The following is a 141,137-nucleotide window of genomic DNA, read 5'->3' as shown; positions in this document are numbered from 1 at the left end:
CAAAAATATGTTTTTTTAATATTATATTAACATCAATAATATATTATTCCAAATTAGAAATTCAATATGGCGTTTAGATTATATTCTTTTAAATAGTGTATAACATTTTACGATTTCATAATCTCGTTTAAGTATAAATATTTTAAGGCTATGTTATGTCAATTTTCATCTTAAAAAGTTACTTTGCAGGAAAAATTCTTAAAAAACTCAGCGGCAGGTTGTTAAACATTTGTATTTTTACTTTCATGAAAAGATGGAGTAATCGTTCAATTAGGAACAATTAACGATACGATAGTTACAATATAATTGTATCTTAATTGAATATTAACGATGTTTTCGAGAAAGCCAAAACACAAAACGCGGTGTGTTGACTAATTTGAACATCGATAATAATCGTTAACAAAACACGTGTTGTGTTTTGTTCTCTCGAAAACATCATTTGTCTCATAAATTAACATTCGAAAACTTTCCATTTTAGGAAGGCATATTTACCTACCTTCATATTTTTAAGAATTTAAAATTTACTGAAAATATTTATTCAAAATTATCTCTTTTTTTTGCATTCCTGTAGAATTTTTTTAAATCACATAACGGCTAAATCACTTAATTAATATTGAACTAATCTCAAGATATACTATGATTAAGCGTTTGTTTAGAAACTTTCATAGAGAACTTCTAATTTAATTTTTAACCCTATAATTAAAATTCCGAGAATAAAAAAAAAAAGCTTTAGAAGTCTATAAATACAGTAAAAATTTGTAATATTACTCAAGTTTGTTAAACGTTAATTTTTACGATGTGTGCAATATCAAGCCTACAAAATTGAAACATAGCCTGAAACATATTTAAACTAAAATAGACTTTTAATATAATTTTTTATTATCAATTTGCTTTACAAATATCTTTTGTCTGAAAATTCTGTATGGTAAGAGTGAAGATAATTTTCCAACATAATCATTATGATGAGATGACATAAACTCAAATTATTAATTATATTTTTGAATAAAAATTCAAAAATTTAAGTAATACGTTGGTAAAATATTAAAAATTCAAAAGTCAATTTAAATTTAACATAACAAAAATGGCTAATTCAATTATCGGTCTAAATTTACAATTACTGTACAAAATATGAATATAATATAATGTTGCATTTGTTAAGTTAATAATGATCTAAATTGCTTCGTATAGAAAAATTGGTGTTACATAAATGTTTTAAAGCAAAAAAAATTCAACAATTCCGATAAAATTTTATATAAATATTATGGCAGTATGCATGTGATGATGTTCATTTGTTATTACGCGATTAGATTTATTATCGAAGGTGCAATTCCTTTAATTAATTGGAGAATTTTTAAAAAAGACTGCAAATTTTTTTTATACATTTAGGTTAAGCAACGAAGCATTTGTTTAACGGTATATATTTAAAATTGATTATGTAATGTTGGTTTCGTTCCATGCTTAATTAAAACTTTGTAGCAAAATTATTGCTCTTTTGAACTTCACAATTTGGGAATTTGGGACATCAAGCGGATAGAAAAAAACAATAAATTGGGGTAACTTGCCTTTAGTTTTTAGCTTTGTAGAGCTTTATTTTTAATATGTATACTTCAAAAATTCCAAAGACACTTTACTCGCCCGTCAAAGGTTAGAGTCAGTTGATGTTTTGATAAACAATATTTGATTGTGAATTAATGTATGGAACTAATACAAGAGCAATACATTTCCTAGTATTATGAATACGATTCGCTTCGAGGTATGCTTGTCGGCTTGTATATGTTGTGTAAATAAAAGCGATTTTGTCGATCTTAGTCTACGTAAATGTTTTAATAGATAATTTTAAACAATATTTAAAATTTGAGCATGCTATGATAAACTGCCAACAGTATATCTTTGTTAGTTTTTATTCTATATCTAGATAAAGCTAGGCGATTTTGTATATGATATATCAAAACATCTTATGTGTTGCAACAAAGTTTGTACATATGTTCGAGAATCGCACTTGCTTTTTTAGTATTTTGACCATTTATAATATATTATTTCAATTATCTTATAAATAGTCTTTGGGCCCGATTAGTGAACAAAAACAATGGTCTTAAAACGCGATTTTAATTTTGTGCATGGTTTTATGACGAGCGTAAAATATGCTATTTTTATCTGGGAAAATTCTATAAAATGAGATATATATTTTACGTCAGCTGGTTTATCTTTTTTTAACCGACTTCAAACAAAAACGGAGGAGGTTATCAATTCGACTGTATTTTTTTTTTTTTTTATGTTTGTTACCTCAGAACTTTTGACTGGGTGAACCGATTTTGGTGATTCTTTATCTGTTTGAAAGCTTGTGCTTCCCGTTTGGTCCCATTTCATTTTGGTACAGTTCTGACAACGGTATCCATGAGAAAACCATAAAAGTCTTAAATTTTCATTAATTATGCACGACAAGAGGACGAATAACTCAATATCATTTCGATGATTCTTTTCTTAGTGACAAGTTAGTGAGTGTACTTCAGATTCACTAAAAATCACAAAATAAAAAAAACTTTTAACAAAAAGAAAACCGACTTCAAAAGGAAAACTTTTCCAAAATATATTAAAATGCACTAAAAAGTAAAAAAATAACGATAATATAATGTAGTTAAAATTATTGGTATTTTTGGAGTCGGTGTCAGCCAAGGAAACAATTCTGACAGAACAATTTTCTACATTAGCTTGGCTGACACCGACTCCAAAAATAACTATAATTTTAACTACATTATATTATCGTTATTTTTTTACTTTTTATTGCATTTTAATATATTTTGGAAAAGTTTTTCTTTTGAAGTCGGTTTTCTTTTTTTAAAAGTTTTTTTTATTTAATTTAAAAAAAGTTATTGGAACAAAAACTCAATTTGCTTTCTATAAATATTGAGTCAACCACCTTAAAAATAGCAATTTTTTTTGGGTTGGTGGGCGAATGCGGTGCACAAATTCGATAATTATGCTGAAAAATTTTTTTTTGTGCTTGTTTTTACCTAATGTTAAACGCATATATATTAACTGATATCATACAACAAAAATTTAACAGCGGCCATATGTTATAATACCGAATTTTATAGTTTTTTTTCCGAATAAAAATGTTTTAGGCTTGTCTAAATGAAACCATCTTATATGAAGTTATAACTAGATGTAAGGCAATTTGTTTTATTGTTAAAATGATCCAAAGATAAAATAAGCGCCCTTCAATAATAAATCTATAAATGTCAATTTTTAATCATCTAAATAATTCATAGTATAATTTTTTTTTAAATATAATTCAAACCATATTGTCATCCTTCGAATATAATTAATTATATATGAATATGTTATATACTTATTAAACCCAATAGGAAAAATATTGTTAACAATTTTTGTAAAAAGAATAATATGTTTTGTGGTGCTAAATGCTATAACGTGTGTTATAAAAAAATAAAGTATAGTAATTAAAAAATAATTCTAATGTTGATACTGTATAGTTCCAATTATATTCAAATTTAAGATAAACTTTGACATATTATAGTATACTATATAAAGACAAGGGTAAACTTGAAAAGAATTTTCTACAATTTCTTCTATAAACAAAAATTATAATATGGAATTGTCATATATAAATATTTATTTTTTGGTTATATAATTAAAAATATTTTTTTTTATTTAGGTACAAACTAAACTGAAAATAAACTAAGCAATTTATTGTGAATTTTATGCATAAACGGTTTTTTTTTTTGGTTTTATGTTATTTTATTTTCCATTTTATGAATGGAATTTTTACAGATTTTAAACAAAAAATGAGTTTTGATATTTTATCCACTTTTTAATATGAAAAAAATGCGCTAATCGTTTTTAAAAAGACAGACTTATTATCGAAGTTTGCTGTAAAAGTTAGTCAATCACTAAAATTTAAATCATAATATTTCGTCAACTTAACAAGACAACCTTACTTTTTGACAATTGAATAGACCTTTTTCATGAAAAACAGAAATGCTTTTTGATAATTTTTTACGAAAATATAGGTCGAATAAGTTTTATAGTAAATATTTTATTTAACATTGATTCTCTATTAGCAATACTTGTATTCAATGATACAAATATATTTCATTTAAAACGTTTGATATCTTGAAGTTATTTTCATGTCCAGGATTACATATTTTCCACCAACTGTGGGTGAATTTGTGATAATATAGAGAACAATGAACACGACGGCGAAAGTATATTGAATAAAATTAAAATTTGCGTCGTTTATAAATTTAAATTTGATATTTGACATATTATGAGATTTTGTAAACATTAATAACTCAAATCTCTAAATTAAAAAAAATTAAATTATTAAAACACATTGATTGCGTCAAATACGCTCCATGTTTAAAAGTAAGCAAACAGACGATAACTTCAATTTCGAATGGGCTGTTTATACAATTCAAGTTGAGTGATTGAAGTAACCGCCAACTTAATTTTAAGTTCAAAGTATTACTTAATTTGTTTAAGAGCGGGAGCAAATTTTAACTTGCATTTAAAAAGTTAAGTATGTATTATAAAATTTTAATCAAATGGCCTAAGATAATTATTTGTGTTATGATTTTTATAAATAAATATGAAAGTGGATAATTAATTTAACTCATTTATTATTATTAATTTATTAAACTTACTATCCCACAAAAAGTACTAATAATTTTTTACAAAACTTTTATTAATATAATCTTCTTTTGTACGTTTGTGAAAAATAAATTATTGTTTCGTATACAGATTAATTTTAGTCAAAGTTCTTATATTAATCGAAAAAAGATTCATCATTTTTTAACATTGGTAAGAACTTTTATAATCTTAATTGAGGAATACACGGAAAGTATTTAAAAAAATAAATAAATGTAAGAATGAAAATTGACGACATTATATACTCAAGAGAGCACATAATTAAACTATTCTGCTAAAAAATATATCAATTATGTTTTGTTTTCTTTACTGGAGCGTATAAATTAAATTAAGTATATTATTTATTTAAATTTATTTCTTAGGCGACAGGACAGAAGTTAAGACTACTATGGGCACGAATATAATTGCATATTAATACTTACATTTTCTTGATTTAAAAATGGCATTAAAGTTGAGCTTTTTTAAAGAATGAAGTTGATGTTTCAAAAAATTAAATTATTACTATATTGACGTTGTATTCATGATATCTAGTGAAAAATATTTTAATTCTGTATTAAATGAGCCTAATGCAAATCACACATTTAATAAAACTTAAAAAAATGTAATGGTTGTGTGACGTCATCATTTAGTGAAAATATAGACAATTTGATTTTGTGTTCAAAAAAAACTTGAAAAATAAATAATTAAAGTATGTGAGCAACTTAAAAAATATATTCAAAATCAATTTATACAAAATGAAAACTGTTAAGAAGAAAATTTAAAGCTTAATAAAACTTATTCTCTCGTTCAATAAAACAAGCATTTAATAAAGCATCTTATTTTATTATTATTTATCTTAATTACTTCATCAGTATGATGTATTTTATTTTAATATTATATTGGATGGTTATCAATGTTAAAAATTTGATATTATTTTACACGCACAAACAATTTACGAGAATCAAGTACATACAGCGTTTGGATCAACTTTGACTCCATTATGTAAATATGTGTAATTTACAACAAAAGTAATCCTATATTTTTATTTTAATCGATTTATTTAAATAAGAATTGCATAAGTTATACTAGAAGTTAAAAAAAAATTAATTTAAATAAAATAATAAAAAAAAGAATATAGTAATCTAATTTAGGTAAAATTGGTGCCAATTGATATATTAATAATAAAAAAAAAAAATATAAAATACATAATTTTAAATTCCTTTTAAAAATGCATTAGAGATTAAAAAAAAAATTATTTAAAAAAAATATATCAATTATGTTTTCTTTACTGGAGCGCATATATATATGGGACATCAGGCATTTAGCTTTTATATTTAACATGAAAATTATAAAAAAATGATTTGTTTAAAACAATTAAACTTCGCCAAAAAAGTTTTTTAAAAGCTTTGTATAAATAAATATAAGTTAAAGTTACTATTTCTTGGTTAGTTGTCGTATAAATTAAAACAAGCCATGATAATTTAAAAAAACAAACTATTATAGGTCTATGCTTGTTAATAGAAATTTAATGTCGATCAAACCGAGTATGCTCTTTAGAATTTTTATTATTGCTTGAAAGGTATTTATTAATGATTAGATTATATTATATCGTAATCCTCAACACAATTGAATTTTTCGACATATGATTTGAGTCATGCATACCGTTTTCGCCAAAACAATATTTTAAGAATATAAAGCAATGCAAAACTAATGGCATACTTATCGGGTGGTTCTTTTAAATCATTTTTAAATTGCTTTTTATTCTCAAAATATTCATTTCTAGTACACGGAATACATGACACGACACGGTTCATATGTGTAAAATCAATCATCGATACTAAATTTCTGTTATTAGCTACCGATCTATAATGGACTTCCACACAACCAAACTTCATTCATATTAAAAAGTAACATCAGAATTATTACGAAAATCATGGATTAATGTTTTTAGAACCGGATGCACACATCGAATACAACTTCTCAGAAAGACTGTGTAGTAGAATAATACTAAATTAGGATACTTAACCATAACTGTAGATAATCTGCTAGTATCCTGTAGATAATCTGGTATATCATGTCATTCTGTCATGAAAACAGTAATATTTATTTGTGGTTTCCGTTGTATGACAAAAGTTGGTAATTTTTTGTGATATAAATGAATCGATGCGTAATTAACATGTTAAATTTAGATTATAAAGACTGTTGTCCTATTTAAAAACGTCTATTTTGCTTTGAAATGTAAACATTCCCATGTGTCGTTAAATTTAAATTATGAATTATATTTAAAAATATATATTATTTTAGTTAATGAATATCGTAAATAATAATACCTGGCCTTAAAAGTAATTCTTACGTAATATTACATAGCAGAATCATTCACAACGAATAGTTCATGTACATTTTTTTTTCATCAAATGTTATAATATCGATTTTTAAAAATGCAAATTATTGAAATCAAAATGTATGCACAGAAAATGCGACCATTGAGTGAAAGTAATTGAATATAATATAGTAAAAATGACCTCGATTATGAATTATTATTATAAAGTGATTATAACTAGTTTTTTAGATTTGCTTGTCCATAATGCAAGTTTTCTTGCATATTATTTGCAAGGTTGTCAACTTTGTTTAACATTTGATATAAAATTTCTAATAAAAAAATTATGTGCGTACTTAGGAAGATATTATAACATCACAATGTGGCGTGAGTTTCTGAGCAGAGGTCTTTAATACTTAACTTTAAACACGATATCACTAAGTGGTTAAAATTATTGAAACTTATTTTAATATCTGTTAACTGTCTTAAAATTATCTTAAGTTTGAAGGCACTGTGGCTATTCTTTTATCCTATTGTAATGCCACAAAAAATTTTTGTTCGTTAAATTAATTATAGCAGTAAATAGTATTTGACAATTAGTATTCCAGAACCTAGAAATAAAAATTTTTACAGTTACCACTAAAAAAATATAAGTAAGGAAGTTGACGTCTCTTAGAAAAGAGAGAATATATTTTTCTTTATGTGGTATATATACTCTCTGCACTATTTTCCCTTCTACAAATAGCTAGTTGCTCATTGCATGCACCAAATTTACTTATCATTCTCAAATTAACATGTGCGTGCTACAAGTAAATTTTGCGCAGCACTCAATGAACAACACACGGAAGATCGTGAACATAAAAAGAACTAATATACTATTAAAATGTGTTTAGAAATAAATTCGTTAAATTATTGGAAATATAAAAAAAAAAAATAAAAAAAATATCTCACAATTTGAAATAAAAGAGCATTTATTTGTCTTCAAATTTAAGTTATGATAAACTCATTAAAATGTTTTATTAAAAGACACTATCGAAAGTTAAAGTGACATCTTGAAGCTCGTTTTTCAGTAAAGTTCGTATTTGTATCCACAGGCCGAAGGGTATAACAATTAAGTCAAACATGGAAATGACCGTAATAATTATATGTTAAAGTTGAATTTTTTTTTAAAATAGGTACTAAATGCTTATGATATATTCTTTAATGTCGATAGGATTATATTTATTTTTGGCGAAGATAAACTACACTACATGTTATAATAGTAACACTTAGAATGTTTTAATTCTTGCGTTGTTTATTTTGACTTTTAGAGTATACATGGGATAAAATGTTTTTAATCACAACAAATAATTTATAATTTTATAAGTATAAAATCAAGGTATACAATTTTAAAGCTATATTCAATATAATTATTAATATTATTTACTCATAAATTTGTATGATGATCTCTGTATCCCACTTCTGCAGCGTTGATTATCGATCAAATAGAACAGTATATTTCTATATACGCTTGTTTCCATTTTTGACGTGATTGTAATATTAAAAGTTTGTCGAATTCTTCCTAAATCTTTAAATTTGTTTAAAAAAAATAGTCAAATAGCATAATTAATTTTCTTTTTATCAAATTATTTGTGTGCCTTCAAATGAAATCGATTTGTTGTTTAAATTTTATGTAATATCATGCAAGAAAATATTATGAAGCTTTAAATTTATTTATTTTAAAAGTGATACCTATTAAAACTTCGAATGTTGAATTTAGTAAATATCAGGGCGGTGTCCAATATTACGATTTTTGAACGAATATTATAAGTGTAGTTAAATTTAAATAATAAGCCGGCCAGTGGAGTTTTGACTGATAAATAGAAAAAAAAAACATTAGAAAATATAAAATTATCTGTCTAAAATATGTCCTCTATTTGAGTCTGTCTTTTACACAATGTTGTTTATATAAGTTTGTATAAATTTTATAAAATAATATAATATGTGGGCTACCATGACTGCTCCCGCGAAGGTGTTAGAAATACAAGTTCGTATTTTAGTTTATTCTTCATGAATAAGTTGAATAAGAAAATAAATTTATTTGTAAAGAGACAGATATATAAGTTGTTGCGAGTCTAATGTAGAAATTATGTGTTATTATAACACATTGGTTATACTAACAAATCTTACTTTCTTCCCTTTCCTTGTCTGTATTTAAATATTATAGAGTAGATTAGGCATCACGCATACAAAAACGTTCAACAGTCTATCAACATATTTCTCAAATCCACGAATTATTTGGTATTAAATTGAGATACGGTGTTGAATTTCTAACACTCAATATCTAGTGATGGTGGAAACATTCTCTATTTATATAAATTAATTATTAATGTCGTTGCAAGAGTATGCAAAGAAAATAAATGCAATTTACTCGTAAGAACAGTTTTGGCTGGAACTGTTTTCTTATGAATGCTAATGTACACACCAATTACAATTTTAATTCCTTTTTGTACATTTTGTTTTTGACTTTGCTACTAAGAATTATCAATTATTTTAAAAATATATATTGCACATACTGTTAATAATTAATAATATTTGTGTTTAGGAATTTATTATTTTATTTTTTCATAATACGTTCAAATAGAAACTTATTACGTTTATTTTAGACGTTTAAAGATAATTTTTCAAGTTAGCACATATTTCAGATAATTTTCAAGTTCTTAACCTAATATCAGTAAAAGGAGATAGTCTTGAGCGCTGGCCGAATTAACTTCAGTGAGTTGCATCTAAATTTATAATAAGATGTACCTACTCAATGGCAAGGTGTTTGGTCCAAAACTGTAAGCCTAAATTGTTTATTCAAATAGACATTTTAATAATAAAAATATAGTTAGATTTCAAATTTTTTTATTTTCTTGTGTATTCTTTTTTCTGTTAAAAATAACCATGATATATTTATAAATAATTTGACTTCATAATTTAAAAAATTTTCAATTATATCTGGAATAGTGCTTCTAAAAGGTTTAAGTAACGTCTAAAATATCGTAAATAAATTAATTCATCATCACAGAATATTTATTATAATTTTACAAAAATTTGTCGTATTTTTAATTTATTTTTGCTACATTTTTTATTTTATATAAAAAAATTAGATAATCGAACAAAATACTTGTGAAAACCCCATAATAAAATTCAATTTAATTAATCTTGTATCAATTTCATCAATTGTTGCTTTAATGAATAATATTAATAAATTATCATTTTCTATCTATAAATTTATAACGAAACAAAAAAAAAACAAAAAAAAAATATAGAAGCAAAAAAAAAAAACTAATATTTAATGTAAATTTTTAAAAGTAATTCAATTTAAACAAAAAAAATTTATACTTCACTTTAGATTTTGTAAAAACCAGCTAAACTAAAGATATTTGGTGTGCGATTTAACTTACAAAACAACTGTAACTTAGGACAAAACTTGACAATGATTTATATAATAGTCTAAGGACTAGATTACGGTTTTAAGCTGTTTTCTAAAAACTTAAAAATTGGGCAGTTGTTCTCTGTGAAACTGCGCGCGACTTAGATCGATTGCGTTGTCGTCATTTATTTATAAAAATTTAATTTACAATTTTATTCAAATTTTATGCAGCAAACACCACTACTTAGACTTGATCACTATTATAAAAAACGACCAAAAAATTTATTGTAAAATTTAAAATTTGGCATCCATTTATTTTAAATAACTTATAATTAATTGAAAAAAATTAATAACACAAAAATAATAAATTAGATAATCAATATAGACCATCGCGAAAGTCTGAGTTTCCGTTTGATTGTTTATACCTACACGTTATAAATACTTGTACGATGCTCACGTTTCCTTTTTCGCATACACTTATAGCTCTCTCATCGAACTTTTCAATTGTGGGAAATTGTGATTAGGATTAGCAATCACGCAGGACTGCGATATACACAATAACATATACAATTTTACACCTGATGATGGATGCATAACATAAAAACAAATATTTGTATGTTAAGAACTTTCTGTGGTTCAGTGGTTATCAAAAATATATTCTTTATTTAAATTCGCTCTACTACTCTCAATTTTAGACTTTGATAAACTTAATAACAGAGATGGGAAGATGGAAAGTTGCTTTTTCAAAACAATCAAAGACTCATTTTAGAAATAATTATTCGAATACCAAATATTTCCAAACAAATGGGCCTCAGGCCTCCAACCTATCGCCAAAAAAAAAAACTTAAACAAGGGAAGTATTCAAATAGTTGAGAAGAATTGAAACTATGATAGAATATTTGGCGTAAAAGTTGGCAAGTTTAGAAGTATATTAATAAATTCTGATATCTGTCTGAGTTGACCTGCTTTAAAATTTTGCCGAACTCTTTCAAGACAGACTACAGCTGCATAGATTTTTAAGATTTTGTTAATAACTTAAAACTTCGTTCTAGTATTGACATAATTTTTGTTGTAAAGCTTTTTGTGCACAAAACACAAATCATCTGGCCTGTTCCTCTAAGCGCATGTACTAAAGAAAAATTTGCGTTTATGTCATAAAATAGTACGATGTATTTTTGTATAACAAGTTGTATTACTATATTATATACCTATAAAAATAATTATTATTCAATTTTATTTTAATATTTAAATTTAAGTAAAAAAAAATATTAACGAATCTCTAACACTTAAATATGTTAATTTTTTAATTGTCTTGTGTAATTGTACATCGCTCTGTAATATATGTATTTGCTTCGATAAATTACAGATATGAATGTTACCCCCTACCCAAAAACAAATATTAATATTGAAAACTTTTTTTTACAATAATGTTCATTTAATCAGATCAATACAAACATGTGTGCAATTTTTTAAATTAACTTCTAAAATTTATTTATTTGTGAAATCAGTGAAATAGTGCGGTTTTTTAATTTAAAATACCATACACTCGTGAAATAATTTTTTACTTTAAATTAACTTATTAGGGAGTTCAAAATTATTCCATGAAATGTTTCCATATCTAGTTTTGAAGTATATGGACATAAAAGCTACATACTTCACGATTTCTTCCGCATCGAATCGTATTTCTAGTTAAAAAATGGCTCTAAATTCCTTCACACATATTTGTATGTTCCTTTTTTTCGCTCGTTAACCTTGATTTCGACTTTTATGTAGAACTACCTTAATCTAAAATCGTTTTTTTGAATTTTTTTTTATATTTTAAATTTTAATTAAGAAAATTGTTTATATTTTTAGAAATTTTTTTGTATAATATTTTATTAACGATGTTAAAATGAAAGAGTTTAGTTTTATAGATTTTATTTTCTAGAGTTATATAACAGAATAAAAAATACGTTATAATTTATTTTCAAATGATCAAATTAGTATAAAAACATTAAAGATTACATTTTTCAACGTCGATCAATTAATATTTTTTGAAAATTAAAGTTACATCAAATTATTGTATTCATATAAATTTGCAATATTCCGTTTTGCATTCAACAATAATTTGACGTAACATTTGTGATAATGTAGACTATCCGTATCTTATGAATTGATCTTAATAAATAATCTTAATACGCACGAATATATTTATTTGATTATGGTAGATATTAAATAAAATTAAAATTGTAAAAGTGAGCGTATTTCCTAGAATCAATAAAAATAACTTAAAATTCCAAAGAAATTATAAATCTTTTAGATACTCTAAAATTATGTCGTAATTACGAACGATTTATATTCAAAGCGAGAATTAATCATTTTGTATTAAAGTTATTTATTTTGAATTACATTTATAATAATAATCTATTTTTAATTTTTGAATCGTTACAATCTTAACAACAATTTTACTGTCATCTTTGTTTTCAACATCAAAAAATAATATTTTAATAGTGAAGGGAAAGAACATATATATTGATCAGATTCTTCTTATATTTTATTTATTTAAAACTAAATATAATAATTAAAAAAAAACTCTACATTGATAATTTGAATTAATTAACATTAAATTAATTACATAAAATAAATATAATACTTAATTATATGAAAAATAAATTTTTAAATTATAAACTTTTATAAAATTAATGTAAATAAAATTCATGACGTCGTTGTTAACGTACTATTTATTATACTATGAGAAATGCTTTCGTTTAAAATTATTATTTATTCATTACTAAGTATTATCAATAAATTAAAACCATTATAATTTTTTTTTTTTTTTAAATTTATATTGCTTTTAATTATTGGTTTTCATGGTAAATATTTATAGCAGATATAAACCTCATACAGGACACAATTATTTAGTCTCTTAGGTTTTATTCCCATGCCCAAAGTCTATTGATAATTCAAAATACTTAAAATCATTTACTGTTTTACAATTTTAAATTTTCGTACAATTTTACGATTGACAAAAATTCCCGAAATTATTAAAAAACTACAAACAACATAGGTATGTAGTTTCATAATGCCACAGTCTGTTGGCTGTGGTAACGTTTTTGTAATGGCGAGATTGAAGTAGAGTGTGTTATGGGACGTTCAGTACAATAAGTACTTTATTAAATATAAAGGTAACGATTCAGATGGTTAAGATGGATTATTTTAACAATGTATTTACAACTTTAATGTTCTTATATAATTAAAAAAAAATCTGATAAACTGATATATTATTATTATCTATAATTATATAATTATGTAAATGGTGATGTTATATAATTCCATCGTGTAAAATAAATTTAATTAATCAAAATTGTTCTTTTATGATACAAATTAATTAGATTTATTTTAATAATTTGTGGAAAGCATAAGAATATAAAAAATAAGAAAATAAATGTAATAGATCTAATTTAGACTGTTTACACAGATATATATATATAAATAAATAAATCTATATATAATTATATATATAATGTTAATAATAATAATATTATAATTAAAAAAGAAAAATATATATATATATTAAAAAAATATACTTAAAAATATATTATGTTGTTTAACGAAGGGAGAGAGAATGTAAATTTAAAAAAAAAATTGAGACGGTGCAATCACAAAGGGCCACATATATTTGATCACAATATTATTGGTCATCTAGAAGAAATTATAATATACAGTATTTTTTCTTTTAATTAGCAATATGTAGTTGGCTAAAACAAAAACGAATGTATGCGGAGTGTTTTAAGATGTATGTATTATTTAAAAAAAAAAAAAAAAAAAAAAACATAAAAAAAAAACAAAAACACAAAAAAAAAAACAACAAAAAAAACTATACATTTGAGTGTTTCACAAATGTTCGAAATAAATAAAAATAATTTTATCGAAAAATATCGAAATGTATTTGTTTTGTTAATTTGGATTAATTTGTTTTGCTTTATCAAAGTTGTTAGAACATCTGTGACTAGAAGAATAGCTGGAAAATATTGTGAAAAATTATGTTATTTTATTATTATTATTGTAGTTCCAAGTTTGTTTTGTACAATTGTAAAACACTCTCTTATTAAATTAATAGGATCATATGACTAATAAAAAATCATATATTTTATGTACTAGTATAAATTATTTTTTTTGTTTTGCAATTTAAAAACCTTTAGTCCAATCAAAATTTTTTGTTTAAAGTTTCTCCAATAAGTGAATGGTGACTGTTGTGAAACCATCAAATACTAACATGTTCTAGCTGATTCGGATTGTGAAGCTTTCATCACTCGATTATTTCATGATGGGATAGCTGTAGTATATTTCTTATTGGATGCTTTTAAAACAGGAGACGTTGGTGAAAAGCATGTAGATTTTCAGAGGCACAATATTGAAAATTTGGTTACAAGGAATCTTAAAATAAAAAAACTCGAAACATAACTTAAAAAATAGATAGCGTCGGGCAATGCGTAGCATGATAAATGAAATTTTAAATTTGTCCGATTTTTATGCCACTTTTTATAATAACAGAAGAAAATATCTTTTCAAAATTTCTTTGTTTTTATTCTTTATTCTATAACTACCTATTAAAGTATTTTCGTCGATTTTTGGGACATTCCTGCAACAAGCCTGTGCTATTTATACATTTTTTTAAAGTATAAGTTGAGAAAGTGTTTTCAGTAATGTATTTGCCAAGTGTATAAACAATATGGTACAAAATTCACACATACAACGCACATCACACACAGTACATTCCCTCTTTGTTTTATACATAAGAACGTCCATAAAAAGTCTTCTTACTTCATATATTTTAAATGGCTAACGATATGGTTGACATACTGTATATTATAAATGTGAAAGAAAGGCTTGTTCATTTGTAACGCTTTCACAAAAAACTACTGAATGGATTTTAATGAAATTTTACAATAATCTAGCTCATACATCAGAATAACATATGAGCTATAATTTATAAAGAGATATTTAAAAATTAAATTAAATTAATAAATTAGAATGGCTCCTAACTGTATGTGCTGGTAGTGCTTTTTATTTAATCTATGCAATATTAATCGTGACTTCATAACAAGATGAATTAAAGCGTGGTGATAAAGAAATTTAGAATTTTTCGACAATTTTTTTTGTCTATATTTTTTTACATGAAAGAATGTTTCAACATGATCCATCAATTCGTAAAAAACATTCGTCTGCTAAAATAAATTTTTTACTATTTTACTAATTGAAGCTTCATTAAAACCTTTTTGCTCTTCTAATTTATCAATCTCTTGATTCTTATCTGCAGCTTTAGAAGTAATCTTTATGAATTCTATCTGTGTATTTATTAATTCCGTAATCTGGTCGTAATATAGTAGTGATTTCTGTAAAGATTCTAGATTCCGTCTTAAATTTCCTATTCCCTCATAGCTGAGAGCTAAATGCTTTAAAATTTTATACTTTTTCGTATATTTTATGTTTGAATTTTGATCAATTTGTTCGAGACAATCGATTGATCTACAGTAATTCTCGTATATTTTCTCGTTATCAATATTATCAGATGATATATGTTTATGCCCTAAATTATAATACTCACAGCCTAAGTCAGTTAACAGTCCTTGGTACAAATCATTAACTAAAGAGTCATTTTTATTTTTTGTATACGGTTTTAGAATGTCTAATGCTTGCTTATAATATTTAATACGTGTTTCGAATTCGGTTTTTGGTACATTTTTTGTAGCAAAATATCCACAAGCTTTTGCTAAATCACATGCGCAATTGTATTTATCGGAAATATTCACTTTATTAAAATAATTTCGAGCTTTTTTGAGCATTTCTTCAAATTCTTTTTCTAAACTTATAGCTCTGCTCATTTTACAATAAATAATAGTGAAATTTTTATAAATCCAAGATAACACGTCATTAATTTGAGGAGCAATTGTTGTTGTACCGTCTAATAGAGTATAGACTTTTTCTTCCAATTTTATAAGTTCAAGTTTTAAGTCCAGATAATCAATTTGTTGTTGATTGGTGTTTAACTGAAGTAAATAAATTTCTAATTTAATACAAATAGTTGATAGATTAATTAATTTATAATTATCTACACTTTTTTCTTCTCTAAATAAATCATTTCCTCGCAGATGATTCAACTCTGATAGTAGTTTATTCATTGAATTCATTAATTGTGATGGATCCGTGATGGAATTTGTTTGTAATTTAAATTTAATTATCATAACATGAAACATAATCGCTGCATCCTTAGAATTCTTTAAAATGGACTCAATTAATTCATTTGTTTGTTTAGCTGGATTAGAATCAATATAAGTTGAAGCCAAAATAAATTTATATTCTGAACACAGGTAAGATTTGTTACTTTTGGATAAATGTGTTTGCTTACATCTTTGTTTACGAATTTCATTCAAACATTTCTTTTCTTCTAATTTTGCGATCATTTCAACTTTATTTGCAGGTTGTTTGGAAGGTAAACTTTCTAAAAAAATACCGATCAAATTATCAATTGAAAATTGAATTTCATCTTCGCTGCGTGGTATTACAATGCAAACCCGTTTTTTGCAAGGATTTTCAGTTTCAGTTTCTTCAAAATTAATGTTCTTCATAGATTCTATCTGTAAGTTTGTTAATTCAGCAACTTTTTCATAATATGACAGTGCTTCTTGTATGAATTCTAAGTCCAAACTTGTAATTCCTAATTTCCATTTCAAGAATGCTTTTTTATAGAAACTATCCGCTAAAATTTGATAAATTTTACATTTAGTTGATAATTCTATTTTGTTGTAGTCCACTTGCAGAAGATAGTCTATTGAATCGCTGTAATTTTGAAGAGCAGTCTTATCACATACGAAACTATTGAAATGGCTCAACAAAATGTTTTTCTGCCCTAAATAATAATGTTCACAACCTAAATGAATTAAAAGATTTTGAACTAAATTCTCATCTACACCTTGATTAGATGATTGTAGGATATCTAATCCCTGTTTGAAATATTTTATACGTTTTTCGAACGAATGATTTTGGACAGCATAATTTATACAAACCTGTCCCAAATCATTTGCATATTCCCATTTATCTGAAATACTTGTTGTATTAAAATAATTTTTTGCTTTTTTAAGCATTTCCTCAAATTCATTTTCTGAACTAGCTGTTCTACAAAATAGAAGAGTTAATTTTCTATACATCCATGGTAAAGCTTCAATAATTTGTGGAGTAATTATTTTTAAATTATTGATCAGATTATTAAATTTTTTCTCAAGATGAGTTAATTCTGGCTTGAAATATGAATAATTTTGAATACTGTTAAGTTTTTTTTCGAATATAGTGAGTTCTAAATAAATAATAAATAGATTTAATACAATGCTATCATCACCCATTTTTTCTTGGAAAATATTCCATTCTGGTAATATTTTCTCCATCAATTCGGATGGATCTTTAATTGAATTTTTTTGTAATATAAATTTAAACATCAAAATAGGGGTCGTAATTGCTGGGTCGTTTGAATTATTTAAAATAGACTCAATTAATTCATCTGCTTTTTTATATTCTTTCAATTCAATATAAGTATCGATTAAGAAACACCTAGAATCTATACAATTCGATAGCGATAGAAAACTTTCAGCTAGATTTGTGGCATATTCAAAGTCATTATCCTGTCGATGATATAAATAAATTACAACCGCATTACAAATTTTACTAATAATTGATTGATATTTTTTATTTACATTATTTGCATCTTTTACTGAAATAATCTTTTCATAAATTGGTTTTAACAATTCATATCCTTTATCATATTCTTGTATGTCTATGTAATTTATTCCTAATATTCCTGTTGATAATAAATAAATTTCATTTATATCAAAATTATTTTGAGCACTTACTTTTCTGGTAAGTTTTATTTGTGATAAATAATATTCTTTTGTATTCATTTTTTCCATATAGTCAATATTCTGCTTTAAACATTCTATAGCCTTATCGTTCAGATGTAGTTCTTCATATATTAGTCCTAACGTTTTGTATATTAACACGGATCTAGGTACATTTCTATCGAATTTATATTCCGATATGAAAATGTAATGTTTATCTGCAGAAGAAATATAATCTTTAAGCTTTATGTGCGATTCTTTATTTAAATTAAACAAATTTTGAATTAATTCACAAGGTACTGCACTTTTTCCTGAAAGACTACCAACTATTTGACAAATGTTGGTTGGTAATGTTGAGCTATTTTGTAACTTTAAGTCTATGATATAATGATCTATTAACGATGTAATATGATCCATAATGCACTCTTCTTTCTTATTTATACAATTCCGTTGTTCTATTTCTTTTAAATATTCCAATTCGTAATCAATTTTTTTGGAAATATCCGCTGTGGTTGTATTTTTATGTTCCTCAATAATTTTACATTCATCTTGCTTTAATTCTTCTCTTAATTTATCGGCAATGCCGATTATTGTTTGCTTATTGCTTATTGATAAGGTGTCAGGGTAAGATATTGGACCACCGTTTAATATTTTTTTAATGTTTTGATATTCTATATTATATTTATTGAATGATTCATCATGACATTGAAATTTATTCAAATCGTTAGCAAAAAGTATTATCAAGTTTTTTAATTGATTTAATAATTTACTAGGATCATTGGTAGTACTGTCATTATTAAACTCATCAGCTAAATTTTTTAAATTAATTTTTAGCGATTGTGAAGTTTCCAAATCGTCATAATTTATTGTAAGAATATTTTCTTCCTCAGATTTAATAATAGTTAATAAATTTTGTTTTAAATTTAGAATAAGTTCTTCTACTTCCATTTTACGCTCCGAATTAATTTGCTCTTCTTTAAATAGAATAATGTTATTATTCAAGTTTTCGAACGAATTCAGTAATTCTTTTTTCATTTGAATTGTTTCATCTGCAATAATATTATGCATTATTTCAACAATAATTGTGAATATTCTTGAAAAATAGTAAACATCGTCTTTTTTACTTAAATCCACATTTTCAAGTAAAGTTAATTCTTTTTTAATTTTCTGTAGTCCAATTTGATTATATCGTTGAGTAAAGAACTTTATAACATCTAACATATCATTATGGTCTTTCGAATTATATGTTGATTCTAAATCTCTTATTTGTTTCGCTAATTGAACATTGGATGGAAGTTCATTTTCTTTGCATAAAATGTATGCAATTTTCTTTTGTAAATTATTTAAATTGCTTACTAATTGTGTTTTTTCATTTTCATTTATAGTTGATTCTTTTTCACTGTCACTTAAAATTGATAAAATTTTTTTAAATTGGTTTAATTTTTTTAAATATATACCGCCATCGATAATTTTTTGAATGTATTCCATATTTTGAATGCAATCAGTCTTATTGAATGCCATTTTATTAGCTAGTTCGCCAATTTCAATTAGTGTATTTATTATAACTAAAGGGGAAGCTAATGCGTTATTTTTCAATTTGCTGATACACTTGAACATTTCAATTAATATTTGCATATCGCTGCTTTTTTGTATTTCGATTATCTTCATTTTGAGAGTTTTCCTTCAGCTTTTAGGCACGTATTATATAATTCTTCGAATATTTGAAGTATTAGCTGATGATAGGTTTCTTTCAGCTAATTTACTAAAAATAAAAATAAAGTTAAAAATATATACCTACAAGTGAGGTTCGTAAATGAGCAACATAGGTCAATTGGGTCTTGGGTCCGTAGGACCCATCTTGTAAACCGTTACAGGTAGAACAAAAGTTTAAATGTAAAAAATATTTCTTATAAAAAATTAAACAACTTATGTTTGAAACTTTTTTTCGTAAACGCCACTGTTTATCTGTGAGGACGCAAATTAGAACAAAATTTTGGTGTCCATTTGCTCCAAAACTGTAAATGATAGAGAGTTGATAATTTGCAGGTAGCTGCAATTAGTGGTCTTGTGAAATATTCTCGCAAAACGAAACAAAACTCTAGAAAACACTTTCGAAATTTTCTAAGACCAAATAAATGGCGGCCGAAAGACCGCTATAATTGTGTTGGTTTTTAAACTCTTCTAATTTATAAAAAAATAATGCAAGCACTGATTTTCAACACTTTTGTACAAGGTATTTCAAAAATTAACTTAGTCAATTGTTTGTTTTACCTGTTTTAAATTAAGAATAAACTTTCGTTTAATTTGAAACTTAATTTAATAACCAGTTTTGTTTAATTTTAGTACCGAAATTCATATTTTTATTTATGAATATTTAAAGCATAAACCTCAACAAATTACTTATGAGAGGAACACTAGATTTTGTATATTTTTGGGCTGTTCTTTTGAGTTTTCCTTAATATTATGTCTTCTAAGCTTTCGTGGTATTATTACGAACACATCAAAAAAGAATTATTCGATTATTCGGTCAAGCCGTTTTGTGCCTAAGCTAGAAAACGAACAGCTGTATATTTATGTATATATATATATATATATATATATATATATATATATATATATATATATATATATATATATATATATATATATTACAAATATACAGGGTAAGTATATATAAATAATAAATTTTTTCTTGACTGAAAATGAAGTGTCAACTATAGCAAGTAGGTTCTACTTTTAAAGAAATTCTATTTAACGTGCGCTTATCTTTTCAGTTTAGCAATTTTTCTTTTGAAAATTAGCAAATATGTTTAATAAACGTACCGTTATAATTTTTCTATATTTCTGCAACAAACTGAAACACACAAACAACGTAAATGAACTACGAAACAATAACAATATTATAATTTTGCAGCTGGGATATCAGAAAAGTTCTTCTCAACGTCATTGGCTCATTGACTCACATTAACATGATGACATGAAAATGATAAGCGAGCGGTTTACCTAAATTACCAATCATTAGCAGACCAAACAAAAAATCCAAAGTTAATTTGCAACAGATAACATTAATTATAATAAAAATTAATGTTAATTTTAACTTTTCAAATACCTATATACCAGAAGTTTCGGCTTATAAACTAATAGTGAGCCGGAAAAATGATAAACTTAATACTTACAAACGTGATAGCTTCGTTGCTATTGCATTAAACGTATTTTTATGTGCATAACATTAAAATATAGACTCATACCTTTAAAGAAGTACCTTAAAGTACAAAAATAATATTTATTGGCAAATATACGGACGTTTCAAACCAAGCGCTGCGTGCCGACCTTATGCACTATCATTTTTGTTTACAATTTTAACCAGATCTCCGGTTCTATTGGTCGTATAAAAACCAACAAAAAAATAAATATTTGTTTTTTCATGAAGAATAAAAAGTGATATAATTATTTCGGAAAATTTTCAATAGTTTAGGTGCTATGACCGTATAAACAATTAATTTGTCTATAACAATTTGCGTACATTTTATTTTGTTTAAATTTAATTTCACACTCTAAGAAAGAAAAGGGGATAAAAAAATTAAATTTTATTGTACCGAGTGCTTCTACCTTTCTTTTAAAACCCAAAATAATGTCGTTTGAATATGAAACGTGAAAGCTTCCATTAGTAAATCAGCCTTACTTATTCAGACCAGTTTTCGTAACTGATAAGACCTACAGGGCTACTTTTAATAAGAAAGTTATTCTACATAGAAAACTTAAATCATACGTTGGAAACATTCTTACAAAAAAATGCAAGCTTACAATTTCTGTGCCTTCAGGTTAATCGATTTCTATCGAATGTATGCGTTTTTCAAAACATTGGTTTTAATTATTTTTAATTTATTATGAAAAAAAACTTTGATCTCTTTAACCCTTATCGGTTAAAGTACTCTTTTAACCCTTATCGGTTACAGTAACGACTCTAACAAGGGGGATTTTTATTACTAACAACTTTCAAGTTTCACATTCAGGATAATATTTTATTTTTTTGAATAATGTGCAAGAGTAGTCCACCCGGTATAATTAAACTAATTGTATATTGCAATAATAAATAATCATATCTAAGAGTAATTACCAAATAATTGTTTGATGCCGCCTTAATAATATTGATGTTAAAGCAATGTGAGAAGGTGATTGAATTTCACTTGTTTCAAATCTAAACATTGATTCGTAAAACAAGTTTTTTTAGGCACACTTATTATGTAAGTTACATAATTATTAAATTATAAAATCTAACAGAACCTGTATAACAAATTTGATGAGCGACAATGATTTATTGTTTATAGATGGTTTTTTTATTTAATATTTATAAATGTTTTATCACTTCGTAAGGGTGTGTCCTCAACATAAATTTTTGAATTACATAACCATTATAGTAAGGAACAGGGATAGGTAAAAAGCATATCATCGCGTCTTATAACTAAAGACTAATAAAGCCTATATTTTAAACAAGCTTGTTTGCTTTGAATAAATATTTGGAATAAATAAAAATAGGCTTTTGTCCTAAATTTGAAAAATTGGTTTATACGTTACATTGGTATCTGATTTACACCAAAAATTATTTAAAAAAAAAAACTATTTTCAGTATGTATTTTGCATCTTAAGACGGTTCTACACACATTTTTCAATTTCGTGAAATCATTATTTGATTGGCGTGAAACTTGATAATTTTTTAAAGACTCCTCTTAAACATTCGTTTGTGGATAAAAATGTTTATAAAGAAAAGCGGTTTTCAAGATAAGAATGGTTAAAGTTACAATTAAATTTCAAACACTGCGATTATACCTTTTACTCTATCGAATTGAAATGTAATTATGTTATAGGTACTCATATTTTATCTGACCTGGTTACTTTTATTTTTCGAAAATCCTGTTAATTTTCACAATTTTCATTGTTAACTATTAGGGACTTTTTCGTATTCTACTATACCTGGATGTGAACAATGAAAATTGGGAAAATTAACAGAATTTTCGAAAAAATAAACGTAACCAAGGCAGATAGAATATGAGTACCTATAACGATTTTCGAAAAAATGGTTTACATGAAAAATATTAGTTTTTTATGAGGATCAACTTTCTTATTTAAAATGTTATTCTATCTCTTACCGTTTAGGATCTAAAATGGCTATTCAAGAATTCCGAAGAACTAGGCCCAATCTGATGTCAGAACATGATGTCCCCATCAAACTATGCAACTTTTGTTTAAGTTACTTTTTTGAGTGGTTAACTACAAAACGAGCTATTAACCATTATAGATTAAAATGACCCACCCTGTATACACTAAAATGTGCGTTTGACACAAAGTAGTAGACCGTGGGATACCACGGGTTTTTTTAAATGATAAATACATACTTGAAACTTCGAGAGTACCTATGGCTTTGTACAAGTCTACCAAGGTTAGGTTAGGTTAGAGTGGCTGTCCTGGGGTGGCACACACTTAGACCATAGGGTCCGTTGTGATACCGAAAAAGGGTTGGCCCATCCCCGGCCACTTCTCCATGAACCATTTGGAGCTGTTTAAGAATAGCAGGAGAGCTTTGACGTCGACGGACTCCAGGTCGGAGAGGTCGTAAAGGAGAGGCTGGCTCAAGTAAGTCCATCTCCTCATGACAAGAGCTGGGCAGTGACAGAGAAGATGGGCATTATCTCCTCCTCCTCACCACTGTGACAGCTCCTGCAGTAGTCGTGATACACTGCCAGGCCCAGGCGTTCAGCATGCCTACCGCCCAATCAATGTTCTGTAATAGCCGCAACAACTTTGCGAGCAGAGGCCCTTGGAAGTGAACTACCAAACTTTCCTCTACGATTTTTTTCGAAAAGGGTGCGTTTTCAAATGAGCATGATGGCGTCAGAATTGAGTTATCTTATTGAAAAAACGCAGGATTTGTCGGTCACTTGGTAACATTAATTATTATTAAACAATTCAATAAAAGTGAACCATATACGTATTCAAAAACAAAAATACTAAAAAAGTACGTCATGTTCGAGGTGGTATACAAGCTCATCGGTGCAGTATTTTTGTCGGACAAAATATTTTGTTGTTTAATCATTATTAATGTTATCTAGTGGTTTGGTAGATTCGTCAAAAGGAAGCCACTCAAAGTGTATATTTATCATTTACAAAAACCCGTAGTGTCCCACGGTCTACAGTACTTATCTAAGAAAGTTTCTTAAAAAAAATTACAAAGTATAATAAAGTGAAAAAATAAAATTTTGTAGCAGGGTTCTTTAAATAATAACGATTACCTACACTAATAATTTTTATTTTATTCTGTAATTTGTAAAACAAGATATAAAACATCTTGTAGAAATTCAACATGTTTCAATTATCTACTTATTTATTGAAATCCCCCAGGCTTACTTCCATAAATAATAACCTTTACTTTTAGTTTGTTGTTTTATAAATACAAAATTACACAATCAAGAAGAGTCACTCATCTATGTAATATTAGTAGTATGTACCAAGTTTATTGCTCCTTCGATTAAAAAAAATTAAATGCATAATAATAAAATTCGCATGATATAATTTGAATGTAACTTAATATTTAATTGCAAATTTGGTGTAGGTGGTAAACGTGAATAAAAGCTATCTATAATAGAGTAATTTCGGGTAATATATGAATAGGGCTGTCAACTCTCTGGTTTTTGGACCAGAGTATCCGATTTTTGAGTTATGATTAGAGTTGTGATATTTATTTTATTTTTTTATATAGTAGTATTATTTAATTTAATAGTGTTATAATTTTTATTTAACGCTGAAATTAGGTCTTTTTGCGTCATTTTTAGATTGTTTTAATAACATCAAAAACAAGTATCTCACACTAAATTTTTTTAAAGTATTTAGGAAAAAATAAAAAACTCCTTTTTTCATATTTAATTGCTAATAACTTTTGAAATTTTTTATGTGCTTAAAAACGCTTCTGATACATTTTTCTAGACATTTTTCTGAATCCAACAAGTTATCGCACGTATTTTTACGACCATTATTTCTATATTTCACCAATTTTAACTTGTTGACCAAACTCAAACACTTACTGCAGAAACACATACAATCTCTATATGGGTTTAGAGTAAAAAATTGTAGGTAATGGTTTATAGCACGAATATTAGCTTTTAAACTACCTATTCAATATTATACGTACTATTCCATAATCCCCGAAATAACTATGGGCAATAAAATTTGTTGTTGATTACTTTTTGAAAATCCATTACCAACATATAAATAAGTAGAAATGTAATAATAAATGATAAACACATAAAAAATTAATAAAATTAATAAAAAACAACTATAGTTATAATTATTAATTTTTATTTAAATTTTAATCCTATACGGGGTGCCTAATAAGTGAACAACAGAACAATTCATCGGAATATTAATAAGTATCGAAAAATGATCTGCATAAAAGTTATTGGAAACATTATATAGCAGCACATAGAGACCGTGAATTTGATATTGAAGAGCATTTTCATGGTGAAATACCATATGACACTTTTGTTTCAAACATTTTTTCCTACATTTCAATTTTTATCATATTTTTTTTTTAAATGGTATATTTTTTCCCTAACATTTTACAAGCTTAATGTTAAATTTTTAAACTTAAAAAAAAGAAATTTCAAATTTTGTAATCTATAAACGGCTAGGAGGATATATGATACATATACATAATAATTAATAAACATTCAGACGGAGAGAGAGATAGCTTGAAGGTCGAATGAGCAGCTTTTCTTCTATCGAATTTACTGACAGTCAATGTAAAAGAAAGTTCCAAAAACAATGTTCAAATTCATAATTTCAGAGTAGCGGTATAAAACTTTTCGGACTAAAATTTTTGTTTATATATGTGTAAATTTAAAGATGTAGGTGTTTTTAAACTAAACTTTTGAATTATCGTCACTTGTGGACCATACCGTTTGCGGCCTTGTAGCCATTCAAAAGAATGACAGTTTAAACATGAATATAATATAAAAAGAAAGTAGATTTTGTAATAATACACAGTATCTTATTTATTTTGATAATTATAAAATTTTATTATAAAAAAAATTTATCATCAATTCAATAATAGCATCAATAAATAAACTTATTAGTGTCATATTAATGTTGGTAGTTTACTGGTTTAATGCCATGAATTTATTTAAAATGTCAATTACCATGGATTATAATAATTAAAACAATTACATATCTACCTAGTACTTTTACTGTAAAAATATTTATTTCACTTAAACTTCTTTTCTTCTGAAAATGCATCTCTCATTTGTTTAAAGTATTAATAGACACCCGTGTTAACGCAGTTGGTGAAGGCGTAACCAATTCCGTCCGCGGTATGCACAGGGTAGTTTGTTCGATTCTCGGAGTCGCAACAAAAATTAATTTAATTAATAGTTGTGATGGGCTTGTGTAGTGCATGGTATATGCATGAAGGAGGTGCACTCAGCCTTTGAAATTGAAGAGCTGATAAATTAAATTATCAGCGGAAAAGGTGGTCATACACATATATGGTATCACAATGGGCTCTATGTAGAATGAGTGTGTCCTTCGTGGACAGCCAATTTAACCTAACCTAACCTAACGCAATACACAAGGTGACTGTATTGTTTAAATATGTAAAATAAAAAATGTTCAAATAAAAAAAAATTAAAAAAAATCATAAAAAACTTACATATCCTAGGTATGCATTTATTTGCGCTTCCACCATATTTACCAAACTAATTGAATTTTTAGGAATACATTACACTTACATTAAGCTTTTTGCAAAAAATACGTATTGCGAGAAATATGATATCTTATCTAAATTGATTTCATAAAATTGAAGCTACAGGTGGAAGGGCGGCCTTTTCATTTTATTATTTATCGTGCATAAGCTAAGTTTATGAATATTAAAAAAAATAAATTAAATTGAGAGTTGGAGCTTTAATAAAATTAATTAAAAAATTTGGTTCCCACAAAAAAAATTGAATATCGACTTCTAATAGAATAATTCAAACTATCATGAATAATTGAAAAATGTCTTGAGATTTCATTATACATGATGTCCCAAAAGTATGGAAACTCCAGGAGATCTTGTAGAGGAGGAAAAACATAAAAAGTACCTTACCTGACGTATTTTTTGGCGGAAAATCTAATGGCGACCTTGAATTTAACCTTGAATATAACCTCAAAGCCACAGCAAACAAAAATCGATTTTTTAAATGGGAATCCCCACTTTTTATTTCAGTTTTGAAAAGAGCGGAAAATTTTACGCAAAAATATGATTTTGGCCATGACCTAGGCCATGATTTTCAAGGTTATTCCAAGGTCAATTTTTTTTTGCAATAGTAACCCCTGTATAACAACCATATCCGACATATTTTTCGACGGGGAATCGAATGTTGACCTTGTATTTGAAATTGAACTTAACCCTAAAGCTACAGCGAACCAAAAATCGATTTCTCAAATGGTAAGCCCCGCCGTCTATGGTATTTACGCATATGAACTATTAACACATATGAAATGGAAGCAATATTTTGTTGGGAATAAATAGAACTATTATATATATTACAAGATCTATGATATCAAGTTACAATTATAATCATAGGACTGCTTTTTATGAAAATTCACCTGTTTTACAGGATATAAATTGTATCAAAAGTAAGCATCTGAAATCCAGTCCAGTAATGATATCAATAAATTTAAACAATTAATTAAAAACTATCTTCTAGGCTGATTGCCACATAACGTAAATGAAATGTTATATAATTAATTAAATTTGTATGACTTTTTTTATACCTAAATTTGTCTTAACATAAAAAAAAATAAATAAAGATCTTATTTCATAGGAAACTCTAAGGCCAATAGGACAATCCTGGCCAATAAAGGCAAGGAGATATTATGGCCAAATTAACTGGGGATTTCCACACTTTTGGGCACTCTGTAGGTATATCATTAAATAAATTTTTTGTTTCGCTATTTCTTCGAATGGCATGACTCATCGAATGGTGACTTCAGGTGTATTGCTAAATATGTGTTGTACACTTTTCAATTTATTGTGTTTTATTTATTATCAAATTTTTGATAATAGAAAAGAAAATTTATCAAATAGTAATAAACTATAACAATCTTTATACGATATCAATTTTTTAGTTACTTTTATCAAAATATTTAAATTCATTATAATATATTACGATAATTTAAGGATTAAATTAAAAATATATTTTGGGAGATAATTAGTGTTTTGTTTTATGAATTGAAAATTTAAATCATGGGCTGTGAATAATAAATACATAATTTTAAAGTTTTATAGACACTTTTTTTCCGAAAAATATGTGAATTTAACTTAGAAGCACCTCATTAATTTTTTTTAAAGAGATTTTTTCATAATTTAAATTTAATTAGACATGTATATCAATTTGCTCAATAGAAGGCAGTGATCTTGGCTTTCATTGTTAAAATTAATGTATCTGGTTGTTATTTTTATGTTTTGTAAAAAAAACCTTTAAATCTTCAAAGAAACCTATCAATCTATTTATATATACATATTACTATAATCTTTATATCCTTTAAATTATGTATAAGTGCTTACTTAATACTCATTATAAGATCGGGCGGAGTTTTCCAATCATTTTGTTGAAACAGATATCAAATAAAATCCACAAGTTCTAGTTTTAAAATTAATTTAATTATATTATATTTACAAATATTATATACAAATTAGTTTTTTAATTTTTTGGTGGAGGAAGTCTTGCTAAAATTTCTAAAGCACGTAAAATAGGTTCTGGAATTGGTGGAGGTTTTGGAATATGTGTTCCTTGTGGTTGGAAACCATTTTCATCAGCAATATAACTAGTTTGTACTAATTCCCCATTTGGTGCTGTATATTCAAATGAACCTTGTGCAACCTCAGCTTCTGTTTCTGGATTACCAGCATTCTTTAAGAAACCTCGTTCTTCTGCATTAATACCATTACCAGTTTCATATGACCATTGATATGAACCATCTGGATTAATTTCAGATTGTTGACGTAGAATTGGAATTGGTTCTTTACCAGTTAATTTGTCAGCTGTAGCTAGTGCTACGCATGCAACAGTTAATGCCTATAAAATAAATAAAAAAGTGATTTATTTACGCCCTTAGCAATCGTTTCAAACGCAGTCTATGTATTGTATTAGTGTTCAGAAAAGTGTCCATTGCGCTCAGAAAAATTATGCATAGTTTAAATACCGATAAAACAAGGCTGATTTGGTTATAAGTTGTTTAATCGCAATTATATATGTAGTTAGGTTAGTTTAGTTTATGAGCTCTATAGCCTAAGTGTGTCATTCGTGGACAGCCAACATAACCTAACCTAAATTCCTATAAAACAAGACTGATTTGAATATAAGTTTTTTAATCGCATTTTAATATGTAGTTGAAAAGACAAAACAAACTTTAAAAGAGACCTTGAAAAGAGAAAGTGGGACATATTTTCTTCCAAAAAATAAAATTGTTTCAATTTTGGATGCCGGCCTTAATAAGGCCATATCTGTTTGTTCAGAAGTTAATTTATAACATGCTCTTCTCAAATGACTTATGTACCTTTTATAAAAAATGGTGGTATTATAATTTATTAGTTCCATTAGTTCCAGTTGGATTAAGCCAGATTTCATGTTTAAACGGTGTATTGCATGTTTTCTAACTTATTTATCCTGCCGCTCTTTCTCTTTTTTTTTTCTGAATTTACCGCTTTTAACAATTTTTAAAGATGTATAAAAATTATTTGTAAATTTGATTTTTTTGCGTCTAGGATGTCATTTTAAAATATTCAAAAAAGTCGAAAAGGGTTACGAAACCTCGATATCTAATCTCAACCTGAACAAGATAAATAGAGAGAAAATTTGGCAGGCAAAAATCTAAGAGTGCTACGTTAGATTTAATTATATAATTAATTATTTTTGTACACATATCGGTAGTTTCGAAAAATTTCGATTATTATCTTAACTCGATCAATCCAGTAATGTCCTAATTCTACAGGGTAACCGAAAAATAATAAGGCACATAAAATTATAGTAAATAAAAGTCCTTATTGAAGAAGTTTAAGCTCTATATACAAAATTTTGAAAACTATTTTACGCTTGTTACTTAATTTTGAAAATATTTAATTGTTTCTTAGTTAAATGCTTAGCATAATCATTATATTACACAATAAAACTCTATCAAGTATATAGAGCTTAGTTTTTGGATTTAGTTTTTATTTCTATTAATCACTAATTTCAAACGTTATTGTAAATTTTGCAGCCAAATTTAAAAACAAAAGTTAAATTTTAGATTTGAATTTTCTCTTTATATATTAAAACCAACGGAATAAGTCAGTAGTATAATTTTTAATGCACTAATTTGTTAAAATTCTAAGCACAAGCCTTAACACGATAAATATAATTAAATTAAATTCACATTAATTTAAAAAAATAAAGTTTTCACAAGAAAATTAATTTAAAAAAATTCACATACCAAAATGAATTTCATTGTTGTATGGAATATGTGACGAATATTGACGGTGAATATGTTATGATGAAAGTATTTATTGACGACAATATTTATAGGAATTCATAAAAAATTTTTCATCTTCAATTTCCAAATATCGTATACCTATATGCTGAATACTGTATATGTTGTTACAACTTTACAATAATGTACATTATCTACTTACTCCTACTCTTATTTGCACATAAATCAAATTTTATAATTACGTATTACGATATTTATTAGCATTTAATATTATTCTTAATACTTTGACCTATCCACCATTATATAGTGATAAAAAAAAAGTGTTAAGATTTTAAAGATTCAACAGAACACCTTGAAATCCAAATCTACATTTTTATAAATATAAATCATTGGGCATTCTCACCTCTATACACACACACAGTAAGTACTGTTTGTAATCCGTATCCGTTATGAGTTAGGATAACGGATGTGCAACGAAAATATAATCAATTCGAAAATTACTGACGCATTTAAGATGAAGACACTCTCATATTGTCGTTATTTATAGGAATATCGATTTGAATTTTTGTACTGTCATAGAATGTTGATGGGTTACATTTTTTAAGATACTCAACCGAAATCTGAGCTTTAAATTCAGTCTTCTACAAATTGACAAATAGACCCGATTTTAAATCATTTGCCTAGGGTAAAAGATATCGAAAAAAATTGTTTAGAATATTTTTTTTATACTCATATACCGAATTTTAAGACAAAATTATCATTTTGAATTTTTTCATTATTTTGATCTTTACTTAAAATTATTACAAAGTGCCTTTTTCAACTTGACATATGCGTGAAACTGGAAAAATAAGGTTAATCGAGGAAAATGTTTCAAAGGAAAAATGTTAATTTTAAAGGCACACATCTTATACGGGTATTAAATTCAAGTTTCAAAGGGCAAACACGCATTTTTTTTGCCCGTTTCTTAATTCAATTTGAACAAAAATGGTATTTATTGATCAACAAAGAACTTTTATTCGAAAATTTTTTTCAAAGAGTGTATAGATTCCGCAAAAGACATACGAAAAAACAATTTTGGGTAAAACTTTTCCGGCCACTTTTGTCTAAACTGTACGATTTGTGGATAATGTTTCGAACAATCATGTACATCTATCTATTACCAGGTAGGGAGTAGGGTGAGCTTTTTATTGAGCCCGAAAACCTGAGTCAAGTTTAATGTCCTCGTACGTAAGATGTGCACCTCTCGACCCAACAAGTTTTGCTTGAAGCATTTTGATCGATAAAACTTATTCTTCGAGTATCAAGCATATGTCAACTGAAAAAAGTAAAGCACCCAATTTTTTTTGTCCTTAATTTTGTACAGCGTAATACGAGCAAAATTTTGTTTCCTCACGTGAAATATAATATGTATTAGTGGATAATACTTTCCAAGGTCTCGGATTGAATACAATCCACGAGACATATTGCAATAGTTTGTATTGGCCCTTAACTTTGAACTGAGTTTATACAAGCGCTTTTTGTATTTTTTACATAATATATATATATTATACTTCAATTGAGACCCTCAAGACCTTTGATTTAACAACAGACCTCAGAGAGCTTGGAAACCTGAAACATATCAGGATATGTTTAGGAGGGTCAAATATGTTCTAACTTATGAATTTTAAAAAATTCGACTGGTATATAAAATCGCATGTGATTTGTATGCATCCTTTATTGATAATAAAGAAAATTGAGGCTTTAACCGTGGTCTGAATGATTCCAATGATTTTTTTTATAAATTTGAACATAGAGGTGAAAGAGTCTTTCGCATAAAATTTGTAATGAATTAAAAAACAACATAGTTTTCGTAACTGACACAATTCTCAAACAGGAGTGATGACATTGTCATATGACATTTTTTTGAACGATTCAAAGAAGTAAATAAATAATTATTATGGTAATTTATGCATTCCAAATATTAATTTTATTTATTGCCATAAAATTAATAATCCTCATGAAAAATATGTCAATGATTTGATAATTTTTATTTATAACATTTAGTATTTTAGAAGCTTTTTAGTTTAAAAAAAATAAAAAATCCATGGTGTACAAATTACTAATTCAAAATAATTTTGTCTTGATAGTTGATAGTTTTTTATATGAGTTTTAAAAGTGTCTTTGAAGCTAATTGTTATACCATGCTTATATGAAATATACATAGTATATTAAGTTTAGTCCCAAGTTTGTAACGCTTAAAAATAATGATGCTAGGAACAAAATTGTGTCATAGGTGTTCATAAAATCACCTACTTAGTCCATTTCCGGTTGTCCGTCCGTCTGTGGACACGATAACTCAAAAACGAAAAAAGATATCGAGCTGAAATTTTTACAGCGTACTCAGGACGTAAAAAGTTCGTAAATGAGCATCATAGATCAATTGGGTCTTGGGTCCGTAGGACCCATCTTGTAAACCGTTAGAGATAGTACAAAAGTTTAAACGTAAAAAATGTTCCTTATCAAAAATTAAACAACTTTTGTTTGAAACATTTTTTCGTAAACATCACTGTTTACCCGTGAGGGCGCCAATTAGGCGGAAATTTTATAATATGTACTATACTTGATTATCAGTTATGTATGTGTCACATGTTTGTATGTGTTATGTGATAAAGAAATCAACACTGACTATGCATGGTATTTTAACAATTAACTCAGTCAATTGTTTGTTTTCACGTGTTTTAATTAGATTTTGAGTCTGATTTTATCATAAATAAAATCAAACTTGAAATTTTTTCCATATACGGTTTAACATGGTTAAATGAGATACCAAGGAACCTGCAAATTTCTCTCACTTATACAGGTATTCCACTTAGCTAGTGTCTTAGAAATCCAGGTATAAATAAATTTCTGTCTCATCTACAGAAGGTTCCATGAATAGAGGTTAGAATATAGGTTATTTCAGTTATAGAGATGCGATATTATCAATATCATTGCTGCTACAAAAATTATGAATAACCGAGCCCTCGCGCGAAATCTTGAGCCTTTTTTTTAATCATCGCGCATCGGTTCAGAACATTGGTATTGAATTTTATCTTTATTCTGAATTATTCTACAAAGAGTAGATTTTGACATTTTAAATTCGACACAGACTTCTTCACGTGTGTTCCCACTTACATAAACGGATATTAAATTCAGTTTTTCACGTACTGATAACTATTTGAGCCTTCGTTTCGGCATTTTTAAATAAACATCCGTATGAAAGTAAAGCAAAACTAAAACCGAAGGTCATTGAGGCTCAAAATTAGTTAAGTGTGGAATTTGCGAGTAGAATAAGAATTAGTAAGAAAACAAACAAAACGATGTTATCTCAGTTCTCAGTTACATATGTTAGTGCATATAAATTTCACTCGTTGTCTTAGTTATAGAGGTAACTATGACGATAAAATCGAAACTAACGGAAGTAATTCAGTGCCAAAGAGTTGGGACCTCAGCATGAGTACCAGTTATGGAGGTTTCTCGCTTATCCAGGTTTCACTTAACCAAATTTCACTGTAGTTGTAGTTAATATGCATGTTGTTAAACAAAAAATATTAACCGTATTACCAGTAACCAGGTAAGTGATATTTGGGGACAAGACAATATCATTCTTTCCTATAGACCAGATGTTACCGAGATATTGGACCTGAAAAGTAGTTCATTCTCAGTAAGTATAGGAGGAACGCCACAAACTTTTCCGTCAATTTTTGTATATAAAGTTTAACATCTTTTTAAATCTATATAGTACTTTAGAATAACATACTGAGAAAAGGCTCTGAACTTGTGAATATTTAAAAAATGGACATTTTCATGGATTTCCTCGGAATAATAAGATTTAGGACAATTCAAATATGTACAGACCATCTAGATGCCAGATGATAATCGATTATACTATTTTTATAGGTTCATCTATCTCATATGTTGAATCCGCTGGTAATGAAATCTCATTATCTATACATTGGACTAATTTGAAACAATGTACCAAATTTTCTTCGGAAATCGGAATTAAATTTCGTGAAAAATTTTTCTTCTTGACTAGATTACAATTCATTATCTTATCTACCATAGTTTAAAATATAAAATAGACAAACCAATAAAAACTTTGTTTATTTCCCCGCGCCTACACCAATAGACATTATTTTTAAACGCAAAAAATTTTTTTGATAAATATTATATTATAAATGTGCAATAAAAATCAGTTTGAAATTTTAAGAATAACAAATTTGTAAATTAAATATTTTTCTATTTTGTTATAATCAGATATTATGATGAAATTGATTAATTAATGATACGGCCTCTAATATTTGATGACCATTTTTAATCAAATTATTTCAAAATATTTGTAATTGCATAATATTAATAAAAGTTTATGGGCAAAGTATTAGATATTTTTTAATTTTTTCCTTTTCCTGAAATAATAGCGAAATTACACAAAAAGATGGCAGTTCAGATAAAAAAATCTAAAAATAGGTACTGGAGGTGAGTCAAAAGTCAAAGCTCACACTTATTAAATATTCATTTTAGTGTATTGATCTTGAAACAGGTTTGTAACATGGAAAGCGTAATATTTATATCTTTGATGAGAACGTCTTCCTCTTTCTGATGAAAGAATAAGGACGTATCATCGGTAAATAGTATCATCTTATTTCTAGTAAACAAGAGAGATCCTAGTACAGAACCTTGTGGAAGTCACCATGAACAATGTTTGCAACTTGATTTTCTTCATCATTTTCTCAGCCGAAACATGTTTCGAACACGAATGAATTGCCTGTTAATCAATCTTGAATCTGAAATGCTTCTACTGCACTTACCCCCTGATCAGATTTATAGTCCCGTAACCTTAACATATAAAATATTATAATTAATTATTCACACAAATAGATTAAAAACATTTAATTGCATTGATAATTAAATGTTTTTAAAGAAAAAATATTTGAAAAACTTAATTAATTTTGTAGAAAAATTAAAACAAGTTAAATTAATATATTCACTTAATGTTCATGAAAGAGTTTTTTGAAAAAAATTTATTAATAAACAGTTGAGACGGCCAAACGCAAAGTGGTCGACATCTCCGGTTCTGTTTATTGGATTGAGGTCTACTAAGATTTAAAATTTTCCTCATTGTTTTATCTTTCATTTTCCACATGTTTAATCTTTATACAAATTTTCTGAGTTAAGATATTAATCCCAAACTACGTATTTTGTTAAAATCTTAATTATTTGCCTGTTAACGGTTGTTTTATTCTTTTTCGTCCAACGCACCGCTCGGGGCTCGAGCCTTCTTAGGGAATCACGCAACGGGCCATCAGAGGAAAGTTTACATGATTGTAATAAATTCCTGCTAAAAAATTAATTATCAAACAAAAAACTGAAAATGACATTTATTTCTCATTCACAAGCTTAAAACATGCACTGACTTTGCTATCTCAATGAAAACTAGCACAAACCGTTAAAATGGTTGCGTATTTGTGTTCCGGTGGGATTGCCCTTTTGTCTGATTTAGTCATTGAATACTTATATTTTTTGAATGTGGGTTATCATAGAGAACCGGGTAATCCCCGGTTAAAGTACCATATTATTACAAATGTAATTATGGGTGTAATGTATAGATAATTTAATACTTCGTAGAGAAAAATATTAAATATTCTTGAAATGCTAGAAAATTTCTCAAAAGGAGATTTCAAGAGCTTTATTTTTTATAAATTAAACTATGAGCATGCATAAACTTGATTTAAAAAATATTAATAAAATTTTTCAACGAATAAATATTCAAATTAATGAGGAAATTAGACCATCCAAGGGCATTTGGTACATCTTTGAATATTTTAAATTTTATTATGAAATTCTTGGACAAAATGTTAAGGTCAAAATCATAGGGAAAGTCCGTTTAGTTATTTAATTTTTATTACATAAAACCCTAAAAAAATCGTATTTTTTTAGGAATGTATTAGCTAACGTAATTTGGCCCCCCACAAATTTTTATTTCGGGTTAATTAATTAAAAATCTTTTTTAATCTATTGTTCGTCGTTAGTTCTCCATTGTTTGATCATTAAAATTATTTGTTCGATCGATGTTTATTTATATTTTATTAAACAATTATCTGTCATTAAGTTAGCCCCCAATACTATTGATTTCCAGTTTTTACTTCCTTAATCAATGTATTTTAAGGAATTATTGATTGTTTGTTTATTATTAGCAATTGTTGGATTAAAATATACTTGTAAAAAGTTCAGTTTTTATAACATTTTGTTTGTTTGTTATAAATAAAGGAAAATCGTTATATATTTTAAATTTTGTTTTATTTTTTCTATCCTATTTTTTCTTCCAGGACAAAATTATCAATTAATTAATTATGTTGTAAAGGTAGGCATTAAGTTGATTATATGATTATAACAAAATCGGGTGGTTGTGTGGGTTTAGCACTAGCCTGTGACACTTGGGTACGCTGGTTCGTATCCTGGTGTGGTTAACATTTCTAAATTAAACTTTTTAAATTTTTTCGGGTGTTAAAAATTTTCCACTCTTTTTATAGTTTAAATTATCTATATAACCCGCCCTCTTGCTATAATTAACGTCAGTTATACATATGTCATAAATCACTTTTCTGTCGGGGGGTGGGAATTTAAATAATCATATATATATCTCACTGTTTAAAATCATATTCTCCTTTTACAATATATTAAAAATATGTACAAAATGGCTTGGTTATGCTAAAATATGAAACTTTTTAATGGGAGAACATGTTTAATAGTTTATCATACTCATATTCTCCTATTAAAAAATATTAAAATTTGTATTCATAAAATTAAAAAAAATCGCTCGTTAAGACTAAAATTTGAAATTTTGTAACAGGAGAACATGTTTATATATATTTTATCCCACTATTTTATAACATATTCGCCTATTACAAAATATAAAAAAAAAATACTTATTTTGCTTGCTTTTTACATGCGAACTTATTCTTGTTAAATGAAATTTTTTAAGATTTTGTAATAGGAGAACATGTTATTTCACAAAAAAAATTAATTATGTTAGTCCGTCCCACTTTCCTACTTATGTCATAAATCACTCTTCTGCCAGAGGGTGGGAATTAAAATAACATAAAATACACATCGCTCTCTTACTTATTTGTCGTTTTTGGTTCTCATAACAATTATCTAAAAAAATTCCTTCTCTTGACATAATAACTTATTTAATTAAAAATTAATCGGGACAATGCTAGATTTGAACCGAGGTATTCTGTAGTCGGAAGCGGCTGGGCTATCCACTACTCTATGTTTGATATATATATACATATCAATAATGTAATATAGATAGCTTTTTTTTTCAATAAAATTGTTTTCTTAAACTTTTTGTGTTGACTAGGATGGTCACCCCTCCTAGAGCTAAATGTGAAAATGTGCTCAATGTGGTTTATCTTTAGTGATAGGGTGAGAACCGTTGTTTTTAATGTGGTATGTATGAGCGTGACGATTACGCGAGTTCCATGATTTTTTTCAACCCAAAAAATGCTCAAATTTTATTTAATTTTTTTCGATTATCAAATCCATAAAATCATTAGATATAGAGTCATGCGTATAAAAGGCACAGACAGGGTAAAAGCTCTAAACTGAACTTTAGTTCAATGTGCATCCTTGTAGTGTATAATATACCTACAATAAAATAGATCCTCAGAAAGAATTATTTACTTTTTTTTTTTTTTCGAAAATTGATGGTCCGTATTATCGAAATTATTCAAATAAAAAATTTATAAACAAAAAAAAAACACTAATATATAAATTAAATATGATTATTATTATTTTTTTTTAATTTTTATTTACAATTTAAAAATAAATATGTATTTATTAAAATCGTGTAATTTTTGTTGGACTGGGTGGTGTATCATATCGTTCGTAAGTATTCTCTTCATTTGTAGCATTATGATGTTCTTCAGTCATACCCCCATCAACATCGTCTGGTTCTTCTGAATAATAATTTACACGTTGTCTTATTGGTAATGTGGCAGTTTGAGGTATTACTTCGCCGCTATTATGTAAAATACTACTGATTGGCATTGGATTTACGCAACCATAAGTGGCCTATAAATCAGAGAAAATAAAAAATGATATTTTATAAAACAGAAGAAATTAATTAAGTTTGCTTAAGGTTATTTTATACAAATAAGGGTCGAGGCCTACTTTTAACAAAATTCACCTGTACATTGTACTTCTCACGCATGGCAAAGCCCATACATAATATGGACCGCAAAACAAAACCTATTAGCGATTATAATATCTAAAGGCGAAAAAAACTTTAACTCAAATATATTATAATTAAAATGGTTTTGACTCGTTTTGACCAATAAAGGTTTTAACCGTGGAATATAAATTTGAATTTGTAAACAGGGACTCTTAGGATCTTCTTTCCCGTAAAATAATCTTAAAATTAGGTCTATGCTTACTGTATTAGAACTCAAGCCAAAGTTTGAATATACAGGGTGCCCCGTGATGCGATGGCCCTAGATTACAAGCGAATTCTTTGGACAATTTTAAGTCGAAAGTATCTTATATAATATATCCAAAACTCAATAGTTAAGGAGTTATGTGCACAATTAAACTTAACCAATAAAGTAAATACATTGTTGAGTAAAGTAGTTTAATAATCTTCATTCGTTCGTCATACTAGAGGGACTATTTTCGATCATGACTATTTTCGTCGGAAAGTTCTTGCTGTATGGAACGTTCTGCATTAGCTTTGGGAAATTTTCTTTTTCTGCCACCCTGTATACTGAAAAAGTTCCGCAAGCTTTACATTACTTCCAAAAGCATCAATATAAATGACTGAAATTTGTCTCATACAACGATTCGTGCCAAGGTGGCACGAATCGTTTAACGAAAATACCGCTCACGTAGTCACCTCATAGAGAGCGGGAAGTGGTTTCTTACGTTTTATTAATGAAACGGAGGGTTGATTAACGACTCATTTGAAATGGGTTTTCAAGTTGAATACAGCGAATTTAGAAAATGTTCGCGAAACTTTTTTTTGTGGAGTTTAGATAATTTAAAAGTAGTCAGTTTTAGCAGTTTTTTGTTACATTAAACGCAACAGGAGGTGCATACGCCAAAGGAGGTTTTAGTAAAGTGAACAATGAAAGGGAACAAGAAATGAGAAGTATCAGATGTTGGCAAGGAAAGCCCTATAATTTTACTTGCTTAGATTTGACCTATTTTCTTCCACTGCTTCTACTTTAGCCTAAGCAATCTCAAGGTTACACAGATACGGACCTTTAAAAATATTTTTTAACTATACCTGTGAGTTCGTCCTAAAATTAATATCCAAAATACTGGTACTTTGTGTATGTGCTAAGGTTGGTAACGCATTCGTTATACGATCACGTGCAATACCAGTCATCATTAAGTATGTACGTGGTATAAAAACGCATACCAACAATACACTTGCCGTTGCAATCATTCCACAGATCAATAAAATATTTCTATACTCCCGATCATTTAAATAATAATATAACAGCACCCATATCAACCATATTCCACCAATAATATAAACAGCCACTGAACCCATAATACCTTCTTTATAATTCCGCTGTGATCGTATTACAAATGGTGATAATATTATTAATAATATTAATAAAAATATATCATAACTAATTATAATTAATATAAAATTATTATTAAAAATAGTATCGCATTCGTTATAAATGAACCACAGATCACTGTTAAAACCAACTTGTACGAGAGTCATAAAAAAACATAAAGTCGATTGAATGTATCCATTAACATGTGACATAAATCCACCATCATTTCCGATTGTTGCTACCACGATAAATCGTGATAATAGTATGGAAAATGCAAAGGCATATAAAAATGATATACCAAATATTGTGTATGTACAGATTAAATTTTCATATTCAATAATCATTTTTTCATCTTGAAGTTCTATTATATTTTCATTACGTAACGCTTGATATGGGAAGGAATGGAATGGTAGCGCATGATATGGTAAAGAATGGATAAGACTTGAATAGTTCGTATATTCAATTTTATCCTCATCATCTTCAAGGTAACTTTCTGTTGTTGTACTCGAAGAATCATTGATGAATTCTGTAACATTTTCATAGAAATAACTTTCTTCTGTAGTTGAAATAAATTCAGTATTATTTTCATCAATATCTATAAATGTTAAATTATATTTTTCATCATCGTTAATTGTTACGTTATTAACTGTAGGTTCAACGATATTATAAAAATTATTATCCTCATCCTGTAATATATAATTAAATTCGGTATCTTCCTCATTTGTCGGTGGTTTATTTACCAAGGTAATTGAAAATGGTATAACCATTGCATACATACATAAAATAATAAGTAATAGTAAAATAGAACTTGTTGGATTTCCTTCTAAAATATCACCTTTGACCAATCGAAATAAAATAAATAACAATACAGCACATGTTGTACAAAATCCAATACTTGATATTGAAATTATAGCAGCAATCCATGCTTTCTCTGTACGCCATTTAATTCCGATAGTACTTTTTTGTGGAATTGTAAAATTTGTACGATATTTATTAAAATTTTTACAATATACTAAACATTTCAATTGTGATAAATTACAAAGTTTTCTGGTCGAATTGCTGTTATCTGGTATAGGTTCATCGAAATGTAATGTACGATTAAATATATTATAATTACATATTTTTTTGGTAATTAGCATATTATTAAAATTATTATGATGTTCGTAGTCATTCTCATCGATTGTAAATATTTCATGAATTTCATAAACAAATTTATTATATAATTGTTCAATTTTAAGAAATTCTAATATATCATTGTCTGTGAAATTATTTTGATCGTTTCGATTAGAATAATATTTGACTATGCAATCGGACAGATTATTATTATTAGTACATTTTGTGTCAATTATTTGGCGTATATCAAATAAAATTTGTAAGATTGGTTTTGCAACATTTAATAAGATTGTTGATGTTGTTAATTTTAAATATTCAATCATTGTTTGATAATAATCAGCGTATATTGGACGTATTATATAAGAGTTGTTGGGCGGAAGTACTGAAAATAAAAATTTTTGATTGATTATATTATTAATTGTGTTTGACATTAAAATTGAAATAATGATTAGTATATTAAAAAGTTATTTCATGTTGACTAAGCAACTTTTATGACTTTTTAATTTTAAAAAATGTATAAAGCCAGAGTTCTAAGAAATCGGGTTTTATGAAAAAATTGAAGGTAATTAAGTTTTTAGGATTAGTTATTATAGCCAACCAAATCAATCATGTTTCTACATTTCATCATAAATCTAATTATTATTACTGCCATTAAATTTTTGTTTACTATCACAAGTTTATTCAATTTACTGACTTTTCATTTTTTTCGGGAATGTTTCACAAGACCAATATAGTTGAAGCTAAATGAAAATTTTCAACTTTCTATCTTTTATGGTTTTGGAGAAAATGAGAACCAATGTTTTGTCCTAATTTGTGCCCTCACGAGCAAACAGTAATGTTTACAAAAACAAATGTTTCAAACAAAAATTGTTTATTTTTTTTATAATGAACATTTAAACTTTTTTTTAATCTCTTAACGGTTTACAAAATGGGTTTTGCGGACCCAAGACCCTAGATTGCTCATTTACGAACTCAAACTAACTTTTAAAAATTTCAGCTTGGATTATTTAGGTGATTTTACGAACAGTTATACCAAAATTTGTTCGTATCATCAATATTTCTAAGCGTTACAAACTTGGGACTAAGATTAGTATACCTTGATGTATATAACATATATACCTACCTACAGGGTATTGAAAAAATTGAAGAAGAATTTTTTTTCAATTTTTCACATCCCGTCATGGTACACTCTATATATTTTTCACGGCCCTATCATATTGTTTTTATTATTCATAATATAGATTATATATTACATCAAATCTTACCTTCATATTCAGCTTCTTCATCTAAAGGCACTAGTATCCATTGAATTTTCAAATAATTATCTGGTGGATTTGTCAATAAACTTGTAATTTCCTCTTTATTACCAAATACTACTAATATATTTGACTTTTTAATATCAACATGTTGAATTCCACTAAAATTTAGAAAATTTAGTAACAAAATCCTAGAGAACTAACAGCCCTTGGCAGGTTATAACGAAATGAAATTCCTTGGCAAGTACCTACTATTGGCAGCTATTAAAAAGGAAGCAGAAAATCTATTAGGTATATGAGCGGTCAGTGCAATTTCAGAAAATTAATTCTAGCGAAAAAAAATTTAATTTCAAAATTCTATGCAACAATATACCCCTTAATTTTTCGATATAAAATTGTGTCCAAATGCTATTTGTTTGTAGACGAAAAGAGCAACAATTTCACTTTAAATATCTTCAAATTTAATTCCAGATAATCAATTAATGCAAAAAAATTATTTGGTTCATTAGGCTTTGAGCTGCTTAGTTAACATACTTTATACTTGACATGAATCCCTCAGTGTAATTTAATCGTCCACTCGAGGTCGTAACTGAGATAAAAGACCACTTAAGTTGTGCGTTATAAAAACGACAGCATATTTTCAAAAATCAATAGAGATCAGAGAGCTGTATAGACAAAGGAAACGCAATAAGTGAATTCTAGACCACAATCAGAGAGGTAGAAAGAAGCAGATATTGTAGGCGTATAAGAGTGACGAAGACAGATTTATGCGCCTAGTCTATCTGTCTCTCTATACTGCGATCGACCATTTGGGGGCGGCTTTGCAACTCTATGGTAAAAATCGAAGGTAATTTTGCTAGATATCTGTCTGTTCATTCATCTTTTTACTTCCAACATACTTCCAATCGTATAACAATCAAAGACATTACTACCCATTACCCATTACTTATAACAATCAAAGTCAAAGAATTTCATTTAGTTACCTATACCTATCATGTTTTTCTAAATGTCTAAGAATATTTAAAATAAATAACCTAAATCGGTAGGTATTTCGAACACATAACCATTTTTCCTTTGCATTTGCATTAAATAAATCTTCAAGTTTTTGTGAGTTTGTAACTAATATAATTTCTTTATTGAAATTCATTGTTACTAAAAATTGTATTGTTGCATCCAACAATAACTCATGATTATAATATTCGTTAATTTGTATCGTTGGAATATCCAAAATATTTTGTAATTGTTGAGTTTCGAAAGCAATCTGATTTGTAGTAACTATAGCTAAAAATTTTATAAATAATAATTTTAAAAAAAGTTTAAATAAAACATACTTTTTAAAGGCAAGATTTTACTAAATGAAATAATAATACAATCGGTTTATAAAGTGCTCAAAATTCGAATTAATTCTATTCATGTTTTTTTTTTTTACTGAATCTTATAATTTAGTATAGCAATTTGAAATATTATCCAGGGCAAAATGTTTTTCACCTCTAAGAGAGTGAAAAAAATCCGTGAATTAAAAAATTTAATCCAACATCAGTATCAAGAATTTATTATTGAAAAACGTATAATGTTTATGAGATCGCTAATTACGAATCCGAAGGCAAAGTATCAAAATTTTTGATTGCACTCTTAGTATAGCTGCTTTAGTGCTTTCACCCCCTTACAAATTTCTTATTTACATTAAGTTGGTTTTTTGGAACTCTTTTCTTTATGAAAAAACTGTTTTGACTTTCAAAATTATTCCATAAGCCTATGTATGAGTACATTCGGTCTACTACAACTGTTTTTGAGAGCATCAAAAAAACTGAATTTCTATTAAATGGTGGGAGCGCATATAAATCATATATTTCATTTTTATTACAACAAAGTATGAACTACGTATTTTTAATTGTATTGAGGTATTATTTAATATTAAAATTGCATTATTATTACAACCTACTATGTACTATGTATTTTTAATAGTATTGAGGAACTATTTATTATTATTCAGCTATTGTGAATAGGTATTTATTAGAGCTATATGCGAGCGCAGCGAGCTCCACTGTCGAAGGCTCCATCCAGGCCGAAGGACAGGCTGTGGCCTGTCCAATAGAAAGGAGTAAAATTTGGGCTTAGCGGGACGATATGGGATTTAGAGAGTTGGATTTAGTGGGATGGAATAAGCGGGATGGATTTAGCGAGCAGGCTAAACATAGTATAGATATGAATGAATTGCAGTTGCGTTTCCACAGAACAACGTCTGTCGGGTCCGCTAGGAAAAATTTTTGGTTAATCATATGTTTCTTATATCCTTATAGAAACATTAAGCCACTTTAAAATATTTCCGGACCCCATCTCCTATTTTAATACCCTTAAATAATCATCCCGGCGTGATCGCTTGAGGAATTCTATTTTTAAGATAGTCAATACTTTTCCAAACGTTACGTTTACGTTTTTTAGTCTGAAAATGGGTTGCTATCTGTTTTGCTATGATTCCAAAATACTTAATTTAACCTCTCGAATTTCTTTATTCTAAATAATTTTTCATTAATTTAACTGTTTTTGCTGCAACTCAAGCTAGCCCGCTTTACTTTAGGCAATTTCCATACATACATACTTTAATTCAACAATATAACATTTTTTATGGGAACAATTTTGTAATACAAAATTTGATCTAGACATTGGAACGAAATTTATTTCACTTATCATATGTATGGTCTTTATTTCAATTTCTCAAATGTATGGTCTATTTCTATATTTCAAATATGTCCAGATAAATGTAGATTCGTAATCTAAATCATTTTGAAAGTATCTTTTAAACAGCGCCTGTCTTAGCATAATTTTTTCCACACTATCAACAAAAATTATACTTACGAATACGAAATTGATTATCCAAACAAGTTTTACTATTATTTAAATACATTTCAAGTATTGTATTTAAACGTTTTTCCGTTTCCGAACATGTATCATATATCCTTAAACCAAATACTAAACCATTTAAATAATTTAAATAATTGATGCGTTGTATAATCCATGCTATCGATGCGATTTGTGTACGACCTAATGCTAACGAACGTTCACAATTATTATCCGTTCCATCAATTAAAATATGCAATGTTAAATTTCCATTCATTTCAAAATTTACATGATTTATATAACAGTTTGAATACACTTGATTTAAACATAATAATAAAATTATAAAATTATTTAAAAATAATAAACGAGTCATTTTTATTTTATATAAAAAAAATATTACTTAATTTTATTTTTAAACTAATTTACTTATATAATAAGCCATTATTATATATTTATTGTTTTTTTTTTTATTAATTAATACATTTTAATAAAATTATTTGTTAATTAACCGGCCTTTTTAGTATGAACTAAAGTCTAAATAACAAAAATTTATGTTATAGTATAGATTTTAATCAATTTACGGTTGCCTAGAAACAAAACTAAAACATTTTATTTATACAAGAGGGCCCCGATTATGATCCCCTTTAAAGGGTTTTCAATTGTTTATATTAAAAGTTGTTATATAAAAATCAATAGTTTTCCAATGTGTCTTGAAAATTTGCATATTTATATGTTTTCAATACTAAAATGAAAAAAAAAAAAAGTTGTATTGCATTAGTTTCGTCTACGAAGGCTTATCATACCTAACTACTTATTTTACCTCCTTTTTCTTAGCGAAAATAGTGATCTTTAAGAAAGATTTTAAATTTTTTTAAGTAAAAAGTTGTTTAAAGTAAATAATTGAAAAATATTTTTAACAAGTATAAATATTTGATGAAAATTAGTGTGTTCTAATTAATTTTATGCATAAGTTTTTCACGTCTAGGGAAACAAAATATAAGTTGTGCAATTAATATAAATCGATAGAAAAATAATGTATGTCGTTACATTGGCCTTTTTAATCATTTCACAAACTTTGCTTCTGTGCTACAAGTTAAGTTTTTACTAACAAAGGTAACTAATAACAGCTCCGGATTAAGTCAGAGGCTCGATATGCACAAACTTTATATCCCTCCAAATAAAAAATATAACCGTAAAATTTTTTAGAGAAAAAATAATTTTCTCCACGTATAAATTTATCAATAAGGGGTAAGAAAGGACTTATCTCAAAGTTGTAAATCTGCCATTATTTGGAAAAAGTTTGCTTAATTACCTGAATAATTATAGATATATAAAAAATAGAATATATTTTTGATATTTTAAATACTTAGGAATCATTTTTTTTATAAAATTAATGAGTTAATAAATAATTTGGCATTAAATAAGAGTTTACTACTATACCTCTAATCTGCATTATTGCCAGACCCGGATTTACCAAGCAGGCAGAGTAGGTACGTGCCTAGGATGGCGAGAACTGAAGAGCGGCAAATTTGGGCGGAAACTTTCAAAACTCGTTTTATTCGTGGAATTGATTTTCTGGCCTATTTCACGCGTACCAACAATATAAGTGGAAAGTGTCTGAATCGGTTTATACAAGTCTCCGTATTGGCCTTATATCGAATATTCTATAAGTTTCTGTATCGTAAATCATCTAATTTTTTCCTACCTCAAATATGTACGATTACCGGTAATAATCTTAATTACAAAGAATTTAGTATGCACAGGATATTCGAACAATTAAATCTTATTACTTATAACATCTTTTAAATAAAATTTTAAGTAACTAATTACAAATTTTATTTCATTATTATATTTAATCTGATATAGCACAAAAATTATAAAATACTTTCACAATGGTATCCTGCAGGATGCTCACGTTTATTATTAGTCACAAAATTATTTTACACGTATTATTATTGAACTGAACGAAGTGAACACCGCACCTGAAGTGCGTCCTTACGCACAAAAAATGTAGGAAATACTTGACTTTTATTAAAGGAATAATAATTTTGCAATGAACATATTAGATAATTGAATTACAGAATAGAATCCTCTTTACACTTGTAAAAATATCTACAATGTAGAAACCTTATAAAACATATCTATAATTAAATTAATTCATTTTTACAAAAAGTTCAATTATAATAAAAAATATTACAATTATTTCGCAAATATTTCAACGGGCGAAAATATTGAGTTGTAGGGTTTTATTTAGTGAGGAATTTATTTAATTTACCCTACGCCAGTGCCAGGACTGTATTTTATGTATAAAATGAACTGGAATATCCACTGTCTGATGTCTTTTCAAATATGTAAATAAATTGGAAATACATGCATATAATAAAGATTAGTTTGTAAATTGTTGTTTTGCAAACTAAGGAAGAAAATGGGTCTCACTTCTGGATTGGTTCTATAGATTCTAATTCAATCTAATATCCAGAATACCACGTTTTTTAGCCTATGTTATGTGGAACAGTCAACATATTTTAGTTTTAGATTATTAAGCATTATATTTATTTTTTTATTTAAAAGAAATAATGCGGCAGGAATCTGAGATTGACTGTCTGCACAGACTTCAGAATTGGATCCAGCAAGAAATAAAGTATTCTATGTGTTTAAACTATCTGTGTGTAAAATTTCATCCCAATCCGTTCAGCGTGACTGAGTATAGTATAGTTCTTAATTCTGTATAGTTCTGAACAGTGACGGATTAACCAAAGAGTATAAGATAGAGAAGGCTCCCATAACTAGCAATATTAAAAAAGAGTATACGAATTTCAACGCCTCTAGTGATTGTGTCTAGTAATAAACGCTCTTTACGGGCCTCTACGGATCTACGGACCTCTGGATTTTGGGCCCAGCATCATTCCACTGCGCCACTCTGCTCTATCTAATAATATCGTAAGAACATGTACTGGTTCTGTTGTAAATAAAGTAGTATTTACAGTACACAAATACCAAATAGAATTCGTGGCTGTATACGTGATCTTCTCCTCTATCTTATATCTCTTTGGGATTAACTATTAGGCGGATCGCGCAACTGCCTAGGGGTCCTGCATCGGCTATGGGCCACAGGGAATCAAAAGATAAAAAGACAAATTTGTAAGAAAAGGGCGTCACAAGAAGATGTCAAGAAACTTTTACAAAAAGAACCTCACACAAGAGGGCGCCAAGTTAAAAAAACACGCCGCCGTCTGATATTCATGTCACCTAGGTCAAAATTTAATACTTTTAGTAGATTTTTACATACCTTGTCAAACCTACTCATATTTTGAAAAAAAGTTTCAAACAAAAAATTTTTGTGCTTTTTAAGAAACAATTTTCTTAAAGTAGTCATCTATCTCTTAACCGTAACGAAAACGAGTTGAATTTAAATTGACATTGAGAGTAAAGGTCCAATCCAAAGGGCATATAATATTCTTCCTTTTAGGATACACAAAACAAATAAAAATTTTTAACTTACCTTTTATAAATTTATAAATAAATTTTAAATTATATTAGTCACCAAATAGAATACTGTTAAAATTCATTCTCGTGCAGATAACAAAACGTATAATAGTTTCTCAATAAATATTTTCTACTAGATTAATTACTAAGGTTATTTATTAATGTAGAATTCTACTTAAGTACAGTCTTAGCTTTTGGAGAGTAGGTTTTTTCTTGCCACAAAGGGAATTATAAAAAGTTATGTGATTATATGCATATTATACCTTGTAGGCAATATTTTATACAATTGAATGTTTCACTACAATGCATAAAGATAATACCACTCTATATTATAATGGCATACTCTTTTTAATGCCAGTTTGTTAGTCGCTTGCTTTTCATTCCTTGAAGAGCTACTGATAAAAGGTGGCACTATTGCCCGGATGTTTATCACTCAACTATGATCTATTTTTAATCCCCAACGCAAACAGAGGAGCTCACTATTTGATATACGTTTTTCATATTTTAAAAATGGCCATATACTATATTTAATAAAACTATCACAAGAATACATTACAAACGTAAATTTGTCCATATTTTTCGTAAAAAGTCCCGCAAATTAACATTGAATTTAGCTTTTGGTTAAAATTTCTTATAGGACGATATAGTCTTCCTGATTAAAAGTTTAAATAGGCGAAACTCTCGAAAACCATTACACTTTAAATTAAAAAAGCCAAAAGTTTTATGTATTTTCGCATAAATGGAAATCATTTTTTATTAAAGGATTTATGTATCGCAACTTCGTGTTGACTTTTAAATAAAATATTTTTATTTACAGAAATTCTTCTGAAATATTGTACAATTTTCCAATTTTAACTTTTTAAACAATCTACATCACAGGTTCCCATATTATCTACCCTTGAGCAGGTATCAGTTAAAATTCTTTTAACCTATCCCATTTTTTATATCTGCGTTAATGGGGGTGAGCTCAAGCCCTAGATCTTTGTATTAAATAGCAGACTTCACATACGAAAAGTGGTACACGCACTACCGCCTAGAGATTCCTGATCAAAAGGTTCATACCCGGAGATGTCTTTACGCGGGGATGCAAGGAGTTCTCAAAATGCGTCTCATGTAGCTCGATACAATCGCCTTGCGTCTTGCGATGTACAATTCAATTTAGATTTTATCATAAAAATATTTTTATATACCAATAAATACACGCGGTAAATTAAAAGAGAGATTGCGGCTGCAAGTTAGTGCGAGCACACTACCGTACAATCTTTCAATAAACACAATAACATAAAGATTGACAAATTTGACCATAATAAGTATCGAATCGAAAGTAGATTTCAAAACAGACAACATCATTAAGAAGTTTGTCAACTTAATAGCTAGAAAATTGAATTAAATAAACAAATAGAACACAAAAATGAAGTTTAAGTTTTTTTGTTGGTAAGGCAGGTGCGTCATCTGAATTTCGCACCCCAGTACCCAATATTTTTGAAACGGCCCTGTTCGCATAACAAGCACCCTAAACAATGATAAGTATTACTTTATTTTACACTTTGATTGTTAATCTTCTATAATATAGGTACTTAAGAAACTATTGACACATATTTATTATCATATTCTTACCTTTGACTATTTCTTTAAAGATGTGTTTCAAATACTTATGACAAACAATAGAAAAGTATAAATACAACATAGAATGTAAATATAAATAATAATAAAACTGTAAATATATTTATAGTTATAAAATAAAATCTTTGGTTTATTATTTACAATTTGAAAATATACAAAAACTAAGTAGCCATTATTATTGAATAGTGTACGAATTTTTTAAATAATAAATTGTACACAACAGTATAATTATATATCGAGTCGATAGGCACACACACTGGTTTTTTTTATTTGGTTTAATGGATACAATAAGAACATATTGGAACTATATATCATAATACTTCTTTTTCGTAAAATGAAAATTTAAATACAACTTCTTGAACCACCGTCATATTAAACAGTACTTGAATTAATTATGAAGTTCATTTGTTAACTCTCGAAAAATGGGAATTTCCTCGTTTGTATGAATCGAGTTGATCCAAGTTAAATTAATCTGGTTCTGTGGTTTTTTTATATACTCGGATTAAATTAATTTAATTCAGTTTGTTTGGGATTTCCTATTTGTTTTTGCTCGGATACTATATTAATAGTGCTTTGATAATCGTGAACACATTAATTAATGTTACTAAACGACATTTGTCAGATTGCAACGTGGATATTGTAATCGAGCCAAGTAAAAAACATCATAAACTAAATTGGAAAAATTATTTTTTACTTAAAAAACTTTTTTTTCTTTTTTTTCCAAATAAAATACAAGCTTCCCAGTTTAATTTCTAATTAGGGAACGTTCGAATTGTGAACAAGATTGGAAAAATCAAAATCTATTTAAGTGACCATGAATTAATTCAGTCCTGTATAAAATGATCGTGAATAAAATTTATATAAAACAACATAATATCCAATTATAATTTGTGTACCTTTTAAATAGTGTTTTTACAAAAGTCAGTTTGGGTTTTCAAAAATACAAATTATGGACAAATAAGTAATACTGCAAGCTTCAGATTATTAACTTGAGGTCAATAAAATCCATAAAAAATGTATTTAAATTTCATATTTCTATTAATATATATAATTATTATATCATTCAATGAAGCGATTAAATTTTAATAAGAAATAATAAGAAACAAAAATGGTTCGAGTTTATAAGTGAGTTGTACCATTTTTCTACCTTTGATCGTTAGTATATTTTTACTTACTAGATTAATATAACATCAGTTGCACGCTAATATCACAGGCTATAAATGAAAAATCTTAGTAAAGATCTTAATCTTTATTACTCAATAAATGTTAAAATTTACGAATAATTTAGTAGCTGCCGATTTATCGATTACTGAAGCCCCAAAAGATAATAATTTCCGTTTCTGGTTTCATTTTTTCTGTCATGTCATCTTAATATTTAGAAAACACTATTTAAAAGCTTGAACAAGTCTTATTAAATAATAGAAAATAGTTTTTGAAAAATTTACCTTATAATATAATTTAAAACTTAATATACGTAAAACGTTACGCATTAAAATTACAATAATGTTTTTAATAAATAAATAATACCCTTGTTTTCACCAAGAATGACCTATAAAAATTTACGATTTTCCTCGAAGCTAGGTCCGGCAAACAATATAAACATTTTGTATATTCTCCTATTTATTCTAAAGACAATTCCTCGTAGAAAGTTCATTCTTGATAAAAGCACCTCTATAAGACTATGTTTAGATTGTATTTACATATATGTGTGCATGTTTGTGTTTAAGTGTGTGTGTTTTCGTGGTTTTTCTTTAGCGTATATTAGTTTAAAAAAAGTAAGAATAATTTTAGGATACAGCGATTATTTTTGGAACAAAACTCAGTTTTCAATTCTATTGTTATATCTAATATTCAGTATCTAACTCAAATTCGTTAAAAATTTTGATTCGGAATGATTTGGAAAAACAATTTAAATTTCTTAACATACTGATTGATTTATGCTCATCCATTCTGTTTCAATATTTTGAATGAATTTGAAACAGAAAGTGAAATTTTTAAACATATAGCATGCGAAAAAGCATAAACACAAAAATCATTATATCAAATTCTTCTAGAATAAATATTTACAAGTTAACACTCGATGGGGCAAAGAAGTGCGAGATTTTCCAAAACGCTGTAAAATAAAAATCCATTACATAAATTGTATTTTAAGTGAAATCAAAATTGTATTTTAAAATAAATTACAAGGGAACCCCTTTAATCCGGCAAACGTTTTGCAAGACAGTGTCGAACTATCGAATTTGTCGGATTATAGAGTATTGCCTTAGACATCTTCTTCTATGTGTTATATTCTGAAGTACAAATCATACTTCATTATGTATTCAATAATAAAAGACATGTTGGATTACGGGGGTACCGGATTAGAAAGGGTAAATAGATTGTATTTTTAACTTAAATTTATAAATTCTAGAAAATTAAAACTGAAATTGAATTCAAAAAAAAAAATTCCTTTTAGATGACGCCCATTCAGACGTGCACATTCTTTCATACAACAAAATTATTCATCACAATCTTCAGGATTTTAATCACCTCAACTGTTGGTGGTCAGTTATCCTGGTACTGTTTGTCTATTCCCTAATACCCTTTTTTTAGGTTGTAAATACAATTTACAACTTACTTAAAACTTTGTTTTATATAATTTTCTTTAATGTTTTTTTTATGTATTTTAGATGACAAAAAACTGTAATTTGGAAAAATTAAGTTTCAGTTTTACGGCATTTTCAAAAACGCATACTGTGCCCCAACGTGTGTAAGAATATTTTTCTGGATAGTTTTATAATTTAAAAAAAAGTATTCAAATCCAGGTCATTCGTTAAAAAGAGTCACATAGATTGGAAACACATACATACTGATATCAAAATTAACAAGCCACTTTTGCGACGAGATTAAAACTAAAATCAACTACATGAAATCAAAGCATTTTTTAATAAATTGTAATTTAACTTTTCCATTTTTTTGAGATTTGTTCAAAAAATATCTATAATTACATCATTTTATCACGTAAAATTTAAATAATTTTAGCAAAAGTATTACTTCTTACTTGTTTTAATGTTCATGTATATACGCTAATTTGTAGCACTAAAATGATTAATTAGCTTTAAAAAATAAAAACAAAAGTAGAAAACGAAAGATAAATAAATTATTATCAGAATTATTCACAGTTATATAAATGTTCTTTTTAATAGTCATTTTGATTGTCTTATTTGTATCTAACTAAATAATAAAACGCTTTAATATAATCAATCATTACTATAAACTATGTCGTAGAAGTTTTCTTTTTTATATGCACACTTTTTTTGTCATTTTTTTTAACGATAATATTTTTAGCACCACTGGTATTCAGTTTTTGTAAAATTATATATTTTAGAGTCCTCTTTTATTAGCAATATTTACGTAAATCTTAAAACTCATATTTACGTTTGATTAAAAACGCTACAATAACGTATATTAACCGTTTTTCTTAGATTATAATTTTCTGATTTAAACTTTAGCTGCGGTTATTTAGGCTGAGATCCTAGGAAATTCGTTGTCAACATAAATGTGACCGTCTTTTTGTGATTTGACTTTTCGTAAATATTTAAAAATAAAATAATGTAACATAACTTCATTTTCAAGCCATTTAAAAAACGAAAAAATTTTGCACTAGTTGGGGCAGGAGTACATAATAATAAATACTCAAAATTAGAATTTATATCTCTGGTGCAATTTTGTATACGGTTTGAACATGTATTTTGGGGAAATACTTGTAGGTCATGTGAATATGAAAACGGTGGTAGGGCTGTATCAATTGATTTGGATTATTCAATTTTCAGATAAAAATATGAATAAACTTTTGTTGAAAATAAAATTCTGTAAAAAGAGCCATGGTTGACATTTTATCTGTGCTATTTTTGAAATATAAATGCTAATCAATCTTTCGATTTTCTCCCGTAAACAGTGTTCTTTCAAATTTAAAAACTCAAAAACAGATGACTCATCTTGTAAAAGAAAATTATAAGTTTTTTCTTTTGTAAACGCCTGGAAAAAGTTTTGATATTGTAGGATAGTATTAGTAAAGGGTGTTCCATTAAGAACGCTAGTTTCAACAGGACAGTGCAATATGCCATTTCCTGGTCGTGTTTTTTCTCGTTTTGGAAATTGGCATTGGCTGCCCAGATCATGGGATTTAACGTGTTTTGAATTTTTTCTTTGGGGTTTTTAAAGCCACAAGTTTATGTGAGTAAACCCACAACGATCGAAGCCGCATAATTTTTGCGACACAGCCCTTGAGAATTTCATGAAAAGAGTACGCCTGTGCCAGCAATCATATCATCCACTATCTAGTAAATATTCAACCCTTTTAACAGGTTTGTATTAATTAATAAGGCCAATTATACCAGAGACATATAACCTTTCTATTTTTTTTGTGACAGGCATGCAAAAGTTTTTCATTTTTTTATTAATGGCTAGTTACTTCAATTGTATCCATGATGTCCCACTTATCATTTGAATCGTTGGTGTTACGTTATTAAGATTACCATCTACGAATTCGTGTAAATATTTGCATTACGAAACGGTTCGTTTACTTTCCGGTATTTTATTATTATTGCTTACAGATTTATTTGCTTCGAATTTTTGTTGCAATGATGCAACGTTAGATAATTTATTAGGTGTATTACGTGTTGCTATTGGTGGCAGTGTATTTTTTATTGGTTTTGCGACAGTTGAAGGTTTATTAGTACCACTTAACGATTTATTAATTGCACCGATTTTTTTCACTGTTGTATTATTAATACCCCCAGATGCTGGGGATTTATCTCGTAATAATTTTGTAGCACCACTATTATTCACTGGCTTCGAATTTAAAGGTTTCGATACACTCGAAGTTTTTGATAAATTAGTTTTTTGTGTTGTATCACTGTTATTAACAATATCGGGGGAATTTGTTGTTGAGGAATTATTTGTTGCACAACTAGAAACTAAATCAGGACTATTATCAGTTTTTTGTCCAGTTTTTGGTAAATTTTTTGGAATTACTCCACGACTAGTAGAATTTGTTGGGTTTTTTTGCACACCTTTTAAATTTGGTGGTGTGATTTGTTTCTTTAATGTAGTTGGTGGCTTACTTGCTGGTTTCTTATCATCAACTTTATTTGAAATTGTAGGTTTTGGTTTTGTTTCGGCTTTTTCATTGTTAATATTTGAATAAGCCGATGCTAATGGGCCAGATTTACGTTGAAAAGTTGATGAAAATGGTTTATGATTTACTAATTCATCTGTTGTACTTTTCTTAGAATCTACACTAGTTGCCGTTGGAGTATTGTATGTTGATTTAACATCAAGGCCACCAGATGGATTTAATTTAGGAGTGTTAACCGCTGAAGGATGCAAATAACCACTTGAAGTCGTTGAAACGGCACTTGATATATTTCCTTCCAAATTACTATATATACTCTCCGGAGATTTATATATTGGTGTGTTATTGGTAGTATTTGCATAAGAACCTTGAGAGCTATTAATAGTAAAATTATTTTTAGCTAAATTTTCATTTTGTTGTTCAATACTTTTCTGTTTCATGGCTTCTCTTTTACGGTTTAACGTGGATGTTGAATAAATTGAATCAAAATTTCTATTTTGTATTTCAGAAACAATTTCCCCTAACAAACCCATACTTTCAGTACTACCTGAATTACTTCGATTTACAAAAGGTTTCATATTATTATCAGCTGTAGTAATGGGATCAGATTTAGGGGAAAAGTTTTCATTCATCGGTTTAATATTTTCTTCGATGACTGCATAAATGTTGTCTGTACTACTCGGTGAATCATTGTCGCCAATCGTTTTATTATCAGTATTCGGGGTTGCAACCATACAATCGCTGTACATATTTTCTGGGATACGATGATTCATGGCAGTCGAAGATTTTGTAAATTTCCCATCTGAAATTGGAGGAGGCCTTGGTGGTGGTGGACTAGTTGGTCTATTTGCTGCTGGAATACTTGTAGGACGTTTAGCATGATTTGATGGTTGGCGCATTGACCCAAACGTTGGTATATTAGGTTTCTTCACTATTTCACCTGTACGCATGCTTTGCGCACGCATTACAATAATTTTCTTGTCAAGCGCATCAACTTGATCGATTGGGAGGGTGCTTACAGGGATTTCAACTTGTGATTGTAATATCGGACTTGATATTTCAATATTTTTTAATTGAATTTTATCTGAAATTTTTTTAGGTTTAACGTTTACATTTTGTGGAACTATTGTTATTTCAGGATTCATTTTACTTTTATCATTTTTTGATTTTAAAAAGGATGCAATACGGTTAAGTGTCGTTCCTCCCGTATCTTTACTTTTCTTTTCACTTTCAGGAGGTATTGCAATAGCATTCATAGCAATATTTGGACTTGAAAGTGGTCGATTACCAATCGTTGAGGTAATAGTAGGTACTGCTGGTGCAGGTCTTATAGGCAGTTTAGGTGCATTTTTTAATGGGGATAAAAGCTCTTTGGCAGTACACGTCGATGTTTCTAAAATTGGATCGGATATCAATGGTCTAGAACCGCCAACATTTGACGCTGGAACTGTTGAAATAACATTAACTGAAGATAACACAGAATTGATGGAATTATTATTATCTGTATTGGAGGATGCAGATCCTAAAGGTTTGACACTTAGCGTTGGTTTATTACCATGTATTGTTCTTGAGCGACTCACAGGTTTTGGCAATTTAAATGATATATTTGGTACAACTGGTGGAGGTGGAGCTGATCGCTGTGGTAATACTTTCGAGTCATTATTAAGAAAAGTTGAATCACTATGATTAGCAGGACTTGGTTCCATAATAGTACTAGGAGTGTTCTCATCTGTTGGCTTCGAAATTGGAGTAATAATAAATCCCTTAAAATGACCGAAAAAGTTATTACTAAAGCCGTTAGCAATATGCGATGAACTAGAATGTGGCAAAAGTGATGAATTATCATCGTTTCTTATTTCTGATAATTGAGGAGCTGTTGGGAATATAGGATGTCCACGTGTTGAATCTGATGTTGATTTGGATCTGTGGATAAAAGAAGCTTTTTATAGCATTAAATCGCTTATGTATATAATTATTAGAAAAGCATATGTTAACATGCAACATGCGCAATTTTTAATCACAAATATTTGCAAAAATTTAATTTAACTTTACGGGTAAAAAATATTTTTTTTAATGAGAAAATAATGAGAAAATTAGAAAAAAAAAACATATCAAAACATTTATTTGGCTTTAAAAGATATGAGTACAAACTTAATGAAACTTTTTAATTTATAAGAAGAACCTGGATTAACCAACATAATTGCTAATTGAAGTATAGTGCAGTTTTGATTAAGACTAAATTAATTTTTAATTGCAATGGTAATTATTTCGATTTAAAACCAGACTTGATGGAATAAGTTATGTGACTAACAGTATAAGAAAAATTACTACACATGAAGAGAAGCAAAAGAATTCAAAATAAAGAATCATTGGCCTGTATTATTGTTTTGAAAATGCAATCCAAAACAATTTTAAACGTGTGTGCGATAACTCTGAATTTTAAATTCACTTTATCTAATAAGAGATTAATTAAACTATTCAGGGTCAATGATTATTCCAAATACTTCCTTTATTTTATAGCTTAGTAAATTAACAAAATTAAAAATTAAGTTGAAAGTTGAAATTGTGATTTATTCATTATTAAAATAAAAAGCTCTAAAATTAAAATAAAATCTTGTTTTTGTAAATGAGATCCTCTGAACTGAAATTTGATTAGCATAGTCTACTTCAAAAATATTAATAAAAAGGAATAATGTGATTAGTAAAATGGAATAAGTATTATTCTAATAATGAAAGAATCACAGCCATCAAATGAGAAAGCTGTAAAGATGGATGTTCTCTGATTATGTTTATTGAGTTTGTGACAACGATTAGATTCACACATCTCAATATAGAGGAACTAGATTACATCAGAAACCTCGTGATGACCGCATTCGGAAATAAGAGGTTATTCGACCATCAAGAGCATCCTTAGAAGTTCTTGAAAAGTAACATAGTTACACAAGAAAATTCATAAACCACGCAAGTATTCTTGAGCGAAATAGCGCGGAATAATTTTTATGTAACCACCAAGAATGGTAGACCGCTCATGATTGAACTTGCACACCCACTTTTATTTTTTGAAGCCCCGAACAAATATGCGCCAAACATCAAACAATACACAAAGAAGCATAAACGAGTCAAATAGGCATGTCACTTCGCAAAATGAATCCTATGCCGAAAATTTAGAGTTGATACACTTGCGTAAATTTAATCGTTGTCAATGAGTACAAAAAGTTAAAAGTACACTTTTTAAATAATTACAAAATTTAAAGTTAAAATAAACCCTATTAAGTACTTTCTTTGGTCAATCTTTTTAAAAGATAATAATTTTTAAGTACTATAAGGTTATTTAAAATAGATATATAGTTTACATTGCAGGAATATTCTCACAAATTAAAAAATGAAACTTCTTAAAGTTGTTTGTCGTAATTTTATTGCCTTATACTAGCGCAATAAAGCATATTATATAATTTTTTCTTTCATATGAAGATTTAACTACGCATGTGTTTGATATCCGCCACCCGGAAATACAATATACGAATTGAATCGTGGTAAAATAGGCTTTGAGCCATTTAAAGTTAAACACGACAGTTAAAAATCATAAGCCCGTTCTTATTTTATCACAGCATTTTTTTCGTTTTCAAATTAAGATACTATAAAAAGAAACAATTTAGAAAGGATTATGATCGTAATAGAAAAAATGTCTTGCTTTTCCTACTAAAGAAGTTTCAAATTTTAACATAAATTAATACTAGAGTAAATTTAACTTAAAAATGTAAGTTTTAACATAATTTTCGAAATTTTTCGAATCATTTCTTCATTTGTTTGTATCAAAATTAGCATTGTTATAGTTTTTTAAATGCAAGTAATCTAGACGACATAGAAGTGAATTCAAAGTAGTTCATCAAAATCAAGCGAAGGGAAAAACGTGGTAGCTAAATCTATTCGAGTGTAAAGAGATTCAACTATAATGAGATTATAAAACATATACGATGAATTGCTTAAGACTAATTAAATAGTTAATATTAAAATTTTTATTTAAATAGCTCGACTTTTCATTTTAATGTATGATTTATGAAATGATAAAACACACAAATTTATTTATTGCGTAATGAATTACAATTTGAAATATCACAAATGCCATTTAATGTCGTTTCGAGTTTTCAGTCGTATTAAATATGGAATGATTGCCACACTTTTATGGAAATGGAATGATAAAAAGAACACTTTTCATAACTTTTCACATGCAGAGTAAAATTTCAACCACCCATCATTACTATTAAAAGTTTGTGTTCACGACGCTTAATTAAAAGAAAAATGCTTTGATATCTAGTCTTTTGGCTAATTTTTTAATAAAAGTTAATAGTAGTTAAGAGTAAAAAGCTCTTTTTCGAAATAATTAAGACAGATTTTGTTCAGCCTTCGATAAATAAATATATAAATAGCCGTAGAAATAATAAAGTGGAACAGACTTTTGCAAAGTTTAGCAAAAATGGCCTAAATAGGTGTATTTGCCACCAATCATCATAGTTCAGCTTTCATTTCACGGCTAATAATTAAGAGGAGATAACATTTTGTCAGTCTTTTCACCCCGTTCTAACCGTTCATCTTCTAAAAATGTATATTATGTTTTTTTTCCAAACGATAGTATAGTTTTCTATTTTGCCTCTTTTTATAATTTCGACAACAAAGTAAGTGACATACGCCTTAAAACTGTTAAACTTTTATCTTCGATTCCCATCGTCTAACATGACAGCAGGAAATTTAGTATTTATTAGCAGTTTTCTCTAATTATCAAATATGAATGTTTTCTCGTTATTTCCAGCTTAGGTTCTAAATCTTAACCGCTCCCTTGTCTAGCGAATATAAAAAAAAAAAAAACCTCAAAGCTCTCTATTCGACAGACAATAATTCGGAACTCTTTTTTAAAGTTATAAAATGAGCCATTTATGACCAAATTCACATATTTTTTAAAGTTATATTATATTTTGAATACACCGTCATCTTAAGTTGTTTAAGTCGATTGAAGTATCTATTTACAAAAATACGTCTTAAATATTTGATTGCCGTGAACACAAACCCTTATATAGTGAAAACAGATACTTATATTTTTTGTAGGGATCCCAAATTTTATTAGTTTTTCTTCGTTGAATCGAACTGTTGTTCATTATAGTTTCTTATGGCCAAGTATGGAAGTCGTTGAAGTGCTAAGAACTAAATTATAACTCATATATTAACCACGTTTATACAGAATAGTCGATAATTAAGAGTTAAATACAATATGATCCGTTCCAATACAGGGTATACTTTTTCAAGTTAGCTATGATTTTTATCCTTGATACTAAGTTATAAATAGATAATTGGGTCTTACAATGTAATAAAGATACAAGTGTAAAATGACGCCAGGGTGATGAAAAATTTTCATGCACGGTCATATTTTTACAGCAGATATTTTAAAAGAAATTGACACTTTAGCGTTCCTCGTGTAGATTTGTAGATTATTAATTTCTAGCTCATAGATGATAGATATACTAGCGGACAATAAAAATACAGACTTTATAAGAATTAACGGAACTCTGTCCGAATTCGTAAGCTGTATATTCTGTAAAATTTACATAACCATATATTATTTACATAACCAGATTTGCTTCAGCCGCAAGTTTAAATTACCTCTTTTGGCAAACTGAATTGTGTCCGAATATTTTGAAACACATTCTGGAAGGAAGACCCTACTATCGAATATTGAATGCGACATCTACCATTCCAAACTCAAGAATAGAGGTGTATTTTCATGATGACGCTGAGTTTGAGCGTCAAATTAGACTTTAGGCCATGTTGCCACTTGGGAAAAAAACAAAGCAGCGTCGCATCGTAAAAAGTGAAACATAGTATAGCTTTTTATTCTCAGGATTGATTTTGACAGCACTGGCTAAATAAATTTATATTCAACTGTACAATACGTTATAACAATTTAAAATTTTTGCCCTGATAAACCGATAATTTACAATCATATTCACCAGCCATTATGGACATATGTAATTGTTTATTTACCATTATCATGGGTTTAATTAAAAATGAGGTTAGGCCTTAGAGAATTATTTTTAGTATGTATATCTTGAGATATCAACGCTGACGCTGGACATAATTGTATTTTTTCAGCTAGATGGAACCCTAACTTGATGCTCAAAGCCAACGTCAAGCGTCAACATGAGGTTACATCTTAGGAGCTTTAAAATCAATCAACGGTAAATGCAAGTTATTTCAGAAAAGTGTGGCAACTCTATTTCTAACATTGTTCGTTCATTTGTAATTGTTTTTTAAGTGTTTGTATTCGTGAGCCATTTTGATTTGTACGAATATTATTTTGTGTATGAACTGTACTTTGTAAATTACGAGGAGGTGGCGGAGCTGGTCGATTTGATTTGATTGGTACAATTTTTGTATTATTTCTATTATTTAATACATCACTATTTGTTGTTGAGATTAAACCAGTTTGTTTAATTTCTAAATTTAAATTTCGTATTGAACCAGATATTGTGGGTAATGTATTTTGATTATTGTTAACACCATTAACGCCATTAATATTACTAGAACCACCACCATGACGTTTATTTTTACCACGAATACCATCAGTTCTACTGTTGTTATCATGCACTAATCTACGTAGACACCGACACAATAAATAATTTATTATTAATGATACGTACGGTTTTCCACCACTTGAACGTTTTGGCCATACAATTATATGGTTACGATGATTGTAATATACAAATAAGGACATTAAGGCGATCAACGGTATTATTCCAAGGAATATTATATACATGGCAGTCACAAAATCTCGATTTGCTGTAACAGAAAAGAAAAACATTTAACATTTTTTTAACTATATGCATACAAAAGTCAGAAAATTTTTGTAAAGATGCCAATTATTGGCCAAATAATTGCATAAATTTTAGTTCAAGAAAATAATATATACATACCATTTGGATCACTAGCTGGTCCACTATCCACAGATCCACCAACACCAGGATAATCACAATTTGGCGGAGCAAAATCATCTTTACAATGACAATGTCCTTTGCTGTTACAATAGCCATTACCATTACAATCACTAGGACAACTTACGATACTCGATTTTCGTAAATTTTCAACTGGCATACATTTTTGATTGATACACATCTATTGCAAAACAAAAACGTCATTAATAAATGTGTAAGTAAGGAAAAATATAATTGCATACCTTTCCATCACCACATTTTGCACCATCTGGTGTTAAACCAGGATCAACTTCATTTAATCCCAAATCCACTAACGCATTACGACATGGTATAATGGAGCCTTTTGAATTGATAAAAGTATGTGATATAATTGCAACAGATTCCATACCAAATTCCAATTTCTCATTTAAATGACGGCAATGAAGCATTCCACAAAATACATTACTGAGATTCAAAAAAAATTTTCATGAAAATAATTTTACTATTGAAAATGTATAATTCTTTTAATAAAAGAAATTTGCTTAGAGTTTTTAAAAAAACGTAATATATTGCCTGCTCAGTTTAAGAAACGATCAAAATTATGCGATAAGATAATTCTGAATTTAGAGATTATGCTGAAAATAAATAAGTAAACTGGAAATTGTTAGCTGGAAATACCTCCATTTGGTCCTAAATTCGTGTAATTTGAATTTGCGTTGGGGGTGATAAAGCTCTAAAAGGGGATGCGAATAGCAACCTAATTCTTAAGAAAAGCTTTCTTTTCTTAAGAAAAGAAAGTTTTTCTTTAATATTGAATGGAAAGGCATAAATGTAATGTAAGATTAAAAAAAAAAAATGTTATGTTGATATTGTCAGTTTTTAAAGCAAATTTCTTATCCATTTTTATATAAACTGCACAACTTACTCATCCCTGCACTTAATATACGACGAATTCAGTCGATTATAGCCACAATTTCCATGTCGTGTCCCTTTATTATTTAACTTATAACACTCATCACTAGATGAACCCGAAGGGCCCCATAAAATTTTACACTGATCACTCCGAGTGCGGCATGAACCTTGATAACAGAACGCTTTACCTCCATCACAAGTTTCAGTATCCATTTTATATACATCATTTGGACAATATTCAGACTGACCAGTACAATACTCAGGAAGATCACACTCATGGTCGGCCGATCGACATAACGTACCAGCAATTTTTGGCCGACATGTCAATAAATCACAACATTCCCCGGTAGCACAACTAGCATTTGAATGTAACATACATGTAGTAGCATTACAACATGGGTTTTTACAATTATCAACAATTCCACAGTCACATTGTTCACCAGGTTCAACAAATCCGTTTCCACATACAGGACTATCGAACAAATTTTCAGGTTTGTTGCGTAAACAATAATCCATGCCATGTTCGAATGCATTCGCTAGATATTCTAAGCTACACGATGACCAATGTTTAGGTGATAATGAAGAACTTGACGGTGACATAATACATCGTTCATCTGGGCAGTTACACTCGTTTGTATCATGTTCCATACCTGCATAATACAATTTAAGATGAGTTGATTATATGAAGGATACACATTTTTTAACGATAGTTACTTTTTTGACATCATAAATTTTCTAATATGTTAAGTACACAACTTTAGCGGACGATGAAACAAAAAGAAAAATGGTTTTGTAACTGCTTTTGACTTAAAGTTTATTTTCAGCTTTCATAGATTCTAGCGTGACAAAGGGGCGGAGTAAAATGTAAAATTTATAAAAACCCCGACATAAAACAGCCAGCCTTTACAAGCATAAAATATTGATCTCAGTTATCTTTTTCTGAATTAGCGACGCCTATTTTTGTAAAATTTAAAAATTCGAAAACTATAATTTCAATTCTTATGAAAATACATTATGTGTGTCTCGGAAACAGTTTACTTTTATAGGTAGTTCAATATAAATATTTTTCTTAAATAAAATATACTTCGTATTGAGATTCCCATACGTATTAAGAAAAGAGTTGACGATCTTTAAATGGCTAAAACTTTTTTAATAGTATTTATTCTGATACACCCGGTATATATGTATATTAAAATAATAAACATGAAATCCAGCAGTAAATAAAACTTACCAAAATTATGGCCCATTTCGTGAGCTATAGTTGTAGCCACTAATCCCACTGTACTTGAATGATCCATAGAAACTCCACCAGAAAATTCATACGTACAAATAGGACCTTTTAAAGCTTTACCAACAACTCCACCTCCAAACTGAATTCCACTAAAATTATAAAAGATTACAGAGTTATTTTCACTTTAATGACATAAAAAATTAAATCTTCAATATCTATATTATTACGCGCATGACTGGAAAACGGCTAAGGCTATCTTGATAAAGAAAATACCTACGTTAATAATTGTGCATTATCGTTAGGATGTTCTTTGATCAAACGTTCACGACGATAATGCAAAAAGCTTGTTAAAGTTGTATCACCATTTTCAGATATTTTTATTTCATCAACTTCCGTCCAAACCACAACCCCAACAAGGGCAATAAAAATATTTAACGGAGAATATAACTAAAACAAACATAAAATGGCTTTGAAATTTTGTACCTATAATTTGTGTATAGTATATTTAAATTGTAATATTTTGTTACTTACCGCATTAATAATATTAGCAATATTTTTGCATCGATTATTTACTGTTCGTAGATTGGACTCTTGTTTTTTGTACTCTAACTGATCTACAACCATAACTAATTCCACATATCTTGATCGTTTATTAGCATTATATGGTCCACGAATGTTACTTTTATGGCTTGCTGATCGATCTGATCTTTTATACTACAAAAAGAGAGATTGAAAAATTAGTGTCCTAGCAAGATGTTTTTACAATTAACTGAGGTAAAGTAATTGTATTAACATAAAGCCAGGTTGATTACCGTCATGCCTTTGCAAATCATCATTTATGGTTTTATGATTCTTACAATAAAAGTAGGTCGAACAATTTTAATTAAAAAAATGAAATGACAGAAAAGAGTCAGCTCTATAGACCAGCCTAATTATGAAAAAAACCATATCCAGGTACTAATTCATAACTACAAACAGTTTGCAGATCATACAAGTTCAGTAGATCGAAAGCATGAATTAAGACTGAAATCCAAGGTTTTCTTTGCAAAAATAACAAAATGAAGGCCGATATAATTCGAAAAAAAGGGTCTTTCTCGGTTTTTTACAAATATCTGCAGAACCAGGCTCACAACAGACTTGAACCAATACAAAAGTTGTAGAATTTTGAAAAATCTACAAAATGGCGGTCGCAGAAGTCAAATCGGTTTATTAGTTGATTGTAAAATTACGAAATATCGCAAAACGCATTGTTTTTCAATTTGCAATAGTTAATAGCTCTAATATTTTCTGAAAAGATGCGCATAAGTGACTAAAACCATAGATGTTGAATAATTAATAATTTTCGAGATATTCAATTAATAATTAGAAAGGGTACTATTTAACAAATTAATTTGTTCAGCTTTAAATGGTCCGATTGTGATTTTACGAAAAGCATTTTACTCTTGAAGACTTGCACCTTAAATTTCTCATTTATTCTATACTCATATTTATGACATTAAGTGACATTATAATTAACAAAAACGTTCCTTATAAAAAAAAACTTATTGTGCTAGATTTTTAACTCAGTCAATTGTTTGTTTTCACGTAGATTGGGCGTTTATCTTAAAAACGCCCACTCTATATGTATATGTTTAAAGATATAATTATTTATACAAACCCTAAGTATCCTATTAAATTCACGATTATCAATTATTGCTTCTGATGAGGACGCATTCAACGGTGAAATGTTCGAACCTTCATAGCCACATTTTTTCTTCTCCATCAAATCCGAATGTTTATATAAATAATGATCATTAAAATTTTCCAAATCATTCTTACTACTATTACTTTTTCTAGTTGATTCTATGTAATGTAATTCATTACCATCAAATATTACACCAGATAGTTTATTATCACATGTAGATATGGCAGCCCATGAATGTTCTACGCCATTTAACGAGCCTTGATATTGACATAATTCTATGTCCTGTAAAAATTATTTTTAAATACTCGTTTAAATTTTAAGGGATTTTTAAAATTTATTTTATTGCATACTTACATTAATTTTAGGCTTTTTAACGACAGATTTTCCTTTATGTTGATATCTGTGAAAATAGCCTTTTGGTATTAATTCTCTATTTAATTTTAAATTTAATAAATGCTCTTTTCCATTTATTTCTAATGTTATTTTTAAGTCATGTACGTGACTTCCATCCTGAAAAAAATAATATATATAAATTTTATTCAAGGCTTAATTATTGTTTCTTTATTTCTATGATCAATGTTTTTAACCACTATTTGAATACATTATATATGAGGGAACAGTTATTTTTTTAAGGTAGTACGAGTACTAAGACAATTTTAGATTTAGGGTTGAAATAATTTGTACCTTATTTTCAAGTTTGATAATAATTTCATAAATGTAGACGAAAAATAAGAATAAAATTTTTCGATATATTTTTCAAAATATCAAAAGCTAAATAATTAAACAAAATTTTCAATTTTCGTTATTTTGAAAATTTTTCCAGATATCGAAATATTTTATTCTTACTTTTCGTCTTATATTGTCAAGTTATAACATAATTCATCATCAAAATTGAAAACAGAATTGATTTAGATTTGGTCCAATTTCATATAAAAAAATCAAGCTTTATTGCCTTGGTGCTCGTACCTCCTTAACTTGTCATATAGAAAATCGTTTGAAAAGTTTTCCGTAATATTTTGTTCCTCATCCAAATTTAACAGATAGTGGACAAATTTTTTCTTAGTTTATGTGTTGGCATTCATATTTTCAATTCTTCATGTTTTCTTTTTGTATAAATACATCCGCACAGCCTTTTATTTGATGGAAATTCAGTTTGATCAATTTCTTTTAAGCTTCGATATTTAAAAAAGTTCCAGTTTTTTTTACGTCTCATTTTCGAGTTATAAATACTCACGAGATGAAAGACAAAGTTAATTGAAAATTTTAGGAATCAAAGTAGAAAATCCTTGTTTGTAACTTTCAGTGTGACACTAAAGGCTGCTTTAATATTGTTTCATTTACATTGCTTTTTGTAATCGAATACCTGAGTAGATAAGATTAACTAGAATTCTAATATGAATATATTTAGCTATATTACATAATTAATCACTTCCGCAGATCAGACGGATCTTTATTTTGTTATAATAGACTTTTACTTAGCCTCCCAATAACCGAAAATGAATTGAAAATTTAATCCGTTTTAATACGGTTTTTGGATACGTTTTTCCATTAAATATTATTGATTAAAAAATTATTGAAACGAACTCACACAGAGAGTGAACATAGTTCAGAATTGAAATGGATTGAAATTTTTCAAGTGATGAACGAATTAAGTGTAAATCCTGAATTTGAGTAAGATTTAATCCGTTCTCGATTATTGAGTTTGAAGGTTTCAAAGTCAGTGCTCTTGTGTAACTTTTCGAACTTTACAGCTTTATTAAGAAACTTTATTTATCAAACTCGATCAATTAATTAAAAATTAGTTTTAACAAATTTGACCTTGGATTGACTTTTAAATAGTATTTACATCTATGATTGAATAAATATTAGTGTTCGCGTTAAAAAAACAACTAAACCTTGAAAGAACCCTTAAGTATAATCAATCTCAGTATACATTATGTCCCGTTTCAAGTGTAATCCTCCTCGAATTCAGGAGTAGGGATACTGATTGTAATAATTTTTTTCGTAAGTTCAACTACCCTCGAATTTTGGAGGGTGTTTGATATTTACTACTCAAGAAAACATATCAAATTATCGATGATTTTGCATACTAATAGCATAAACTGTTTACAAATTTCTCAAATACTCATTTGTATATATTTATTTTTTTTTGCAACATCAATCGGCTATAATGGCGCCTGCCTGATGATAATCAATTTATAAAATAATAATATATTTGAGTTCAATGGCATATTCAGAAGATCATTATGCAATGAAATTACTAAATTCCCATACATAATTACCTACCACAATGATCGCGTCATTATGATTCACAACAATGAAATAAAATAATACTTTGCCATGGGTAACATCCGATGATAATCACCCAGCATGCCATGACGTACAATTGAAAATGACACATATTTTATAATGTAGTTTTAATTTTATTCAATTTAAGGTAGTACCAGCATGAAATCACTTTTCGACAGATTTGGCCGAATTTTTTTTCTCGGGTTTATAATAGCTTTATTTATGAATTCCTAAAATTTCATAATTTTTGACCGTTTAGATCGCGAGATATTTAAAGACAAAGTTCGCGATTTTGAGGGTCATGTCCCATTTAAACCATGTAAAATGTCCGGTCTCTCCAACAATTTTTATGATATTATTATATATTGAAGAAAAGGTAGAAAAAAATGTTTATACAATAAAATTCTAAAAAAAAAATTTAGAAATTAATTTTCACTTTCGAGATATTAATTTTGACGTAAATTGATCGAAATTGGGACGTTGGCATAATTATTTCCCATTTTAAACGGTCAAAATTTCTGAAACTTTGGGAATTAATAGTAAGCATTATTAAATTCTTAAATTTAATTTTTCGTTAAATTCTGTCGAAAAAAAAATTGTACCATTGCTTTAACATAGAAACTGCAAATACCATGCTGGAACATCGTTAATTTGTTGAAATTTAGGTTAAAATATTTAGAAAATTAAAACTTAAGGATGTACGGGCGCCAGGATAATTTAGGATAAAAGGCTTGATTTATTTGTATATGAAGTTGTACTAAGTCTAAATCAATTCTGCAAATTTTAGGGGGAGGCGGTTGCCAGACTATTTAAATAAATAAATGACTTCAAAAGTAGGCATATTTAACATTGGTCTTTCGGATATTTCTCCAAAACTGGTCGGTGAAAATTTAAAAAAAAAACCATTCAAATTAAAAAAAACCTTAAAAAATTATTGAAAACAAAAAAATCACGTTGTGCCCGACTAATTAAGGATTTATGGACACGGTAGTAGGGATACAAATTAAAAAATATATATTTTTTCAATTTTGATGGTGAATTATGTTATAATCTGACAATAGAAGACGAAAAGTAAGAATAAAATTTTTCGATATCTGGAGAAATTTTCAAAATATTGAAAATATTTCTTGGCGCTTGTACTACCTTAACTTAATAACTTGTAATGAACTTACATCTTCTTTGGTCGTAGAAATTTCACGTTTTTCTCTGCCATGATATATTTTCGGTTTAACTAATGTATATTTAGCAAACTCTGGAGTTAGATTATTTTCAGTCACTGAAAAAGAAAATCTTTATTAGAATCGAATATTTTGAAAAATAATGGTAGATCTCGAATTGATAAAAATAAATTATAATTTTTTTATTTTCTAAGTCTAAAACATTACATTTTCATTCTTTACACTATTATTGTTCACACAATAGACAATAGATATACACATTCGTCTATTAACTTGCCTTCTACTTTTCAGGATGTTTATTTCAGTCTTTAAAAAACTTTACCATTAAGAGCAATATTAAATAAATAACACTATTACTAATCAAATTTCAATATCGAATGATATGCGCCAATATTTCAATGAGTATGAGTTCATGTTTGAATTAAAGCTCTTCCAGAAACTTTACGTAAAATTAGCAAATATGAATGAAGACGATTTGAATTATCTCGAAAATGAAAAGTTAAAATTAATGAAACGTAATTATATTTGAGCATATGTTTATGAGACATTGCTAGAGACTAGCTTGTTATCCACCCGCTTCATTGGGCTTAAAAGTAAAAACCACCGCGGTATAGCCTTCAACTCTCTTGCTCTCACTTATCCCCCTTCCATAACACTGGGAATAGGGAAATGTATTGTTTAACATAGCTAACATATATGTACAGTTTTCAATTTCTTTTTTAAATGTAAATAGTCAAAATTCATTAAGTGTATCAGAACAGATGGTCATAAATTGTATATCGTTCATAATTTTTACAGAAATCTTTAATTTAACTTTAAAATAATGTTCATAGATGGCGCAGTGTAGCTTATTAATTTTCTCGTCTAAATTTTCGGTATTGCATTACTTGTATATTATGCAGTCGATTATTCAGTCAAGTTTGATTATTCAAGAGGCAAATTTAATATATTAATTTGTAATGGGTGCATTACACAATCGGAAATAATAAACTAATACGAGGTGAATAAAACGTTTGATTATATATTTATATCAGTAGTCTCAGGCAAAATAATTTCCTGTAAATATCTCAAACTAGGTCAATGTTTCTAAAACTAATAATGATTAACTTTTGTAAGTATATTTTATTTACTATTTACTGATTTAGATTAAATTATTTGCCTAAAAATTTTCCTTCAACAGTGTTTTGGTATAAACGTTTAGTTAGCCAAATAAATCTTTGGCAAATCCAGGTCCATTTTCGTTTTATAAAATTAGCATTTTTTAATAAATTAAGTCATTTTAAATTGAAAAGTATTTGAAAATAAGTTTTAAATAATATTTTATTTTGTTAAGTGCTAGCAAAAACTGATGAGTTGCATTTCATTACAATACATTCAACAATAAACAAATTTAGAACTCAAGATTAAGGAATTTTATTTTGAACATCGCTACTCGATTGGTTCCAATTTTATTAGCTTTCAACAAGTCCATTTTTCTTCTAAAGTATTGTACTGTCCTTTATCAAGTAAACAAATCGAGCAGTTATTTAGCGAGATAGTTTAAATAAAAAGAGACATATTGATATGCTGGTTTGAAGTAAGATAGCAATCGATAGCCATGATCATAATTTGTTCATTAAATGTAGAAAAATTCTTAAACGTAGTGAAATGGTAACTCGAAAGTTTATGCTAGACAAGATAAATAAAAATTGAATGACAAAAATCAACTTAAAATATTAACACAAAAGACAAATGATCACAAAAATTATTCACAATAAACTCTAAAAATCATGACGATTGTAGCGATCTTCGTCTTGCATCAATTAAAATTTCTTCCATATCTAATTGTAACTCTAATGCAATGTCTAATGGTAATTGACGTAATTGTATTGCAATACATTCTCCAAAAATATCAAATTCATTTTCAACTTGACTGTGCGTACGAGATTCTTTGCTGAATTGACTTAAACTATTATAAAAATCTATTGTATCTTCTTTCAAGGACCATTTTTTATTAATTGATGATAATGATTCATTATGTGCCCATACATTATCACTTTTCTTTGAATTATTTTCACCAATTAACCAATATTGAAAACTTTCAATAAATTTATACAATCGTTTAAATATCATTTGGTATATTAAGAAATGATCAGTATCAATTATCGAACACATATTTCAATTTTGTGTATATTATTTGTATCATTTTTTGTTGTTTTTTTTTTTTTTAGATGTTCAAATATTGTGTGACAGTTTTAAAATCATAATTGTTGTAATTTTATAAATTTAGAAATGCCATGGTAATGGAGAATTGTTTTCATACTTCCTAATTCGTTCCAATCAAAACAATTTAATTTTGATCTCATTCAACGACTGCCAAAACACAAATTCTTTCGGTTAGCAAAAATTTTGTTCGTTTCGGGTCGACTGTATCTTACACCACAAAATTTTTTTTACGTTAGATAAGTTTGAGAATAGGTTGTAAAATAATTTTCACTCTCCTACCTCCACTCTAAGTTGATGAAAAAGGGAATGAGAGTTTGCGTATGGAAGCCCCCTTTAAAAAAATTTATGGACACACTAGCTGTTACCCGCCCGCTTTGCTGGGCAACATTCCCACTTGCACCCCCCCTCCACATTTCCTTGCGTTGGATAACAGTTTTGTAATGTACACGTCATGCTCTTTTATTTGATACCCCACTTAGGTATATTTGTAAATATTCGATATTTCCATACCACTTTCTCGCTACACCTTTCTACCCTCCGAAGGTTAAAAAATTTCTAAATGTAATTTAAAACATTCTGACCAAGTTTTGAACTATTAAAAGCCATAATTGAAAAATATGAATTTTTTATTCATGAACACCCCCGCAACCCCCCTTGTGGGTGGAATTTCGTAAAATCCGTTCTTAGCTGACCTCTACTTGGCAAAAGGAATATTCCTGCCAAATTTCAAGTCTCTAGGTCTTATAGTTCCAGAGATATCGTGATGAGTGACTATCTATCTATATAGATCTATAGAAAGTCTCCTATATATTTATAGATAAGGATCAATGTTTGCTAAAATTTCAATGTTACTATAGTTTTCTTAACTTCATGTGGTTTATAATATTTACAAAAGAGAATTCTAATTATTCTTCTCACAAGCAGTATGTTAGGAATGTTTTTTTATAAATCGAAAATCGGAAACCTAAATAAACATTTTATATAATATTTAATCTGGTCAATTTAAACACCTGATGGTAAAAAAATTCGTACTCGGCTAAAATATGGTCGGATTGATTAAAAAATTTTACGTGGGGTCAAAGGTCACAAAAACGAGTTTTTCGCGATTTTCAGGGAAACTGTAAGTTTTATCATAAAATTAGTCCAGACAAAAATTTTATATCAGATAATTAAATTAAAAAAATTTCTAAATACATTTTTTCCAAAAAGCCACCTTTTTATAGATATAACGATTCAAAAAGTTGGAAGAGTTTTAATCGAATATTCTATCACATTTCTAACACAAATGGGAACGTCATTCAGAGAAAGTCAGAGTGGTAAACTCTTCAAAAAAAAAATCTTTTTATAATATTTGTGGAAGCCACCTAAAATTTTTTAAAAAAATTGCTCTGCAAAGAATGTGTGCGCCGATATTACAGTATAAAAACAAGACTAAACAAAAAAATTTTCACTCTGTGTCTTGGAAACGAAGTGTTAGTGGACATATAATTATATGAACTGTTTTTCATAACATTGGCTCAAGAATATGCTCTTATATTTTTTCTACCTACTTAGGAAACACTCGGTATATTTGAAAATTTATACTAAATTGGACTAACGTATTACCATGAGTAGATGCATGAACAAAATGACTTGGAAATTTTAATTATTTAAATAAATCAGTGGGTTTTCAATAATTTCAGTTTAGATATACAATTTAGATTATACATGGTATTTAGGTAAACAATTAGCTCGGTTTTTATTGTTTTTACGCTAAAATAAATTACATCAGTATTACCACTAGGCATAAATAGGTCTTTAAGGTCGCAGTGCAAGAGGTTCTATTCAACTTAATCACCTCACTCCTACCATTATTTTATACATTTTTATTGTTAATTAAGGATCATAGACCTGGTTTTAAAAATAACACAGTGCATATAAAAACATAATTAGCATTTAAAAAGTCAGCAAGTAATAACGATCAATTTAATGTATTACGTAAAATGTAAATTGTATTTATTCTAAACACGCTAATATACACCGTATGGTTTTACTTGACTGCAATGCAATCATAATACTATTGTAATATCGTTGAATATTCTTCGTCTTCTGTTCGATACTTGGCCAAACACATTTCAAATATTTTAAGTCCTGGAAAGTTGAAATTTTGTAGGGTTGTTAAAAGGATGGGCATACACGTAATGATATGCCTGTGCATTCAAACCTGCAAAAAAACGACGTGACCACTGCTTGTGGCTAGTTTCTTGGCAACTCGCCACAGCTAACCTTATGTCTGTGCAGGTTTGCCAGACCACTCACACACATGGGCAGGTATCTTCACCTGTGCCGGTAGTATAAGAATCGAATTTCGATTCTTCTCCGGTCGACTGCACAGGTCGCTACGCCTGCACAGGTTTGCCTGCAGTGGCTGACACACACGCTCTGATTGTAACCTGTTCGGGTAAACCTGTCCGGTATACCGTTACGTGTATGCCTAGCCTTATATATCATCTTCTCGATTTCTATGATGAATGCATGAGATATTTTTACACACGTGTGTTCGTAAGTCGCCTTAGAGTTCAATTTTCTGTAAGTAGTGAATGTACTTTACTGCCAAAGCCAGTGGTGGAGGGGACAATATGTGACCCTTCTTCAGTGACCTTCGCACTTATTAGTAGATTAAAGTTAAAGCAAGTAGGAACATTACAGAGTCAAACCCTGAATAGGAACTGAAATACTATCCGTCATAAGAATTGAAATACATAATAAAGGGCATGAAGCATCTAAAACATCTGAACCGCAAGTGGTATTCCTATCAACAGTATCTGACCTGTATGACTAACCTCTAAATGAGATCTTAAATTTTCGTTTAAAGAAACCGCAAAAAAAAGTCTAACACTGGAAAAGGTGAAACGAACCCGAAATTGAGAAACTGATCAGAAATCGAAAGTATAGATGGATATGACACACACTAAGAAGAAGAGACACCATCGGCAATAAGTGGCAATAAGTCACTATTTAAATCTTTAAGGAGGGCCTGAGGACAGGTAGATCATGAGCAACATGACGAAGGACAGTAGAAAAGGAGATCGCAAAATCGTTACAGATGGATAACTTCTGTTGCGGCCCTAATTCCATAAAAACAAATGAGCCGATACAAACTGAGATGGGCCATAGCTTCCTCAACAATGCTCTTCCATTTCATGCATTTATCTGAGCCTTGGTCTTTCTTTTCTCCTGGTTGCGTATATTTTGGCGTTTAAAACACATTTTGGCATCATTCCTTCTTCCATTCTTTGAGCGTAGCCAAATCATTTTTTATAATTTAATAAATCTATGATTTCCCATTCTATGTTATTGATTTTGATTATTTCATAATTCTTCTTACAACCTTTCCTTTGAAAATGTCTTGTACATGCTTATTTTTGCTTCGTTGTTGACAATTTATCACAGCTATTTGAAGTATGATGCTACTGATATTCGTGAAAACATTTTAAGTATCATATGAACAGTTGAATTTCAACAGGCATTCATTCATTCTCGTTACTAAATATTTATTTATACTATTTACGAAGGAGTCTACTACTAATCGTGTATGACCCGGTTACTTGACCTTTGACCACATTATATCAACTTTATTAAATGAATTAAGTGTCATTGATATTAGTAAAGTTTTTTTTCTTTAAAAACAAAAAATATAGCATTTTGATATCCATAATTTGTTTATACATCTTTGAAAAAAAATCCAAACAATAATGATTTCTTTGTTTGTGCAAAATGTTATCACTTATAGTCAACAGCCAACCATTCAACGATTATTGTTCATGTGTATAAGTCTCTCTATGCAAAAAAATAAATTGGAGATAACTTGTACATAAAATTCAATAAATTAACTTAAAAATTCAATAATAATCTTTATGCGTAGCCGTAGAATATTGTAAGATCTTTTCTTAGGATTCAGAAAACAAGTTGTCTAATATGTATATTCTGAAGAAGCATATTTTTGTTATATATTAATTTTTTTTCATATGTTAATATTTGGCGCTAACTAGTTTATGGCATAAATTAGTCATATTTAAACAAAACTTTTTTGTTCGATTGGTACCACACACTTATGAAACATTTAGTCTTGGAGCAAAACAATTTGTTTAACAATCACTTTTGCTAATCAACACTAGTGTCAGTCACTTCGGTATAACATTTTACAGTATTTTTTTATTGAATTAGCACAGTTTCATGGTACATAAATATCTAAGCCTTAAAGCGAATGTTTTCTTACTCGATTAAGGCATAAAAATTATACATAAAAAATTTGGAGCACACTGTACAATTATTTTTATTTGAATGATAATATTTATGATAATAAATTTCATCATTTCTAAAAACAGTAGTTAACAGTTTTTTTTTTTATTGTTTTATAAGAGAAGAATTATTTTATTCTATTATAATTGATTTATGTCTTCATAATTATATGTTTGAGGTTTTTTTATTGTTGTTTGTAATAAAATTATCTTAATCTAAACTAAATAAAGTTAGCTACTTAGTTGAATATCCCATGATGCTTGTTTTTATTTAACCTTTAATTTTTAAGAATATTTGGAATTACGATTTCTTATTTCGATAATTAATCATCATGAAATAATATTAAAACGTTACAGATCACATTATTTTCATAAAAAATGTTAGCTTAAACAAGAATCGTTGAATTCTCTCGTCAGTCACAATGAAAGGAATATTTACATGGGCGGGTGTATTCTTACACTTGTCTTTGTCTATTATGCGACTACAACGTAACGTTTGATCAATTCGAAAACAACTTGGCAGTTCAGTTGAGGGTCCGGCATTGTATTTTTTGGTAACATATGTATTTGGTAACAGATTCTCGAAAAGTTCCCTGAACAAAGGCACTTATAGAATGCCTTAGATTCCTAGACAATCGATGAGAGCCTTCAAATTTTCCTTACTGTCTAAAACTACAGTTGATCAAAATTTTTTAAAGCAAAACGAATACAAATACCCGTACAACAATATTAATAATGGAACTTAACTTAGTCCAGCTTTAGAGAAATATCCCAACAATCAGGCAAGTAAATTATATATTAATAATCATAATAATAATAATAATGGGATTTTTTACGTTTTTGAGACATACATCTATAATAGATGCCACCCACATCATTTAGTCTTCATTTACTTTAAACTACATCCGAATATACAATTAAATTTATGATGCGGGTGGAGTCAGATACGTTGTTCTTATCCAAGCGACGACAGTGTGATCAATTTACCGCCCCATTAATTGTAATTAATCAGACTACCACTGCCTGGATTCGAACTCGCAACCTCCCAGTCTCAGTAGTCAAACGGTTAAAGGCTCGCTCCACCACTTAGTCGGTTAAGTAAATTATATATTATTTCTTTATCAACGACTCACTACGATATAGCTCACTAGGGTATTTAAGACGCTTCGTTTCGTTTATAAGCGCCATGTATATAAAAAGAACAGCATTTGGCCATACCTCGCGTTGTTTGAGAGTATTGCTGAACTATTTTATTTGTTTGTTTGAGAGTTGTTTATTTCACATTGCAAAACGAAGTTCTCTAGAACTTCCTATATTATAACCTTAATTTTTTGTCTATGCTTTCTATTCTTCTTAAAAGCGGTAAAGAGAGATTAGAGCAAAATGTAGAGGGTACTAAAGGATCAAACACATTTCTATGTAAGTTGGTTGAGTTAAAAGACTACTAAACCATTTTTATGTGCTAAATTTGATTATTAGTAGCATTATTTTATTTAACGATCCAAGTTCAATATACCTAATAACATACAAGATTCAAGTGGAAGCAGAAGCAGACGTTTCTTTGTTTGTTATTTAAACAAAACATGTGTGAAGTATAATCTAAAAGCGGATCTTCCCAGAGTTGTAGTTGTAAGTAAAGTCGTCAGCAGTATATCCAGCAGATACATATTGCATCTTCTTCAACAGTAAAAACATTATACTCTCTCGAAATATAGAAGCGTTACATGAGGGGGTATAAAAGAAGAATGTACGTATGTATGTATGTATCCATATCGTTGGACGTAACATTCAACACAGTAGTTCTAAGTACTGCTTCTATAACTATAACAAAAAAAACTTGAACGAATAGTCTTTACGTTAATTCAAAAAGTTTCGTTTCAAATCTATAAATAGTACATCATTTTTTAAATACTTTTTAAAATTTATTATAGAAGAGTGAATTTTTTGTTTCCTTAATAAATATTTACTTTGTATGTGATTAAATTTATCAATATGAATAAAAAAACAGAAAATCACTGCAGTTCTGCAATTTTATTACAAATTTTGACCTCTATATTTTTGGATGCTCGAATTTTTATGAGGCCGAAAATTTTTTGGAAGATATCACACAACCAAAAATGAAATTACTTAAGCATGAGTGTTTAAAATAACAGCTTTAGAAACTATAATATAAGACTATTTGGTATTTCGATAAAAAGGTTGAAAAAGGTTATATTTGAATAATATACCGCTTGTCGAAAATTTACGGTAGGAAAAGAACTAAGAACTCTAAAAAAAAAGAACTTTATTCAAGCGGTAAAAAAGTATGTTGTTTTGGCCAAATAATTTACTGATACTTAAATGAACTTTAGAACAAGTGAAATTTACAAAAGTTAATAAAATCCCGATCAAATTTTCGGGTACAGAACCCTAAACTCACATTTGAAACATAGCTATGAACACTCTCCATTAAATTACCTTTCAAAAGAAACAAAAAAAAAATCAAAATCCGGTCATCCGTTTTGACGAACAAAGTATTAAACAAATATTTCATTTTTGTAAACAATTTTGTGGAAAAAAACAGAACAAAATTTGTCTCTTCTTTACACTGTAAAATAGAGCTCGTTTTACCCAATCCGTAATTCAAAAATTATCTTGAAGTAGCTTGTAATTAAACATTTTTTGATGACAACACAGTTTTTGATTGTTGGAATGCAGTTATAGCAAACTAACCTCAAATAAAAAAAAAGTTACTTATACGACGGACTATTTTACGCTTATGAAGAATTACATGTATTAAGTTAATACATATTAATTTGCGAGCGCTTCATTTGAAAGTTAACATTCGCATTTGCATTCGCGAATATTGAAAGTAAACATTCCCATTTGCATTCTCGAATGTACAAAATACAACATTCGTCTCATCACTAGTCTACATAGTGTAATCTGCAAGGCCATTTCTCTTAGGCAGATAGGTATATTTGCACATAATACACTTATCAAATATTTTTGCCAGTTTATGATTACTTTAAATTCAGTTAGTAAAATTCAGTGGAAACTATAATTACTATTTTCTTTGTTAATTCTCTGTTGCTGGTTGTTACGTGAAAGTGAATTAATAACAATTTCGTTTTAAATTACACTGTAGATAATGTCTAGACAAATTGTATGAATCAAAAGTTATTTATTTTGAAGATATAATTTATTTTTTGAGTGCCTCACCTGTTCCGGTATTGAAAAGCAGATGGTCTGAGACATTTAAATAAAAATGATGCTAAAACTATTCGTCAGAATATCGTATCGCACCTTTTTAAGTGTCATAGGCAACAGCTTCGTCAATTAAATAAAATAGTATTTAGGTGTTGCTTTAAAGGATGCTCCTCGTTTATATATTTTATAACCCTCTAATTATTTCAATTTTAAAACTATGTATTTAATGGGTTTTGTCCTATCTTTATCCGTAAACTTAACCTGAAAAATTGCCATTGAACAGACTCACCTAAGACGGTTCAAGTTGGCAAAATAGTCAAATTTCCAAATTCCGACTCTTTAAGAATAATTAAACAATACGGTAGTTGCCTGAGGTTTGCCATATTACCCATAGTTCCATAATAAAATTTTAAAGTGAAAAATGCTTTAACCAAAAATTGTCAAGGGCAATAGAGGCCATCCACTTATGCCTATGACTTTGATCTGAAATTCTAGTTTCAAGGCCATTTGACCTTGATCTTCAAATGAGCTTGAAAATTTACCTGAATTTGAAGGTTATTAACACAGACGAATGATCTTTATTGTCCTTTATAACTTTTAGATAAAACATTTTTTGAAAGCTAGCGTATTTTCTTTCGATTATTGCCATTTTTTAAGTAGTATTTCCTCCGAAAGCTAACGATTTTCAATACGTTTTAAATGAAGCATGATAAATTATAACAATCAACTTTCTATTTGAAAGTGTTATTCTATCTCTGACCTTTTAGGATTTAAATTAACTATTAAGGCAACCCGGAGAACTAAGTCTAATCAAATGTCAGAACATGATGTCAACCTTCAAATGCAGCAACTTTTGTTAAGATATTTTTTTATTGGTTAACTACAAAACGAGCTATTGACCATAATAGATATTCAATATTATTTCCAATTGTTTCCAATATGAAAATAAGTATGGGCGCCAGCGAACGAGAATGAAATTCCGGATACTGTATACTGATACGGCACTGATAAATGCAAGTGGAATAGCGCACAGCTTGACAGTATCCATTAGTACTCCAAAGACAAATAAAATATACAATGAATCATAATATCGCTTATACTATCCATCAAACAGTTACAAAACACCTTTTGAGTACACCGGAAATACCTACTTTTATAATAATGTTTGAAGCATTTGTTGTCTGCATAAACTGTTGTTGAATGGAGTTAGTTGTATGCTGGCTATTAAATTTAATGACGAATTGCAATCATAAACTTTTTTATGTATATTGCTCACGCTCACATAATGACCTTCATATTTTCAAAATATATTAAAAATTCTATTATATTTTCAATTAATTTATAAATGAACAACAATGTTTTTGTTATAATTTTATCTTAAAAGTTTTCTGATGCACGTGCTCCATTTTATTTTAAAACACGTATAAAATGATTCTAATTAAATAATGTGACCCATAAGTGAATCTTATCTTTTTATTGAGTTGAAATTGGTAACGTAATGTAGGTTATTAGATATTGAATTAGGTAGTTTAAATTAAATTTTAATGGTGAAATCAATCCGATTTATTCTCTCAATAACTAAGTAAGAATAGGAAATGCCAAGCTTAGCGATATAATTGAAATTGAGCCAGCAGTGGACAATCCAATCTGTGCATTTCAGTCCTTTTCTAAATTCCAACTAAATCTAAGGAAGCACATTTTTCAAAAAATCGTAAGGCTTGGTTTGTCACTTTTCGTACAAGAATCAGCGAAGGCTATTAAATCAAGCCTTGATTCACCATCCCTTGCCCAATCCTGTTTAATTTGTTCCGCCAGGTTTTACCCAAAGCTAATAAATCAAATCTTGTTTTGTTAACCTTTGCCGAAATATAGTAATCAGTAATAATTGGTAAAACAATCCTTACCTAAGCCTCAACAAAATTTCATGAACTAAGTTTGTTATTAATTTTTAATATATTAATATTTTTTGCTGTTATGGTTGTTAAGACACCATGGAAATCATGGTCAGTTAAAAAAATTATTTTTACTTATATTTGGGCTTGAACAATGACCATGATACCTAAGTTAGACGAACACTTAAAATTCATGCTTGGCACGATGTTATCTTTCGATTTTAAACCATAACTGGGTCTGACTTGGTTTTGAAGGTTGGACCCAACAAAACAATTATTTGGAACAATTACAAGTTTGTCTATGCTCAGCGAATGAATTCTATGATAGAAGACCCTACATTGGCAAAAGATAGATGCAGACTTTCACGCGCAAAAATTTTTTTTTTAGATTTGAGTTGGGAGTAAGTCTTAGGCGATCTTTTGTACAGTGACCAGTTTGATTTATTGTACCTCCTCTGCTTCAAAGGTGCTCCAAAAGCCCTACAGCTTAAATAAATTTTAGGATTTCGGATTTTCCTGAGTAACGATTTATTTATTTCCCTTGAGTGGAGATCAGTCCACCCCAAGTGATGGAGTCGTTTGAGAGTTTTGCTTTCACACAGAATGTGTATTGCAGTTTCCTCCTCTCCATTACAGAATCTGCAGAAATCGTTTGCTCTGATTTTTGCTAAGGGAAATTTTTTTTAAAGTTCGTATTATTACATTGAACATTAGTGTAGTTTTAAATAAAATCAAAACTTTATCTTAGAAAAAAGTGCCATAGAAATTATATGATATAAAACAAGAGTACTTAGTTTAAGCAATTGACCATAGAAATTATTGATTAAGACCATATTTAACCTAGTTGCTCGCGCGAGTTAAATATAATTATTTGGTATAATCTGCTCTAAAGTATTGTAGTAAATTGTTGAAAAACTTTATGCTTGCTTTTATTAAGGTATTTCCAGCATGGTATTTGCAGTTTCTATGTTAAAGCAATGGTACAATTTTTTTTTTCGACAGAATTTAACGAAAAATTAAATTTAAGAATTTAATAATGCTTACTATTAATTCCCAAAGTTTCAGAAATTTTGACCGTTTAAAATGGGAAATAATTATGCCAACGTCCCAATTTCGATCAATTTACGTCAAAATTAATATCTCGAAAGTGAAAATTAATTTCTAAATTTTTTTTTTAGAATTTTATTGTATAAACATTTTTTTCTACTTTTTCTTCAATATATAATAATATCATAAAAAATAGTTGGAGAGACCGGACATTTTACATGCTTTAAATGGGACATGACCCTCAAAATCGCGAACTTTGTCTTTAAATATCTCGCGATCTAAACGGTCAAAAATTATGAAATTTTAGGAATTCATAAATAAAGCTATTATAAACCCGAGAAAAAAAATTCGGCCAAATCTGTCGAAAAGTGATTTCATGCTGGTACTACCTTAAGTAAATAATATTATACTTAAGATATACTTAAATCAAACATTCAATACAACTTAGAAAGTGTTTTTTTATATAAACAATAATTAATAAACATGGCATGTAATTTTATGAATAAAATCAATTATTAAATTACTAAAGTATAACGGTTTAGGTATTGTGACTTTCAGCAATATATTTTATGTATTTCATGGACATTTTAACATATAATTTTAATTTTTTATCATTCGCTATGGGTCAATATGATTAGTTTAAAAAGATTTGTAATTCACGACTGATTTTATGAGACAGTTATTAAGAGACAAGCCTACCTCTTAATAACAACTGCATGTAGTCTTTTTCCGATGGAATTTTCGTTAGAATTTACCAAATGCAAAGTGATAATGCAGTTTTTTGCGGAATAAGGTGTTGCAGTTTGAGAAGGTTGAACCCGTCACTACTGTGCAACTGGCGTTCTGAAGACAACCTACTTCGGCAACCTAACAGAATATTCTGCGGTGGTCGGCAGTTCAAGTTCAAATATTGCCTTTGTAAAAGAAGAAACAAGATCCGTTCGAACAGGTATTGCTATGAAAATTTTCCGTTTGAAGGCTTGGGCAAATGGAGTTATTTACACTGTTTTGTTGGTTATGTTTCATTTCCTCACTCTTATTTGAGGTAATTTTCATTAGGTCATTTTCATTTCAATAAAAAAAAGATGAGAGAATACCGAATGATCAATCATTTTTGTGAGTCATTTTTCAGTTTTTAAAAACTAGCCAATTATTTCTGAATAATTTTAAAATTTAAATTATTAAGAATATAAACTAATTATTTAAATTTTCTTTATGAGAAAATTGAGTAATTACTTTTGAAATTGAATCAGCGTAAATTCAATGACTTAATTTTATACAAAATATATTAAACAAAAACAATTTTAAATAATTATTAACTCATTAGAGTAGTTTAGCATTCAAAATAAAAACTAATTTTAGAAAAAGGTGACGATTCGAATGTTGTATTGAAAAAATTAAATCCCTTTACTATATTTAGGTACTATAATGGCTTATAAACATCAACATTTTAGACTGTTACATTTAAGAACAAAGGACATTAGGAACTAATTATAAGACGAAATATCCAAAAATTCAGAAGAATAAAGAAAATTTTTAGTTGGATATAATCACAGTATTCTTACTTCGTGTTGAGGAAAGGCTAATTATGTGTTCATTTTTCAAAAATAAACATTTTCTAAATCAATAATATATTAATTGATCTGTCACTAGAGTCTTACGTTCGACGAAAAAAGTGCTACTACTATTAACTAGTATCTGTGCCAAAAACAGAAAGCATTCTTATCAGTTTTTCGTACATGCTACCTACACAAACTTCAATCAGAAAATTTATCGAGAAAATTTGAAATATATTATTTCACTATAGACTGATCAATCTACATTTTTCTAGCCATAATCAAGATACAGTAAACCAATACATGTAAAAAGTCGTAAATTTTCCGTAGAATTCAATGCACTATTTTTTTACATCTTTTAAATAACCGGATCACATTCAAAATGGCTGCCAAAGTTGGTCGAAAACCGCGTACTTTGTTCGAAAATTTATTGAAAAAAAACTGTTAAAAATTGCATTTTTTTGAAACGCCCATATCTCTTTGAAAAAAAAATATTTTAAAACGACCTTTCAAAGAGATATGGGCGTTTCAAAAAAATGCAATTTTTAACAGTTTTTTTTTCAATACGTTTTTATTTTATAATTTTTTGACATCTAACTGGACTAGATCGATTCGAAATTAAAAGTTACGCATTTTTTGTTCGAAAATTTTTTTATACAAAGCGTATTTAAAAAAAAAAAAAAAAACTAAAAAAACGGTTTTCGACCAACTTTGGCAGCCATTTTGAATGTGATCCCGTTATTTAAAAGTGTAAAAAAATAGTGCCTTGAATTCTACGGAAAATTGACTTTTTACATGTATTGGTTTACTGTATCTCGGTTACTAAAATTTAACATTGTGCTCAAAATATATAGACTAGACTACTATGCATTATGAAATTCTAAACAGTTTGAAAATGGGCTAACTCATCAAAACATGTCACAAATTATTGCAAAATTAAAAGTGAGGTATGTAAAATTAAATATATTAGATACAATCTACAGTGCTCATAAACCGTTTGCTTACAAAGAAAATTGCTATTATATTTTTAAGAGTGTGAGCAGTTTTATTTATTAAAAAAACTTTTAAAATTGCATATTTCATTGCAGGAACAAAAAATAATCAAATGCCTGGAGAGTAGGATTGTTCTATAGTTTATAAGAACAAGATCCCTAGGCAAGTTTTCTGCTTGTAATATGGTGAATAAGCCGGAACAAAAAGCCGAGAGTGGAAAAGTTAAAAAACACGGATTCTGTCACATCTACCGAAAATCGAGACATTTTTGGTCAAGAATTTCATTTTTTTGGCACAAAACGTCACAAAGATAAATCTAATTATGGTGTTTGCAGATTATGCAAGACTAAAATTCCAAACTTATTCGGGAAAATATTTCTTTACATAAAAAACGGAATCTTTTACAACATTGATAATTTTTGTGCACTAAGAGGTAATTCAGGTGAAGGGCACCACAGCCTGTAGTAATTTCAGAACATTATTTTTTACTGTTTTATTCCATTATTACTATTAAAACATTGAAGAGACAAACCACAAAGTATATCTTCCCCTACCCACCATAAAGTTAATTATATACGCCTATGATGAAAAACAACACTAATTAAATGAAATTAAAAACATCTTTATTTTTAATTTAATTATTTATTATTATTGTGAATAATAAAGAACATTCAAAAATTAAACACTTCGTCAATTATAACAAAAACAATTTTATAAAAAAAAAAACTTTTAACAAAAAGAAAACCGACTTCAAAAGAAAAACTTTTCCAAAACAAATTAATATGCACTAAAAAGTAAAAAAATAACGATAATATAATATAGATAAAATTATTGTAATTTTGGGAGTCGGTGTTGGTCAAGGAAACAACTCTGACAGAACAGTTTGCTACATTAGCTTGGCTGACACCGACTCCAGAAATAACAATAATTTTAACTACATTATATTATCGTTATTTTTTTACTTTTTAGTGCATATTAATTTGTTTTGTTAAAAGTTTTTTTTTATTTTGTTATTTTTAGTGAATCTGAAGTACACAACTAATTTGCCACTAAAAAAAGAATCATCGAAATCGGTTGGCGGGATATTGAGTTATTCGTCCTCTTTTCGTGCATACTTAATGCAAATTTAAGACTTTTATAGTTTTCTCATGTATGCCGTTGTCAAAACTGAACCAAAATGAAATATGATCACACGGGAAGCACCAGCTTTCAAATAGATAAAGAATCATTTAAATCGGTTCACTCAGTCGAAAGTTATGAGGTAACACACATAAAAAAAATACAGTCGAAGTGATAACCTCCTCCTTTTTTGTTTGAAGTCGGTTAAAAATATATAAATGAGACAACTGTTTTGAAACAATAACATTTATATTTTATTGCTAAAAATTCCAATAATTATTAGATGATTACAAACTGATAATTATATGAGAATGATTGTGAGACAATAATACAATAACTATTCAGACATTTTTGGAGAAAACAACAAAAACATTATAATTAATTTATGTTTCAAGATTTAAATACAGCTGATTCATGAAATTATAATACTATGTTTGGCTTGGTGTTTTTACTTAATACCCTTGGAAAATATTACATATAAACTTGATTTCACATTTCATTTCCTCTATGTATGGACTTATATATAATAAAGCGTACTTTGTTCAAAACTTTTGTAATAATTTTGCAAAAGTATTGGCACAAATAGCTTGAACACTACCTACCTACTTCGGACACAAAAGTTTTTTTAATTTAATCAACATGGAATTGTTTAAAAGTTCGTAAATTTTTATTAACATTGTTTTTTAGGACTGAGAACAACCCTTTTTCAATTATTTAACTGCACATTAGCCATCGCCTAGCATGCAGTCGAGTACAGTAAATTATGGCACCGTTTTCGAGAGTGAATTTTAATACGGCTGACTTTCGTATATTTTATTATTTATTGAAATCAAGTAGGAGTGAAGGTGTCTTGCATCTAAGAGGGACTTAACTAGCCCGGGATGCACGCTTGATAAGTAGTCAAATTTCTTAATGATAAATTACAATGAAAGCAATTTCTTGAATTATAAGATAAAGTATAGTCTGTGTCAATAAAGGATAATTTGTATCGATTCTGTTTCAAAAAAATGCACGCCTTTATACAGAGTATACATATGCACTACAGTCTGTCGCATTTAAGATGAAGACACCCTCATATTTTTGTTATTAATAGGAATATCGATTTAAAATTTTGTACTGTCACACATTATGATGAGTCACATTTTTTAAGATACCTAACCGAAATCTGAATTTAAAAACTCAGCCTACTACAAATTGACAAATAGGGCCGATTCTTAATATTTTGCCTTGCGTTGGAGATGGTTAGAGATATCGAAAAAATTATTATTATTATTGGAAAATGTTTTATTAAAAATACCATTGGTATAAAAAAATATTCTTAGCAACTTTTTCGAATAATTTTTTTCGATAGCTCGAACCATCTCCGACACTAGACAAAACAATAAGAATTGGCCCAATTTGTCAATTTGTTTTAGGCTGAGTTTAAAGTTCAGATTTCGTTTAATAAATTAAAAAATGTGACCAACACTCTGATATCTAATCTCACTCTGTATAACTATGCAAAATTTCAAATCGTTATTCTTATAAATAACAGAAATATGAGGGTGTCTTTATCTTAAATGTGACACACTGTATAATGTGCGTTTTATATGATTTTATGATACAGATATTATACATAAAATACGATTTAAAAAAAATTCAATAAAATGATTTTTCGGAGATGTGCACTAGCAAACTAATTCAATAATACCCAATTTAAAAATAATAAAAGAAATGTCAAAAACCAGTCGTCTTGAAATCAACTTTTTGTGACGTTGCCATAATAAATAGCTAGTCAATCATTGAAATAGGAATAGTGAATAAATGACATAAATGAAAGAGCACAAAACATCTGCGGTTGAAAGAAAAACAATTACCTTGTCAATATGATGTTGTCCGGTTCAGTATTATTCTATTAAAATTTCTATTCACCGTCTTCTAAAGCTTTTTTTTTTTTTAATTTATTAAAAAATTATATACTGGAGATAGCGTTATAGCAGCGTGCAAATTATTAACATAAAATTCAAAACGAAATCAAAAGAAAATCCTAAAAGATGCGCTTACATCTGGGTTTGGAAGAAATAATGAATGTACATCGGAATTAACAGGGAAACGCATGGATACTGAGAATGTTCAGAAAAAAGATTTTTCAAAGAATGAAAAACATACCTTTTTGAATGCATAATAACACAAAATTTTCTAATAACCTACCATTTTTCGTTTTTGATATGCTAGTCTAAACACGGAGGTTGAATGAGAAATTCGTATCTTTTTTATATTACCAAATTTCTAAAAAGTATCATAATGATTAAACAGTTAAGACAATTAACATTAATTATTTATTTATTGTGTGCAATTTTATGTATAAAAAAAGAACATTAAATAATTATTTTAAATACTGTTTTTAAACTTATAGAATCATCCGTTAGTAAACAATAATTTAGTTCATGTAATATATTTTTATTACAGTAAAACTGTAAAAAAATATTTACAGTCACATTATAGTTAAGGAAGTATCTCTGCGTCACAAAACCTGCACAGGTTTTACCATTCTAAGTGATACAGCTATAACCGCAGAGTATACGTTCATGAGATTTATAGAAGTATATAGTTAATAGAGAAATAAAAAAAATTACTATAATATAAAAGTAATTTTGAATTATTTAAGAAGAAAAACATACTCTATTATTGAATTAATTTGGTTGAATTTTAAGTTTAAAAGCGACAAAAAGTAAGGTTATACCTGGAAGATTAAATGGATATAATGGATATAATAAATTTCAATCAACCGTTGAATATTTATTGAATACTTTCGTAACATATTAAAAATGTTATTAAACTTAGAACAAATTAGTATAAAATGTTTACATGAAATAAATGATAATATCAACTTTAGTCCGTGTATTTATTATTATAAACTATTTAAAGTATGTTAAAGTACTCCAAATATTATTTGGATTAACAATATGTTACGTATCGTGTGTCCCGTCTCATCTTATTTATGTAATTTGTAGAGCAAAGATTTATAAATTTATACACCAGTTTATTTATTGAGGCAATATGTAACGATATTTTATATATCGCATGATCAAATATTATCGGCTTTTTTTGTTGTGAATGGTTTCTGAACGCTACAAGTTCTTTCAAAATCATTTTATTATCATTATTAAATTAAGTCCAGTAAAAATTGTAATACAGAATTAATTCTTTTATCTACTCTAGGCGTGTTTCCGGTGGAATTTCTTCACATAGAATTCCATCTAAATACCATATAATTAAAAGATCTGTCAATAAATACCATATAATTAAAAGAGTGCCATCAAATGATTGAAGGTACCAATTTAAGGACATTTTAGCCTGTCAAGTTGATGGTGATTTAGCCTCAAAGTGTACAGATGGTCTCTATCTTTAAGAAAACTACGGTGTCTCTCGACCTTGAATAAATCAATGAAATTCGACTTTTCTGCAAATTTAATGGGAATTTGTTTCTTCTGGTTTTCTTTGAACTTGTTCCTCGAAGTATACAGAAGATACCCAGAAGAGCTCAACTTTTATTTTCTTTTATTACTTTGGCTGGTAGTTTTAGGGGCATACCAACGCCTACGTTCTTTCCTCCAAATATACATTTTCCGTAAAAACATTAGTCCTTATTTTACTCCTTTTAATATCCCTTTTTAATCCTGCGAGCTACAGAGAAAAGCTATTGCCAAACGAACTCTACATCGCCATGCATATTGAGCGAGGCTAAGCCGTTTAGCCGATCTTCAGACCTTGCCGAGCTAAAGTATGTTTTGAGACGACGCAAAGTTAAAAAGGAGCGTTTATTCGTCGCTATTGTCGTAGGTAAAATTGCCAGGAAGCGAAGCATTGGGCATTTGGAAATGGATCTCCAGTAAATGTGTCAAAAATAAATTGATGTTCTTTCATATCATATTAACTTTAACAGCATCCTTATATTCAAATCCATGGTCAACATAGTATTAAGATCAAACATCAATGTCAACAAATGTCGAAAGAGCTTGAACAGCTAACTAGTTAGTGGAAAACTTTTCATAAATGGTCGTATTTACAGGACTATATTGTTAGTTTAAATTTAAGTGGATAGGTTCTCTTTGACTCAATTTATTTAAAAAAATTGTTTTAACAATTATTTATTCACTACTTTTCTTGACCAATATGAATTTGTATAACAATCTCTTGAACAAATTTAAAACACAGTTCGTTGTTTATGATTAAGCTACACACTTGACATGTTCTTGTTTTGCTTTAACATGCTTTGGCATCAAAATCCGTTCTCTACTCTACTGAATTATAAATACTTCCTTTCAATAAACACAGCTACGAACCGTAATATTATGACATTAATCGCGTGTCTTAAAGAAGCATTATCGATTGTTTATTTTTCTTATACAATTTTTTAATATAATTATTTTTTATTATTTAGTCAAACAGTCGTAGGCTGTCTCAGCAAACCCTCTTTTTACTGAATTCAATTATTATTAATTTTATATAAAAAAAATAATATATTATAAAATAATTTATGGTCGTTTTGCTAAACACACCCTATTGTTTTGGTGTGTTGAACTTCCTCCCATTAAAAAACAAACAAATAACAATCGCTAAATAAATATTTATTATCGGATGTTGATTTGTTTTTTTTTTTTGTGTCTGTGATGCTTCTTGTTTTTTTAAAAAAACCATTGTGGTGATGTTTTGTATGTTTTTCAGGGTGTTTGACTTGTATGAGTTTGAGATTCAGAGGGTAAAATTTTATCATGAATGACGTATTTTAACGACTTTGCTTTCCATTTAATAGAACGGAAATTTCATGTTTCTTTGAAAAGACAGTTTTGAAAACATGTATTTAGAGATATTTTTAATAATATTTAATAACCAATAAATGGTGAAAGTCTTATTTCAAAAACTGTCCCTTTTCTCGATGAAATTATTAGCCAATTAAGAAGTTCTACTTATGTAAAATATTGATTTCTTTAGTAGAAAATATCTTTAATAGAAATGAAAACTAAAAATTGGTGTAAGAATTATTTTTTATTTCTTTATCTTAAAATTGAATTCCCTTATTTGATCATTTTATATTTATACAAAAAATGAATTAGTGCATACTTCTATAACCATTTATGATCATGGCACGCTATATTATATATGAATTCAATTCCGTGACGGGATATCAATGATCCTAATCGGAAAAAGTCGAATTTCAAAACAATATAAAACAATCGTTTTTAAAAATATAAATTTATTTTTCTTTGTTTGACTATAATTAAAGATAAAAAATTGGAAGCTTCCAAAATGTTTCAATTTAAATTTAAATTTTTTTGTTATCCTACAAGCCTTTGACGATAAGAGCTGATGTGATTCTAAGGAAATTGCAAATTTCAATTTTACAAGCTCGATTTTGTAAAAAAAAAAATGACTAAAAAGCCAACTAAATGTAAAAAAACATCGTATTAGTAATGTAGAAATTTAAGGAATGTTCCATACGATTTTAAAAATTTTTTGTTTGTATCTCCCACGAAGACTAGCGAATTTATATAATCATCAAAACTTTATTAATCTAATAATAAATTTTTTAATTAATTTAAAAGAATTATGTGAAACAAATTTTACAAAAGATAATTTAACCCGATAGTTCTCGTAGATTTTGCAAATGTTTTTAATACAATCTTTTTATTTCATGGTAAATCTATAAGATTATATTTTTTACAATAAATTCTAACTTTCTAATTATCGTTAATATGTATAACAATAATTTTTTACAATTATTTCAAAAAAATAATAAATTTTTGTGTTCCATAAAGTAACTATAACTGTTATTTTATTATTATAATTTTAAATTTTATTTTAAAAAATTAATTTCATTCTAATTATAAACGTTGATAACTAAAGTAGCAATAAAATTTTTTGAAAAAAGAAATTTTTTTATTGGTCAAATCCACTTTGAGATTGTTTGAGTAATACTTTTTGTATGTTTGCATAATTCTACAATAGTTAAAACAAGCCTTAATAGATATAGCTTTTGGGAGCCAGATTTGATATTCTGATATCTGATTCAATAAATTACAACTTTGTTTATGATAAAAAAAACTTCATGTTATAGAATATTCTAAATTGCACATTATATGGGGTAGAACATTGAAATCGAAAAATATATCAAATTAATTATAGCTCAATTAATTTCAATCTATTTATTCAAATATTCATTTTTCTAAAAATTGAAGGAGATCTAAATATAATATGCGCGATTCCAAGCTCTACATTATATTTCGAGGACAAGAAGTAACATTAGCTCACGATCATTAACGCTTCAGCCCAGCGTAACCAAACAGCAACATGTTTTCTAACCGAAAACAAGTGAAAACAAACAATTGCCAGAGTTAGTTGTTGAAATACCATGGGTAGACAGTATTGATTACTATGTCACATTACACATACTTACATGTCACACACATATAACTGATATACCCCGATATACCCAATTGACCAATGTTGCTAATTTACGAACTCAACCTCACTTTTTACGTCCTCAGCACGCAATAAAAATTTCAACTTGATATCTCTTTTCGTTTTTAAGTAATCGTGATGACAGACGAATAGATAAACACATTACAAACTGGGACTTTAACCTTGGTATATTTCATATACATGGTATAATAAACTTGAAAATATTATAAAATATTGATTCATGAATCATGATATTAGTCACATAAGTGGCCGTACAATTAAGTCCAAGTATTCAAGCATTAGTTTTCTTTTACTGTAACTGTTGAACATTTTAGGCTTATCTTCCATTAAGAACAAAAAGTTTACCAAAAACTAAAATAATTCGGACTTACAGTTAAAAATCAATAAATGACGTAAACACGGACGGAAGAAAGTTAATGCTTGCTTTTATTTTAATCGAAAAGATGGATAAGAATAGACACGAAATCGTCAACCTTCAACATTATACCCACGTTAGAAAATTTTAATTAATTAATTTTAAAGAATATTAAATTACAGACAAATTTTTTACAATGGTTACACATTTAATCAATTTTATATACTGCTAGTGTTGGTCTTGTAAAATTAAGTAACAAAATACATGCCAGACAAATTAATTGTGTGTTGTTACTTTTGAACAATGAAAATTCATTTATGTGAAAATTATTGTCTGGTTTAGACATCATAAAAATTTTGTTTCTTTTACATGTGATAAAATAAAATATTCAAGTATCACGGATACAATAATAACACAGTTAAAATGACTGTATTGGCACCGTCCATGAGTTTTATTTCAGACTGTTTCCACGGTAACTATAAACTATACTTTATTAATATAATTGTATGGATGGACTTATAAGTTTATGGTTTGTATATATGGATTACATTGAAAATTGAATAAAACCATTCCACGTACTATGTTACCTGCCAATGGCATTTCAAGAGAACTAACTAAATCAATAAATTTCTAATTTAGGAAATTATTGTATTTGAACAATAATCAAATAATCAAAGTACTATGTTTGCGGCCTCAAAGATTGATAATCATGTAAAATTCCATTTAACAAGATCTTTAGTGAGGTACAGGATGTAAGTACCTTTCAAATTAATTTGCAATCTTAATTAAAGAGAATTGAAAAAAATACACATAGTATTCGCATCCGGGTCTCGTGGATCCATGCCAAACTCCTTAATTAACTGGACCATACGTGCTGTTTTCAAATCAACGAATTTTTGTATATATATTTTGGTAATCACCTTTCAAATTAATGTTCAATCTTAATTGAAGAGAATTGAAAACAATACACATATATCAGGATTCGAATCCAGGTCTCTTGTATCCATGCCAAGTGAACCATTCGTGATGTTTTCAACTAAACGAATTTTTTTAAATATATATTTAACTTAGCTTGTCAACATTAACTAATTTATTTATTATTTATATTTGTTAATTATACTTTGTATACAAAATTTTAAACATCAAAGTCTTTCGATTATAATTGATGTTTTTTATGATACAATGACGTGAATTATAGAGACAAATGTACTTTTATTAAATATTAAATGCTTTTTTATGCATTTTAAGGTGATTTAAATAAACGTCATAAAGGTCATACCAAATATCCTTAACTTTCTTTATAATTTCACCATATAAATATATGCTGAACAAATAACAAGCTATGATAAATTTTGAAGACTATTTTATTAATATGTATTTATAAATTTACGATTAATGAAAATTGAATTAAAATAATATTGTTTTTATTGAATTATATATGATTCATAAAATAATATGGTATGGTATATATGTATAATATGGTATGGTATATATGTATAATATGTATATAATATCATATATTTAATTTTATTTAGACAATAAACCGTGCTGATGATTCATGTGAAATAACACATTAGTAAGTTCTGTACCAAGTCTATGAGGTTAACTAAGCAATTTTATCACATAATTTTTTACTCCCTTCTGCAAAATATGGATGTAGATATTCGAATTTTAATACACCAGTTTTTAAATCGGTTGCTTGCTTACATCTTCAACAGGCTAGAAAATTGTATAACGCAAAAACTACAAAGCGGTTTATCTCAAAACATAGCAAGGATAGTACGAATAAACCAGGTGTACCATTTTATAGAAATCAGCAGAGATTCTTTAATTTTTCTGGAAAAAAGATCCAATTAAAAATTGTTCTACTCGAAAGGGGGCATCTCACAGAAGCCATTTACTTGTCCTAAACTTGCAAGGTTGTTTAAAAAACAATTCATCTGTCAAAGGAAAATTTCAACTAAGAAAGTTCTTCTTTACTAAACAACAAATATCATTTTGTTGGAAGTTATGGCAGCAATCGACTACAAAAAGGTATCTGTACTCGTTTTTGCATTCGATTACTACATATTTTAGTCAGTAACAAAATTTTCAACAAAAATTGTTTTTATAAAGATTAACTTTATATATTAAGTTTTTCTTTATCTCTAAACATCGTTGAACATTGACTACAACACACACTTTTATGTAAGTTATGAATATTATGGGATTTAAATCCTTACTTAATTGCACAATAACACAGTAAACGTAAATTGAATTACACGGTAAATCGAGATCGACAACAATAAAAACATGCATCCGTAAGAGCAGGTAGATTGTGGCTTTCAAAACAAGCGGGAGGCGAGGTTGAGGTAACTCAATTGACCTGTTTGTGATGGAGTGGCTATCTAACTGCACCAAAAAAACAACTTTCAATGCAAAACAAAAAAGGTTGGGTTTTCTGACTTTTGTCCTATTTGTTATAAATACTCCACTGCGGATCGTTCAACAGAACTAGAACTATGTATAAAAATTAATCAATTACTGGAACTAGATGAACTTATCCTTAGTAAGCTTAATAGACTTTATTCTATCTTAACAACGAATGTTTGCATGTTTTAAATTACATAATAAATATAAGGTATAACCTTTATATGAGTATATGTCTACACGTACGTGGTGGACACACAAATTTAGACGCCATCCATTCTTTTTACAATATATCTTGCATTCAAAAACGAAACACATGGTCTGATATGTCTGATACATACTACACGCATAGGGTTCTTTCTGTACCCGGTTATCATTGTCTGTATCTCTTGGTTTATGGAAGTTGGTTGAAATAATTTTATATAATGTAATTGCTAAAACAGGCAGTTCTTATTTTGAAAACATCAGCACGCATCAAGTTTTGTACCAGACTAACATTGTCTGGTAATATCTCTTGGAGATAAGTTAATGAAATATTGAGAACTGATCAGAAATAGAAAATTTTAGACATTCGTATTTACTAGCATATTTAAATTTATGGGTGTGAAATTATAAATTGAAATGTATAGACATATTAATAATCATCTAAATAATTAATTAAATAATTATATTTTTCGCAATATGTTTTAATTAGCTCGACCCGAGCTGAATTCCGCAGTGCGGTACTCGTGGCTAGAAATAATAATAAAATCGACAGCAATAAATTTATTGAAATATTTGATGAATACATTGCACTATTAAATTATTAATTTGTTCAGGTTTTACATTCCATAGCACACTAGAAATTTATTTTTTAATTTTAAACTAGTGTGCTATGGAATGTAAAAACTGGAAAAATTGATAATTGACGTGGAAATTAAATAATCCTCGTAATAAAATTTGAATCGCTTTTATTGAATTCAATTTTACGTGCTATATTATACAAACTTCCTCTGTCATCTTAGATACATGGATCTTTTGTAGTCCATTGAAATGTTACATTAACTGAACATTTTTGGGAGGACGCGATTTTATTTTTGGGACATGTAGGGGAGGTCAATACAACCTTAACCCCAAGTTTGTGGGGTTGGCGCCCTTGTCCCCCGCCCGCCATCTTGAAAAAAGGGGTGGAAACATATTTTGCTGTATCTCGTAAAATATTGATTTCTCAAAAAATTTGTAAAGGCATAATTTGTAGCAAATTGTCGTGGCTACAATTGTGTTTATGTGACTTTTTGCGATAAACTTAAAATTTAAAAAGTTATGAGCAAAAAAGTAACAAAATTAAAAATTTCTTTTTTGCTTAATAACTTTTTTTCTTGTCATTTTATCATAAATTTAGGTGAGAGCAATATTATAGAGAATACGTTTATGAACATTTTTCTGCAAATTTTATTAATTTTTGTTAATTTTTACCGTAGTTACAGCGCTCCAAAGTTGACCGAGTTTATCAATGCGCATGATAACTCGGCCAAAACAACATGTTTACCTTACTCTCGTTTTTTAATAACATATTTAATAAGCTGCTTCTTCTTCCTCATGCTATTCTTTTAGTTGGGCTACATATAGTTGTGATACAAACGATTCTCCAAAACAGTAACAAAAATTTCATTCAGTTTATCATCGCTTCCGCCAACACAGGATGTAGGGTCCTTTCATGGCTTGGAAAATACAATAATCCTGAATATCGGGGCTGGAAAAAGCATGGAAACATTTGGATGCCAATCCAAAGTTTGAAGTGCTCCACAGTGCCTCTATTGCTCTGGAGAAACCTGTACCAACATTATGGAAGTAACAAAATTAATGGAAGAAAATGAATTTGAAGAAGAATTACCAACGATGACTCCAACTTTAACTCCTGTCATTCCTCAAACATTCACATTCGATGTTGAATTACAATCTGAGCCACAGCCTGGAGAATCTAAGCCACAACTTGGAGAATCTGAACGACAACCTGGACCATCGAAGAAGAGTAGAATGTGATAGCTAGCTATTCTATTTTAATTACTGATTGATAATATGATTAAGTCGGAGATATTGGAGCGCTGTAACTACGTTAAAAATTAACAAAAATTAATAAAATTTGCGGAAAAATGTTCATAAACGTATTCTCTATAATATTGCTCTCACCTAAATTTATGATAAAATGACAAGAAAAAAAGTTATTAAGCAAAAAAAGAAATTTTTAATTTTGTTACTTTTTTGCTCATAACTTTTTGAATTTTAAGTTTATCGCAAAAAGTCACATAGACAAAATTGTAGCCACGACAATTTGCTACAAATTATGTCTTAGCAAATTTTTTGAGAAATCAATATTTTACGAGATACAGCAAAATATGTTTCCACCCCTTTTTTCAAGATGGCGGGCGGGGGACAAGGGCGCCAACCCCACAAACTTGGGGTTAAGGTTGTATTGACCTCCCCTACATGCCCCACAAATAAAATCGCGTCCTCCCCAAAAATGTTCAGTTCGGCCCTAAAATTGTAACATTTCAATGGACTATTGTAAATTGTTTCAAAGAAATTTTTTTAAAACAATTGTGTTCAAATACTCTATGGTATTCATTTATTACTAAGAAACTAACCACAAATTAACTATGTTCTTTGAAATTAGTCAAAGGAGGAATTATTTTAACCATGAGGTAAAATTGTTCTGTTTTCCAAGTATTTCATTATCAATTCAACCTCTATATAAATTAATTATTTTCTATGAAATAATAGAGAAATTCCTTAAAGCATCCTGCAAATATGCTTTTGATAAAAGTGTTTTCAGTTGAAATTTAAATTAAAGGGGTAATAATATTTTTTTTCAAAATAACCGCATTTAACCCCAGTTTAAAAAGTGTGTGTGTCTGTCTGTGGAATCCTAGCTCCGAAACGATTGAACCAATTTTAATATTTTTGTTTTTTGTTTGAAAACTAATTTAATCGACAGTGTTTTTGATATGTTTCAAGTGCGAATTTAGGGTTCCGTAGTCGATTACAACTAGAAAAGAAGTGATGATATTCAATTCAATTTTTATGATATTTAAGGAAACTCTCGAAAAAATTACATTTCAAACATAACCAAAAGTGAAATCGCTTCATCCGTTTAGGAGCTATAATACCACAAACGAATCAATTATACTTGATTTTATATCGGAAATTTCTATAAATTTTTAATATTTTTACTTTATGATTTTTTTCTCTTCCACTCTAAATAACGAGCGCTACCGCATTCATTCATCCTCCTTGTGTCTATTGGTTCACCAGTCAAATTAAACTAATAATAATAATAATCATACTGAGAATGTTGATGGAAATTACTCACTCATATTGATAAAAAAGACAAATGAACTGTCCAAAACCGGAAAGAATAACAGTAATAAAAAACATTGCAAAACATTCCACAAAAATTTACTATTATAATAATTTTATAAATAATATCTCTACCCTGTTTTTTCCAGCGTTAACTAATGTGGAGTGAGCATTTGTAAATCAAACCTAATTTCTGTCTGGCAAATTAAAATAACATTCTATAATTTAGTATATAACAATTACTACGAAGTCAAAGTACCATGTAGAAAACATCTATATATTAAATAATATTTTCAGGAGTTTTCTTAAAAACTCCTGAATCTATTTTGATAAAACAATTATGGGACCACCTTACAGTTTCAAAAAATTTTTTTGTCCATAATTGGCGGGAAAATGAAGTAACAAACATATAAAAAAAACACGTCGAATTGTGAAACTCTTCTGAGCTGTCAATATGGCAGTCATAAGCAGGCTTAAATCTTAAAATGAAATGACTAGACCGTTTAAAAGATTAGGCTATTTTTGATTAGAAATTATAACAGTATTGTTGTAAATTACAATTGTTTTGTAGCATGTTAAATGATTTTCTGAATAGAAATTATTATCAAGAGCAATAATATTATCTCCATACTTCTTATCCATAATATTATCTCCATAACTCTTATCGAATTTCAACTGAACCAAGTTTCCTGGATTTGTGACTCGATTATAATAATTCATTATATTATTTTTGCAAACAAATAAAATAAAATAATAAACCAAAAGATAAAAGAAAACCAAAAATAACGTCTATCTTTGATGTTGAAAACTTTATATACTCTTATCAAAATACGCACTTCACATCATAAAAAAGTGATTATAAGTTAGTGATATTACACATTGCACTAGCAGAGTACTCATGTATTTCTTCATTCAATAATATTAATTATTAATAAAATATTAGATATAACAACTGACATAGTTAACTATTTAGATAATCCGTATTGTAAACAAACTATTAAGATTATGAAAAAGAGTTACTAACAATTAAGAGTTATTTGTTTTGGGAAAATATGAATCTGACCTTCCATCATAATTTCAAACTATGCGTTTCAAAACACGTAGAATTCAAAAAGAAAAAAATTTCTTCCACCATACGCCTATCAGTTTTTTGGGACAGACTTTCTACATGAATCATAACTCCGATGTAGATACAAATTTGTGAATAAGATAATTATTTGCAACTAATTTTTTAATACCCCACACAATAAAAAGAGGGATGAAACTGTGTTTATGCCTGAGACGTGGTTGCGGATAAACCGATTTTTATTTAGTTTTTCTTAAAGGTTACTTGATCGAGAGTGTTCTTAGTAATATGTTTCAAGAAAATCTGTTCAGTTTTGGGAGACACCTAGCGAAAATCCGCATTTTTCAACGATTTAAGTGTATTGCTCTTCCATACAGCCTCTACAAATTTGGTTAGAGTGTTGATAATTTGTATATAAGTTCAGATAGTACCTGAGAAGTGCCTATTGAGGTCGCCAATTACGTCCACCTCCTTTTTATATTGAAAATAATTTTTTTGTAATTTTTACCGACTTTATAAATTAAAATTTAAAATTATAGCTACAAGGATTTCCTGCTTTATATTTGGCTTAACGGATTTTGAAACGGTTTTTCACCATCCTGCAGATAATCATTTTTCCAGAATGTGTATATGTATAGTAAATCTTAATTGGGTCGCTAGTTTTAAATAAACAAAGAATTGCACCAAATAATACCTCTTATGCATTCAAAATACGTATCAAAGTGTAACTACTGTCAAGACTTGTTTATCATAATGAAATTAGTCACGATCAGCGTCATACTACAGTTACCTTGATTGATAATAATCAATAGAAATCTGAATGATAAAAATTATGGAGAAAAGTTCGTGTAAATTTTATATTTATTCAATAAATATAAATAAAATATATACTTTTTTTTCATTTTTATTATTTTCATTTGTTACAACTCATTAGTGCGCATAAAATTTATTAAATCGCATTATTATCATATTTTTTATATGATTATTTTAGAATATTAATTAATGATCAGAATTTATACCATGTGTTTTTTATCTTGAGTCGTCGAAGTATATACACAAAATTTGCAATAAACTAAAAAAATTTTTCTTTAATTATTCGACAAAATCTGATATGAGCGCCACACAATCTCTATAATCATATAACGCACATGCGCATCCACAAAAATATATTTCAGGTTTTCAACAAATTTTTTCACAAATTTTTTTTAAAGATATTCGGCTCAACCGAGATTTGGTTCCATATGAGTGGCTGCTCCAGGGTGAAACACACACAAACCATAAGGTTCGTTAGGAATAGCAAAAAAGAGGTTTTGATGTCGACGGGCTTTAAACTCGCATAGTCGTCAAAAATGACTGGTCTAAGTTAGTGGCAAATTATCGTCTGGTCTTCTTCTGCATCTTGTAGCTTCTATAAAATTCGTGCAGCACTGGAAGGCCTAAACGTTCAATGTGCTTTCTTACCAGTCAGTTTTCCGTAATCGGTGAAACGATACTGCTTATGGAGGCTTTTTGGAGAAAATATCTTCAAAACAACTCCGATTATATCCCGACATATATCAGGCTGCAGTACCACAAGTACTTTCCTACTTCCGTTTAATGATTATTTTAATAATTTCCTTTAAAAGCAGATTGCAGTTCGCAAAAAGTATTCCTAAATGTTTTGTACTTGTCACTTGTCTGTTAACACAATTCTCTGAAGAGCCCTAACGGTCTGATACTCATATCTGGCTTACGATGGCATTTGTCTACAACTCATTTAGAGAAAATCGACAGCCCTGTGCTACCTGTAAGGATGATAAACAGAGGTAAGAGATTTTATCGCCACTTGGATGTTTGTGAGAATAGTGTTGTAGCGGTAAACTGTTCATATATCTCGTTAATGGTTCTCACTCCCGCTTAATACACACTGTAGTGAGATTTTAGCCTATATTTCGAATGGGTGTCTCTTTCATAAGTTGTGTATGTTTTGAAACATTTCGATGTATCAATATGAAAAAAATCACCTGGTATAATAATATTTTTATACACAAGCTCGAGTGAATTGGTGGAAAAAAACAGAATAATTCATTTATCTACCGGTTTGCTTATGTAATATTGTTAAAGAATAATGTTTAACTACAACCGATTGTCAAGGACCAATTCTGAAAATAATATACATAATTTTTAGATGGATCTTAATTTTAGTGATGGACCTTAGTTTTAGCTCACGTTATATCTGCCTTAATTTGATAAAAGGGTGTATTTTTAAAAACGTAATAATACATTTTTAAACACCCACAGCAGATATATTTAGGGTTAATTGACAAAACCGCAATTAACAAACAGTGTACAAACGATAGTCGAAATGGTCTAGCTAGGGGTCGGTAGAATTAAGGTATTTTAAAATATTTAAAACTAAAAAACTAAATTTTATTTGTGTATTGCTTTATTATTAAAAACGTTTTGTAATTTAACGAATTTGCTAGACGAAATTAAGTCTAAAGTTAAAATGTTATGCATTTTATCCTGACAGTACTTCACATTCACTATTGTTTTATTTCAAGTTTCTGACATAAGCATTTGAGATAGGAGACTATTTATGGTTAAATGTTCAATTAATTTTCCTTTAATTAAAATCACCAATTGTTGGAATTTCATTTGACAAGGCGATTCTAGTTTGATCATAGATAGTATGAATCATTTAAATAAATTTTAGCATTAATTTGTTTGCATAAAAATATTTCAGTAGTTTTTAGAGAATTGCATTTTTATTTTTCATTTTTATGAGTAATATGGCAAATTCATCAGGCAACTGACGTATTCTTCATAAATTTTACTGCAATGCATTTCATTTGATTTGAAGGTATAATTTTTACAGAGATATTTACGATTTTTATTTTCGATTTTATTAAGTTCTGATGGTAAAAACTCTGTGGATTGATGTAAAAATTATCTGTGGATTGTTAGGGAGTAACATAGTAAACTTCATAAAATGTTTACTAAATCTTCTATAGGATCGCTTAGCACATCACAGTGTTTCGTTTAAATGGAGCTAGCGGGACAAAAGTCATAACGCAATTTCAAAAAAATGATAAGAACATTATGTTAACAACCCTTTGTAGGTACCAAATTCGAAGATACCATTGGGCTAAACATCCCACCCAGGTAGGTGTTTGTGTTCAAAGTACAGTGATAACAAAGGTAGTGTAGCATTTGCAAATCGGTTGAATTTTTTTCACACTTTCGCACAGTGTTTCGTCTAATGCAAGCTAGCGGGACAAAATTATTTTTTGACTTATTTTTATTGTTTATGTATTTTCTAGGTATATTATGCTATTTTAAGAAAGAAAAAACATAATTTGTACACATTAATGTATGTAGACCGTAGATCGGTATTGATATCACAATTTCGCACGTGTCATTACCATTCCCGGGGTGAAATGTAGGTAAACACGCTGTAATTAGGGGTATATACCTACATACGTACCTTACTTACTACCTAATTTGGGTAGAATTTATCATTTATACTTCCTTCAGGTAGATTTTAACATTAAAAAAAAAAAAAGAAAACATATGAATTGTCAAAAACTATATTTGATTCGGTTTCAATATTTTTTCAAATTTTTATATATTAAATTAACTAAAATATGGTAAAAATAAAATAAATAAGCTAAAGTACTACGAAATTATTTAGAAATATAAAAAAACTTAAAACTATGTAGGTTAGTTGCTAGAAATATAAATCTTAAAACGAGTAACATATACTATATTAAAAAAAATACATAATACTACATTAAAAATAAAAAAAATAAATATTAAAAAAAGTTAATCAAGAAAAAATGTAAAGTTAATAGTCGTCATAAGATTCTTCGTCATTACTATCCCATTCTGTAGAGTCTGACAACAAATAATCCTCCTCATTAATTTCGCGTACTAATGACGTGGATTTTGATGAAATTGAAGGTGGGGCAATTAACGGGAGAGTCTCCGCTGGCAAAGAAGTATAATTCTTCTGTGGCAACTCTCTAAATGCGTTTATTACAAGATCGGAAGTAATCAGAAGCATTCTCAATAGATCTGTATTGGAGGCAACACGTGACCTCTTTCTGGTGTTTTGCTCACTGAATCTACGGCAATCTTTATTTCTTACTTCCTGAGCTTCCTTGGATAGCTGCCCAATTGGAAGAAGACAAGATTAATGACTTCTGTACTGTCTATAAGACTTCGTCTGTAGCGTTGCTGTTCTCGAATCTCTGCTTATATAGAATGTGCCCCGAACTACCATCACAGCCCCATTCACTTATCAAAATGTAGGATGAACGAGGCAGCACACTTCTGATAACTTCCGACTGAGCTGCAACTTAGTTCATTTGCAGATCGAGTTTCCAACAGGTCTACTACTCTTGGTCTCTTTGTTTTCATTGATAAGTCATCAAATGACTTTTTTGGTCGGCCTATATTCTGACCTCCTGAGGTCGTTGAAGATGTTGAAGGGCACGGCTGGTTTACACATACAGTTAATTCCATCCCGCACCCATCCAACCAGTTCTTATGTTTCATTAAAAATATTTACCTATTGCATTTTGATGATGCCCACTTTTCACTAAATTTCGCGGAAAAACTTGAGATTTTCGTCTTGAGTTTTCTTGTAGATTCTTCAGACATTTTATTCAGGCTATGTTTATTACATAAAACATCAAAAATGCGATGAATTCTTTCACTTTTGTCATATTTTTGCCATTCTTCGAAAAAATCCGATTTCGACATAGTTACGACTCGCCCTGAAAAAAGGACTATATTTTTCCTTGCGGGGGTTTTCGGGCCTTAAAATATATATGAATCTTTTTTTAAATGTTTGAAGTATAATATACAGAAAAATCTAGCTGGATACATGTGGATACAAAAAGTTGCAACCCTTTAAAGTTTAAATTTCACAAAAAATATTAAGTATTTCTATGATATTAGTCTAAGCCATGGTACACGAAAAATGTGAGTGATTTAATTATAAAAAAAACATAAAAATAGAGTACAATCCTTCAACTAAATGATCCATCACGAAAATCACTTTCCACTATACCACAAATTTTAAGATATGCTATCGAAACACAGTGTTTCGTTTAAATGGAGCTAGCGGGACAAAAGTCATAACGCAATTTCAAAAAAATGATAAGAACATTATGTTAACAACCCTTTGTAGGTACCAAATTCGAAGATACCATTGGGCTAAACATCCCACCCAGGTAGGTGTTTGTGTTCAAAGTACAGTGATAACAAAGGTAGTGTAGCATTTGCAAATCGGTTGAATTTTTTTCACACTTTCGATAGCATATCTTAAAATTTGTGGTATAGTGGAAAGTGATTTTCGTGATGGATCATTTAGTTGAAGGATTGTACTCTATTTTTATGTTTTTTTTATAATTAAATCACTCACATTTTTCGTGTACCATGGCTTAGACTAATATCATAGAAATACTTAATATTTTTTGTGAAATTTAAACTTTAAAGGGTTGCAACTTTTTGTATCCACATGTATCCAGCTAGATTTTTCTGTATATTATACTTCAAACATTTAAAAAAAGATTCATATATATTTTAAGGCCCGAAAACCCCCGCAAGGAAAAATATAGTCCTTTTTTCAGGGCGAGTCGTAACTATGTCGAAATCGGATTTTTTCGAAGAATGGCAAAAATATGACAAAAGTGAAAGAATTCATCGCATTTTTGATGTTTTATGTAATAAACATAGCCTGAATAAAATGTCTGAAGAATCTACAAGAAAACTCAAGACGAAAATCTCAAGTTTTTCCGCGAAATTTAGTGAAAAGTGGGCATCATCAAAATGCAATAGGTAAATATTTTTAATGAAACATAAGAACTGGTTGGATGGGTGCGGGATGGAATTAACTGTATGTGTAAACCAGCCGTGCCCTTCAACATCTTCAACGACCTCAGGAGGTCAGAATATAGGCCGACCAAAAAAGTCATTTGATGACTTATCAATGAAAACAAAGAGACCAAGAGTAGTAGACCTGTTGGAAACTCGATCTGCAAATGAACTAAGTTGCAGCTCAGTCGGAAGTTATCAGAAGTGTGCTGCCTCGTTCATCCTACATTTTGATAAGTGAATGGGGCTGTGATGGTAGTTCGGGGCACATTCTATATAAGCAGAGATTCGAGAACAGCAACGCTACAGACGAAGTCTTATAGACAGTACAGAAGTCATTAATCTTGTCTTCTTCCAATTGGGCAGCTATCCAAGGAAGCTCAGGAAGTAAGAAATAAAGATTGCCGTAGATTCAGTGAGCAAAACACCAGAAAGAGGTCACGTGTTGCCTCCAATACAGATCTATTGAGAATGCTTCTGATTACTTCCGATCTTGTAATAAACGCATTTAGAGAGTTGCCACAGAAGAATTATACTTCTTTGCCAGCGGAGACTCTCCCGTTAATTGCCCCACCTTCAATTTCATCAAAATCCACGTCATTAGTACGCGAAATTAATGAGGAGGATTATTTGTTGTCAGACTCTACAGAATGGGATAGTAATGACGAAGAATCTTATGACGACTATTAACTTTACATTTTTTCTTGATTAACTTTTTTTAATATTTATTTTTTTTATTTTTAATGTAGTATTATGTATTTTTTTTAATATAGTATATGTTACTCGTTTTAAGATTTATATTTCTAGCAACTAACCTACATAGTTTTAAGTTTTTTTATATTTCTAAATAATTTCGTAGTACTTTAGCTTATTTATTTTATTTTTACCATATTTTAGTTAATTTAATATATAAAAATTTGAAAAAATATTGAAACCGAATCAAATATAGTTTTTGACAATTCATATGTTTTCTTTTTTTTTTTTTAATGTTAAAATCTACCTGAAGGAAGTATAAATGATAAATTCTACCCAAATTAGGTAGTAAGTAAGGTACGTATGTAGGTATATACCCCTAATTACAGCGTGTTTACCTACATTTCACCCCGGGAATGGTAATGACACGTGCGAAATTGTGATATCAATACCGATCTACGGTCTACATACATTAATGTGTACAAATTATGTTTTTTCTTTCTTAAAATAGCATAATATACCTAGAAAATACATAAACAATAAAAATAAGTCAAAAAATAATTTTGTCCCGCTAGCTTGCATTAGACGAAACACTGTGCACATGCTTGAAAACTTTTTCATTTTAAATCTACATTGCAATAGTTTTTTAAACGAACAGCATATGTATATTATAGGTACTAGTCCGGGACAATTAGACAATTTAGTTCGATAAATTCAGAAACAAGTAGTTTCTTAACTATAATATAATAATAATACATAACTAATATGCTCGGTCTATATGTAGGAAGGAACTGGAAGCCTCCTTATTTAATAAACAATATTCTTAGACAGATGTTTTTTGAAAAGTGAATTTATTTTATATTAATATAAATGAATATTATGTGTGGTGGATATTATGTATTTTATAATTATATGTTATAATAATAATAAAAGAAAGTAATTATGTATTTTATATAAATTTTTAATTAAACATTATGCAAATGTCGATCGATTATTGTGCTATAAATATTAAAATATATATTATTTTACTGTTAATGTGTTTTATCGTTATAAGCACACACCCGGCACACGACAAAATTAGGTCATCATGTAAACCAAAAAAAAAAACTCTTGGAATTCGTTCAAAATTAAAAAATATATCTTTCTTGATATTTCAAACATTATGAAGCAGTCCACAATTATTGGTATTTTCAGAAGATAGTACAGCGTCCAAAGGCGGTTCGCTCCATATTTGATGTACCATTTTCCGCCTAATAAAATTCTTCTGTTTACTAGTATAGAAAATTCAGAGTAGACAGCAAACGAAAGACACAGCGAAATTCGATTTGACCGCTTTAATACTTGTTTAATAAATTCTACTGTCCCTGCTTTTGGCGCTATAACTAGGAATCGTAGAGTTTCTTATCTTTTCCGAAACAAAACATGGCCACCTAAATAAAAAATATATATCAAATGGATATTTTCGTCGTATTTTTATGAGGATTCATCTCAAAATCAATGCATTTTCCAGTAATGTTTATCGCTCCTACTACCATTATATTGAATGTCTCAAGTAAAAATGGAAAAGTCGTTGACCTTATCCATTATCAAGGTCGTTTTATATCAATCGATGTTAATATAACCGCAGGAAAAATTAAAAATATTGTTTGTTAAGTATACGATTTTGACCCGATTTTTTCTCGGCATAAAACTGTCTGCAGCAATACTACAAACAATAAAACTGATTTAAATCTTGTAGTTATTTATACTATTATTAGCTAATATAAAATAACGGATTTTTTCAAAGAAACGTATGCCTGCGTTCAATAAAAACGGGACAATATCTATTAATAACTTATCTGTGGGCGGGGCCTAAAAAACATGGCTGCGTTTTGTATGCAAGTGGAGAGTTAACAGTTTGTTTACACTGAAGTGTCATTCAGGTCAAAAGAATTTTAGAAATTCTGAGAAAATTATTGGAGCTTGCTTTTCTATAAAATGAGGTTAAAGTAATGAAAAATATAAATAGTATGTTCAGAGTTTCTCAGCACCATGTTTACAAAGTTCTCATTTAAGAGACCCAGAGACCATGATCTCTGGATTTTATGATGAAATAAATGGATCAGTATTAAAAAATGATAAATTGTTATTAGTTAAATGTTCGTGTAAAGTAGGTTTAGGTGAAAAATGCAAGCATATGGTATACAATTTTCTAACCTTAAATGTTATCGAAGCTTCTTACTATTTTATTAACTTTTTTTTGTCATAATATAATAAAAAATAATCTTTTTAGAAAAGGATAAGAGCGTGTTTCTTTTTGCTCTGGCAAAAAATGTAAATGGAAAATCGACAAGAACTTATTCTCAAAGAAAATTTTTAATCCAAGATGGTGAAAATATTTTTATTGAAGTCATCAATACTATGAACAAGTGCAAATAAAAAAGGCTGTGATAATGTAAAAAAGTACAAGATTCATGGTATATTCGCTGTTTTAAAAGCAAGTATTCGTGGGAAAAATGTTGACAACATTAAAGCAAACGTTGTATCAATAACTGCTACATGCTATTGGTGCTATTCAAGTAGACGATGAAAACATTTGCAAATGTGATAATTACCATAGTTTTATTGTATTTAAGCTAATTTTAAATTTAAAAAATAATGTCTTTTATGCTACGTTAATAATAAAACATGTATATCATATATTATTGTTTGTATTGGTGTAAAAATATCTTTATCGTGAGACTGAAAATGTAAAATGTGATTAAAACTTGATAATTAATAATATAAAAAAAGCTTTTATTCAATTTATTCCCAATATTTATATATTAAAACTAGTTTGATTTTTAACAACTAGATGTCGATTTATTTAATGGCACTACACACGTGTATATTTCAATCACCAATTTATATCAGATATAATATATATGTAAATGGTGTCGAGTTTTTATTGAACACGAGTATACGTACAGGTAAGAGTTTGGTTATAACAAAAAATAACATAAATAATATTTCTTTGCTCTAGATGTCTAGATATTGCATATAAAATGTTTTGTATAATCTGGTAGCCTTGCTCGGGGCTTGCCACATTACAAGTATGCAACTCAACAAAATATTCTTATCATTCTTCAAAATATTTATAGTGTATAATAACGTGAACTATATAGACCAAATTCTTACGAAAATTATTCAATGAATAATTACTGATTACACAAAAACCGCATTTTTTAAATTTGTGGTTAAAACTTGTCAATACCAAAATTAGATAATCATTAACCTTGTAAAAACACAGAACAACAATGAAAAATTTGATAAAACAAATTGTACTGATTCGAAAATTGTAAGTGCTGATGCGCTTATAATTAGTTTTTACTTAGAATTTAAAAACAATTAGAAAAAACTTAAAATAAACAATTGTTAATTGTTAAAATATCCTAGTGTGAAGGTAGAATATTTGAAGCTACCTACAAATTTTCAATATAATTTTGGAGAAAATGGAATCTAAAGTTTTGCTCTAATTTAGACTTGCTTATTTACGAACTGAATCTCGCTTTTGGTATGGGGTATAAAAACATTTATGTCAATAAAACTTATAATACTTTGGACAGTTTTATCGAACTTTTTTGTACAAGTACAACTCAATGGGCTTTGAGGCGATGTCAAGATCATTGGGCTTTATAATCTAGAAAAAAATTCTCAAATTGATGACAAATTAGTTGTGCTTGATTGATTTCTTGAATTCTCGCACAACTTATTAAAAGTTCATCTTAGCTTTGAGAAATAAAATATCGATATATATTACTTATAAATTTAATTAGTGTTAATTTCAAAAAGTTTCCATTTGAAAATGCGTGTTTAAACTATTATATGTATAAGCTTTAAATAATCTATTTGATGTTTTCATTTAATTAAAAATATTTTCCAACAGGTGTGGCACGGCGCGGTCACCCTACCCTGAAAATGAACTCTTAGGTACACCATCAATTTTTAAGATCAATAATAAGTTAAATAAATTTTCTTCAGAGAAAAATAATTTAGTGTAATATTTTGGAAATGAACGTGAGCACGCAAATTAGGACAAAACTTTAGTGTGCATTTTCTCCAAAACTATGAAATGTAGTTAATTGAAAATGTGCTGGTAGTTTCAACTATTGGTCTTGTGAATGATTCTCGAAAAACTAAAAAAATTCTAGATAATACTTTCGAAAATCAAAACAAGAATATTATTATTATTATTAAGAATAATGCATACACTGGCATTCAACACTTTCTATACAGGATATTTCAACAATTTAGTCAATTCTTTGTTTAAAATTTATTTTTAGAATGTACTTGCTTGAAAAGTATAGAATTTTATTTGCAATACAATTTTCCAGAACATATTTTAAGATAAGTACTTTCTTTCCTTAGTTTTTTACCGTTACAGGAAGAAAACTATATAAATATAGAACTAATCAATCTCTCGGTAAAAAAAAAGAGCAACTTTTGTGGATTATATGTATATTACCAACTCAAAATGGTAAAAGCAGTCATTTCGTTTATGATTTTGAGATAAGTACTTTCTTTCCTTAGCTTTTTACCGTTACAGGAAGAAAACTATATAAATGTAGAACTAATCAATCCCTCGTTAAAAAAAAAGAGCAACTTTTGTGGATTATAAGTATATTACCAACTCAAAATAGTAAAAGCAGTCATTTCGTTTATGCTTCTCCGATCTCCACACCTGTTTCTGTATTTTTTCTATTATCTAATTTTTACCAAACTTCCTAGTTATTCTCAGGTTTTCACGTTTCCTTATTTTTGGTAAGAGATTATAGTTTCTAATTTCATACAATATTTGATGTTATAATATTTGTCTAGCTTTATAAAGAATCTATGGCCTAATCTTTCCGTTTCCGTGTGTACACATATTTATTTTAAAAATACAAAAAACATATTGAAATGTAAAATATTTCATCGTAAAATTGACTCATAAAAAAATTTTATGAACGTGACATTTTTTAAAAATCATTTATATATATATATATCTTTATTTGACATAAATCAAAATAAGCTACACAAATTGCACAAATTATTAAATCAAAAAGGACTATACATGTTGATTGAAAAATTAAACAAAAAATAAGAATAGTCTTAATTATTACAACCATAAAAAAAATAAAAAATAAAAACATAATAGAATAAAAAAATTTTAATAGAAATTTATAAAAACATGGGCGGTTTCAATGGAGGTAAGCGTTTCTTTTATTTAAAATAAACCTTAGAAAGGCGACCACCGGCTTAATTTTTTCAGGCTCAGAAACGTTTAGTATATCTTCCGCAGTGTACATTTTAAACTTATTAATATCCTGCTTTTCTTTTCCTTCTACCCCCGGGCAGTCTTCTATCAAATGCTTCACACTCTCGGCTGCATTACACAAAACGCAAACTCTTACTCCATTAACTTTCACGCTATTCCATCTAAAACCATACATTCGAAAACTAGCAATCACATATCTTTCATTCCTCTCACATATACTTAAATATTTGGCACCTTGAACGTAGTGGTCTAGCATAGCAAACATGCTCAGACTCTCTTTGCTCCTGATATCTTCCAGATTTCCAGTCAGAGCAATCTGGTTTACCACTCGTTTCACAGATGCTTTGTCATCCATTTCAATCACACCATTTAATCCTCTTTCGTTCAATAACTCATTCAGCACACTCATTGTTCTGTCATTTATACATGTTATTTGCAACCTTTTATCAGAGTTAATTATTCTATTACGATAATTGATAGCTTTTTGAATACAGAGATATTCAGCGTTCCTAACTCCAAGCTCTAGATTAACTGCAGAGTTTGGCGTAGATTTGGATACACATAGTAATTCCTTATAGAAATTATGCAGGACCACATTAATTTTTTTAAATTGGTTGTTGTAATTGTTACAATTTGTGATCCACACTTCACTTCCATAGGTTAAGATAGGCAATACCAAAGCATTGCACATTTTCACAATCACATTTACTGGAAAATTCTCATATTTGTACACATACCGTCTTATATAAATTAATGTTATTTTGGCTTTATCTCTCATTCGCTCCACATGCTCATTCCAACTTCCATTCCCAGATAGCACCACTCCCAGATACTCAAAGTTCCTAACATTCTCAATCATTTGCTCTTTATACATCCATACCTCATTGGCGCCACGCTTCCGTCCATTACTCACAATCATCATCTTTGTTTTTCTCGCATTCACACTCAATTTCCACTTATCGCAATACTCCTCTAACGCTCTTAAACTTCTTCTCATCCCACCAACTGATTTGGAGGTTAGTACCACGTCATCTGCATAAAACAAAATCTTAGCTTCATAGCCTTTAATACAAGGAGACGTAGTACTAATGTTCTCCATCCATTCATACAGATCGTTAATATACAGCAAGAAAAGGAGCGCTGATAGATGGCATCCCTGCCGTAGACCATTATACGTTTTGAAGCTTGTACTTACGCCCCCCCAACCCGACCGAATGCAGCACGAAGTTGATTTATAAATAGATTTTAATATATCTATTAATTGCACAGGTAGACCAATATGCAACAACTTACTCCATAGAAGTTCTCTATTGACTTTGTCAAAGGCTTTCTCGAAGTCAATAAAACAGAGATAAGTCTTGGTCCTTTTGACTGCTAGCGAATTATCAATTAGCGTTTTTAGTACCAAGACATTATCCATTGTTTCATATTGCCTTCGAAATCCAGCTTGCGCGCAGTTAATAATTTCATTATCATCCAGCCATTGCCACAGACGATCGGACAAGAGTTTTGTGTAAAGCTTACTTAGATTAGGCATAAGAGTTAGACCACGATAGTTTCCAGGATCAGTGCGTTCACCAAAACCTTTGTATATATTGGTAATTATACCTGTGGTCCAAATGTGAGGGTACGCATGGTCAATAGTCATGGCATTGAACAATTTTTTTAGCAAAGGTCCAAATTCTGTACATTCGTTGTACATTATTTTTATTACTTTATTTAAGATTCCATCCCGCCCTGGTGCTTTATTATCCTTTGCCATACCTATAGCCCAGCATATGTCCTCATCATTAAAATATATGTCAAAGTTGGCATTTTGTTCATCGGCCATTACCCCTTCTCCTGCTGCATTTTCACACTCTTCGTTCATACCATAGAGCTTGCAGTAGTAATTTTTCCAATCATCCACACTTACATCATCATTCACAACACCTCTATTTTTAAACCTGAGAATTTTCCATAATAACTTTGAGTTACTTTCATTTGCAGCCTCATTCACCCTACGTACATATTCAGCCTCACACATCATCTTTTTATATTCACACATACTTTGAAACGAGGATTTACATTCCAAATATTCTTGTAGTGTCGATTCAGTTTTATTTCTTCTCATCTTCCTCAGTTTGTGTTTTAGTTCCTTATTTTTCTTTATGCAGTCGATATCATACCACTCATCCTTTGATGTAACTTTATTACCCCGATATTTTGGAACTTTTAGCTCCTTGCTAATAAAAGCCATCCATTCCTGTAGTACCATAACAGCTTCATCAATTTTCTTAATTTCTATCAAATGGCTCACGCCAATCAAAAACAATTGGGATTCATTACTATAAATTCTTTTTATTACATCCTCTTCCCTCTCCAAATCCCACCTATATCGATCGAGTTCCATCATATTACATGTCTCATCAAGCATTCTAATGGTAGGAACTGTCATTTCTAGAGGAAAATGGGAAGATTCAACTATTTCGCCCACTTTCATATCTACCCGTGAGTTCCATAAATCCTTCGTTACACACACATAATCTATCACACTTTTACCTAATTTAGATACATACGTCCATTCGCCATTCCTGTCATTCAATGCTCTGCCATTCAATATCACTAAATCATTCTCTTTCACCATACTCAAAAATTTCTTGCCATTCGCATTCACATATCCATCCATACTATACCTTGGTATTAACACATCATCCTCAATATCTATGTGATCCATTTCCACCCCAATCCTAGCATTAATATCGCCACCTAGTATTATTGAAGCAGTTGGATATCTCTGTATTAATTCGCTTATTTCAGTGCTCAACATTGAAAAAAATTGGCTGTTAGAATATCTGGAGCCCTCCGGTTGCAAATAAACCACTCCCACCAGTAATTTTTCCCGATCGTTCTCAATCAATACCCACATAATTTCATTCAAACTGTTTTTAATCTCACTTACCATACCTTTCATACCACATCGATAGAATACTGCCAAGCCTCCAGGAAATCTACCCCTATTTGCAAAACGGATACCGCTCCTGCTTATGCATTCATATCCTTTCATGCAAGGTTTTTCATCGGAAACCGTCCATGTTTCTACCAATCCTATTATATCAAAGTTATTAGCATATTCTATAAAACTCTTCTTCATCAGTTTCTTCTTAGCTCCTTCAATATTCCAAAATATCATTCTTAGTTTTTTCCTACGTGTCTTGAATCATTCTTGTTACCCTTGTAATTGCTACGTTTCAGATCTTGTTTAATCTTCGCCTCTATTTCATCAATTTCGTTTGATGACTGTGTACCGGGTCTCTTATGTCCACGCCTCGCATTAGATTCTTTTCTTTTTTTCCTTTCTTCAGCTTCTCTAATCCTAAGTTCTTTTGGTAGATCATTGTTAATGTAAATTGAGGTCCCCATAAGTTTCTTCTTTTCCTTGAATATATTTAGTTTCATCTTATGGTTATTTAATGTAACTTTGATCGGATTATTGGCACTTTTATTACGTCCTAGTTGATAAACTTGCTGAATATCATTTCTATTCACGTGCAACTCCAATTTACTATTCAACAAATCTATGACAGCATCTTCTAAGTTTTCTTCATTAGCCATGGGTTCAATGCCATGGATAATTATATTATTTGAATTAATCTTCTTCTGTAGCTGCAGAATAGTTTCATTTTGGCTTACAATTTTCTTTTCATTGCTTTCAATTTGATGTTTTAATTCTTCATTTGCCGTTTTTAATTTAGTTATTTCTTCTTTAAATTTTGCTTCGTTCTCATCAAATCTTTTGTAAATGGCTTCAAGTAGAATTTTATTTTCTGCAGATAGCTCCATGTTATTTTGTTCAATAATATTAAAAAATTTTTATATAAAGAAATACACAAAAATATATTGTATCCTAGAAAATCATTTACTTACCCAAAAAAAAATATTTCAATAATAATAACATAAATTATTTTATTTGTGTTAAGTTTTAATTTTTAAAGCAAGCTATGCATCAAATGGTTTGGTTTATAAACAAAAATGGTTTATATACCTAAAAATTTTTTAAGTATGATTAAACTAATGGACCGATTATGAAAGAAAACTCGGTCTTCTAAACCAAAATATGTATTAAAAAATAAATAAAAAAAGAAAACAATTGCTTAATTTAAAATTTTGATCTTCCCATATAATATTTACTATATAACTTGCGCCTTATTTACATCCTCACGGGTGATGTTTACGAAAAAATGTTTCAAACAAAAGTTGTTTGTTTGTAAGGAACATTTTTTACAATTATACTTTTGTTCTATCTCTAACGGTTTATAAGATGGGTCCTAGGGATCTAAGACCCAATTGACCTATGTTGCTCATTTAAGAAATTAGCCTCACTTTTTACATCCTAAGCACGCTATAAAAATTTCAGCTTGATATCTCTTTTCATTTTTGAATTATCGTGTTCACAGACTTTCAGGCAGGCGGATGAAGAGACATTCAAACGGGCAACCGGAAATGAATTTTATGAACAACTATACCAAAATTTTGTTGGTAGCATCAATATTTTTAAGCGTTACAAACTTGGGACTAAACTTAGTATACCTTGATATATAGCATATCTTATATGGTATATATAAAAATGGCTTTCTGTGAAACTTTTTCAAACCGCTCCCAAAATGTTCTTCGGATCGTTCTGATCAAAAGCTCTCACCGCGACAAAAATTATTTACGAGCATTTTTCGAGCTATGAGCATTCAAGGCTACATATATATTATAGTTATAGTATATGACTACCGTATGTCGTATGTGTGTGTTTGTATGTTATACGATGTATCATTATTAAGATGGTAGTCATATATTATATAACTTTAATCTAATTTGTGAGTCTTGATAGCCCGTAGCTCGAAAACTATCCGTGGCCGGGTAATAAATTTTATGGTCGTGAGAGCTTTTGATGTGAACGATCCAAAGGAAATTTAGGGGACGGTTTAAAAAAGTTACACAGAAAGCCATTTTCCTATCTAATCGAGCGGGGTACTTTGTGTGATGATTTTCATTTCTTGTTTATTACACGACACTCGGACATTCTGTAGACTGATCAAAGGTTAGTATATGGTAATTCTACAGTCTCGAAAAGTAAATGTCGATTTTTATAAAGAATAATTTTTTTTTTCGTAATCTAAATTTTTTCGTACCCTTGTTAATTCCTACCGTGCGACACACTGTATTTCAAAAACAATTTGGATACTACATTAATTTTGTATCATAATTTGAGTGTGTCTAATAAAAAATTGGCGCCACCCTGTTTATATCATCAGCATAATATATTTTGTATCATTTACAAGATCACCAAATGATGCCAAAAAATGTCGGCGCCACTAAAACCAATGTACATATTCGACTTGTTTAATGAATTATTATTAAAACAGTAGTAGGTACTTAAAAGAGAAGGTTTTCCAAAAGCTTAACGATTGATTTATGTTAAAGAGTGCTTAATAATTTAAAAGTTTAAATTTTCCGCCCTTTTATCTGAATAAAATATTTTGAGTTCACGTTATTTTAGATGATATAAAGTTATTTTTTATGACAGTTTCGGAAAACATGTATAAATGTTAAAAATGTTCGACATATATACAGTCATTAGCGGATTAAGCCAGCGCGGGGCCCGTTGTAAATCAACAAATAGCTTTCTTAATCTTTGTGGGCCTTGACAAAAAACCACGAGTATTTCACTACTATTTTTTAACCTTCTCTAGTTTATCTACAAATAGTTGTTCGACATCAGAGTTCGTTAATTAACGAAAAAAGTTCCTTTTTTTTTGTTAATAAAGTTGAAGAGTTTTGTGTTTGGATAGTTGAACGTAATCTCAGGAACAGGTTCAAATCGAAAAATTCGTTTAGTCTTGAATAGTTCATTTATCGAGGAAGGCTGTAGGCTATATAACATCACACTCTGGCAGTTACCCGCCCGCTTCGCTGAAAGATTTCGATTTTAAAAGAAAAATAATTTGATCCCATAATAAAAAGTAACATATATTCTGAGTGTTATGCATGGGGGATAAGTGAAAAGTCTAGCGAAACGGTCGAGTTAAGCTAGTTTTAAATAATATAATCGTAAGCTAGTCATATGAATTACGCCAATAGCCTTAATAAATAATAATACCTAATAAATTAGTTAAATTTACAATTTTTCCAGACTCGCTAGAGTTAAACTCGCTTTTCCAGACTCCAGAGTTAAAATTACATGTGAGCCTATAAATTCTATGAATTGAAAAGCGGTATCCTCTTTTATTTTAAAAATTAACAAATGAAAACGATGGAATGAATAAACTTGGGTAGGAGCGAAATTGTCGTGTTTTAGTTAAAAAAACAGAATTGTCTGTTTAAAATGAATAAATGATTAGCTAATGAATATTAAAATATCTATGTAATAAATAGAGCAATTTTGACACTCTTTCATAAGGTTCTACCGGTCATTTATTATACATAATAAATTTTTAACAAGAATATGTCACATATCTGTGTGCTAATTTAAAACAACTACTTCACAAAGTAATTGCACACTCAGTAGTATTAAAAGTTCAAAGTTTTTGAATGCGGAACCCTAAAAAAATAGCAATAAATTCTTTAACAAGTCTAGAAACTAATTATTTAAAATTATAATGGCTAATTTATAAAATTGAATTAAAAATTCGTGTTAAAAAAATAATAATTTGAAGTGAAGCCTACGAAAAGATTCTAAAATATTTATCATTTCCGTATAATGTAACAGGAAATAATTGGGAGCAATGATCTTGTTTATCATTCAAAAAAAAATATTCCTAAAAATACACTTATGTAATAAACAGACGAGACTCTCAATAATGCAGGTATAATGTTTGTATCGAAATTAAGACCGATATTGGTCATCCCTTTACGTCTAATGATTTAAAATACAAGTACCTAATATTTTATTTAAAAATAGTATACATATGAACGATATATCGTTAAGTTTAACTTATAATTCGAAGGGACACAACCTATATGTGCATTGTAGTTTAATATGCAGCATATGTGTAAATATTTATCATGTTTTTAAAAAAATTTTTATACATTTTTTCAAAAAAACACACTAAATTGTTTGAATAACCTTTAAAATGCATTTGTCTTTATTCTAGGAAAAAATTAATTTATGCACTAATATGATATCATCACAAACAATAAATTTTTGCAGTGGGTTTTAATGTTTTTTTTTTAAATAAAATTAATTAATTAATTACAATGTATGAAAATTAACTGGAAGAAAATACAATGTTTTAAATTAGTGCATGTAAATATTTTATTTTATTATTTAAAGGTTACAAAATTTTTGTCGATTTAAATAAATACGAATTAAATTTACCAATTTTATTAAACGATACATAATCCTGAACACAAACACTAAAATTCACTAATAAAACATAACAAACAACAAACTGTAAATTATTGAACGCCATTTTTAACAACAAATTCACACAATAACTCCCATTGTTAATGTGAATCACTCTTCGACACTGTTTAAAAACATTGAAAGTTTATCTTTATCTTTGGTCGTACATTAAACTGAGAGGGATATTTATTTATAATTGTATTTTATTATGAATGTATAATGTGTATAATTCAACGGTTATGGTACTCATTTTACGTTGTTGTATGCTTATAATCCGTATAATGGAATCTTGTAAACTTGGATGTTAACATAACATGTTATTACCTACTTCAAGCATATAGGGTGTAAACAAAAACCAAGGATAGCCAAATGCAATTTGCAATGAATACCAAAAATATTAATTTGAAAAAATTCTTGGTTTTTATTACTTTTTTAATATAGTTAAGAAAAGAAAATCAGATGTAAATTATTATATTTTTTATAAGTTTTCATTCCTTTTATTATAATTGTTCTTTTTATTATTTGTCATCTTCATTGATATGGAAAAAGTGACTATTTTACTTTTGTCAACTGAATAGGAATATTTGTAAAACATTGTTGATTTTCGGTTGGTGTAGAATTAAAACCCCCTCCACAAAAAGATTTTTGAATATTATATATTTCAATAATATATATTGCCTTTTAGAATAATCACTAGTTCAATACTCAAATAAGGATTGTAAGAGTTTCACCAATGTTAAGGTTTTAAGAATTTAACTTCTTTTTGGTTTGAGAGAAAATAGTACCAATAAAAATATAAAAAGCTAGAGGATGTAAATAAACGGAATGTATTAGGACACAGAAGGTAAAATTTAAAGCACATAGTTTATAATAATAAACCTTATATATGTCATAGACAGTCTTAATTTGACTTTGCTTTAAAAAGAGTATCTTCATATATTTTTCCATCACATAATTAATTTTGTTTGATATAACTATAATAGCCTCATACCGAAATTTATAAAACACCCAGTCACCCTCAAGATTTTCAAATTTACGTTTTACAAAATTCTAGTGACTTTTTATTATATGTGCCACTATAAAACACATTTAATATTTTTGACCAACAAAAGTGACTTAAAAAATGTGACATTCTTGGATTTTGCTTAAAACCTTGTTTTTACCGCTATTATACCATGTCCTATGTATTGTTATATACACACACATATTATACAAAATATGGTTTTGTAGTGACATCTATGAGAGTAAGCTCAAAACTATTTTAAACACTACAATTTCATTTCTTTTGAAAGACCCAAAATGGGTAAATCAAATAAAATTATTATTATTATTTGTTTTGGAAATTTTACTAATTACTGGTCACAATCAAATAGCTTAATAAATTGTGGGTAAATGGGTAGATTAATTTCATTTAAATTTCATTAAAGCTGTGATAATAAAAACTCTCGCAGGAAAATGCAATTATTAAACAAGCACAAAGATTACATAAATATAGTTTTTTTTTTTTTAAATAATTTTTTAGTAGTTTTCTATAAGAAATTCGCTGAAACATTAAAAACTTTTTTAATTGTTAAATAAATAAATGATAGTGGGTTTATTGACTAATTTTAAGCAACAAAGAATTCTTGCGAGTTTTTTCGCCTAGTGCTTAAGTTTTTGAGGTAAGAGTCGCTTAACATATCACCCTTAATATCTTGAAAAAAGAGTAGGCTACGTAAAATAAAAAGAGTAGGCTGTAAGATAAAAGATTTAGTTGATACCATCTATGTGTCTAGTTGGTCCACTATCCACAGAGCCACCAGTACCAGCATATTCACAGTTTGGTGGGGCAAAATTATCTTTACAATGGCAATGTCCTTTGTTATTACAATAGCCGTTACCATTACAATTATTCGAACAGTTAACACTTTTTCGTAAGTTTTCGATTGTCACACATTTTTGATTGATACACATCTGTTTCAAAAAAAAAAAATTATGTACAGTTGAAAGATAGAGTGGACCTATAATTTCTTACTTTTTCTCTGCCACACATTGCACCATTTGGTGTTAAACCAGGATCAATATCATTTAAACCTAAATCCACCATGGCGGTATTACATTTTATAATTGAGCCATTCGTATTGATATATGCATGTGATAAAATTGAAGCATTTTCCAAACCAAATTCCAATTTATCATTTGAATGGTCACAATGGAGAAGTCCACAAAAAGAATCCCTAAAAAATTGATTCTTAATAAGTAATATTTTTATTTTTTATTATTTATTTTTTATTTTTTAATAAAATCTTTAAATTGAAATTGAACATAAAAATAACATCAATCGTCGGGATATTATGTTGATTGGAAGAGGTAATTTTACGTCCTTTGTCCATAAAATGGTTTTGGACAAATTGGTGATAGAGATAATGTCCGCAAAAATATTGTGATAGCTCGATGGATTCGGAATTAGGTCTAGAATTGGTTTATAATAACACTACTCTATTAAAAATTAACTTACTCAAGTGCGCACTTAGTATACGTCGAATTCAGTTGATTGTATCCACAATTTCCATATCGAGTTCCTCTAGTGTTTAATTTATAACACTCAACTCGCGATGAAGCTGATGGACCCCATAAAACTTTGCATTGATCATTACGTGTTCGACACGATCCTTGATAACAGAATGCCTGACCTTCACTACAGATTTCTGAATCCATTTTATATACATCATTCGGGCAATATTCTGAATGGCCCGTGCAATACTCTGGTAGATCACATTCTTGATCAGCCGATCGACATAATATTCCAGCAATTTTTGGCCGACATGTCAATAAATCACAACATTCTCCGGTAGCACAACTAGCATTTGATTGCAACATGCACGTGGCAGCATTACAACATGGATTTTTACAATTATCGACAATTCCGCAATCACATTCTTCACCAGGTTCAACAAATCCGTTTCCACATACAGGACTATCGAATAAATGTTTTGGCTTATTGCGTAAACAATAATCCATGCCATGTTCGAATGTGTTTGCTAGAGCTTTTAAACTACATGATGACCAGTGTCTAGGTGATTCGGATGAAAAGGATGGTGACATAATACACCGATCATCGGGACATTCACAATCGTTTGAATCATGTTCCATACCTGTTAAATGTAATCAAATTCTAAGTATTAGAAAATTTGTAAACCTGAAAATTCTTTAGGTTCAATTTTAGATTTTGTAATCTGCGGAGTGCTAAGTAATAGACTTCAACCCTTAAATTTACTTTTTATATAACAGTGTAAATGTCACAGCAAAACTCTTAGCTCTCAAAAGCACTTTTTAACTGGAAAAAACAGGTAAAAGTACTTTTGACTGCACAGGTGGTCAATAGTAGTTATGACTGAAAATCATTCGTTAAAAGTGGAGATTCTGATCAAAACAACTCGGCCATTACCACTCTGTTAAAAACACCTCGATACAAAATCGCTTGCTGATCCACGGATTGGAAATGCCTTTAATGGGGTCGAGTTAGCATGGGTGTGCGGGTTTTTTTATTTTTATTTTTGGTTAACTCTGTGATTGCGTTTATTCACTGATCCACGGGTTGGCCATGGCTTTAATAAAGTCGAATTAGCATGGGTATGTGATTTTATTTATGGCTTTTATTTATGGATTCCGTTCATTCATTGATCTATGGGTTGGCAATGCCTTTTATAAGGTCGAGTTAGCATGTCGCATTTTCGATCGCGAACGAAAAAACATACACAAAGTACGGTCCCTTAAATAGGCATTAAAGTGCTGATCAACTTATACCTGATATTCCTACTGATCAAGAAATGATAGCGCGCTCTCACCTCTGATAATTTACCATCTATTAGAGCTTACCAAAATTATGTCCCATTTGATGAGCTACTGTTGAGGCTACTAGCCCTGCAGTGAACGAATCATCCGTAGAAACTCCACCAGAAAACTCAGATGTACAAATAGAACCTTTTAATGATTTGCCAACAACTGAACCTTCAAATTTCGTCCCACTAAGATATTTTAAAAAAATACAAAAAATTAAAGCAATTTTAAGATCTGAAACATAAATATTTTATTATTTTGCTCACCATTTGCACTAGTGTTAAATGGGAGAATCAATATTTGAATAAAAATAAATTATTCGAATGAGGGGCAATTATAGAGATAGCGGCAGATTCTTTATAATTAAATGGATGACTATCTTTTAGTGACATGTTATGCTATGTTTACTTATATGTTTCGAACGTCGGACTGGATAAATGGCATAAATAATTTGTCGGATAACGCGATCGAGAAATTATTCGTATATTTATTAAACGTTTCTGCAAATACAAGTCATGTGGCCATCGGTAATCTAGTGGATAAATCAATTTTGTTTCTATGTATTTTGGAATATGTACCTTTTGCAACTTACCCATTCAATTAGTACAGTTTTAGCGAACTATGAAAATAACAATAATTTCAACTTTTGGAAAACTTTTCTAGCTATTATTAGGTACATACATACAGTCAAACCTGGATAAGCGAGAGTTCAAGGGAGCACAATCTCATTCTCGCTTATAGAGGTTTCTCACTAACCCCAGTTTCTCGCTAATGCAGGTACATGGGTAGCGTTTCTCTCTTATAGAGGTACGCAGCAATAACAATTCACAGCAAGTACGAATGTAGTAAATATGTAGCTATAGTCCCTCCTAAATAATATAAATAAATAAAGCTCGACTGTCGCTTATAGAGGTATAGATAAGTAGCAGTCTCACTTACGGAGGTCCATATGGAAAAACGACTCTCTCTTACAGAGATTTTTGTTTCTCGCTAATAGAGGTTTTGGGAGCTTAAAATGACGGGCCCTGGCTATTACTCTCACTTATAGAGTTTTCTCACTTATCCAGTTCTCACTTACCCAGGTTTGATTGTATATGAAAAACTGACAAAGACTCATTTTGAAAGTGCATTTTCGAAAAAATGAATTGTTCAATAGATTCGAATTTATAATTTTGAAAGAATTTCTTAATGCAGAACTAAAATATCGAACCAGTTGATACAATTGAACTATGTTCTTTTAAAAAGCCCTTTTATTTTTTCCAAGTTGATAGTTTAGGATGCATTTAATTATTAGGTCACTTTAAGTAATATTTCTAATTTCTAACAAACATAATATTTATGGCTAGCTGAATCCAAATATAATATCAGGTTTAAGTTTTTCTCACAATAAACCCCTATAAATAACTATAAGGGCCTTCAAGGGGTTGGAATGTGTTTTTAAGTGAAACGGGATTACAAGAAAAACAAAAATCCCGCAGATATTCATTTTCAGCACTTTTTTAATTTCGTTTCCATTTCTAGCTATTTTAGGCCCTACCCCCCTTAAATATTAACTTAAAATTGGTATTAAATTTGGATTCAGCTACCTAAAAGCCCTTATATACAAAATAAATTATTAAAATCGGTGTTTTGATTCCATTTTTCCAAGCCGTTTGACCTTTTTGACTCGGGTAAATATAGAGCCTAAAATCTCTAAATCAACCATTCCGAATCAACACTGTGCGCCGGGACCACCATTTGATTGTAGTGGTTACTATGTGCATATTTTTTTTTAAATATTTTCAAAATTTATAAAATTTACTTACACCAGTAATTGTGCATTATCGTTAGGATGTTCTATAGCCAAGTGTTGACGACGGTAATGTAAAAAGTTTGTTAAAGTTTTATCACCATTTTCAGAAATGTTAATTTCATTAGTTTCCGTCCAAACCACAACTCCAACAAGGGCAATAAAAATATTTAAAGGAGAATACAACTAAAACAAATCAAATTTTTTTCTTGATATTCAAAGTATAAACAAATACATTCAGATTATACATACAGCGTTAATAATATTCGCAATATTTTTGCATCGATTTGTTACAGTTTGCAAATTGGATTCCTGATGTATATACCCAAGCCGATCTACAACCAGAACTAACTCAACAAATCTAGACGTTTCATTAACATTATATGGTCCACGTATTAAACTTGTGTTTCGATTTGATCGTTTATACTATAAAAGATTCATTATGATAAATAATATATGTCCTAAGCGGTAGAGGAAAGCAATTTTTTTGTCTTTTCTATTCCTAACTCGATTACTGCAATAATTTCCATTTATTGTTTTCTTCAAAAATGGGAATAGAAAGTTCATATAGAATAATTGTACAAACCCTAAGTATCCTATTAAATTCAAGATTATTTATTATTGCTTCTGATGAGGACGCATTCAACGGTGAAATGTTCGAACCTTCATAGCCACATTTTTTCTTCTCGAACAAATCCGAATGTTTATATAAATAATGATCATTAAAATTTTCCAAATCATTCTTACTACTATTACTTTTTCTAGTTGATTCTAAGTAATGTAATTCATTACCATCAAATATTACACCAGATAGTTTATTATCACATGTAGATATGGCAGCCCATGAATGTTCTACGCCATTTAACGAGCCTTGATATTGACATAATTCTATGTCCTGTAAAATTTATTTTTAAATACTCGTTTAAATTTTAAAGGGTTTTTAAAATTTATTTTATGCATACTTACATTAATTTTAGGCTTTTTAACGACAGATTTTCCTTTATGTTGATATCTGTGAAAATAGCCTTTTGGTATTAATTCTCTATTTAATTTTAAATTTAATAAATGCTCTTTTCCATTTATTTCTAATGTTATTTTTAAGTCATGAACATGACTGCTATCCTGTAAAGAAAATATTACTATTAACACGTTCGCTGCCAGACATATTTTTGAACATGTGCCTTACTAACGCCAGACATATATTTCACATTGCGGTCTAGTGGGCCACCATATAAAAAATATGTTGGTGCCATCGGGGACGTTTCTCACTTTGAAAAAATCTAAAAAATTGTATGTGCAGCAAATAGTTTCTAGGCCATGTTGGTCCATTTCTCATAAGTTAAATATTCACCAAAGGCCCAAAAGCTATTAGAAAATATGTTGGTCCCATGTGACCAATGTCTCAACAAAACTTTATAAAATATCCAACCAACTTTAGATTTTTACGAAGTATAAAATTGTAGAATAATACTGCTATAATAAGTTACGAGGTTACTAAAGTCCAATATGAAGTTGGAAATTTGAAAGTCCTAAAATCTAATTCTATATTTTTTAAATATTTATCTACTTTTGGAAGGTAAGTTACATTTTATGGAATCCATTCTAGGGTTTTACATTATTCAACATGGATTCAATGATTCGATTACCTCCTGGATTAGCCTTATTTCCCATTATTATCGTTACTTATGTAATCTAAAATGTTAGTAGGGGTTGCATTGTTTTTTCTTGTTTATCTCTTATTTATAGTACATATCTGTTGCAGATTCAATTATAATTTTTGGAGAGCTGACATTGGCTGTCTATTTTTTTGCGAAGAATATAATCCTGCACTTAGTTTGCCAGGCCTTGCTGAAGCCGTGTTCAAGTTAAATAAATCAAGGCTTCGTAGGAAAACCAAGATTTGATTAACCAATACTGGTAGAACCTCATTTCCATATCAGTTCATGGTGGAACCCTCTCATTTCGCATTTGACCAGTTTTTGTAAGTTTTCATTAAATTAAATTTCAATAAATTGTGTTATATATAATATTGCAAAAATACTTACATTTTCTTTGGTGGTGAAAATTTCACGTTTCTCTCGCGCGTGATATATTTTTGGTTTAACTAATGTATACTTAGCAAATTCTGGAGCTAAATTGTTTTCAGCCACTGAAAATCAAATAATTTATTCTTAAAATGCAAGTAAAATTTACAAAGTCTAAAACCCCCGAAAAAAAAATTTGGGTACAGAACCCTATACTCCCACTTTAAACATATGTAAGAACACTCTCAATTAAATAACCTTTATCCTGAAAGCCTTTCAGAAATTGAACCGATCTTGAAGAATATCGCCAATTTTTTAGTTTTTTCGGGTACGGCACCCTAAACACGCACTTGAAACATAGCTAAGAACACTCTCCATTAAATTACTTATCAAACGAAACAAAAAAATCAAAATCGGTTCTTCTTAATTATAATTATCTATAGATAAGATGTCACTGACTCGATGTCGTAATTTTCGGGTATTAAAAAGCAATTAAGTTGCACGGTTTCTATAATTTTTAACCATTTGGGTTTCATTTTTCAATTAAATCGTACCTACATTCCACACACTTTTTCTTCTGCAAGCAACTCTTTTCTAAATGCTGCGTACATTATTCTCGACTCAATTTAGAACTCTTTAATATAAATACCACTTACCGCCTTTATTATTTGATGTATACTCGCGAATGCATTCACAAAAATTCACTAATAAAACACAACAAAGAACAAATTTAAAATTATTGGCCGGCATGATTTCTTATTGTTAAATGTGAAGCAAACGTCTTTACGATTGCAAAAACATTGAAAGTTTATCTTTTTATTTTAATTAATTATCTTTCAAAGGAATCGACTAGAAACTATCCGATTTTGAGTATACAATTTTCTCTTTTGGTCTAATGATTTAGGATAAGGTGACTTTGGTAGATTTTTTTAATATTTAAAAAAAATAAGGATTTATGAACATGACGATCAAGTAATTTCAGGTAAACAAATAAAATATATTAATTTTTCAATTTTGATGGCGAATTAAGTTATAACTTAACGATATAAGACGAAAAGTAATAATAAAATGTTTCGATATCGATATCGGGGTATTTTTCGAAATATTGAAATTGAAAATTTTCTTTAATTATTAAGCTTTGGATATTTCAAAACCAAGGCAGATATCGAAAAATTTTATTTTTCATCTACATTCATGAAGTTAAAATAAAATTCATTATCAAAGTTGAAAATAAGATAAAAATAATTTCAACCCAGGGCCGGATTAACAAGTAGGCAGAATAGGCAGTTGCCTGGGGCCCCCGATTTTAGGGGGCCCCCGAAAAATGAAAAAGACTTCTAAAATTTTCTTACAAACATAAAATTCTAGAGAGTGAAAGAAAAATATAATCAGAACTTGTAATATTTGGGGTTGCGCAGGGACAAATAGGACACAACTAAACAACGTACAGGATAATTTAGAAATTTAATTAAGAATTAATATACATAGAAAAATGTTCGTATTAAAGTTCATCAATATTCATGAAATAAAATCACATCAGTGTTCATACTAAATTAACGCATGTAATACAGTTTAGATACGCTGCTATACAACAACCTCAATACAGTTTAGATACGCTGCTATACAGCAAACACAATACAGTTTAAATACGCTGCTATACGCCAAACACAATACAGTTTAAATACGCTGTTATACGCCAAACACACTTCAGTTTAAATACGCTGCTTTTCGCCCAAACACAATACAGTTCAGACGCGCTGCTATACCACATACACAGTAACACTTCTTACTCACAACTTCCCGCAGCCTGCTTGTCCACAACCTTCGTCAACAACACTCGCACTCACTGACTCCCCGCAGCCTGCTTGTCCACAACCTTCGTCAACAACACTCGCACTCACTGAGATACCTTCTCGCTCGATTTTTCGGGAGTGATAGTTTAAGTGCAATACACTAGTAAATACTCAAACTATCGTTAGCGTCTAAAGTTAAAGCGACTCGAGATGTTAGGTATACTTTGCATTGAGTCAGATTTATTGAACAAAATCGATACTGATGATATAATTGATGAATTTGCCGAAAACAAATGTAGAAAACGACATGTTTAAAATGTAAATAGTAATTTTATTGATATTATTACATTGGGACAATAAAATTTTTATGAAAGATAAAAGTTTGTATTTTTTAATCGAAAAAAGAAGGGAACGGACGTGAAAAAAAGGGCCCCCAAATTGATGGTTGCCTAGGGCCCCGTTGAGGGTTAATCCGGCCCTGTATTCAACCCATAATCTCCCCTACTCCTACATTCCTTATATCGATGGAGACACTTGGTTTGTTTCTTTTTTATTGCTAATAAGTTTACTTTCTATTAAAAAATTTCTTTTTAAATTTTGTTTCATTCGCAAATGTCATTTTGTTAAATTTATTTAGAAACATAATGGGTACATTCGTCTAAGGCACTAGTAATTGCCCTTGCAAAATTAATTTTTCCCAATCTTAAACTAAATATTAATTTAAAATTTGTATATTTGAAATATACATAGTATATTAAGTTTATTCCCAAGTTTGCAACGCTAAAAATCATAGAATCACCTAATTAGTCCATTTCCGGTTGTCTGTCTGTCTGTCTGTCGTCTGTCTGCCCGTCTGTCATCACGATTACTCAAAAACGAAAAGAGATATCAAGCTGAAATTTAATAGCGTGCTTAGGACGTAAAAAGTGAGGTCAAGTTCGTAAATGAGCAACATAAGTCAATTGGGTCTCGGGTCCGTAGGATCCACTTATAAACCGTTAGAGATAGAACAAAAGTTTAAATATAAAAAATGTTTCTTATAAAAAATTAAACAACTTTTGTTTGAAACATTTTTTCGTAAACATCACTGTTTACCCGTGAGAGCGCAAATTATGCGCAAATTGTATAGTATGTATTATGTGGGTATATCAGTTACATCAGTATATGTGTGTCATCTATGCATGTGTAATGTGATAGAGTAATTAACACTGTCTATACATGGTATTTCTACAATTAACTCAGTCAATTGTTTATTTCACTTTTTTTTTTAAATTACTTTAAGCCTAAAAAACTTGTTGAAAGTTTTTGTGCATCTTTTTTTATTTTAAATCAATTATAAAAGAATGTTATTAATAATCTCTTAAAAACAAGCTCAGATATACCTACCTAATAACATTTCTTTTAGATGCATACTCAATACCCACAATCTACTTTCTCGATAAGGAAAATATTAACAAAAATATTGAATAAGGAAAAAATAAATGTTCATACAGTTTTTTTTATTAAATAAATATATTTTAAGCGAAATTTTTTTTACATCAATCACAAACAGATAATTACCTATTAATTTGTCTATTTGAGGTATTTAAAAAAATAAAAAATAAAACAATTTAAATCTTGTAAAATATAAAAATATATTTTAACAGTCAATGACATCATTTAATAAAGGCCATATTAAAAACAAAACAATAAATAAATAATATTTCTTTTCATAATTACTCTATTAAAATTTCCAACTTGATTCTACAAAAGATAAGTAAATCTCATTTTCAAAAAACCAATATTCATTCTTATTTTTTTCTTTTATTTTCCTGTTTCTCTTTGATGTGGATACGTATATGTTATCGTTTAGGGGTCATTTCGTGAACTGGTGCACATGCACAAACCCCATCTTTTGGTGCATTGGTGAACGAAATCGGTAAATATGAGCTCTACTACATTGACAACGCCATCTGTTGGCGCATAAGAGAATTAAATCGGTAAGCTTGACTACTCTCTTATACATAGACGTATCCGCGTAAAACTGTAAAGCAGAATACTTTTTTTTTTAAATTGTATTTAATTTTGGCAATTTTAAACGAATTTTATGAATTGCTATCAATTGATAGCAATCGCATGGGCATAACACAATAAGCGCGTCTGTACCTATTTCAATGATAAATTCCCGTAGTAGGGCCGCGAGGACCGGGGAAGTATTTTAGCTGGAAATTAATTATTAGATGAATTATTCATTGCAGTATCAAAATTTAAGGGAATATATTTTGACTTTTTCTCCATACTTGTCTTATTCATTTTAGGTGTACTAACAGAAGCAGTCTCATTAAAAATTGGTAAATTTACATATAATTTATTTGTTTTAATTAATTCATCTTCTGTTTTATTATTTAATGGCGGTGTCATTATTATTTCACCAATGTTTAAATTATTATCAAAAGTATTATTTGTATCTACAAAAATATTAACCGATTTTGGCACTGATATATTATTATTTGAATTTTCTGTTGAAACTGGATAAACAATAAATAACGATTCATTATTTTGTGTTGTAATATCAACACTACTTTCAGTTGTAAAAATCTGTGTATCATTTTTTAAATCATCTGAAATATATGTTTCATTTATTGAATTGGAAATATCCAATTGATCCATAATTTCATTCCAAATTGTGGTTGAATGTGGTTCTTGATGGCTAATTGTTTGTTCGGTTGATTTCAATTCGATTTCTTGAAATGGTAATGGTAAGTATTTCGGTGTATTATGTTCATTAGTAAATGTACTCACAAAATCACTTAAAATTTTTGGAGTATGCGCACTAATTAATGGTAATAATGTCATACGTGCATAACGTTCAGCTTGTTCCAACATGTTAGCTAATCGATGGGGTAGTAACTGCACAGTTATTGAGATAATATTATTGTTTTGTGATTTGGAATTATCGTCAAACGTTAAATTAAAATTATGGATATTATTGTTTGTATTTGTTCGACTGTTTCGATAATTTCCGCTTGTATAATTTCGTTTATTCCGTGGTCCAACTGTGGACGTATTTGATATTTTTAAGTTAAGGGTGTTATTTTTATTCTCGTTCCATATACTTATCGGAAGTTTTGGTGGTGTTTTTTGTGATGTGATTGTTGGAATCCAATCATTGTTATGACTTGTTGAGTAGGTTTTAAGATATGTTGTTGATGATGGAATTCCATTATTATTTGATTTCGTTGTTGTTGATAATAATATTGGCTCGGAGATTTCATGTTTTGTTTTAACGGTATTTATATTATGCGATCGTGCAATTTTATTTGCTAATTGATTCGGTTTTAGTATAGGTTCAACGACTTCTTTATGCATTATCGATATTGATGAATCTAAAACAAAATTTGAAAATTTAAATCAGCGGTGGCCAATGTAATTTATGTTGAAAGATTGTCTCTAAAATCGGAAATTAATTAAAAAAAGTGAAAACAAACAATTGACTGAGTTAATTGTTGAAATACCATGTATAGACAGTGTTGATGAAGCAATCGTTTGTTTTTTGACGTCACGTTAATAAAAAAAGACATCCACTTTTAAATAGCTACACACACACTGATATTCCCATATTAATGCATACTATAAAATTTGCACCTAATAAGCGCCCTCGTGGGTAAATAGTGAAGTTTACAAAAAAATTTTTCTAACAAAGGTTGTTTATTTTTTTATAAAGAACATTTTCTACATTTAAACTTTTGTTCTATCTCTAACGGTTTACAAGATGGGTCCTACGGACCCAAGACCCAATTGACTCATATTGCTCATTTACGAACTTGACCTCAGTTTTTAGGTCCTGAGTACGCTATAAAAATTTCATCTTGATATCTCTTTTCGTTTTTGAGTTATCGTGTCCACAGACGGACGGACGGACGGACGGACGGACGGACGGACAACCGGAAATGGGCTAATTAGGTGATTCTATGAACACCTATACCAAAATTTTTTTCGTAGCATGAATATTTTTAGGCGTTACAACCTTTGGACTAAACTTAATATATAGTATGTATATTTCATATATACATGGTATAAAAACAAAAAATAATTCAATTTTTACCACTTACTTGTATTATTTAAAGTAGTTTTCTTTACAGCTCTAGTATTTAGAGCTCTACTTGATTCTTTTTCTTCTTCAGTCTCATCTAATGAATTTTCACCAAAGTATTCACCATCAATTGGCTTCCATGGTATATTAAATGTTGAATCATTTTTTATTATTTCAAAATCATCTTTACGGTCTTCTGAGAACACAGTGTTTACGGCTTCATTACCAATTTTTATTACCGGTGTTGGTATAAATTTATTTGAGCTGGTTATACTTTTATAAGCTTCCAATTTCTTTTTTGTTCCATTTTGTCGTGATGTGGATTCAATAGCTTCAGGTTCATAATTATTTGTTAAATTTTTTGATGGTGTATCCTTGTAAAATGAATAAATTATACGTTAAAACATAGGCTTATAAATTTAGAAATAGCTTTCGATGATTCTAATAACACAGAAATGTTCGCCGTGGTTTGAAAATTCTAGTTCATTATGCTGACCTTTGTCATTGTTATTCATGTTATTATTTGAGCAGCATCCAATAGTCTGCCAACAGATAATATGACGTGACGTCTGTGTTCGTGACATTCACAGAAGTATATTAAATGTAAATGCACATATCCTTTACGAAACAATTAAAATTTGTTATCAAGGCAAAATAAGAACGTGATTTCAGAGACAAATGGAAGTTTTTTTAACATAATGCACCGGGAGAGGGGATTACCATAAGTAAGTACACATACATTACAACAGATATTTAGTGTTTTCATGGGCATACCAAGATTGAGGGGAGGGTAGAAGTGACCAGTTAAAAACGTGCTTGTTACTCTTCCTTAGATCAAAACCTGGAGAAACGTAAAAGTGTCATCAAAAAATTATCATATATAGAGACTGAGATCAAATTTTGTGAAATTGGATTTTTGATTTATCATTATTTTTGTCCTTTTAGTGTGCTCTTTCAATGTGTTCTTTTCGCTTGATACCCATATCGAGTACCCATACGCATTAGCGGTTGATGATCCTTTTCTTTTCATAACCATATTATGGATCTTGGATAGTTTGCAAGTTAGCCCAAAGCTCATATTTTGAAAGTTAGCCCAATGTTTGAACACAAAACACGCTACTAGGTAAAAGTGATATCCACATAACCTCAGCGTTTCCACCTTTCAGGGTTAAAAGACGAATTTTGTTGTTTCGGGAGATATGTATTGAGATTTTTTTTATAGTTTTCTTTGTAATTGGAGAAAAACTTATGGTAAGTTGGTACCATCTCCTTTGGCTTCAAAGGCGAAATCTGTGTATTTATTCAATTGTTTCCCGTACCAAGAGGACAAAAAATGAAGTGAAAAAATGAGAAAAGAGTTTTTTGGAAAGACTACTGATATTTTGGCTCTCCCCAAAAACATGAATATTCAATATTACCCCGATCATGTTTGGAGTTATTTTCAGATAGTTTGTGAACTGATAGAGCCAAGGCTTGTTATAATGTTATAATTAATACCCATAAATAATAAAGAAAACAATGTCTTACACATTCCGTATATTTATTAATGATAACAAAATTCAAATGTGGAAACTTTTGGGAAAAAGGATTTTTTTTAAATTATATTTTTATTATTTATAATTTACAAATAAGGAATATTACACTTTCAACCCTTGAATCCCTTAGAATCAAACTAGCTATCCTTAGTAGTTCATATTGTTACTTATCTTCCTAATTGTATTTTTCGAAATAATCGAAGTAAAATTAGAACTATAATATTATTCATTGAATACTTTAAAATCAAAGAATCGTTCGAGCAATTAGAGAAACGAAAAAGGATTGAATTTCTTTCTTCTCTAAGTAAAGATGGTGCAATAATTTTTTTTCTTTAATAATAACCTCTTTTTCTTTATTTCTCTAATATTTTAGGGCATATCCCTGGTGGAAAAAATATTTGAAAAAAGAATAAGTCTTAAAAAGTCTTAGGAAACTCTGAAAAAGTCTTAGAAAGTTTAAAAAAGTATTAAGAACTCTGAATATCTTTGAAATAAACTATAGTCCGAAAACGTTGAGAAATTCAAAATTCCTAAGACTTTTCCAGAATTTCTTATTCTTTCTTCAAATATTTTTTCCACCAGGGATGTTCATGTGCACAAAGTTTTGTACCAGCGGAGAAAATAATAGACACTAAAATCTTGTCTGCAGGATATTCATACTTCTTTTAGGATAGTTAAAGGTACTGCCTAGAATCGGCCAATGCTGTACGAGACTAAAACCTACAGGAGTGGTATGAAATGTTACCAGAATTTTTATTCTTTAGATGAAGTACTAAAGTCAGGAAGTGTACGAAGCGGTGGTAAACGGCATGAGCGGTAGTTGGAGGAAAATTTGTGCAAAATAAATACGTATAAGAAAATCGGTGTGGCAAAAACTAACTGAAAGGGGAAATTTTCTTTAAACCGTCAAATATTCCAGTTAGAATTTTTTTGTTCTTTTCGTTCCAGAGCCAACCTTCTGTGTAAGTAGCATCATCTGATTTTCCGTAAATTACCTGATTTTCAGTCGTTGATGGTTCACAATCACCTTCATGTAATGGTAAAAGAACTGATTTACCCGTTTCTAAATCCAAACCTTTTTGGCAGACAGATAAAACTCTACCAAAACTATCAGTGAAAGAAACTTTATCAATTTTCCAACGTGCTAAACCAGACGATAACCATCCACTGTAAGCTATGTATAATATTTGTATTTTTGTTGGTTCACCTAATACTGGATGAGGTACAAGAATTTTTGATAATGATCCACCCAAAACTAGTTCAGCATCATCTTTACTGAAAGTAGAAATTTTATAAGTAGATGTTTAGAGTGGTTATTTTCTAAAATGCTCTTTTAAATCGCTTACTGGGTCATTGTAAATGTCTCATTTAATTCTGACTCTCCAACTATTGCAATTAAAATTTTTCCATAACTTACAACTGGTACATCACTTGGAGAACTTTCAATTTTTACATGATATTGGTGAGCTAAAACAATTTAAACATTTTTAAGATTTGAGAAACATACAAAGTCATCCAGGGACTAAAATTTGTTTTATACCTAAACTGATTAAAGACATTCAAAGTAGTGATGGCCAAACATCCTTGGCCTTGATTTCGCAAAACTTGTAAGACCAAGACCACATGGTTTCGATCTCGGTAGAGTCTTGGGAGACTTGCCATTTCTTTTCCCCCAAACTTTATTTCTAGTTTCACTATGTTTAACAATGAGTTTTGCCGTTTTGCGAATGTGATTAGAATTTTATAAAACTGAGCTAAGGGATTTTTCTATGAAGCAAGACCAAGCCCAAGACCGTTTACTTTGCCTAGCCACGGGCTTTTATGATTGCAAGTAACTTTATATGTAAAATAGGGACCGCCAAAAAATTACGTCACACGTCAAGGGGGAGAAAGGGGTAAACGAAATGTGACATTGTGTTGTAAGAGATAGGGGGGGGGGTCAAAAGCTTTGTGACGTCCCATGTTAAAATTTAAAATATAAACCAAAGTGACCAACTGTGACAAGGGGGAGGGGAGGTTAAAAATCCTAAATTTGTGACGTAATTTATGGATGGATGAGTTCCCGAGAAAGAAAATATTCCCAAGGTTTTTTTTAACTATTAAAAATTGTTAACCTACCACAAAATGGTTCTTCATCACGCGTTATAAGATATAATTGACCACGTGCTGTTGATTTGTCCGCATAGTAACCCATATTTCCACATTGCCTTTCAAATAATATAATAATAGTTAACCAAATTGATAAAAGTCATAACAATGTTTCTGAAAATATATTTGTAATTTATAGTACCTTCCTGCTGTACATGGAAAACATTTTCCTGCAAGAAATTTTTCATAAGATTCACAAGGAAATGCTGGAAATTGACATTTGGGTGATACTGAGTCTGTAAAAAACTTGTAAGCACGTCGATGATTGCATAGTGATCGGCCTTCCACGGCTGATGCTATAATAAAATAAATGTATTTAATATTTAGTTGTTTCATTCGATATTCTATTACCGATAGCATCGTTGAAATTTTGAGAAATCCCAAATCAATAATTTTCAAAATTCTTATTAACTCTTTTCTTCACATTTCAAGCCTAACTGCGCCAGTTAATGCGTTAGAAATAGGAAAATTTCATTTTGCTACTGACTAACCGATTTGAAAATATTTAAAACTCTCACTTCTCACTTCTTCAATTGGAGAAGTAAGTCTAATTTTTGAACTTAGAATTTTCTTGTCTCAATTACTGAGTATTCGAGTTAATCTGCTATTCGCTGTCAAGCCAATAATTAAATAAATTACACTCGTGAGATTAAAAAATTATGTTGGTACATGTATGCCGTCTATTCAATACCAAAAATCTTCTAAAACTGGCCTTATTTTATTTCCGAGCTATTAATTTATAATTTTTTAGATTAAAAATTTAAAAGAAGTTGCCTTACACCAAATTATATCACTAACTGCTCCTACAAATAAATTTGAGCATCCTTTTTGCATTCGACCACCGTTTGGATAAAAATCTACATGTCCCATCGGTTGCCATGATCCAAGACCACCTAAAATTAAATTTTCGCCATTGCTATGGACTACATCGACAAATAATGCATCTGAAGAATCCAAACGTGCTCTTGGGTCTTGCGATTCAAATAATGGACCAGCAGGATCTAAACCTATTTTATAAAATATGAAAAAAAAGGTATTTAGACAAAGTTAACTTGAGGAAAACTTTAAAAATTGCTTCCTAGTTTTAAAATAATAGAATAATTCTAATCTAAATAGATGAGGTATTTATTGAATTGCAGAGTAAGTAAGGTCTCCGCAGCTCAGTTTCCTAAAAATTGTCTCGAAATCAATAACTCTAGTACGGAAAGCAATTTTGGAAATCGGCTGATACATGAAATGCAATCCTCCGAGGCCCCTATAGAATGTAAAAATCAGATCGCGCTGTGTTGCTTGTTTTTTAGTCTTCGTAAATCAACTTGACATCCCTTTATGCCGCTTCTCGTAAAAATTTGTCTTTTTCTCTTTTGACCTTTCCCTGGGGCTCCTAGGTTGTTGCCTAATCCGCTCAATGTGTAGCCCAGAACTGATTATCAATACTCTCTTCTAGGAATTTCTTAAAAAATAACGTTCCTCAAGGATAATTTCATTCACGAATACCAATAAAATAAAATTACCTGTTATTCGGCTGATATTCCCACCCAACTCAGTGCCTGTAAAACCAGCTACGTGTGCGCCTAAACTAAAACCAATTAAATGCATATTATGCAATGATAGACCAGAGTTCTCATGTAATCCACGTAATAATCGTGCTAATTGTGCGCCAACTAAACGTGTATTCGCAGCTGCACGTACATAATTGGGTATAACAGCACCTGCTTCCCAATCTACACAAATTATATTACATTCTTCCTGAAAACAAAAAAACAGAGATGTAATTATAAGAAATAATTTTTTGCTAATGGAGCGAATCAAATCAGTTAAATAATCAGGTAGCTAACGGTAAAAAAAGTATGTAGATACCACGCTAGAATAGTTTCTCCAAATAAGTGGGTGACAATTATTTTTTATTTTATCATTTAACCGTTGGAATATTAAAATTATTGTTGTAGGTAATTGCATTTTATTGTAATAGTGTGAAAAGAAATGAAAAGAAAAATAATTTTAAAATGTGAATTATGGTATTTCTCTATCAAATACAAATAAATATTAAGTTTAAGAGAGCTATAGTAGCGTTTACTTTGAAATCTAGTTTTTAAGGACGTATAGAGGCAGGGTAGAAACTTTCAGTAAAAGCCAAAAATTAAATAAAAATTTTGATGCTGAATTTTCTTGTACCTTGATGATATAACACGAAAAATACAATTTTAAAAAGAATACAATTTTACGATAACTGGAGTATTTTTCAAAGTATGGAAAATTGAAAATTTAGTTTAAATATGCAGCTGTCGATATTTCGAAAATCAAGGCAGACATCGAAAATTGTTGCCCTTATTTTTCTTCAAGATTCATGGAGTCATAATAAAATTCATCATCAAAGTTAAAAATAATTTCAATCCTGAATTTTCCCTGCTCATACATCCCTTATATGGACGGTGACACATGGATTTTTTCTTTTCTATGCCATTGCTAATATGTTTACTTTCTATTAAAAAGTTTTTTTTATTCGTCTTTTTTTATTCCAAGTGAAAATTATCTAAAACTTTCAAAATATGTGGTTTTTTGAGATCTTATCCATCAGAGCAGTGCATGGAAACTGCGAATTTCAACATTGAATAATAAATTAAAGACCTCAGTGCCCCCCCTCCTTCCCACTCAAAATTTGATATATGATTTATATTTATTTCAATCGGATATAAAAAAAAAAATCAAGCCATAACCTTTGAGTGCTATCCTGCTTCTACATCCTTAATTTAATTTAACTATTTTATTAAATTTTCTTTAGGTTATTACTACAGGTACGTAAAATGTTATTAATGTAAAGTTCAATTCTTGAAATGTAAAAGTATGTAAGATAAAGTATGCAAGAAAATTGTTGAGTAGTATTTAAATATTTAAGGAAATATTAAAGTTTCCCTGTCCGTCTTTCTGAAAAATTTCAAACAAATGAAAAGAAAATGATAATAGAGGAAATATATATTTATATAGGTAACATAATATAATAATAATTATATATATTATACATTTATACAGCTTGGAAATAATCCCATTTTATAAATACAGTGTGTCGCATTTAAGATGAAGACACCCTCATATTTTCGTTATTTATTAGAATATCTATTTGAAATTATTCACAATTATACAGGGTGACAAGTCACATTTTCTAAGACCGAAATCGGAACTCTAAACTCAGCTTACTATAAATTGACAAATAGGTTTTAATATTTTGTTTAGCGTCAGAGATGATTAGAGATATCGATTAAAACTATTGCAAAAAATTTCTTAGAATATTTTTTTTACACCCATATAAGCTGTGTTATAATTTTGACCGCTTCATATGTCTGCCTATGGCATCGTAGCTACTAAGCGGATTAACCGACTTTGAGTGTTTTTTGTTTTAAAAGTGATTTAATCGAAAGGGTTCTTAGGTTTGTTTCAAGAAAATCAGTTCAGTTTGCAGAGAGCTACAAGGAAAAATCCACATTTGTCGAAGGTTTTTAAATTTCCCTCCATGATATGTACATTTCTTATTTTCAACGAATTCTTCCATCAATCCCCTTTAATTTCTTAAAGTTTAAATATTTTCCTCTCATTTATATAAAAGTATTAACTGATATTGAATTGAATACTTACAACAGACATCAATGCACTCCGCATTTCATACACCCATACGCTTGTACATGAACTGCCGAAGCCATGAACAATCACTTTCGTGGGTAATGACTTATTAAAACCACCTTGATGAGCCCATTCCCATGCTGTTGTCATATTTTCAAATGGCACATCTAATAGATTCTTTGATCGACCAGCACGTTTACCAGGATACATTAAAAACCGTGTTCGGATATCGTCTGGTGGACTTGGTGTCATGTCTAAATAACTGAATGGTCCTTTCGCATCAAAACATCCTAAATCACCATAACATGTATTTGTTTCAGCTCGTTTGTGACTATTTGTAAACGAGAAATATGGTTAACTTGAAAATTATAAAAAAATGTTATTGTTTCTCAATAATATTTACCGAGGATGTGCTTTGTGTTTTCTCCATTGTTCCATGGATGTTATAACCGCTTTTAAAATTTCGGCATCATGCCTTTCATCTAGCGCTTCTTGTGCTGGTGTTGCCCATATAGATGCACTTACTGAAACATTGAAAATATATTGACGACGAGCATGATGAAATTATTGGTAATGGAATTAAAAATTTTATGAGAATTATTTCTGTACAAAATTTTATGAGAATTATTCCTGTTTCGACGTAAAATCCCAAACATTTTCGTCCCGGGTAGCTTTTAGAGAGTCCCAGTCCCAGGATTTAATAAAATTGAGGCTGTATGTATAATGTCATAATACTGAAACAAACTATTTTCAGTGTCTAATTTCTGAAGGAATTTTTTGGATTGATTTCATTTAAGAGCATTGAGCGAGTTATCACTGTAATATCACTGATGTAATTTGAAGTACTTACCTATTACACATAATGTTGTAGATAATACTATAAATATTTCCAATGCAAAAAATGTTTTTGCTTGCATATTGAGTAGTAGGACATTGAATACATCTAATATATTGTTTCATGAAGACATTTATGAAAATATTTTTAATCAATTAAATAATTAATTAATTATTATTAACATATATGTATATATATATAATAAAAATTATCACACAATTATTACTAAAACCATCACATTTCTGATATTGGTATTATTTATATTTTTATTTACAATATTTAATTTTTATTATATTATTTTTGTTAAATTTCACATAATTTATAGTAACAGGAATTATTATTATTGTTTTTGTTGTTGTTGTTGTTGTTTGACATAGTTAAATTAATATTATTATAA

The 141,137-nt window shown here is 28.8% G+C and overlaps 5 protein-coding genes across 5 annotated transcripts; all 5 read right to left on the bottom strand.

Moving 5' to 3' along the window:
• Positions 1-28,923: 28,923 nt before the first annotated feature.
• On the bottom strand, positions 28,924-30,809 carry LOC123298973 (endocuticle structural glycoprotein SgAbd-2-like). The gene is made up of 2 exons (XM_044881080.1): positions 30,728-30,809; positions 28,924-29,334 (listed from the first exon to the last, which is right to left on the bottom strand). The coding sequence occupies exons 1-2, from the start codon at positions 30,740-30,742 to the stop codon at positions 28,960-28,962; spliced, it is 390 nt and encodes a 129-aa protein (XP_044737015.1). The 5' UTR covers positions 30,743-30,809; the 3' UTR covers positions 28,924-28,959.
• Positions 30,810-38,584: 7,775 nt separating this feature from the next.
• On the bottom strand, positions 38,585-45,795 carry LOC123291853. Its single transcript, XM_044872287.1, has 6 exons — positions 45,537-45,795; positions 43,859-43,961; positions 42,690-42,841; positions 41,645-41,806; positions 40,029-41,377; positions 38,585-38,818 (listed from the first exon to the last, which is right to left on the bottom strand). The coding sequence occupies exons 1-6, from the start codon at positions 45,793-45,795 to the stop codon at positions 38,585-38,587; spliced, it is 2,259 nt and encodes a 752-aa protein (XP_044728222.1).
• Positions 45,796-53,660: 7,865 nt separating this feature from the next.
• Positions 53,661-119,554, bottom strand: LOC123290629 (disintegrin and metalloproteinase domain-containing protein 12-like). Its single transcript, XM_044870883.1, has 12 exons — positions 119,084-119,554; positions 69,991-70,094; positions 66,884-67,039; positions 66,503-66,811; positions 65,377-65,559; positions 65,123-65,292; positions 64,846-64,994; positions 63,628-64,264; positions 62,966-63,167; positions 62,706-62,904; positions 62,433-62,571; positions 53,661-57,666 (listed from the first exon to the last, which is right to left on the bottom strand). Exons 1-12 carry the CDS (start codon positions 119,175-119,177, stop codon positions 55,173-55,175), a joined length of 4,836 nt encoding a protein of 1,611 aa, XP_044726818.1. The 5' UTR covers positions 119,178-119,554; the 3' UTR covers positions 53,661-55,172.
• Positions 119,555-120,486: 932 nt separating this feature from the next.
• Positions 120,487-127,522, bottom strand: LOC123298933 (disintegrin and metalloproteinase domain-containing protein 12). Its single transcript, XM_044881038.1, has 10 exons — positions 127,399-127,522; positions 126,764-126,867; positions 125,685-125,840; positions 125,305-125,613; positions 124,971-125,144; positions 124,735-124,904; positions 122,969-123,117; positions 121,608-122,244; positions 121,125-121,326; positions 120,487-121,063 (listed from the first exon to the last, which is right to left on the bottom strand). The coding sequence occupies exons 1-10, from the start codon at positions 127,490-127,492 to the stop codon at positions 120,860-120,862; spliced, it is 2,199 nt and encodes a 732-aa protein (XP_044736973.1). The 5' UTR covers positions 127,493-127,522; the 3' UTR covers positions 120,487-120,859.
• Positions 127,523-130,743: 3,221 nt separating this feature from the next.
• LOC123291843 lies at positions 130,744-140,887 on the bottom strand. The gene is made up of 12 exons (XM_044872276.1): positions 140,756-140,887; positions 140,309-140,429; positions 139,921-140,236; positions 137,805-138,039; positions 137,070-137,297; positions 136,433-136,586; positions 136,261-136,349; positions 135,489-135,609; positions 135,138-135,417; positions 132,627-132,981; positions 130,937-131,900; positions 130,744-130,837 (listed from the first exon to the last, which is right to left on the bottom strand). The coding sequence occupies exons 1-12, from the start codon at positions 140,820-140,822 to the stop codon at positions 130,744-130,746; spliced, it is 3,024 nt and encodes a 1,007-aa protein (XP_044728211.1). The 5' UTR covers positions 140,823-140,887.
• Positions 140,888-141,137: the final 250 nt, after the last annotated feature.

The sequence above is a fragment of the Chrysoperla carnea genome, chromosome 1 (assembly GCF_905475395.1).
Source record: "Chrysoperla carnea chromosome 1, inChrCarn1.1, whole genome shotgun sequence".
NCBI classification, from domain to species: Eukaryota; Metazoa; Arthropoda; class Insecta; order Neuroptera; family Chrysopidae; genus Chrysoperla; species Chrysoperla carnea.
The sequence above is the reverse complement of the archived record's forward strand: the minus strand, read 5'-3'. Positions and strand labels throughout refer to the sequence as shown.

Excerpts from the sequence above, each read along its gene's own strand:
- LOC123291853 (XM_044872287.1), bottom strand. The coding sequence starts at position 45,795 with ATGAATGGAAATTTAACATTGCATATTTTAATTGATGGAACGGATAAT. Across the intron at positions 42,842-43,858 it reads TATTATAATCATGAGTTATT|TGGAATTCAACATGTTGATA; the intron begins GTTGGATGCAAC and ends TCTAAATTTTAG. Across the intron at positions 41,378-41,644 it reads CCAAATAATTGACACAAAAT|ATAACAGCAATTCGACCAGA; the intron begins GTACTAATAATA and ends AACCTATACCAG.
- LOC123298933 (XM_044881038.1), bottom strand. The coding sequence starts at position 127,492 with ATGCCGGCCAATAATTTTAAATTTGTTCTTTGTTGTGTTTTATTAGTG. Across the intron at positions 126,868-127,398 it reads TACATCAAATAATAAAGGCG|TGGCTGAAAACAATTTAGCT; the intron begins GTAAGTGGTATT and ends TTTGATTTTCAG. Across the intron at positions 125,145-125,304 it reads AATTTAATAGGATACTTAGG|TATAAACGATCAAATCGAAA; the intron begins GTTTGTACAATT and ends AATCTTTTATAG.
- LOC123291843 (XM_044872276.1), bottom strand. The coding sequence starts at position 140,822 with ATGCAAGCAAAAACATTTTTTGCATTGGAAATATTTATAGTATTATCT. Across the intron at positions 137,298-137,804 it reads GAATATCAGCCGAATAACAG|GTTTAGATCCTGCTGGTCCA; the intron begins GTAATTTTATTT and ends TTTATAAAATAG. Across the intron at positions 130,838-130,936 it reads TTAAACATTGGTGAAATAAT|TACACCTAAAATGAATAAGA; the intron begins AATGACACCGCC and ends TGCTTCTGTTAG.
- LOC123290629 (XM_044870883.1), bottom strand. The coding sequence starts at position 119,177 with ATGGCGTTCAATAATTTACAGTTTGTTGTTTGTTATGTTTTATTAGTG. Across the intron at positions 65,293-65,376 it reads TTGCTAATATTATTAATGCG|TTATATTCTCCGTTAAATAT; the intron begins GTAAGTAACAAA and ends TGTTTGTTTTAG. Across the intron at positions 57,667-62,432 it reads CGTTCAAGTGGTGGAAAACC|ATCCAAATCAACATCAGATT; the intron begins GTACGTATCATT and ends TTTTATCCACAG.